Source organism: Phoca vitulina, unplaced genomic scaffold, assembly GCF_004348235.1.
Source record: "Phoca vitulina isolate PV1807 unplaced genomic scaffold, GSC_HSeal_1.0 scaffold6, whole genome shotgun sequence".
NCBI classification, from domain to species: domain Eukaryota; kingdom Metazoa; phylum Chordata; class Mammalia; order Carnivora; family Phocidae; genus Phoca; species Phoca vitulina.
This window is the reverse complement of record NW_022589709.1, coordinates 60714370-60858548: the sequence shown is the minus strand read 5'-3', so window position 1 is coordinate 60858548 and position 144179 is coordinate 60714370. Positions and strand designations below refer to the sequence as shown.

The following is a 144179-nucleotide window of genomic DNA, read 5'->3' as shown; positions in this document are numbered from 1 at the left end:
TAGATACATTTAATCTTTAAGGGAAATTACAAAAATATTAAAAACTTTGTTTGATTTTTCATCTTATTATCACTGATTGTTCTGCATACGATCATATGTTTGGATTTGATCAGCTACTACTCACCTTCAGTGGAAACTTTTAAATTTACAAGCTATCCCCATTTCCACAAAATTGTGCAGTTTTTGATGCACATTTTCCACTTCTGTAGCAATAAATTAAGCACATGAAAGCATAATATTACCAAAAAATCCCTCAAAACCTTTTTGTCTAGAGTGCCACATTTGTCAACACCCCCTCACTCATTAGCAATTTAGTATTTTCTATTTGTGCTTCATAAGTAGATTCCATCAGTTTTTTTCCAACTTTCAAACAAACAATGGATTCTAAACCAAAAATATTCTCAAAAAAATCCTTGAAAGTATATAAAAGCCTACTTTTGCTTCTTTTTTAAAGCAGAGAAAAAATGATAATGATGAGACAAGACAATTATTCTTCTAAAATATAACGCACAACATAAAGTGAAGCTTAAAAGTTCTCATTTCCAAAAATAAAGTTTTCCAATCATTAAGCATATGTGAGTGTCATTTCTCTAAGTTAAAAAGAATTTATCAGTGAGGATTCAAAAAATCTAAAAATGGAGGAGAGTGGTAAGTGTTACTAACTCAGATATTTCCTACTGTCAGAATTAAATAGCCATTTCTGTTTTCTTATTCTTGTATCAAAGGACAGGATTTTTTTTTCCTTTATAGCTCTTCTAAAGACAACACTTTAGTCTTGTGTGTTTCTTACATCTCAGTGATCTTTGCGGGTTCATTGCACAATGAATCAGTAAATATAATATTGTTAGACACCCTTGGCTCAGTATTACAATAATAAAAATATTTTAAAAAGAAAATTTTAAGCAAACAGTTTAACTATATTTGATACTAGCTTGGTACCGGTTTTCCCTGTATTTATATGACCCCAGTGTGAGGAAAGAAATGTATTAAGTACGCTCTATTTCAGGGAATAGCTACCCCAATGGAGGAAGGAAAAATGCATAAGAATATCCAGAAAAATCTTAAAAGATCACTAAAAAATATCTTTGAAGGGTATACCTGTATTTTTATTAGGTACACTAGATTTGTGTAGAAATTGTTTATTGTCTCTGAAATAAGTAAGAGCATGCTCAGTTCACATTAGGTAATTCTCTGTTACATGGTGCCTGTTTCTTTTTATTGTTACTCATTGACTTGTGCACTCATTTATTCAGGAATTCAGGAAATAACACTTTAAGGTACCCTAGGGGTATAAGGGAAATGAGACAAAGATTAAATCTCAAGGACCTTCTTTATTTGCCAAGAAATGACATACTCAAATCATAATAATATATGCACTGTAATTTGGAAAGTGCATCAGAGAAGGATAGTGGGGCTATTGATGGGAGTCAGGATTGGGGTTAATAGGCATCCAGGTGGGCATGTGCAATGGACTGTATGTTTGTGCTCTCTCAAATCCTATGTTGAAATACTAATCCCAGTGTAACGGTATTAGGAGGTGGTGCTTCAGGAGGTGATGAGGTCATCAGGATGGAGCCCTCATCAATGAGAATCGTGCCCCGATAGAAGAGGCCAGAGAACTCGCTAGCTCTCTTTCTAGCGTATAAGGATACAGCAAGAAGACAGGCATCTGTAAACCAGAAAGAGCGCTTTTATCAACTTAACCCTGCTGGCCCCCTGCTCTCAGACTTCCTGCCTCCAGAACTGTGTGAAAGAAATGCTTCTTGTTTAAGCCACTCATTTTATGGTAATTTGTATAGTTACCTAAACTAAGAAGGAGATGTTAAAAAGATGGAGTGTGTTGCCACAACAAATACTTAAAAATGTGGAAGAGGTTTTGGAACTGGGTAATGAGCAGAGGCTGGAAGAATTCTCAGGTACATCCTAGAAGAAGCTGGGATTGTTAGCAGGAGACTGTTTTAAAGGCAGTTCTGGTGAGAGCTAGGAAAGCGGAGAGGAGAGCCACAGAGAACATTTCCATCTTCTTGGAGAATACATAAATAATTGTGTACAAAATGTTAGTGGAAGTATGGACGGTAAAGGACATTCTTAATGAGGTCTCAGAAGGAAATAAGGAACATTTAATTGGACTGTAGAGGAAAGGTGATCCTTGTTATAAAGTGGCAAAGAACCTGGCTGAACTGTGTTCATGTTCTAGTGTTTTGTGAAGGACAGAACTTGGGAGACAAGAAGTTGGATATTTGGATAGGAGATTTCTCTGTGAGGCGTTGAAATGACTTGGTTCTTCCCGACTGCTTATAGTAAAAATCGAGAAGGGAGAAATAACTTGAAAATGAAATTAATGGGGCGCCTGGGTGACTCAGTCAGTTAAGTGTCGGACTCTTGATTTCAGCTCAGGTCGTGATCTCAGGGTCATGAGATCGAGCCTCAGGTTGGGCTCCACGTTCAGCCCCGAGTCTGCTTAAAATTCTTTCCCTCTTCTTCTGCACCCCTCCCCCCCGGTCAAATAAGTAAATAAAATCTTAAAAGAAGAAAATGGAATTAATAAGGAAAAAGTAACTAGAACTTAAATATGTGGAAAATTGGCAGCCTATTCATACTGCAAACAATGAGAAAGCCTGTTAAGAGATAGGAGAAAGATTATCTCTTTGCCTGTAATGTGAGGATAGGAGAGAAGATGCCGTTCTGCAAACTAGAAGGAGAGCTCTTACCAAGAACCAAATTGGCAGGCACCTTGATCTTGGTCTTCCCAGCCTCCAGAACTATGAGGAAAAATGTCTGTTGTTTAGACTACACAGCCTATGGTCTTCTCATAAAGCAACCCAACCTAAGACAGTTTTCCTCTGTGAGGTGAAAGATGGAACTGAATATTCTCCAAGAGCCCTTAGAGCTCTATGCTCTGGATCTATATGCTGAAGATTTCTGTTTGAGAAAATGCTTGTTACTTACTCAGACACAAATGATTTATATTGAATATAAAAACAATGTAAATAAAAACATTTACAGTAGTATAGTTGCTGTTCTACAGGCTGGCACAGAATCTTAGGTAGCCCTTAAGACAGTCTGACCAGCCCGGAACTTGTGAAATCTCCAGTGATGTGGACTTAGGATAGGATAAAGGTACTTGAGATGGAAAGAGCAGGATTCAACATGAACAGAAGCAGGAAAGCAGGGCAGAGGTGGGAAGGAACATAGCATATTTGCACATCTGTGAATGTAACAGTGTTGGTGTCCTGGCTGGGTCCCTTCAGCATCTATCCATATTCATGCTGGTGGCTCCTAACTGCCATCATTTAAGCTCTGCCTGAGGACCTTCTCTGGCCACAGACGTGTGCTCAGCCTGCAGGAGCTTCCCTCAACAGATGGAAGTTAAAGGACACGTACCCTAGCACCCTTACCCTTGAGGTGAAAGGACTTAGAAGTGTATTCTGCATAGTCACTTAGTGTCTCAAGGAATCATGCACATCTGAGCCCACAACAGTGATCATACTCAGAGTGAGCTCTTCACTTTCTCAGTTTTACCATACCTCTCTAGTGGTACTTACTGAGACCACTTCCTAATAATTACTTTCTCTCGAAACCTACCTGAGAGTTGTGTTATGGGGGTCCATAACCTATAGTAGGGAGTAATGTGCTGAAACTAGAATTCAGATGTTATGAGACTATAGCTGAAAGACTTGCCACCTGTTGAAGGGCTTTGTCTGACATGCTGATGATTTTGTATTTTATCTTGTGACTGATGAAGCCATCAGAGGCTTGTAAGGAGGGAAATGACGTGATCAACGTAGTGTTTTTAAAAGATAATTCTGGCAGTAATGGAATGTAGAAGTAATCCTTTATATCCCTAACTATTGTAATAATTTTAGAAAGAAATAATAAAAGCCTAAATAGATATAAGAGATGATTTTAATAGAAGTCACAGACTTAAGAGACATTGCAATGGGAGAAATGGCAGAGTATGGTGACCAGGCTAGGTTTGGGCGGAGGTGGTTGGAAGCCAATATTGAAGAAAAACTAGTGCTTGGATAGGTGGTAATACTTTCTCGGCCAAGACAAAGAAGAGAGACGGGCTGGATTTACCCTTGCTTCTGTTTAAGAGTGGCACCCTAATGTTCACTTGGAAAAGTAGACTGTAAGAGGGAACTGACCAGCATCAGAAGGGCTGATCTTCTGACCAGTAATCCGGGAAGTAACTCTGCTGACCTTAAAGTCAGTACACCTACCTGTTTTTGCTATTAGATATTAGCAGATGTTGGGATAGGGAGGAGGTGCACAAATGTGACAATAGAGGAGACTATAGCAGGATTCCTTTTTTGTTCTTAGGGGACCACTGGAATGACTGACTACCTGCTTGGCCATAGAATCCACTTTCTTATCTCCAGTATTTCCCTGTGAGAATAATGGCAGGTTTGACAAGAGCAGTTGCTACCAAATGCATTGTGTAGGTGAAGAAATTGGAACACATAGATTTCCTGAAGCACTAAGGTGACATAATGATTATCATTGGGGCCCTACTTTTTGGGTATTTCATCCATTTGTTACACATAGTAAATGAAATAAATAGGCAAAGATGCCTCTTGAAAAGAATAAGGTAGATGGCTTGAAGTTGGAGCATTAAAATAGCAAGAGGGAATGAGGGACTTGTTCAGTTAAAACATTGCCCCACTCATCCAACTCTGCTAGATTTAGTAGACTGTGACAAGCTATTGGCAAATGAATTTCACTCAGGGGCTTCAAGGCTCCTTTGACAAATAGTTATCCTTTGGCAGGCCATGCACTCTCAACCCATTTAAAACTAAGTCTGTGAACCTTGTCAATTGGGTAAATTGAAATCAGTAGTGGCCAGAGAGAGAGAGAGAGAGAGAGAGTCACTGCATGACAGATCAATGTACATGTCTTCATTGCAAATAGATATGGACCACAGAGAGATAGAAATCTTATTCTATCCCAGGGGGCTAGAGGATTTCTACAGATACCATTACTTTGTAAAATGTTCTACACTCTTGAGCAAACATTTATTCAGGGCCTTCTGGACTATGCACTATTTGCTAAGTGACCTACAGAGAAAAGTCCTATATATATATTTTTTTATCTGTGCCAATTAGGGCTGGCACAAGGAAACTTGCACTAAGGTATGCTGGTAAATATGGTGATAGACAGAGTGAAAGGCCCTATTATATGTATTCATCAGGAAACTCTGAGAAAATGAATGCCAAATTCAAAATTTTTTTTTGTGTAACTGTGGTCACAAGTGTTGGCTCAAACTATAAACATAAAGTGCTTACAGGTGCAATCTAAAGCAAAAACTATTCAGTAAGAAATTATTGGGGCACCTGGGTGTCTCAGTCAGTTAAGTGTCTGATTCCTAATTTTGGCTCAGGTCATGATCTCAGGGTTGTCAACATCCATGTAAGATTCTTTCTCTCCCTCTCCCTCTGCCCCTCCCCCTGCTCAGGTTCTCTTTCTCTCTCCCTTTCAAATTAATAAATAAAATCTTTAAAAAAAAATAAATTATCGAGGGCCTACTTATTTTTAAAGCATCATATATGCTATTTGAATAGATGCCAAAAATTCTTCATTAGAAACCCAGTTCCTGACTTTGAGGAGTTTCTAATCTGATTGATTCTTAGAACTTTATATAGGTATAGTGATTTAGAATAGCAAGGAAATGAATTAAAATGCTTTAAACTTGTTCATCTAAGTCATCATTGAGATGTTACTCGTTTTTTTTTTTTTTTTTTTAACCTATAAAGGAGTAAGTGACCAAGTTTTCTTTTGCCATGGAGTGAACATGGCATCTTTAATTTTTCAGTTTTTTTCCCCATAAAAATGCTCTTCTTGATATTCCAACTATTAAAATAATTCCCCTAATCACTCATCACTAAATCCTATGGCTTTGCACACACCTTTGTTTTTATGATACCATATTTCCCATTTTATTCAGCCTTCTCCTGCATTAATTTATGTTTAATTTTGTTTGTCAGAGATATGGTATATCATCAGTAGATGAACTTACTCTGCTTACTTTTCTATTAATTTATAGAGGATAAAATATGGCTCAATAGTCTCTGCCAGTTTTAAACCCAGGAGATTAGACTTCCATGAATGTCCAATCCGAAGGATTTTTTTCTCATCACAGGGCCAGGAATGCTCCCAAAACAGCAACCAAGATATTGAATGCATGAAATTTATAGATTAATTCATATATGGAGAAGAATTTGTGTTCTATTTTCCTAGAACAGAAATCTGATATTGTGGAAATGTAGTGTTCAGCAAATTACTTAACCAACTGTGTCCTCTGTTTCTTTAACTGAAAATTGAGAATAATTCTAATACCTACTTGATGAGGTTTCATGAAGAGTAAAGAAAGTAAATCAAAGGAAGTATTAACCACAGTACCAAGCACATAATAATCATTCATGATTGTCAGTTACTAGTACCACAAATTTTACTACTTTTATAATAATACTAGCATGCCGATAAGTTAGTAGTACCAGAGTCAGTTTTTATTTCTATTATGCTAATACATCTTTCTGGAGAGAGACTTCTAGTCATTCACACCTGTCTGTATAGTCTATTGTACAACCCAGATTTTTGAAACTTGATCAGTATGACATGTGTATTCCCAGTGAACCGTACATTTGCTGCCTTTTCCTGGAAGATTTAGTTGCATGTTCTTCCCACCATATTGATTGTATATTTGTGGTGCATACTGCAGATGCTATAAAAATCTGTGAGAAATTGGGCCTTAACTTGGGAGATTTTAAGTATTAGAAGACTATTATAGTAAAAGGAACAACCATAATACAAAGCAGAGCATGATCCATGAATTAGAGTGGTGCAAAGTGCTCCAGATGTTCTGGGAGCCATCACATCAGTTGGAGAAATCAGAAAATATTTTAGAAGTGAGGTGATATGTGAATGGGTCCTTTAAGAAGAGTTGAGGTTTCATTTAGAGGAGGCAGACTGGTGATGGCCATTTTAGGAAGAGCAAAGAGCATGAGAAAAGTCAAGAGTGGATGCCTGAAATCTTTAAGGAAAGTTAGTGGTCTAGTTTGGGCCTGGAAGGAGGGAGTGGGAGCATAAGAAGAAAAAGATGAATGAGAGAGCACAGATGGGAATCCTTATATTAAGAAATCTGACTTTTAGCCAGCTGATAATAGAGACTTACTGAAATAGTAAGGAAGACTCATGATCTGAATGGTGACGTTGAGCGATCAAGGAGCTTAGGAGGCAGTGGAAGCCATCTATGTAGGTTGTGTAGAGTGCTAAGAAAAAGAACTGGCGAGGAGGATATAATGTATAGGAGTCAGAAAGGGTGGTTACTCATTACAGAAGAAAGCAAAGAAGGATTTGATCCTTGGTGCAGGATTGGTAGAAAATCAAAGATATTATCAGAACTAGGGACATCTCAAAACACACCACCTTAGGATGTTTGCACTTAGTCATCCCTTTGCCTGGCATGTTCTTCCTCCAACTATTCAAATGGCTCATGATCCTACCTACTTTGAAGATTTTTTAAAAATGTGACTGTTTACCTTCTCCTAATCGCTCCATTTAAAATTGTAGCCCACACTGCTTTATCGCCTGCCCAGCATACCTGATGTCCCTTAATCAGCTCTGTTTCTTTTTCCCATAGAATTTATTACTGGACACCTGGGTGGCTCACTTGGTTGGGCAACTGCCTTCGGCTCAGGTTATGATCCTGGAGTCCCGGGATCAGGTCCCTCATTGGGCTCCCTGCTCCACGGGGAGCCTGCTTCTCCCTCTGACCCTCCCCCCTCTCATGTTCATATTCTCTCTCTCAAATAAATGAATAAAATCTTTTTTAAAAAAGAATTTATTACTATCTAAAATCTAAATAAGATACTTTTTTAAATGTATGCTGTTTATACCCTTTTCCTTCCCCCACTAGTTTATAAATAGATGCACCATAGACACCTAGAAGAAGACACAGTCCAGGCTCAATAAATATTTATTGAATGAAAAAAGTATTGTATAAGAGTTTTTTGGGAGTCCTATTTTAAACAAAAAGCTATTTTTAGTTTAAAACTGTACTTGAACATATGTTTGTAGGTGTTCTGAAGATTCTTGAATACCACTTTTTCATTAAAGCATCTTAAATGTTTTTCCTTATAATTTTGCTTATGCTTTTTCAAAAATGAAGGCAACATTTGCTTAGCAAATGTAAAATAGGACTTATTTCTGTTTAGGTGTTTATGTTCTTAATTAGCAAGGTACAAATAAATGAGGCATTATAATAAGAATAACACTGTAAACAAGGAGGAGAATTCCACTTTGAGGTATTCCACATGATATTCTTTCATTCTAGAGAGTGAAGTACATGAAAAATGAACTTTGCTGTAACTCAGCTTTTGGAGATATTTAATTTAGGTCTGAAAGATATTATCTTTAACAGTGTCCTCATTAGATTCTAGATCCCAATTCATGCAAAGCGTCCTTAGTATAACACTTTAGGAAAATGCAGATCAAGAGCTATTGCATGACCCATAGGATTGTTAGACATTTATGGGAAATTCAGGGAAAATGACATTATTGGGAAGAGAGGCTTTTCCTTGATAATTCCACCAATCAGTTACCATTCAACTTATAATAAATTCATGTAAAATAACAAAGATATTTCCAGTTTATACAAATTCCAGTTACAGCGGCTTTATAGGGAAGTAATGCAGTTTTCACTTAAAGACATTTTACCTAAGAAACTATTCTCAGAACATTCAGAAATTTGAAGTCTCCCCTTGAGCGTCATTGTAATCTGAAGGAGAGTGAACAGATTATGAATAAAAATAAATGAAATCATATGTACATTTTGAATATGATAGACCATTTTTTAAATTAAGACTTGATGGGATACCATGAAGCAGAATGGTGGTCCAGGCCTTTCCTAGAGGACTTTATTTTTTTTAATTTTTATTTTTTAAAGATTTATTTATTTGAGAGAGAGAGAGAGCATGAGCGGGAGGGGCAGAGGGAGAGGGACAGAGAATCTCAAGCAGACTCCATGCTGAGCATGTGGGGCTCGATCTTACGACACTGAGATTATGACCCGAGCCAAAACCAAGGGTCATCCAACTGTACCACCCAGGCACCCCACAGAGGACTTTAATTTAAAAGCAAGTAAAGGGACGCCTGGGTGGCTCAGTTGGTTAAGTGACTGCCTTCGGCTCAGGTCATGATCCTGGAGTCCCTGGATCGAGTCCCGCATCGGGCTCCCTGCTCGGCAGGGAGTCGGCTTCGCCCTCTGACCCTATCCCCTCTCATGTGTTCTTTCTCTCTCATTCTCTCTCTCTCAAATAAATAAATAAAATCTTAAAAAAAAAAAAAATAAATAAAAGCAAGTAAAAATCAAGCAGATTGATACCTCAACTAAGTATCTTTACTTTCCCCTCCTGTTTCTCTTTTTTTCCTTTTTTATTTCCTTTGGTTCTCTGACTTGACAATAAAGTAGTAATCAATAAAGTAAACATACTGAGAAAACTCTTAATGGATTATTAGATAACACAAACATGGTATACCTATGCAATGAAACATTATTTAGCCAATTATACCTATACAATGGAACATTATTATTATATATATTATAAAAAGAAAGGGAGTATTGATTAATGTTGCATGAGGATGAAATTTAAAAACATTATGCTAAGAGAAGTCAGAGACAGAAGGTAACATATTAGAAGATTCCATTGATATATAATGTCCCCAATAGGCCAATCTGTAGAGGCAAAAAACAGATAACCTTGCCAGGAACAAGGGGAGGGAAGAATGAGGAGTGACTGCTCAAGGGTACAGGGTATTTTTGGAGGGGAGGCTGGAAGTGTTCTGAGTCAGGTAGTGGTGATACTTGTACAACTTTATTAATATACCAGAAACCAGTGAACTGTATATCTAAAAAATTCATGTATTCTTCAGGTGTTAGGTGAATTGTTAGGTCAACTCCTTAAATTTGTTTGATGGTGTTATTACAAGTTTTCTATATCACTATTAGTTTCTTGTGTTTTATATACCTCTTAGATGCTTTTTATCTGCATATTTACTACATTCTTTAAAAAAATCTCATGGATATAGCTGTTGGTTTTGCTTTACAAATTTTGACACTCTGCTTTTAGGTGTGTCCCCACATTTAGGATTGCTATGTCTTCTTGACAAATTAACCCTCTTTATCTCAGAAATGAAACCGTACAATGGCACATATTAAATTGTCAAAAGCTGGTTACAAAAAAAAAACACAGGAAAATATTAAAAGCAGCTAGGCAGCTAGTACTGATAAGTAATTTTAAGAATGTTCATAGACTTTTTGTCAAAAATGATGCAGTCCCTCTTTATCTCTGGCAATATTCCTATCCTTGTGTATTTTGTCAGATACTAATTCAGCCACTCCTGCTTTTCTATTCTTGTTTGCATGTTAAATCATTTCCCACTTGTGCTTTTATATTTAAAATGCACCTCTCATAAATACCTAGGTCTTGCTTTTTTAAACGAATCTGTCAATCTCTGCCTTTTAATTGGTGTGTTTAGACCATTTACATTTTATAAAGTTAAAAGTTTAGGATATAATTGGATTTATTTTTATTCTCCTGCTATTTGTTTTCTCTTTTGTTTCCTGTTTGCTGTTTTTGTTGTTGTTTCTTTTTGGCTTTTTTTTTTTAAATGAATTTTCTTTAAGGATTCTATCTTATCTCTGCAGTCAGGCTTATTAGTTATTTTGTCTTTATTGTAAGTTGCTGTAGGGAAGTAATACTTTTATTTTTTTCAGGGTTAAATGAGAAAAAAACCTTTATTTATCAGTGTATTTGCCATTTCTGATGCTTCTTAATCCTTGGCATAGATAGGGGTTGGCATTCTATGGCCTGCCGTAAGTTTTTGTAAATAAAGTTTCATTGCAATATAGCCACAGTCATTCATTTATTTATTGTGTGTGCCTGTGGTCATGCTACAATGGCAGAGTTGAATACTTGGAACAGAATCTGAGCGGCCTGCAAAGCCTAAAATACTTTTTACTGACTCTTTAAGGAAAATGTTTGCTCACCCCCAGTGTAGGTTCAAGCTTCCATCAGATGGAATTTTCCTTTTGCCGGAAGAACTTCCCTTAATGTTTTGAGGAGGACAGTCCTTCTGACAGTAATTTCTCAGCCTAGAGGTCTAACGTTGCAGGCCCAGGACACCTTTCTGCCCTTCCTCCAGCGGTAGAGGATATTTTCTGCTTTCTCTTTGCCTAGCTTCAGTGGATCTTCACCTGTGCCCTGGAGATGGCAGCCTTTGCTGGCCTTCCCTTAGAGTCCTACAGCTCTTGCTCCATAGGAGAGAAGGATCTGGACAAGGCCACTTGACCTACCTGCTTTCACTGGGACCTCGTCCCAGTCTTTCTCATGATTGCCATGTGAAAGTCTGCAAAGAAGAACCTCTGAGGGGGGTACCAACTCCTGCATGTCCGCGGAACCCTGGAGTCTGTGCACTCAGGCTCACTCACACTTGGCCTTTTGTACCCAGCTGAAGATGCCAGCTTACCTGCTGTGTGCTGATGCACGTCACCCTTGTGTTCTGCTCCAGATGAGTAAGTGCTCTTCTCTCACTTCGGGCTGCTTGTCTTGTCTTATATTTTTGGCTAGTTGGTTGCTGTGCAACTTCAGCTCTGATGGGTTGAAGATACAGTATGTTTTTATACATTATTTGGCTTTATCTTGTTGTTAAGGCTGAACCAGTGCTCTTGACAGATGTCTACAGCCTAAGCAAATGCTAGAAGTCCCCTTATTTCTTCAAATGTGTGTTTCTGTTCTCCTTCCTTTCCCCTTTCCTTCTAGGACTATAATGACACATATGTTAGAGAAGTCAGTATTATTTCTTAGGTCATTTTTTTTCAATCTTTTTTCTCTCTGTGCTTCATTTTGGACAGTATCTATTGCTTTATCTTTTATTTTCTTGATCATTCATTCTGCTACCTTTACTCTATCAGTTTGGTTCATTGCACTTTATGTTTTTGATATTTTCTTGACTTCCTTTCAGTTTATTTGTATTTTCCATTTATGTTTTCACATAGTTATAATACCTTCTTTTAAAATATAGAATATATAATGTATATATAATATATAATTTACATATAATTAATTTTACCTTTTCCCAATATGTTTTACAAATATACATAGTCATGTAACTACCACAACAATCAAGAAACATTCTCATAAATTTGGAATAGTCAAGTAACAACAACAACCAAAACCCTTTTCATCACAGAAATTTCCTCCTGCCCCTTTTCAGCAAATCCTCTATCTGCATCTCTAGTCCTTAGCAACCTCTGATCTGTTTTCTGTTTGTACAGTTTTGCATTTTCTGATACTTCATATACACAAGATAATGAAGTACATGGTCTTATGTGTGTCTGGCTTCTCTCATTTAGCATATGATTTAGAGATTCTTTCATGTCATTAAATGTGTTAGTGGTTCATGTCTTACCTTAGCCATTTTAACCTTCTTCTCTGATAATTTAATCATCTCTGTGCTCCTAAGTCTCCTTTTATTGTGTGGTTTATTTTTCTGGGAAATACAGTGCATATTTTTCTTTTTTGCCTGTTAATTTTTTATTAATCCAAGACATTTTGAAGTATGCAGTTGATTGCTGGGATGCATTATATTCACATAGGGACTGTTGGCCTTTTTCCTGGAGGGAAATTACAATTCTGGCACAGCAATGTCATTCTTTCAAGGCCTGTTTTAAAGCCTTTTTAAGGTCATCTATATTGCAGGTCTTACACTAGGTCTGACTTACTCCTCAAATTAGTGTGTTAACATGTGGGATCACTCCTTAAATCTCCACGTATTCAACAAAGTATCTTCATTATGGCCTCTGTGATCTTGGATGATTCTCATCTTTTTGTGAGCTCCTGAAATTTTTTGATTTAAAGTTCCCTAGAAATTTTTCTTTCCTTGGAAACTGTTCTTCACCTGTTCTTTCACTCTCTAAATGCATAGCTTTTTATTTGGCCAAAGACTCAAGGGTGTCATGATTGATAGACATTTTTCCTTCTGTAGCTCCTTCCTTTTGATTCTGTATTCCTTAAGTTCCCACTACCTTGACATCTCTGTCTCATCTTCTCACTGATAGACTACCAGGCTCTGTTTGTATTCCAGTCCATGAGCCATGGTCTAAAAATTGCTTATAGACCAAAATATTGGGTGATAATGGGGCTGACTTCATTTTTCTGCCTTCTTTTGGGGATTTCACTTATCTACTATCCATTGTTCAATGTCTGAAAAGAATTAATGTATATTTCTCAGTTTTTAAATAGTTTATAGTGGGAGACCTCCCTCTTGACCTAAAACAGAACTCCATTTATGATACATTTTGATAAAGAGAATTCCTTATTTTTAATGTGGTTGATCTTACTCTTTTTCCTTATGGTTTGTTCTTATGTCATATATATATATATATATATATATATATATATATATATATATATATATACTGTTTTATATTATCTTTTCAAGACTTGAAAGTTTTATAGTGAACAATTTAGTGCTTACTACTTTGGTATTGATTTCTGTGTGATATGTCAATGTCCTGTTTTCCTCTATGTATTACCAGTTGTCCTGACTCCACTTCTTAATAACTAATCCTTTACTTGCTATTCTGCAAGGCCTGTTAGACCATATATCAGATTTCCATCTATAGTTGGTTCTCTTTCTCAGCTTTTCTTATGTATGTAATCATTTCAGTTTCTGTAGCCTTTACATATCTGAAGCCATTTTTTGTGGCTTCTTTATATTCTTGCTCAAGATGGTATGTTTTGTCATTTCTTTCTGTGTATATTTTTACTGTCTGATAATGATTTCAGCAATGCTGACCTGGCAATTCTTTGAGTTTTATGTTTAAAATAGTTGATTCTGACATTATTTAAATATATTTCTGCCGTCTTTCCAGGGGCACTGATGACCCAGGACACTTTAAATTTTCAACTTGGGTTTGAATTATAACTCAAATCTGTATGAGTATGTGTTTAAGAGGAGTAATTCTTGGTGAGAACTTTTTTTTTTCTCTGCTCTTCATCTACAGACAAAGCTGAGATAGGACTTGAGTGCTTTTTCTAGTATATCACCCTTCTGTGGTCCTGTCTTCATGTAGGTGTCTCCAATCTAGTATCTCACTCTTCTCAGACCCCAGTTTTTGTTTCCTGTTGATTCATCTGTTGAATACAGATACCCCCAGGAAATAGCAGGGTCAAACTTTCTATTACTCCTATGAAATTACAGATTTTGGTCATTTATGCCCCTTTTTTTCCCTTACTTAATTAAAACTACTTTTATGTCTTATATATCTTTTTGTTTTCTATGGGTTATGATAGTTTTTGTTCTTTATCAAGTCGGCCGTATTACCAAAAATGTGCATTTTAGTGCTTTCAAGTTGGTTGTCATAAATTTCAAACAGAAACCAGTAAGCATATTCTTATGCAGGAAGTGTCATATAATGTGTGCTGTCATGGAAGGGTATCTAAAAACTGCAGTCTTTGAATCAGTCTTGGGAAGTAAATCTAGCATGTTAAATACAATATAGGTAGTGGGTGTTTAGGTATAGTGTATTATCATTACATTTGAGATGTTGCTAAAGTAAACTAGATTCAGTATGCTAATGTAGATAGATGACACAGATAGTGACAAAAAAATGACCAAAAATATACCCAGTTATCTATTTAGCAGATAATAAGTATGTATTTGGAATAAAGGAAGAGAGAAATTTGCACCAAAAACTATAAATCAGTAATGCCTATAAATACTTAATCCATCCTTTTTTTGAATTTTATGTGAAGATTTCACACGAAATCCTCACCGTACTTGTTATCTGGTACTTTGTGACTATATCAGTGCTTAGAATGGAGTGCACGTACGTAGTCAGTTACACAGAATACAAAGTGGGGCAAGCAGCCTTCTATGATGAAGAAAGTAGTTGGAAATTTCACCATGGTAATGACCTATGCAAAATGATAAAGAAAAAGATAATTATACTTAGCTGAAAAGCAACCTATAGCAACTAAATCAGACTGTTCTCAGCTTTTACCAAACTATATTCAATGCTAGGTGATAATAAATCCATACCAATATATTTCTGAGAGGAATTGTGACCCAAGAATATTATGCTCACTCTGGATTCAGTTTTGAAACTAGGACAGCAGACATAGCTTTCTAATCAGGAAAGAACTCAAGGAATAAAGCATCCATATACACTCTTGGGGATAAAACAAACTATTTGCTGATAAAATTCAGAGAAATTGAGAAGTGAATCTAAATAGAAGTCAGGAAATGAGGCATCTGGGTTAAAGACCTAGTTGTAAATACAGACTTCATTGAAATATGGAATTATACCAAACAACTGTGCATATTATGGCTATAGAATAGAATGTCAAAGTTATAAACATGAACATTGTAAAAGGTATGTATAAAATAACTCACCAATACAGAACGCTATAGGAAGGAAGTTGGGAAAAACTGAGAATGTTGTCTTCATTTTTTATTGTGGGGAAGTCATTCTTTTTTTTTTTTTTTGGTAGGCAGCAGAGCAAGTTTTACTGAGGGATAGCTAAGTGATAGTATGATGGTACAAAGCTCCCTAGGAGGGAGGGGACCCGAGAGGGTTGCCTGTGGGAAGTCATTCTTAATGCTTTAAGTAAAAATATGGTTTAAAGAAACTTTAGTAAGATTATTTTCCTAATATTAGATATTTTGGGAAACTATCTTACTAATTTTATTTATTTGAAAGGGTTCTTTTTTTTTTTTTTCTGTTAAATTTGAATAAACTGAATTGGATACTTGTTATTAAAGTCGCAACCTATAAGGGGTTTCAAGGGATCCAGAAAGGAAAGAATAGAAATTTTACTTATATTTATTTTCAATCTACAAATAAGGAAATTAAGCTTTACTGTATTATTAAGTTTGACATTTCATTTCTTTGATTAGTCATTGTGGTAAATTAATTACATAAATGGTTCTAATTTTCCACTCCTACCTGTAAGCATGCCCATCTTAACGTACCTGGCAGTTCCTCCCTTTAAAGGTAGAGACTGTTTCTCTACACCGAATTAGGGCAGGCCTTATGCCTTGTTTTAGCAAATAGAATAGTGGTGGAAGCAAAAGCATTGTTGTTCTGAACCACAGAAGGGCTTCCCTCCTTCACTCTCTTGGACTCCTGTGCCTGCCATGTGAACAAGCACAGGCTGCTGTAATCTCTTAATTACCTTCGTCCATCTCCATTTGCCCTTATCATGTCCACTCCCCCTACCTATCTTCCTTCCATACACCTAATATCTAAGTTGTCTTTTTCCATTTTCTCTAGTTGTCCTTTGTTTTTCTCTCCTTCAAAGAGAAAATTTGCCCTGGCAGAATTTTTTTTTTTTAAGATTTATTTATTTTAGAGAGAGAGAGAGAGCCCATGAGCAGGGCAGGGAGGGGCAGAGGGAGAGAGAGAATCCCAAGCTGACTCTCTGCTGAGCGAGGAGCCAGGGGTGGGGTTCCATCTAAGGACCCTGAGATCATGACCTGAGCTGAAATCAAGAGTCGGAGGCTTAACTGACTGAGTCATCCAGGAGCCACCCTGGTGGATTTTTTCCTAAACTGAAAACAAATTTCACATCTATATGACATGAAAACCTTCACATACAAAATGGGTATTTGCTTACACTTTTAGATACTTTTGAGAATGAGAAGAGTGTCTTTGCATGCATTCTTTGAACTATGTGCTTGTTTTATTTTGTTTGGAAGTATTCAGAATGTTGATAGTAATTTGCATTTAATCTAAGTATGTTTGCATTGTATGGACACAGCTAGGACTAACACTCTATGATGAACATTTTACCATCGGCATTATTTGATATTGGAACTACCCTGCAGGTGCTAATGATAAATGCCCCCTTGACATATTTCATTAATATCAAATTCCAAACTGGATTGCTAAATTGTTCATGCTCTTTCTCTTTATTACTATAACATGAAACATATTTCATTACTTATAAATTAAATATTCACAGGTCATTTGACCCTAGCTGAGGAGGGAAAGAAGCCAAAGAAATTCATTTTGTTCTTAATGTATTTAGAAAAAAAATAACATTCCCTTACAACAACTATTTATTCTTTACTCATCACGTAGAATAAAAATTTAAAACTCTGTTGGTTGCAGTATTTTTTACATCTATGTGTAATCCCTAGAAATCTTCCCAGTTATTTTATACATATTCTTCTCAGTTATTTTATACAAAATCGGGCATTGTACACAAACAGTTGACATGTTCTTTTCAGATTGTCAATAGGTAGATTTCATTCACCATGATGCATAGCTTTTTCCACCATAAATTTTTTCAGTTTCTTTGTCCATCTGAAAAAAACAGCAATTTATATTTCCTCAAGAGTTGATTTTAGGACTACAGTGGTTTCTTTGTTTTCAATTGAAACTTTAAAAAAATTCTTTATGAGATTTCTGCAGAAGATATTGGAAAATAAAAAGCAATCTTTATATATAGTCCAAATTTCTTTGACTTTCTTATAACCTTGAATAGGCTTTCACTTCAAATCTGCACCATATACTTATTTCCAACAAATTGTAAAGGTGGGGAGCAGGTGCTGTGAGGAGTTTGAATAAGGTCACATATTGGGTAATTCCAAACAGCCTCAACTAGTTTCTAAGTCATTTACAGAGAAACAGGTAATCATTCCTTTTAAGAAAGTCATAGTCTCTGGTAGGAAAAAGCGGGGGAGGTTGGGCGGAAGTCTTTGATTTTTTTCTTAAAGAGAAGTTTAATACTATTTTAGGTGTGTCTCATGATATTGAGTAAAACTCAACCCTTTCAGAAACTCTGTTTTATTTGTGACTATACTCATCTATGAGTATGAGTTGGTAAAGCTTTTGAAATATTTTATAGAATGTCAGGTAGCAGTATTGGCCACCTTATTAACATCAGAGAATGTGTGTGGGTATTGACATTTATTGATACTGTTTTAGGATTGTTTTACTTCTCCTTATTTGACTTCTTAGGATTTTGTTTTCTGGGCCAACATCTTTCAGGAACCTACTTAAATTTCCCTTTTGTATTGAAAATTGGCTTTTCTGTGTGAAAAGTACAGGATTTGAAAAAAAATTTAAAGTGTATGTTTTTAAATGTATTATTAAATAAACAGTTTGAGTGAATGTCAATGAAGCATAATTTGGACTAGAAAAGCCAATTTTCCTGTAAGTATAAGAGAAAGATGTTGATAGTAAACGTATTATGATGCACTTTTATTCCTGCTAACAAGTGAGTCCACATTGCCTGCCCCCCCACCTTACTGGTTGGTTGACTTTGTCATCTTCGGCTGTACAGCTCTGTCATCATTTTATGACAGCTTAAGTATTTCAAATGAAAGCTGAAGATAATTGGCTCTGAGGTTATTGTGAGGTAGAGAAAAGGGAGGGCTGTATGGAAAGAGTCTATTTTTAGTGATTCATTTGCAAAATGCGCATTCCAAAATGTTGCTTTCAAATGCTGTTTCACTTCTTGTCCTCTGAGAAGCTCCCTGCTGCAGTGATGCTAAGCTAGCCCAGTGACTCTTGGGCTCTATCATTATGTGTTAAAAGTGTGGGGTACACCCTGTTCATTTGGTCTGGTTTTTTAAAGCATGGATTATATGTGTGTGGGAGGGAGGACATGTGTATTTTTATAAATACATGTGTGTGTGGGGGGGTGTTTGTGTATGTTTTCCTTGTTAGTTTCTTGGATATTTTTTGGTCTTTAATCATAATATATTCAAATGAATTAAATAGCAGATTATGGACTGTGTTTCCATGCTTATTTGCTTCAAAAACCATGTATATTCACTAATAAAGCACTAAGGAATGCATAAGAAAGCTATCAAGTTTGGGGATGGGCATGTGTTTTTCAGCCTTCCAGTATGTTTGATTTTGTTTCTTAAATGACAAACGGTATTTGAAACGTTAGTTTCAAAGTATAAGTTATTGTTACCAGTTTTCAGATAAAAATTTTGAAGCATGAACAAAGTATTTCTTCATCATCGATAAGGAACCCATGTGTACTTGACACCAATACAGAGACAGCCCGTGATGCTGTTATCCTGTCAAGGTTTGACATTTTTAGACAAAAAGTGATACATCACTTACAAAATGTAATTTGTCTTAGAGGTATATACAACTAATGAATCGTTGAACACTACATCAAAAACTAATGATGGGGCACCTGGGTGGCTCAGTTGGTTAAGCGACTGCCTTTGGCTCAGGTCATGATCCTGGAGTCCCAGGATCGAGTCCCGCATCAGGCTCCCTGCTCAGCAGGGGGTCTGCTTCTCCCTCTGACCCTCTCCCCTCTCACGTGCTCTCTCTCTCTCATTCTCTCTCTCAAATAAATAAATAAAATCTTAAAAAAAAAAAAAACTAATGATGGCTAATTGAACCTAATAAATAAAAAAATAAAAAATAAAATAAAGATTTTAAAAGTATCCAAAATTAACACGAGTCATAGTTTAAAAGAACATTCTTATTGGTAACAATGTATCATTATAAAGGATGTAACATTTTGTTACTACTGATAACTCTTATGCTGGCAGAATATTAAAGAAGTATAAAAAGTATTATGAATTTGCAATCATGTCTGTTCCTTCCTAAACATGTAAAAAATTATATATGGAAAAATGATTTTAGTGTATTTTTATTTCCTAAAGACAGTTATAAAAAAGGAATTTTGAATTTATTTCATTTGTGAATAAAGTCATTTCTGAAAATGAGAGAAAAAATACAAAAGAAAAATTGAACTTGCCATCTAAAAAGTTGATAGGTACAAAAGTAGAAACTTTCCAAATTAAATAATTTGAAAAATAAAGACTAGAATACTGAAAGACAATTTGAATTAGTTCAGGTATTCCCTTAGTTCAAAAATATTCAGGAGGGCAGTGGAAAAATGCAGTTGTTGTATGCTAAATATGGAATAAAGCAAATGCTATCTGGAGGTACTAAAAAAAACAGCTGGGACCAAATTGTACCAGGTTATAAATTTAGAGTTAATTTGAATAAAATGCACAGCCAGAGTTTAAACAGGACCATCTATATCCATGAAAAAATCAAAGACCTGCAGGTAACTTAGGGATAAAGTGGCATAATTCTATAAATACAGTTGCAGAAATATGTTTTGGATTTATGGGGGAAAAGTTTGTGAAAAGGGAGAAAAACCAAAATAATCAAAGAATTACCAATTCTTTGCAGGAAACTTTTTATGCATTTGTAAAAATGTTTGGCCTCCCCCCTCAAAATATCTATTAATGGTTATACATAGTGCTTTCTTTCTTTTTTTTTTTTTTTTGATGTAGTGTTCCATGATTTATTGTTTGCATATAACACCCAGTGCTCCATGCAGAACGTGCCCTCTTTAATACCCATCACCAGGCTAACCCATCCTCCCACCCCCCTCCCCTTTAGAACCCTCAGTTTGTTTTTCAGAGTCCATCGTCTCTCATGGTTCATTTCCCCCTCTGATTCTCTGGTCCATTATCTTGCCCCCAGTCTTTCTTGTGAGCACCCGGTAATGTCCATGGAGGTGGTCCTATGATTAGATGCACAGTTCCCCTGTGTTTGTGGTATCCAGGGGGTCTCTATGCTAGTCCACCTTCAGCCTTAGGCTGCCCTAGTAAGCAAATACTCCTGTCATGTCTCTATTTGAAAGTACCTGTCTTTCTTTAGTTTAAAACTTAGTTATCCTGTGTTTTTAGCTGTCCCATGAGTTCAGTAAATGTTTTGGTAGAGCAGATTATTTGGCTTTTATTGTTGTTGTAACACTAGGAGCAATACTTTTTTCAGCTCTTTCTGTCCTATAAAGAAGTCAGAAGATTTAATTATTCCATTTACCCTCTATTAATGTTTAGCTTTAAAGTATCTTATCACTTTTTAGTGGTTAATAGGTATTTGATGAATTTAAATGTATTATAAATTATTTTTTTATCATATCTGTGACACAGCTGGAATTTTAGTACCTTTTAACTTTTTTTACTCTTCTGGTTTTGGCTTGTTATTATCATTCATTTTAGTCTCACCTCTATTTTATACTCCAAGAAATACATGATTGCTTTAAAAAGTCAATATTGACCTATATTTACTCATATATTCCCCCTCTACTTTAATCATTACTTTCTTGTTTTTCATGTGTCTTCTGGGTTCATTTTCCTTTTGCCTAGTTACCCTAGAATCTCTTTCAGAGAAGGTCTGCTGGCAATTAATTTACTCAGGATTTGCTTGTCTGAAAAAAACCTTTATTACACCTACATTTTGGAGGATTTTTGTTTCATGTAAATTTGTAGATATTAATTTTGTTCTTACATACCTTAAATATACTGTTCCATTGTATTCTGTCTTCCATAGTTTCTTTTTAAAAGTTATGTGACTATCTTACTCTGGTTCCTTTGAGAAGTTTTTTTTTTTTTTTTTAGATTGTTCAGTAGTTTTATTACAATGATTTTCTTTGAATCACACTAAACATCTTGAATATGTTAATGAATATCAATTTTTGATAATTTTTGTTTAATTATGTCTTCAAATATTATTTTTCTTTGGATTCTCTCTGTCCTCTATTTTTAAGAGTCTAATTGCAAGTACATTACATGCTTTCCCTATTGTGTCCTGAAGAAATTTTTTTTAATCATTGCTGTGCTTCACTTAGAATATTTTCTGTTGACTTGTTAATCCATGTTTTCTGATTCACTTCTATTACAGGGGCTTGATGTTCCAACACCTATAATCAAGAGTCTGGTTTCTCTTTGTCTTCTCAGTACCAAGAAACAATGATGATTTCTGTTTTTTTGTTTTGTTTTAAAGATTTATTTATTTACTTCAGAGAGAGAGAGAGTGCATGCGTATGAGCAGTGGGGAGGGGCAGAAGAAGAGAAACCCAAGCAGACTCCCTGATGAACATGGAGCATGATATAGGGCTCAGTCCTACGACCCAGGAGATCATGACCTGAGTCAAAATCATGAGTTGGACGCTCAACCAACTGAGCCACACAGGCGTCCTATCTTCTCTTTGTTTTTCATTTTCTCTTTGTTGACTTGTCTCTTTAACTTGTCAACCCACATGATTACTGATTTGGCATATGTTTTGAGAGAGAGAGTCTATATGTGTATACAAACCTTAAACCTGTAACTTTTGACTATCCAGGGATTAGCAATGGTGAAAAGGTCTTAAACTTCTCCAATAGTGGGGGGGCCCTGGAGAGCCTTAAGTCTCTACCTCTACCTCTAGCTCTAGCTGATGCCAACTAACCACTCCTCAATTCTGTGTTTTTAAGCCACTAGCTCTGGGTTTTCAATTTAAACAAGTTGTTCTCAGGTCCTTTTAAGGTTGTAAGTTATTCTTGGACTGGTCCTTTTCTCTGTGTATCAAAAGACACCTCTTTTCAAAGATTTGACCTGACTCTATTTTCTTTCCCAGTGTAAATTTCATATTTGGAAAGCAAAAAGGAAGAAAATAGCCATGAGTTGGAAACCTCTACAGTCTGCATTCTTTCCCCCCTTCAAACCTTCAGGCGAAAGCTCAGCACACTTCTCCATGCTCTAAAGCAGCTATCAACTTGGACTTATTTGCAATGTTTACCATAAATCCCAAAGTGGCTAATATCCCCAGGGACAATTTCATAACTCCTGAAAGTTTTTCCCTTTTCTAGAATCTCGGTTTGTCTAGTTCTCCATGTTTTTCAGCCCTACTTTTACATGTATTATTTTTGTAAAATTTCTGGCTCAACTAGTTTTGTTTAATTTAAATTCAAGTAGCCAACATGTAGTACATCATTCGTTTCAGATGTAGAGTTCAATAATTCATCAGTTGCGTATAACACCCAGTGCTCATCACATCACGTGCCCTCCTTGATGCCCATCACCCAGTTACCCCCGCCACCTCCCCTCCAGCAACCTTCAGTTTGTTTCCTATAGTTAAGAGTTTTTCATGGTTTTTCTCCCTCTCTGATGACTTCCCCTTCATTTTCCCTCCCTTCCCCTATGATCCTCTATACTGTTTCTTATATTCCACATAGGAGATACCATATGATAATTGTCTTTCTCTGATTGACTTATTTTGCTCAGCATAATACCCTCCAGTTCCATCCATGTTCATGTAAATGACTTGAATAGTTATTAACGGGAGTGTTTGCCTCCTTCAAATTACTATATTACACTGGGAAGTGGAACTTGCTTTATTCCAGTTCTGTTTTTTTTTTTTTTTTTTAGCCAAATTTATAGAAGTCATTTATAAATAGATGTTCAGAGAAATAATGGAAAGGTAAATGAACATCCCCCCTAATGAAAGATTTATGTCTGGTAAGATTTTGGTGTCCTATAATCAGCAATATCCTTGAATACCCGATTATAAAAATCTAGGTCAAATAATTTTATTTCATTACTTTGAACTGATTTACCCTTTCTTTTCCATTATCTAGAGTTGACACTGGAAAGTTTGATGTCAATAGAATTTTTTTACCTTGCATATAACCTATTATTTTTCCCTCTGGCGAAGTTTAAATTTTCTTTCTATGTGTACTCAGTATTTTAAATTTCATCTCAGTGGGTGTAGGGTAAGCATTCTTCTTTTCTTATCTTGCTGTACATGTAGTGATCCTTTTGAGTCTGAATATAGTGTTCTTCATTGTCTCTAAAAATGTTCTTCTAGTATTTATGCCTTTAATATGTTCTGTCTATCCTCTCCTACAGCTAGATTGTATGTTTTTTATTTGTTTAACCTTTGTCATATATTTGTCTGTCTTTGCATTTTGGAAGAAATCATTAGTTTGAAATTCTAGCTAACAAACTCGTTTTTCATTTTTACCATTCAACCCAACCATTGGGTTTTAAATTAAAAAAAAAAGTGTCTAAGATATGTTTCTTTTTTTTTTTTAAAGATTTTGTTTATTCATTTATTTGAAAGTGTGAGAGAGAGAGAGAGAGAGCACATGAGAGGGGGGAGGGTCAGAGGGAGAAGCAGACTCCCTGCCGAGCAGGGAGCCCAATGTGGGACTTGATCCTGGGACTCCAGGATCATGACCTGAGCCGAAGGCAGTCGCTTAACCAACTGAGCCACCCAGGCGCCCTAAGATATGTTTCTTGTTACAACTTGTTATGAATATTTTCAACCAGAGTATTATAATTACTTCAGAACCTTCTGCTTCTCTTACCTCTTTTTTTCTCTCAGGTATTAATTTTTCTGCTTGCACAATATATTTCTATCAAAATGTTGCTTTTTCTTAAATGGTGACTCTTAGTTATCCAGATGTTTATTTATTTATTTTTTTTAAAGATTTTATTTATCTGTTTGACAGAGAGAGAGAGAGAACAAGTAGGCAGAGAGGCAGGCAAGAGGCAGAGGGAGAAGCAGGCTCCCCGCTGAGCAGGGAGCCCGATGCGGGGCCCGACCCCAGGACCCCGGGACGAGGACCCGAGCCGAAGGCAGCGGCCCAACCGACTGAGCCACCCAGGCGCCCCCAGATGTTTATTCTTTTGAATTTTTCTTTGCATTTGGATTTTTCTTCCCTGACACCAAGTACTTATTGTTAAGGGCTATACATGGAGATTTTGAGGAAGGAAGTATCTGAACTAACAGGATAAAGTATACCTGTAGATTGTCTTTCTATGGTGGAAGCTTCTTGTCTTCCTGGAGGTCTCTTAGATGTTTAGGGACCTGTGCTCCCTTTTCAGTCCCAATGGCCATCGTATATACTAATAAAATTCAGCATGAGGTCTTGATACTTGGGCATTACTTAGTATTTTTTCCAATTTTTTTTTTTTTTTTGATGATGAGGATATTATACACACTAAGTAGTATATGTAAAAAACATGTATATGAATATATATAAATTATAGATATAGTTCATATGTTAGCATATAATTGATTGCTTTTTAAAGCAACCACCCAAGCTACTATTTAGCTTAAATAATAAAACATTATTAGTAAGTGGGAGAATCCTATGTGCCCTTTCCCTGTCACATTCTATGTCATTACACCTCACAGAAACAAGTATCCTGAATTTTATATTAAGCAGAGCTATTGTTTTTTGCACATATACACACATACTCCATTTAGTGGTTTACTAGTGCCTGTTTTGTATATTACATAAATCCAGACATTCCTCATGTATTTTTTACCAGCCTCACTTTTCTTTTCCACTTATATTTTTGACAGTTGCATGTTCAAATTCCATAACTCAGTTTTCCATTCTACTTTCAATGGGCAGTTGTATTGTTTCCAGTCATTCTTTAAAATTCAAGCAATGATTTTATACATATTTTTATGTCTCCTAATGCATATATAATATACCTAATACAAGAATTGCTAGATAGTAAGATGTGTGCATGTTCATTTTTAGAAAGTAAAGCCATATTAGTTTTCAAAAATAGTTAAACTAAGGTACAATTTTGCCAGTAATTTTAAATATTCTCATTGCTTTACATTCTTGGTAATACTTAATTACTATTATAGTTTCAAACTTTACTCTTGTCAAAAATGTGGGTGTGATTATTAAGAAGATGGACCATCTTTTCATGTTTATTTGCCATTTGTGTTTCCACGTCAATGATAATCTGTACATATTTTTGCTCCGTTTTCTGTTAGATTGTCTTTTCTTATTTATTCATAGGAATTTTTTGTATATAATATGAATTATATTCCTTTTTTAATTTATTTAAATTCAATTAACATATAGTGTATTATTAGTTTCAGAGGTAGAGTTCAGTGCTTCATCAGTCTTATATAATACCCAGTGTTCATTACATCATGTGCCCTCCTTAATGTCCATCACCCAGTTACCCCATCCCTTCACCGCCCTCCCCTCCAGCAACCCTCAGTTTGTTTCATAGAGTTCAGCATCTCTTATGGTTTGTCTCCCTCTATGATTTCATTTTGTTTTAGTTTTTCCTCTCTTCCCCCTATGATCCTCTTTTTTTTTCTTAAATTCCATATATCAGTGAGATTGTATAATTGTCTTTCTCAGATTGACATATTTAACTTAGCATAATACCCTCAAGTTCCATTCACCTTGTTGCAAATGACAAGATTTCATTTTTTTTTTTTGATGGCTGAGTAGTATTCCATTGTATGGAACACACACACACCACATCTTTAACCATTCATCTGTTGATGGACATCTGGGCTAGTTCCATAGTTTGGCTGTTGTGGACATTGCTGCTATAAACATTGAGATGCTGGTGCCCCTTCGGATCACTACATTTGTATCTTTGGGGTAAATACCTACTAGTGTAATTGCTGGGTCATACTGTAGCTCTATTTTCAGCTTCTTGAGGAACCTCCATACTGTTTTCCAGAGTGGCTGCTCCAGCTTGCATTCCCACCAACAGTGTAAGAGGGTTCCTCTTTCTCTGCATCCTCCCCAACATCTGTTGTTTCCTGACTTGTTAATTTTAGCCATTCTGACTGGTGTGAGGTGGTATCTCATTGAGGTTTTGATTTGCATTTCCTTGATGCCAAGTGATGTTGAACATTTTTTCATGTGTCTATTGGCCATTTGTATGACTTCTTTGGAGAAATGTCTGTTTATGTCTTCTGCCCATTTCTTGATAGGATTATTTGTTCTTTGGGTGCTGAGTTTGATAAGCTCTTTTTTTTTTTTTTTAAGATTTTATTTATTTGACAGAGAGAGTGAGGGAGACAGCACAGGCAGGGGGAGCAGCAGGCAGAGAGGAAGAAGCAGACTCCCCACTGAGCGGAGAGCCTGACATGGGGCTCGATTCCAGGACCCTGAGATCATCACCTGAACTGAAGGCAGATGCTTAACTGACTGAGCTACCCAGGCGCCCCAATAAGTTCTTTATAGATTTTGGATACTAGCCCTTTATTTGATAAGACATTTGAAAATATCTTCTCCCATTCGGTCAGTTGTCTTTTGGTTTTGTTGACAGTTTTCTTTCCTGTGCAAAAGCTTTTTATCTTGATGAAGTCCTATTGGCTCATTTTTGCCTTTGCTTTCCTTGCCTTTGGAGACGTGTCTAGCCAGAAGTTGCTGTGGCCAAGGTCGAAGAGGTTCTGCCTATGTTCTCCTCTAGGATTTTGATGGTTTCCTGTTTCACATTTAGGTCTTTCATCCATTTTGAATCTATTTTTGTGTATGGTGTAAGAAAATGGGCCAATTGCATTCTTCTGCATGTAGCTGTCCAGTTTTCCCAACACCGTTTGTTGGAAAAGACTGTCTTTTTTTCATTTGATATTCTTTCCTGCTTTCTTGAAGATTAGTTGACCATTAGAGCTGAGGGTCCATTTCTGGGCTCTCTATTCTGTTCCATTGATCTGTGTGTCTGTTTTTGTGCCAGTACCATACTGTCTTGATGATTACAACTTTGTAATGAAGCTTGAAGTCCGGCATTGTGATGCCACCACCTTTGGTTTTCTTTTTCAACATTCCTCTGGCTATTTGGGGTCTTTTCTGGTTCCATAAAAAGTTTAGGATTATTTGTTCCAGCTCTGTGAAAAAAGTTGGTATTATTTTAATAGGGATTACATTGAATGGATTGATTGCTCTAGGTAGCATAGACTTTTTTAAAATTATTATGTTCAGTTAGCCACTATATAGACATTTTAACAATATTTATTCTTCCAATCCATGAGCGTGGAATGTTTTTCTATTTCTTTGTGTCTTCCTCAGTTGCTTTCATGAGTATTCTATAGTTTTCTGAGTACAGATCCTTTCCCTCTTTGGTTAGGTTTATTTCTAGGTATCTTATGGTTTTGGTGCAATTGTAAATAGGATCGACTCCTTAATTTCTCTTTTTTCGGTCTCATTGTTAGTATATAGGAATGCAACTGATTTCTGTACATTGATCTTATATCCTGATACTTTGCTGAATTCCTGTATGAGTTCTAGCATTTTGGAGTGGAGTCTTTTGGGTTTTCCACATAAAGTATCCTATCATCTGCAAAGAGTGAGAATTTGACTTCTTCTTTGCTGATTCAGATGCCTTCTATTTCTTTTTGTTGTCTGCTGAAACTAGGATTTCTAGTACTACGTTGAACGACAGTGGTGAGAGTGGGCAAAACTAAGGTCTCCTATTCTTCCACCATCTTGGCCATTCCCCAGATTGTATTTTTAATTAGTTGTATACATTGCACAGATAGTTTACAGTTTGTGGATTTCATTTTCACTTATTTTGAGATGTCTTTGAAGTTCCATGTGCGTATCAGTTGAGAATTACCATATATTCCTGGTGAACTGAATATTTTATCATTAAATAGTAATGCTTCTGCTTAAATGTCCTCCTGATCTATTAAAATAGCTGCCAGTGATTATTTCATGAATATTTCTTTAAATATTTTTGAGCTGGTAATTTTTTGTTTAACAGTCTAAGAAATCTAATTTTCACTGAATTACAAATTGGAAGGTTAACAAGCTTCTCTTGTTTTTTAATTAAATCTTTATGAATACTCAGTATGTTTTTTTTTTTAATTCAGACTACTGATTATTCTTCATTGTGGAGTTATTTTTTATTTCTTCTTGCTATAATAATGACAGCCTAGGTTGATCAGTACGTTAGATCTTATAGACTAACTGATGTCATAAATATCAGTAACACCCTCAGGAAAACATACTTTCTTGCCCAAATAAAGTACTTTGCAGGTGTTCCTGGCCAAGAAGTTCTCTGATCTAAGTCTATACCATGTAAGAAAAAATATACACATATAAGAAAAGTATAGAAGGGTAGATCTCTTCACTGAGGCCTGTGGACTCTAAATAAAACCAAAAACCAAAAAGCAAAACTAGTCAACAGCTAGCCAAGATTCAAGAGAAGGAAACAGATTCTATTTCTTTACAGGAGGAAAACAGCCACTTGTCTATATACCAAAACTGCCATCAGTTACAGCCAACAGGTAACCATAACGCAAGACCTAAGAGAATGACTCAGGCTCATAGCCTCAGAGAATATTCTAGTCCCTCATGTCTCAGGAAAGATGTGGGGCCCTGAAAGCCTCAACAAAGCAAAGAGATGTGGGAGCCTTCGTTGGATATGAGCCCAGGGGAGCCTCAGAAATCACCTTGTGCTTGCTTGGGACTCAGCAGAGGCACAAGGTGGAGATTAGATTAATTTGACCTATTCCCCAGCAGGATTGGCTGAAGCACAACTATCAGCTCTTCACGAACTGTCCTTATGTATATAGGCCCTTTATACTTAAGAGAGAGTGTTATTTACTACTTCTACATTTCAATATTTCTTCGTTCCTTGTGTCTCATATAGAGAGGTAGATGTCTTAATTTGCTGGTACAAGATGGGCAGTGCTAGTTGGCTATTTTAAACTTAATTTACCCTTGGGGCCTAGAGATAAAAGGTGTGAAGAATGGCACCTCAAATTAGACTCAGCGTGGAGTCACTACTTTTGCAAATGTCTGCACTTAGTGAAAAGTCTGCAATGTCTGAGATTCCATGCTCCAAAGACGGAGTATGCGTGAGTTTTTTTTTTTCTCCAAATATGTTAAATGCATAGTGTCAAAATTAACTTGTCCGTAAATTTCTCCCAGTTGGCTTTATGGCTACATTTCATGGATTCTGAAAAAGGGACACAGATTTTTTGGCATCTTGGTGAAGTTCGTGAAATCAGGATTTTCTCTGCTGATCTGATTCATTGATAAATCCGTTGAGTCTTGGTTACAGTCTGGCAATACTTAGAACTGGCAATACTTACAATGTAATTTAGCCTGAAATAATTGCTCTTCACAATGGAAGTTTTTTGTTCGTTTGTTTTGTTTTTGTTTTTATGTGGCGAATGGGGGTTAGAGCTCTGATAATCCTGTTTTTATGTACTTGATGTCATTAGGTCATGAAAGTCTGGTTTAAAAACAATACGGTTGTTGAGAACTTGAATTAACTACACCTATGCCAGTAAGAGTTAGGCCAGGTTGGTGGCTGCTCAAAGAACACTGAGAACTTTTCCTAAATGTGACTGGCATAAGAAGTTGGAGAGGAATAATTTTGAACTTTAATTTATAAAATTACAAGAGAAAGTTAATTTGCTTTTGGATCATAGTTCCTTTAGTCTTTAATATACTTAAGGTTTGACTTAAAAGAGGATTTAAATTTTGGACTTGAATTTCTCTCTGGAGATTTGAATGTAAATCTATTTTGGTGGATTTTTTCTTGAATACATTAATGCTGAAATTTAATGTCATTGTTACATCTCTTGTGGACAATACTGGACAACATGACTAGATATAATTGGGAAGGGATCTAAATAGTGAATACATCTTTAGCCTCAAGGTAAGAATGGCTTGGAGTTGCATCAAAAAGCATAAAATACCTAGGAATAAATTTAACCAAGGAAGTGGAAGATCTGTACATTGAAAATGACAAGACATTGTGAAAGACTTTGAAGAAGATGAAAATAAATACGAAGATATTGTGTGCTCATGGACTGGAACAATTAATATTGTTAAAATGTCCAAGAAGACATTTAATTAAAGTCTTGTGCCTTCCAAGGGCAAAATCTACATTGTCTCATAGTAGTTCCTGGAGAATATCCACATGGGGCAATGATTGGTATGAGTGGTGTGGCATCATAAAGATGTGTGTGTGTGTGTGTGTGTGTGTGTGTGTGTGTGTGTGTGTAGGGGTGGTGCTGAACTATCCTATTACATGCTGATAACCTATTTTGTGGTAGGGCAGATGTATCTCTGGTTGACTAAGAGCTTAATGGTTAACTGAATGGATTATGAGAGCAAAAATTGGAGGAATGCTTTTTGGTGAATTCTTCCTCCTCTCTCATTATTGTTTCTTTCCTGTGAAAGGAGCACCATACAAGTAACATTTTAACTTCCATTCCCCCACTCATTTTCCCCTGGTTGGAAGGGAGGAATGACGTAATTAGTGATGTTGGAAAAAGAAAAAAGTCTCACATAGCCCAGGCTCTCATCCTTTATTTCAAAAACAAGATGGCTGCAGAGACAACATATTCTCTCGTACTCTGATTCAGGAATGTCTGTGAATATCAGTGTCAGAAATCTTTTGTTTCTTCCCTCACATCCATTCTTTACCCTTCTTTGTCCTGGTTTCTACCCCAGGAAAACTTATGCACTACATCTGCAGGCACTTTTGATCTCTGGCTTTCAGTGGAGTTCAGGCTAAGGAGAGACTTGGCAATAGATCAGAAAGAAGGAGAATGAGGTCAAGATACTTCTTTAAGTTTCTCTTTGCTAGGTTGCAGTGGATCCCTTCAGCAAAGGTCTTATTTGATGTAGCTCTTTCAATAGGCAACCACTTTCTATATTTTGGCAGTCACCTGTTCTCTTCCTGCCTATAGTTCTAGGAGCAATAACAACTCCATTGTTTTTTTGCTCCTGAGTATTGTCCTATGTCTTGTTGGTTTCCCTGCATTTAACCAAGGAAGTGGAAGATCTGTACATTGAAAAAACCCTCTTAGGGACCTTGACTGATGAAGTAAATTTTTCTAGGTCTGAAATTCAATACAAGGAAGTCCACTTTACTATATACATATATGTATATAGTCAATAAATTTTTATATTTATTATATATATAATATATTTTGACTTCCTTTTGACTTTTTTTTGGTCTTATTTTGACTTTTTTGTTGTCTCATTTTTAAGTCAGCTCAGATAGGAAGAGGAGTGCTATATTAGAACCCAAGTCAAGAAAAAAGGGAATATATGCAAGGCATTTTGTTTTTATATACATTTTAGGCTGTGTCCCTTTTCCCTAATATTGTACTTTTTTTTTTAGGGAGTGTGTGTACATGTGTCAGAATTCAGTAGGGGTATATGTGTGTTTGGCAAGATACAAGTGTGAGTAAAAGGAATTGGCATGTAGGTCATTCTTTAAAATCTGATTTTGATATGGGTAGGAGTTTTTCTGTTTGTCTTTCAGAAATGTGTTTGCTAATTTTTAAAATAATGCAATAGTAGCATACAAAGTAGACCAACTTTAATTGGAATCCCTTTCATGTGCACAATATGAAAGTCACACAATCTTTAGCCAGAGATCCTTCTATAGAAGGCAAACATTCTCTGCTTAGAATACATCTAATGAAGAGGACTTTTACCACCTCTGGAAGGGAAAATGTTTCCAATAAATTTTGACCCCAAATAATTAAGTAGTTCACTTATTTTTCAAAATATTATTTTTATTTCCCATAAAGCTACTAACTAAATGCTAGTTCATTTTGATTAAAGTTCTGAATTGCCATTTTATTTTTTGTTAGATAAAAATACATTTCAATAAAATCCATTTAGACTATAATGGAGAGTTCTTTTCTCAAAACTAATATAAGAGAATTTTATAATTATAGAAAGATTTGTATGTAGATATTTTTCTTATAGTGAAAGAAAAACTAGTTCCTTGCACAGAATAACGTATACTTCTATAATCTGTTGCATTCTGTGGAACTAAATGATTAGCACTGAAGTTAAATAAATGGTGCTGTTAAAAATTAATTTTGTCAAAAGGGAAATAAAAATGAAAAAAGCCTTAATTCATCCGCAGGATGAAAGCTATTAACATTATTCTCTGCAAAAACTGGGTAGATGATCTTTGTTATAGGTCTGCAGGCATAAGAATAGGAAAGTACTTAAGGCAAACTTTGTCAGTCTAGGGAGGTCAGCCTAGAGTGTTCCTGCCTGGGGGTAAGTGAATGCACTACAGTCTGTAATCCTGTTTTCTCTTGAAACATAACTGGCCGAAATCAGGTGTTCTCTAAATTACTCTATATGTAGAACTTCTTTAGCCTTGGGGATATAATATTGGGTTTGTAGGGGAGCATTTGTGCTTCCTGAATGCTTTATGTGACTCTTAATCAAATGTTATCACCTGAAATTGGTCAGACCATCCTGATGAGAATTTTAGGGTTGTGGAAGCTTGCACTTCTGTTTCTTTCTATGTCATTTAGATGAGTAAATTTTGAAATATCCAAGTGATGGTTCTGTCTGATCTTTCAGCATCAGTCTAGTATTAACATTTATTAATACAATGATCATAGACTTTTCTTCATTTTACAATATTAGGTAAGAATTCTCTAAACTGGTACTTCGTAAATTTTTGAGTTTTATTATATATATTTCAGAATATATATAATATATATTTTTTGTCTTTTAAAACCGAAGCATTTCATTAAAAGCCCACCGATTTTAATCCTCTAATTAAGTTAGAGAATTCTCTAAAATTCTCTTTGTCATCATAAATTTCTAAAACTCACCCATAAATTGATAATGTTGGAGGCTCACTAGCCTTCCCTCATGGAGAAGTTTTTCCAAAATTTTAGCCCCGGAGGAATATTTTTTGAAACCGTTATTGTCAGCACGTCACTCACTCGTTACTTTTTACTTACATTTGTTTTTCTCTACGTGGATCTTTTAGCTTCATTACTACAAGGGTTCCATTTTCTAAACCCAGTTATTCTTGCAACTAAGAAAGTCAATGACCAAAATCATGGCATGTCTTAGAGCAATGCTTAAACTTATCTACCTCAAGGTAATAGCCGTTGAGTTACTTGGGAAATAGGAGTAAGCCCAGATATGATAAAATCTCTGCTTTTTAAACTCTATCTTATAACGACCTCAAATATTCTACAGGTCATACATACAAGCATTCACCTTTCAACAACTTACCAGGTAAAGTTTGTATTAATACTTACTGTAGTTCATCCCACCGATCCTAATTTATGTGTGTGGCACATTAATGATGGTTGCAATTTTTTTGATCTACTAGTCAACGACAGCCGTATTTAATGTGCCACATCCATGATTTTGTTTTGTTTTGTTTTTTTCTCTGTTTTAAGCCCCTGGTGATTTCCCTTATTTTCTTGGGAGTTTAGTTATACAGTAAAAAGAATATTTGAGATTTCCAGCTTCTGCTTAGCATGTAGAAAGCTAGAGAAAGCATTTCTCCCATACTTAAATACTGAATAATCAGACAAAAATCAAAATTTCTCTTGAACTCATCTTTGAGCTATTACAGGGAAAGTAACTAACTAGGAATCTGAAGAAAGGAGAGAAAGCACATAAGCACTTGCTTATCTGGGAAGGTTCTTGAGACTCCCAATCATATAATTTTTTTTAAGAAGCTGAATTTTTAAAATATCTTATTTGAAATAATATTATGTGTACAGAAAAATTGCAAGAATCATACAAATAGTTCCTTTATACCACTTACCCTTCTATCGCTAATGTTAATACCTCATGTAACCACTTGCCTATTCTCAGGAATATGACATTGGTGCAGTATTATTAATGGAACTTCAGACTTTATTCAAATATCACCAATTTTTAAATATTAATAACGATTTTCTGTTCTCAGATCCTATCTAGCACTGCATGTCGCATTTAGTTACAAGTTCTTCTTAATCTCCTCTAATTTTAATAGTTTCTCAGTCTCCTATTTTTTGTGACCTTAATACTTCTGAAAAGCACTGTTATTTTGTACAATGTCCTTTATTTGGAGTTTGCTTCATGTTTTCTCATGACTAGAATGAGGTTATGCATTTTGACAAGAATATCACAAAATGATGTATATTTGTAATTGTATTGTATCCAGGGGTTCATGATGTCAATATGTCTTACTAGGTGATGTTGACTTGCACCACTTGGTTTAGTTGGTCTCTGACTTGTTTCTCTATTGTAGAGTTACCACCTGTCCCTATAATATTAAAACATATCTTGGAGGAGGTATTTTGGTGTTTTGCAAGTCTTGTTCCTTCTCAAACTTTTCCTTCCTGATTTTAGCATTCACTGTGGGTCTTGGTTGCAACAATCATTATTGTGGTGTTTATTTTATGGTGATGCTCTATTTTCTTCTGCTTTCTACATTTATTAATTTGGCCTTTCCTTAAGGAACAGCTGTCCCTTCTCTTTAATTATATTTTTTAATTAATATCAGGGAGGACTCTTAGATATTTATTTCAGTCTGTAGATTAAAATTCAATACTCTGATTGTATCTTGTTGCTCAAATATGTGCCATTTTGGTCACCAGGGCATCTTCAGACTGTTTCTTCTTCTTTTGACGTACATTTCTCTTTCTTTGAGCATTTCCTTGCTTCTTGGCACAGTGAAGATGTTTCGTGCTCTTCATGTGTTTTCCAAGCCCCAGCTCTGACATCAACAACTTCTCCAAGGAGCTGTTTCCTTTGCTTGAAAAATAGTGTTTAGAATCCAAAATCTGGACTGTAGGTGTGCTCATATACTTGGGGGTCATTTTTTCTAGGCCCTCTCAGCAGACATGACTAGAAAATACATATATTTATACTAATCCAAACATACACAACTATACTTTCTATTTATCTCTACCTATATTAAAAGACATGAGTTTATACTGCTACCTCAGATTCCATTCCAACACCACAGTGTTTAAACCTTCCCCTTAACTGATTTATAATGTTTCTCCACAATGAGAACCTTGGCTTTCATTATGTATAATATATTTACTTATTCAACTGTAGTAGTTTCAGAATTGCTAACTTACATCTCTGTGGGAAACACTTGTACTAATTAGATGACAGCATTTATGCACAGTTCTTTTCATCTTTAACCTTACAATATTCAGTCAAGATACTGTTTTCCCAGTTAGATTCTTTTTCTCCACCCCATGTGAGTGTGGTTAGGTTACTCATTTGTAAAATAGGTTTATTTCTTAATGTTGATTTCCCTTTTGTATCTTCTTTATATAATTTGAGTTTACAGTCTGTGAAGTGTATGTCAACTGTAACTATGGTTTTAAGAGTCAGAGGTAAACAAGGAGATGCCCAGAGCAGTGTCTCTCCTCCTTCTTCCCCACTACTCTGTTTCTGTTTTCTCCTTCTTTCCACCCCTTTCCCACCTGCCATCTGCACATTACCAATCTCTTTAGTTTCTGGTTTATGCTTCCTGTATTTCTTTTGTACAAATCCTTTGCACACAAACAGACACGTGTACTTTTATATCACCTTTCTTATAGGAAGTGTGGCATATTATACACATTCCCATAGGCTGTGCTTTTTTCATGATGAACATGTCTGGAAATTACTTCATTTCAGTTTATTGATAACATTCTTCCTTCTCTATTTATATAGCCAAACAATACTCCACTGTGTGGTTACATATATATATGGGCATGCACGTTTCCAATATTTCTTTTTGCAATTATAAGCAATGCTATGATGAATAACCTTGAGCATATGTATTTTTGGAGGTATATATACAGGATTTTTTCTCATAAGTGGAATGTTGAGCCAAAAGGTAAATGAATACATAATTTTACTAGACAATGCCAAATTTCTGGTCAATAGGGTTGTACCAATTTGCCTTTTCACTAGCAATATACAATAGGTCTGTTTTCTCATAGCCTCACCGACATAAAGTATTGTATTTTTGAAACTTTTGCCAGCCTGACAGATCAGAATATGGGTTGCCTTAAATTGTATTTTTGTAATTATGAGTGAATTTGAATATTTTTTATACATTTCAAGATGCATTTTGTATATATTTTTCTTTTTGTGTGAATCGTCTATCCATGGCTTTTCCCCATTTTCTTAACAAGTCCTTTGTTCTTCATTTTGTGAGTATACTTCATATATAAGTGATACTGGATTTCCTCTGTTACATTTTGCAAATATTTTTTCCTAGTTTATTGGTTGTTTCTGAACCTTATGTTGTTTTTGTCATGCAGATTAAATATTACATAGTCAAATCTATAATCTTCTCTTTATTGAATTTCAGATTTTGAGTTACAGTTAGAAAGCTGTTCCCCATACCAAATTTAAAGAGGAATTCACCCACATTTCCTTTTAGAAACTATACAGTTTGGAGTTTTACATTTACATCACTAATCCATTTGGAGCTTGTTCTTATGGATAGTATGAGGTATAAATGTAATTTTATATTTTTCCAAATGTCTACCCAGTTTTCCCAACACCATTTATGAAAAATCTCATCTTTGGGGCACCTGGGTGGCTCAGTTGGTTAAGCGTCTGCCTTCAGTTCAAGTCGTGATCCCAGGGTCCTGGGGTTGAGCCCCGCATCGGGCTCTCTGCTCAGCAGGCAGCCTGCTTCTCTCCTCTGCCTGCCGCTCCCCCTGCTTGTGCTCTCTCTCTCTGTGTCAAATAAATAAAATCTTTAAAAAAAAATCTCATCTTTATTCCCAGTGCTTTATAATGCTACTTTTGTCATATATTAAGTTTACTTATGAGTTTAATTCTAATTTTGGGTTTTTTTATTCATTTGGTTCATTTATCTACTCACATGTTAGTACAACACTTTTAATTTTAGGGCCTTTATAGTAGTGCTAAAAAATCTTTGTAGTTTTTTAGTGTTTTCATGGCTATTCTTGTATCTTTGTTTTTACACATGAAATTTAGAATTGACTTTTTAAAAAATTTTATTATGTTATGTTAGTCACCATACAATAAATCATTAGTTTTTGATGTGATGATCCACGATCCACTGTTTTCGTGTAACACCCAGTGCTCCATGCAGTACATGCCCTCCTTAATACACATCACCGGGCTAACCCATCCCCCCACCCCCCTCCCCTCTAAAACCCTGTTTGTTTCTCAGAGTCCATAGTCTCTCATGGTTCATCTCTCCCTCTTTTCTAACTCTATAAAATTTGCTAGTATTTTCATTGGGATTGCATTGACTTTATAAATTATTTAGGAAAAACTGACATGTTTGTTTTGTTGGGTTGCCCTACCCAAGAATAGGGGATGTCTTTCATTTTGTTCAAGTCTATTTTAGTCTTTTAGGAATGTTTTTATATTTTCCTTATTTTTACATATTTCCTGTCAAATTTATTACTATATAATCTTTTGTGTTACTAAAATAGATTTACTTTATCATTATGGTTATTGTTGGTGTATATAAAGTCAATTGACTTACATATGTATATTTTTTATTCTTCTATTTTACCGAATTCTTTTATTGTTTGAAGTAATTTGTTACTGCTTCTTTGGAATTCTCTGGATAAATTGTCTTGTCATTCTCCAATAGAGATAGTTTCACTTACTTCTTTTTGACTCATTCTCTGTCTGTTTACCTAATTGGCCAATTATAAATAAGTAAAAAAACTGATGATGCCTGGTATCAGTAAATACCAGTAGCAATAAGCATTTTCAGTCCTGTTGGTGTAAATGTAGGCTGATACAGATATTAGAAGATAAGTACCTCTCTTGATCAAGAGGCTTAAAAGGTCATCTTGCCATTTATTCATTAATTTCATTCTTGCTATTTACCTTCAAGAAAAAAAAATCAGAACAGACTAAAGATATATGAAAAATAAATTTACTCTAATAGCAAGTATTTTGAAACAATTAAAATGTCTAATAGTTAAGGAATAAGCAACCAAATTATGGTCTGTACAAATGAAACAATACTATGCGATCATTCTAACTAAATCATTGTTTAAAATAACATTTCCTAGAAGATGATCCATAGAACACTTGTCCAAGAGATACATTGCAGGTGGAGGGTGGCATGACCAAGCATGTTTGGGAAACAAATCTCCCATTTAGGGAATCATAATGTAGATGAGCTTTGAAAAGATAGAGTCACTATAATAAATAAATCTGGCTATTCCCATTTAACCTGATGTCTCAAATGCACTTGAGTACAGAATCTTTGTTTTTCAAATAACATAATCTGAGAATCTTTTTTTTTTTTTTCCCCAAGTGTGAAGGGGCAGGAGTGACAGGCCCACTTTATTTATTTATTTACTTATTTATTTATTTATTTAAATTTTATTTTATTATGTTATGTTAGTCACCATACAATACATCATTAGTTTTTGATGTAGTGTTCCATGATTCATTGTCCATAGTCTCTCATGGTTCATCTCTCCCTCTGATTTCTCCCCCTTCATTTTTCCCTTCCTTCTCCTAATGTCCTCCATGCTATTCCTTATGTTCCACAAATAAGTGAAACCATATGATAATTGACTTTCTCTGCTTGACTTATTTCACTTAGTGTAATCTCCTCCAGTCCCACCCATGTTGATGTAAAAGTTGGGTATTCATCCTTTCTGATGGCTGAGTAATATTCAATTGTATATATGGACTACATCTTCTTTATCCATTCATCTGTTGAAGGGCATCTCGGCTCTTCCCAGAGTTTGGCTATTGTGGACATTGCTGCTCTGAACATTGGGGTGCATATGGCCCTTCTTTTCACGACATCTGTGTCTTTGGGGTAAATACCCAGTAGTGCAATTGCTGGGTCATAGGGTAGCTCTATTTTTAATTTTTTTGAGGAACCTCCATACTGTTTTCCAAAGTGGCTGTACCAACTTGCATTCCCACCAACAGTGTAAGAGGGTTCCCCTTTCTCCACAACCTCTCCAACATTTGTTGTTTCTTTCCCTGTCCATTTTTGCCATTCTAACTGGTGTAAGGTGGTATCTCAGTGTGGTTTTGATTTCAAGATACATCTCCAAAGCCTAGTGAAACAAAAGCAAAAATGAACTTTTGGGACTTCATCAAGATAAAAAGCTTCTGCACAACAAAGGAAACAGTCAACAAAACAAAGAGGCAACCCACAGAATGGGAGAAGATATTTGCAAATGACACTACAGATAAAGGGCTGGTATCCAAGATCTATAAAGAACTTCTCAAACTCAACACCCAAAAAACAAATAATCAAGTCAAAAAATGGGCAGAAGACATGAACAGACACTTCTCCAAAGAAGACATACAAATGGCTAACAGACACATGAAAAAATGTTCATCATCATTAGCCATCAGGGAAATTCAAATCTTTGTTTTTCAAGTAACATGTCTTATTTCAAAGATACACTTTAAGAAAAGTTGTCTTAATAAAAATTGTATGAAATGGGAAAATATTCATGCTATTTGTTAAATTCAAAAGACAATATAAAAGAACAGTATTGTCTTCTTGAAAAAATGTTTATATGTGTACATGTACAAGTATATACATAAAATGTTGCTGATTATTCACTGAAAAGTAGAGGAATACTAAATTTTAATTTTTAATTCTTAATTTATATATAGTAACTTTTTCTCAGGAAAATGCCTGTTTTTCTGATTGGATAAAATGTTAAGGAATAAATAAAAATGTTTCAGAATATTTTTTCAAAATGTATAAAGTGAATAAGCAGTGTCTATTTTTCTGGGTTGGAGGAGAGAAGAGATTGGTCATTAGACAAAGTTCCAAGACTGAAGATGAAGAAAAATTATTTTTCAAAAAATTGAAAGTGTGACAAAGTAGAAATTTGCTCTTCAGGTAAGCAGGCATAGTCTAATTGCAATTAATGAAAGCATGTAACTTAATCCTGATAACAAATGACATACTCTTAATGAAAATGGTCTTTGTTTATCTTTTTATTAACTTCTATTAAGTTATGGGCAGTGGCAGTTCTTAAATGGCACCTTGACACACAGAAATCCAGATTTTCTTTTTTGATTGCCCACTGAGAATGAGACCTAGAGAGCCAGTTTCAGTAAGGGTTTATTGAAAGTTTAATTCCTTCTTTGCAAAAATCGCAATAATAACATGAAAGCAACTTAAAAATAGAAAATTCATGGAGCTTCTGTGTGAAGGAAGAAGCAGTTCCATAGTTTTTCACCATAGGAGTTTTGGGGTTATTTATTTATTTTTTTTTTACCCATAGTAATTCAGGTCACAGGGAAGACCTGTACATCACTGCTCAGAGACATTTGCATGAATCTTTCAGCTCAGAATGTTTGTACTTTGTAGTGGTAAAGTATTGCACATCCTAAAAACTCATTTTCCATAGGAAAACATGTTGTCAATTCTTACTCATTGTTATAATTTAAATTTGGTGTCTGTTGAAGCAGTCACTTTGTTAAGGAACCAGTAGTTTTTGTTAAGGCTCTGCTACTTCTGAAGTATTTCTTAGAGATCTGGAGAAGGAGGATGGTGATGATAGTGATAAAATATGATTAATAATACATTAATTGAAGTCTATGTGCTGCAGAGTCTTTTAATGGCTTTCCAAGCATTAACTTAGTGAATCTTCACCAAGTTTTTATGAGGAAGGAGTTGTTATATGAGCTTTATTGAGAAGACAAGTGAGAGATGTAGAGAATAACTTGCCCTAGATCGTGTAACTAGGAAGTGACAGAGTCCAAGCCTGAATTCTTCACCTGAGTCTCATATAATGAATATAGGGGTGCCTGACATACCTACCCGAATATCCTGAAACTACAGACTTGCCTTTAATCCAAAGGGAATTTTTTATTTATAATTTTAAAATAAAGAGAAATGAATGAAGTACAAGTAATTTTAGTAGGATAAATATACTCAGACTTTTGGTCTCTGTCCAGAGTATGCTTTAGTTTATATACTATTTGAGATGTGTCTGAAAATACATGCACATACACACACACTTTACATATTGTATGTAACCATATATAAATCTGTAGTAATTAGTCACCAGTGAAATAAGAATCTATCAAGAATTAACTACATGTCCATAGCACATAATTGTGTGTTAATTAATGATAGATTCTTATTTTACTGATGACTGTAATTACTAGAACTCATTTTTTGCTAATAGATTATTCATGAATAAATATGTTATGAGCTTAGGGCAGAATGTAGATGCCTTTTCAATTTTTTAGTTGTATCTGGTTTTATATCTAACAAGAAAAATATCAATGCAAAGTAGGACTTTCTGAGTCCCAAAGAGATGTGCTGTCTGGTAAAGAGGAGACCTGGAAACCTTTAGAGAAGTTTTGGTAGAAGTTACAGAATTGGACATTGCTTTGAAGCCTCTAGAAGAGGAAACATACAAGATGAAAAGAACAGGTTTATAAAAAAGGCTTGACAATATTGTGGTCTTAGGGGTCTGTGAGAAATTATAAAAATTAGACAAATACAACAAATTTAGAGAGTTGTTGGGGCCAATTGTTGCAATAACTTAGCCCAGGAAGTTAATGTATTTTTTGCACAGAGGGTTGATGTATGTATTTGGTACAGAGCAAAATTCAGTTGATACCTTTGTATCTACCACAGTTTAATCAATTAGTTGGTACTACCACAATATAATCAGTCAGAAGGTGATCTTGCTCCTCCATTTGATTTGGAATCTCTGTTTTCTATCCTGTCAAATTTATCCTGTTTTGAAATTTCTGGAAACTGTCCACAATGTCTCCTAGAATCACCTCTTCATTTTTGCTGGGTTTTTTGTTTGTTTGTTTTTTGTTTTTTTTACTAGCATTGTTCTCCGATATCTTAGAAATCTATAGATCACCCAAACCTCCTGTTTGGTCAACTTGTGTTCTTTAGGATTCTCTAAGTGAGTTAGCTTAAGTTAAAAAGGAAAGCTTATTGGCCTATGTAACTAATCTGGTAATAAAGAAGGGGTAAAACTTGCCCCAGGGACAACTAAATCCAAGGATTTGTAGGCTGTCAAATCTCTCTTTCGCATCTGTATTTTCTCTCTCTGTTGGCTTCATTCTCCTCTTCTGCATACAAACTTCCTTTGTGTGGCAAGTGGCATGGTCTCAGGCTATTCCACGTTCACATTCTCCTAGTGTAGAGATCTAAGAGGAAGGAGACGCTTTCCTGCCCATCATAGTCAGAAAATAACTTGGCTAAGTGCTGGGATTGACTCTCTGTTGGTCAAGAAACCATCCCCAGAGAAATTGCTATAGGCAGGGGGAGAGGGTACTATAATTGAGGCTTTCATCAGAATCAGTCAGTGGGTGAGGAATAGTAAAAAATGACTCAAAACAGAGAAGTACATTTCTGAGAAGACAAAAATGTAATAGCACATTTGCGTGCTGCCCTAATTTCTGAGTAGTAGTCTTTAAATATCTTTTCCACATGGTACTCCTGTTTATTCCTAGCATTGCCATTTGTTTTCATTGGTTGTTCCATAGTGTCTTCTCTCACGACTGTAAGTTTTTCAGTCCCTTTCGTTGTGGGTTCAAAACCATGCTGTCTGCTTTACTAGTTAGGTGATCTTACATAATTTATTGATCATCTCTAATCTTCGATTTTCTCATCCCTAAACTAATGATACTGATTGTGCCAACCTCCTGAGTTGATTAAAAGGATTAAATAAACTCAGAAAATACATGAAAAGCACTTTGTATAGGGAGTGTCACATAGTATTCAGTAACTATTTATGGAAAGAATAAATTGATAATAAAATGTGAGACAGCATTTCTAATTCTCTTTTTTTCCTGTTTTTCTCTTAAAAGTATCTTCACCTAGGAATCCCCATCCTCTTGTTATTCCATGTTCAACATTTTCAAGATAAGATGAAAATGTGTTTCTCTAACTCTGTCTTTAGTTTTTATTGCTTCATTTTGTATCCTCATCTGTAAACCACCTGAGAGAATGGCTTAGCATTCATATAAACAAATAATAAACCAAAACTAGTTACATTTTATGTTCCCATAAGAAAATGAAAAAATATGCTTTTTTCATTTAGGATAGACTTGACATTTGAATCCAGTATTTACCTGCATGTTTGAATTTCCATCCTGTGTTACTTGGTATGGTTATTTATAATCTGAAAAAATTGCATGCTGTGTTTGCTGTGTTTAAGACAGACAAACTCAGAAGATTAGGTAGCACAACGTACTATTGTCCTTTTCAAAGGGTATAAATAAGAAAGTTTAGCAAAAATATATATATAGGAACATGTGCACACACACACCTACACCCACATACACGTGTAGGTGTATATGTGTATAGGACAAGCTCCTTCCTTAATAGAATTTTTGGAGAGCATTCATTTTGTTCTATCTCCACAATCGTGGGCATATAATGTTTGCTGAGAAAGCCCTCTTTCTCTTGGTGAATGTAATGTAATGAGCTTTGGGCACTTAAAAAAAATCTCAAGGCCTTTGCCCAACAATAGAAAATACCCTACTTCAATTGTCTTCTTAGGATTCTTTAGCAACTCCATGGTCCGTTCACTGAATGGTGTTGAAAGATTTCATGAAAACACATGCTGGAGGAGTTTGCTCACTTGAAGAGAAGCTAAGGGCCACTAAGCCTGATCTAGCTAGGTTGTTTTACAGCCAGTAACAATTCCAGGAGCTCCCTGTTGTTTCTGAGTTTCAGTCGAAGACTGGCAGTGGTTTCTGGGTTCGGTGAGCTCAGTAGGTTTGTGTTTGATATGGGTCAGGAATTGTGGTGGTGGGAGAAAGAGGGAATGGGAATGAGGACATGGGAAGTTCTTGATTGTTGAAATGGTATTAAAAAGTGTTAAATGAGGGCCACCTGGGTGGCTCAGTCAGTTAAGTGTCCGATTCTTGTTCTCAGCTCAGGTCTTTTTTTTTTTTTTTTTTTTAAAGATTTTATTTATTTATTTGACAGAGAGAAAGCATGAGAGAGGGGAGGGTCAGAGGCAGAAGCAGACTCCCTGCCGAGCAGGGAGCCCGATGCGGGACTCGATCCCGGGACTCCAGGATCATGACCTGAGCCGAAGGCAGTCGCTTAACCAACTGAGCCACCCAGGCGCCCCTCAGCTCAGGTCTTAATATCAGGGTCCTGAGTTCAAGCCCTGTGTTGGGCTCCATGCTGGGTGTGAAGCCTACTTAAAAAGAGAATGTAAAATGCTATACTCTGAGAAAATGCTCAGAAGATACTAACATACCACACAAGTTCCCTTTACTCTATTTCTCAGAGAGCAAAAGAGAGACTGTTGAGTGGGCGCTGAGTCTGAAAATTCCCAGTATAGAAGGACTATTGAAGAGAGTAGGGGTGTGGGTGAAAGTATTGCCAGCATGTATCTGACTTACTCAGACCTGTTGCCCTTTTTTATTTTCCCTTCAGAAATTCTCCCCCAAACTTTTTTCTCCCTTGTCAGCTTTGGCTCCCAGGGTTTTCCTCCTTAGGTTTTAATTTCCTATATTTCAGACACTTTTTCATTCACACATTGTGGTAGAATTCTAAGACCTTCCTCAAGAATTGCACCCCCTGGTGGACCCATCCTGTATGGGTCTCCCTGAATGTGGGTGAAAGCTATTAATCTGATTAAGTTACACTACGTGGAGCCAGTGATTTGTACCCATGTGATCATACTAAGTTACACGACTCCTTCATAGCAGATTAGAGAGAGATTGTTCTGCTAGCTTTGAAAAACAAGCTCTTATGTTGTGAGAGGACCATGTAGCTAGGACCTAAGGGCAAGCTCTAAGAACAACTCCCCCCTGCCCATAGCCAGCAAAAAATGGGACCTCAGTCCCTTAACCACAGGAACAGAATTCTGCCAACAACCTGAATGAGCTTGGAAAAAGAATCCTGAGCCCTAGATGAGAAAGCAGCCCATCCAACACCTTGATTTCTGCCCTGTGAATCCCTGGAGAATCCAGCAGTATATTCCCCAACCCCTCACCCACAAAGATGAGGAGATAATACATTTCTGAGCTTTCTTCCCCCCCATTTTGTTTTCTTTAATGTAAATGGAAGCTGTTCCCTAAAGATACTTTTTTATTATGTTCAGTTAGCCATTATATAGTACACCATTAGTTTTTGATGTAGTGTTCAACGATTCATTAGTTGCGTATAACACCCAGTGCTCATCACAGCACGTGCCTTCCTTAGCACCCATCACCCGGTTACCCCATCCCCCTCTCCTTCTGTAACCCTCAGTTTGTTTCACTCCATTCAGTTTTACCTTTTTAGATATACAAGTTTTACTTTCCTTGTAATTTTGGGACGTAGCGTCCTCTAACACACAGACCAAAATACGCCCAGGAACAACTGAAACATTTCTGTTGTTTTAAGCTAAGTTTGTCGTAACTTGTTATGCAATATTAGATACATATTTCAGTTTTTAAATTAGAATGAAGCCTTATCTATAATTTCTTTTTCAGAGCACCTAGTTGAGTACCTTGTACAAAGCAAGCATGCAATTAAGATTTACTGGTGGATTAATTTGTTGATTAATAAAATTCTTCTGAAAATTTCCTCCCTATTTGGCCTCTTGAGCCCCAACTAAAAAAGTCCTTAAACTTTTTTCCCAAATATTTAAGAAACACCATCTTATTTCTTTTTTTTTTCCTGGAAAATTTCTTCTCTCATTAGCCTGTCAAGCATGTCTGTGTTGACACAGCCAAATCAGTAATTGATGTAGGTCATAAAGTACTTTGGGAGGAAACACCATGATATTTGGGGAAAATTCAGTAGGTTAGCTACTAAGTCTTATCTACTTGATTATTAAGTTAATAATGGCTGTTTGACATGAATGGGTCAGAAGTTTATTTTCCTGATGTTTCCCAATTATGTTCATGTACATGGAGAATAATGGTAATAATTACAGCATTAGCTACCTTTTATTAATCACCTGGTATATACTTGAAAATTAAGAGTTTTATATCTACTAACTTATTGCAGCCTTAAAATATATCTGACCTAGATTGCTATTATTATCCCCATCATACAAATAAAACAAGGCACAGGGATATTAAATAACTTGTCTAGGGACGCCTGGGTGGCTCAGTCGGTTAAGTGTCTGCCTTCGGCTCAGGTCATGATCCCAGGGTCCTGGGATCGAGTCCCACATTGGGCTCCTTGCTCAGCAAGGAGCCTGCTTCTCCCTCTGCCTGCCTCTGTCTCTCTCTCTCTCTGATAAATAAATAATCTTAAAAAATAAAAAATAAATAAATAACTTGTCCAGGGTCAAATGGATAATAACAATGAAAACTCTAGTATAGCACTTGCATAGTGTTGTACGTAGATTTAATCATTTAATCTTTACTACAATCTGTGAAGTTCAGTACTATTATTACCTTCACTGTGGAGATAAAGAAACAGAGATACACTAAATATATCGTTTTAGAGCCCTTTTCTTCTTTAAATACTTTACTCTTACAAGTTAATTAGCCAAGTTTAAGAGTTTTGACTTACATAGGAAGTATTATCTCGAAATTTTCAAAATTTCAAAATCAATTTAATACTGCCAGATTAATCTTTCTTGAGGCACTTTCTGGGCATGTTAGTTGTTTACCAGGAAAATTTGAATGGTTATCTCATTGCTAATTGACCAAATTCCCACAGTTTATTGTGGCCGTTCAGGATCTTTTATGACCTTACTCATGTATATTTCTCATAACATTTTTTATTATTGTGCCTCAACATGTACTCTGAGTTCAGTCAAGTGAGCATAGGTAATGTTCCCTACAACCAAGTGTTCATGGCTCTCTGGTTTTCTGATTTAATTATGGCCACCTGTAAGACCCGCCTCCATCTCAGCTTATCAAAAAGCATTTCCCCTTCAATTTCATGTGTCAACTTCTTTAACAAGACTTCCTTTAATTCCACAACCAGACATGTTTCCTTCCTTAGTTTGCAAATGTCTTATGGAACATATCACATTTATGTTTCTGTTATAGTCTTTCTTTTATATCTTCCTTACAGACTATGTATTTCTTAAGTGAGAAACACATTGCTCATATGAAAATTCAGTAAAAGACCTGATACTGTTTGTGATGTTATGTAATTTCAGTATAAATTCTCTTTCAAAGACTTTGAATTTCTTTCTCTAATAGCTTGATGAAGGGCAAACAAATGGACATGTTAATTTTTCATCTTAGAGGGTTCTTTCCTCATGTTCCTGAAAGTTTATCCTTAGTTCTTGTATAAGGCTGGGAAGAGCTGTGATCCATATAATGACACAACTAAAAACATGGAAATAAGGGAAATAGAACGTGTTTAGTGGGGTAAGGATAAATTCTGTTATTGAACCATACCATGAGCCAGACAAAAATCCTTGCCCCCATGGAGCTTAGATTCCACTGAGAAGCAGCAAGCAATTAACACAATAAACTAGATTATATATTAGACAGTGCTATAGTAAGCACTAGGAAACTATAGATCAAGGTAAAAATCTGGTTGTAGCAGGTGAAGGAAGGTAGGCCTCATTGAAAAGGTGATAGCTGAGCAAGAAGAGCTGCTTTATTCCTTACTTGTGTGTGAATTATACAGTTTGAAGGGAGGAATACTGGTTCTCTGTGGTAAAAGACAAAAGTTCACAGTTTTGGCCTGATGAAGTGTAAAGATAAATGATTTAAAAATGTTTGACATTTCCTGTCACTCGAATAAATGTAGAATTTGAGTAAATGGATTTTGGTGTATACCGTTTTAATGGTTAAGTCCGAAGCACAATGTTAAGGATTGACTTGTGCACCCCACCATTCATACATTGGAGCCCTAACCCCCAGTAGCTCAGAATGTGACTATGTTTGGCTATACAGCTTTTAAAGGTAATTAAGATAAAATGAGGTCATATGGGTGGGCCTTAATCCTTAAGACTGGAATCTTTATACAAGGAGGAGATTAAGACATAGACAAGACACAGACTGAGGGGTGTGCATGTGAGAACACAGCAAGAAGGTAGCCATTTGCAATCCAAATCTTGCCAGCACCTTGGTCTTGGCCTTCTAGCCTCTAGAACTGTGAGAAAATAAATTTTTGTTGTCTGTGGTATTGTGTTATGGCAGTCCTAGGAAACTGATACACATGACTATATCTTATTTGAAAAAGGAGACCAAAAAGCCTTTAAAGAGTTTTGAAATAGGCATTTCAGATTGATTGTGAGATTTAGTCTGTGTTTTGCTCACAGCTGCTCTGTGGAAAGATAGAGCTTTGGAAGTTGAAGATAGCACGCCAGGTGTGGTTGTCAGCTTTTTGGCTCCCAGTGATGCTTACCTCTTGGTATTCATGCTTTGTTTAGTTTGCAATCACAGCTTTCCTATGTGACCAATAGAATACTGCAGAAGTGACATGTATCCTTACTAGGCAAGGTCATATCAGATATTACGGCTTTGCCTTGCTCTCCCTTGGATCACTGGCTCTGAGGAGAGAGAGCCACCATGTTATACTAAAACACTTTTATATATAGGTCTACATGGTGAAGAAATGAGGACTCTTCCAACAGCCAGCATGAACCATCTTAGGAACAGGTCCACCAACCCCAGTCAAGCCTCCAGATGAATGCAGCCTTGTTTAACGTCTTGACCATAATCTCATGAAAAAACCTTAGGCAGAGCATTCAGTTAATCCATTCCTACACATGTGATGCCAACAATTCTTTTTTTTTTTTTTTTTTAAAGATTTTATTTATTTATTTGAGACAGAGAGAATGAGAGAGAGAGAGAGCACATGAGATGGGGGAGGGTCAAGGGAGAAGCAGACTCCCTGCTGAGCAGGGAGCCCGATGTGGGACTCGATCCCGGGACTCCAGGATCATGACCTGAGCCGAAGGCAGTCGCTTAACCAACTGAGCCACCCAGGCGCCCGTCAACAATTCTTATTATATTTACCGATGTCTTGATTCACTAAGTTTTGAGGTAACTTGTTGCAGCAAAAGCTAATATACCACAGGTGAAGTCCAACATGCTTGTGGTGTAATATAAAGCTGTACTCAGTTTGTCTGATTTATTTCAAAATACAAGAACTAGAAAAGTTTATTTCTAGTTTGTATGTCCTCAAACTATCTAAACTGACATCTCTACTTAGTTTGGTTCACCATAGTTGCTGTATTGCTCAAGTAGTCTAACTTCCAAATAGATCCCAATTTTGATGCCGTTTTTTTTAGTATTCTCTACTTGCTATTCAAATCTGTAATCTTTATAAAATTTGGAGTGGCTGTTTATGTAAAATATCTCACCAATTCTGATTTCCAGTTGGACTGGGTTACAAGGAGTAGTGCCTCATGAGAGCTAGAGGATGGAAGTAAGGTGGTCCCCATTTTTCTAGTATACACACACCTTCTCCAAGTTATTTTCTCCCCAGTTTCCTTGAGATTTAATTGACATCCATCACTATATAAGTTTAATATGCACAGCAAAAAAGATTTGACTCAGATATATTGTGAAATGATTATCACAGTAAGTTTAGGTAGTATCCATCATCTCATAAATAGGAAGAGAAAACAAGGGGAAGAAAACCCCACAGAAACACTTTTGTCTTGTAATGAGAACTCTGATGATTTACTCTCTTAACAACTTTAATATATATCTTGCAGCACCGTAAACCATATTAATCATGCTGTATATTTTTAGTACTTATTTATCTTGTACCTGGAAGTTTATACTTTTTGACCACAGTCATAAAATTCCCCTTTGCCCACCCCCTACCTCTAATAATCACAAATCTCATCTCTTTTTCTATGAGTTGGGATTTTTAGTTTTATTTTTTATATTCCACATAAAATTAAATCATACAGTATTTGTCTGTCTGACTTATTTCACTTAGTATAATACCCCTGAAGTCCACCCACATGGTAGCAAAAGGCAGGATTTCCTTGTTTTTTAAGGATAAATAATACTTTATTATGTACACATACCACAACCTATTTATTCATTTATCTGTCAGTGGACATTTAGGTGGTTTTTATATCGCAGTTATTGTAAATAATGCTACTATGTACATGAGGGTGCAGATATATTTTTGAGTTAGTGTCTTTGTTTCCCTTGGATATATTTCCAGAAGTAGCATTGCTGGATCATGTGGTACTTCCATTTTTAATTTTTTGACATTTTTAAATTTAATTCAATTTTTAATTTTCCACAGTGGCTGGACCAGTTTACATTCCCATCAAGGGTATACAATTGTTCCCTTTTCTCCACATCCTCACTAGCATTTATTATTTCCTGTCTTTTTGATATTGGACATCCTAACAGTCATGAGGTGATACCTAATTGTGCTTTTGTTATTTCCCTAATGACTAGTAAGGGCAAGCATCTTTCCATTGAATGTTGGCCTTTTGTATATATTCTTCAGAAAAAAATGTCTATTCATGTCCTTTGCCCATTTTTTAGATCATTTGTTACTTACTTGTATGAATTCTTTATATAACTTGAATATTAAATCCTTATTAAATATATGGTTTGAAATAATTTTCCCCATTCTCTGTTCAAGTACACCTGTAAGCATGGCTGTTGGATCGGCTGTGTAGCTTACTGTGTGCTTTAGTGAAATTCCCTGGTCAGGTGGGTTGAAAGCTATATTTAGCAAGTAGTGGGGCTACAGATTAGTTTGCCTGCTTAAGTGTAGTGTAAGAAGCAGCTTCTAGGCCAGTAATGCTTTATGTGTTCTTGACTGAAGCCAACCCATGCCCTAAGTTCTCTCGCCAAACAGGTCCACTGGTTTTACTTTGGGGGTAATGAACTCCTGTCTCTCCATTTGAGAAATATTGGGTTAGGCAGCTTCTAGGTGTTTTTACCAGCTCTTTCTTTCCGGTGGGGCTGGGATCTACATTCTGTAGTGGGTGCAGGTATGACTCAGGCTCCTGCCTGGGCATGGGCAGACCATGTTTGCCACCTGGCAGAACTCCTCATTTGGGGACTCAAATCAGGCAGATGTGCATACCACTGAGTTCCCTAATCAGAGCCTCCTGACTTGTTGCTGCAAGATGAGCAAAGCCATGATTGGGAGAACTACTTTGGCTCTGTAGGTAGTAACTTGGTTCACCAAGATCCCAGTGCTGGTTGTTGGAAGTCCCTCGTTCCATCTCTGCTACAGTTAGATTTCCAGTGGTTGAACCCCCATAGATTTTCCTGTGACCCCTTTGGGGTGAGACCAGAGTAGAGCTCCTACAAAGTTTACCCACAGTGCTGGGTGGCTCAAGGGAGCCACTCTGAATGATGTTGTGCTTGCCGAGGGGAGGGACAGTGCAGTCAACATGTATCTGTTTCTCTTGCCCTTCTACTACAGTCTTCTTTAGTCTTGGTGATAATTCAGCTTCACTCTTGTGTTCTGCAATTCTCTCAGTGGTATCTTGCCCATGATTAGTTATGAGTTGTTTTCCTCTTGAGTGGGAAGAAAGTTAGAAATGATGATGATGTCACTCTCCTACTCTGAGTTATTAAATCAAACACTGATACAGGTGCTGCTCTGAAGGGATTTTGCAGATAGAATTCAAGTCCCTAGTCAATTGATAAAGTAATTCAACAGGGAAATTATCTTAGATGGCTGTGACTCAGTTGGAAAATCTTAAAAGTAATCTTAAGTCTTACCTGATTAAAGAGAGACTCAAGTGTGGACAAAAAGTTTCAGCTTGGGCCATTTGGGTTCCAGACTGCTGGTGACCATCTCTTTCTGGGGCCTGTTCTATGGATTTTAGACTTGCTTAGCCAGGCAAATATGAGTAAGCAAATTACTTTTAATGAACTTCTTAATATAGAGAGAACATATCTATATTAACATATACAGATATGGATATAAAATCTCTTCTACTTTTTTCTCCGGTTAAACCTGGAATGATATATTTACTAAAAATAAGTTTTTTTTTCTGTTAAGATTATACAAATTGTCATTTAATTAAGTAATCCTGTCATATCTTAGCAATCAATTTAAATCAGTTTCCAAACAGTTAATTTGTTATGTATACATTCAGCCAGAAATTTTATAAAATTAACATCAATTAACTTCATTGAATTATAAATTTCTCTAATGATGAATTCTCTGAAAGGGAAAGACTGTGTGAATACATTATCCATTTTCTCAAAAAGAATGAGTTTTAAGTCAAAAGAGAAGCATGTGTCTTCTGGGAAAATAGTTTCTGAAGTCAGTAATTTATTCTTCTCCCATCAGTAAACTCCTATCCTTCCAAACTAAAAACAATAAAAATATCAATCAGTCTTACTTTCACCTTAGGTTATGTCCCTCATTCCTATTCTCACATTTCTAAGAAGTCTGTATTCATAGTTTCCTTTTTTTTTTCTTTTTTTTTTCCAGTTTTCATTCAGTCCTCAGCCATTTGGTTTCCATTCTTAAAACTACAAAACTGGCGGGCTCCTGGGTGGCTCAGTTGGCTAAACATCTAGCTCTTGATTTCGGCTCAGGTCATGATCTCAGGGTTGTGAGATTGAGCCCCTACATGGGACTCTGTGCTCAGCGGGGAGTCTGCTGAGATTCTCTCCCTCTCCCTCTGCCCCTCCCTCCCCACTCTCCCCCTCTCTTTCTCTAAAATAAGTAAATAACTCTAAAACTACAAAATTTGTCCTGATTTCTTTGCCATTAAATTTAACAGCCATATTTAATGATCAGCTTACTCAACCCTTTGGCATCATGTGACAGTATTTGATGTCTTTTTCCTTCTCCGAAACCTTCTTTTTTAGAAAAGATTTTATTTATTTATTTGAGGGGGAGAGAGAAAGAGTGCTCTCAAGCATGAGCAGGGGGAGGAAAGGGGGGCAGAGGGAAAGCAGACTTCCCTCTGAGTAGGCAATGAGTCCAAAACTTGTGATCTTCTCAAAACCTTCCCTCCTGCAGTATTCTCCATTTTAGTAATGAACATTTATTAGCCATTTGCCCAAGTTAAAGAAATCTGAGAATGTTCTTTCTATATCCTTTTGCTTTTCTTTCTTCTTCGCAAGCCTCCCTATCATATTTGTCTCCATAACCTGCTAATTCTACCATCAGAATTTGACTTCTCTCTGTATCCTCCTCTCTAATGCAATTTCAAGCCACTGTCTGCCCAAAACTAGACTGTAAAAGGTCCCTAATAAGTCCGTGCAACCACTCTTGTTCAACACTCTCCAATTCATTTTTCATGCTGCACTCTTTTAAACCCAAAGTCTCACCCTTTACCCCCATGCTTAAAAAGCTTCAGGGGTTCCTAGTCACCTATATCTTGTCATTTCTTTCCATTCTCTCTAAATTTATCTGTCCCAACAATACTCATCTTCTGTCATTTGCTACTTTGAGAACTGCATATGCTGTCTCCATGTCTGCCACACTGTCTTCAACCAGCACCTTCACTTAGTGAATTTTTGTTCATTATTTGGATTTTCACCCAAATGACATTCATCAGGGAACAATTTCCTTATGTCTATGATTAGATTCTGGTGTCTTAACCTCTCAACCTTCCTACATTTTTCCTGACTGATACTTCTATCTGTGTGCGCCATGGGAAACTGAGGTGTGCCTGTTTCCCTTTATTGTATCTTTAAATAGTAGAATAGGCCTACTGCATGTTAGACTCACAAGTACTTGAGAAACAATTAAATAAATGAAATATTGAATGAAGTACCATTACAACATCCTAGGTAGTTTCTGAGGAAGTATGGGTGTTGAAATGTGATAAGAATCTGAGGAATATGACCTTACGTATTTCCATATTTATTTTTTTCTTAATTACATATACTTTGCACTTGCACTGTTTCTAAATCATAGGCTGATTTTTTTCTAACTTCTACTAGAGTTGGAAATTCAGCCTGTGATGTGAAAATCCAGCTGTGTTCTCCCTACTTACCATCATCACCAAAGCACAAATCCTGCAATTAAACATAAAACTTTGTAGGTCATGCATGAGATTATCCAGCTTGTTTTTGCATAGCTTTATTGCCTCTATAGATCTTTTGGTAGTCAAAACATTCCTTGCATTTATAATAAAAGTAACTGACACAAAAATACATAGCAAGCAGAAAAAGGAAAAAATTCCATCTTTATATGACTCATAGTTATACCTATAGTTTAATTAAGTATCAGGCAGGATTTTTAATTATGTATGTCATATTTTTTCTCTTGAATATCTGATGAATGTCAGTCAATGGTTGCTAATTAACTTACCTTCTAAAATAGAATTTTCATATATATGGACTTTTCAGAGTCCTGGTGTTTTAAGAGAGTTGTATTAATAAAAAAAAGATAGAGACTGGAAGTAACTTGATTATACATGAGAGCAATGATATTTTGGATCAGTAATATTCTAAATACAATGAAAAAATCTTTATCTTCTTTTCCAAGTTCTTAGAATCTCAGTCATGAACTCGTTAGGTCATAAGATACACCTATTTTTTTTATTGGATAAAGTCAACAGAATTATGCAAAGAGTTAGATGTGTCTTCAGAAATTCCAGGTGTTGCAGTGATAGAAAACACCAGTACCATCAAAAACAGTGGAACATGATGTGCCTGTTTTGACACCATTCTGATACCACTCTGGTGGCAAGCACACAGAGCTTAAGAATTTTCACTTTATCTTCTTCCCCTTGTGCCCTCCATCCTGCCTCAGTAAGACACAGGGGATTGAAAGAGTAGGTCTCAAGTAGTGTATAGCATCTTTTTGATCCACATTTGAGTCTGATTTCTCAAACTCTTGGAACTTTTCTATGCTTTTGTACAGTGGAATTTTGGCAGGGAGTATGATTATTTTGTAGAACAAAGCCATATGCTACCGGTGGGATTTTGTGTGTGTGTGTACATATATGTCTGTGCGTGCACAAGCTGGACAATGCCCTCACAGGCTGAGGGCTAAATATCTGACATGGAAGGAAGACAGCTGTTGGTCACGCTCCATATGAGCCTTGCACAGTGGGAGTCAGAAAGGAAAACAGGGCGCCTGTAGAAAACTTTGAACTTGGCACCTAGGGTTCAGGGATATCTTAGGGCCGAGGGCATAATCTGGTTTTCAGCTCTGTCAACCCATGAATAAGAGCCCTTGCATCTCTCTAGGATATTGGATTTTATCACCAAGAAGCACATAGCACTACTGTTCGGCTAAGCTATAGGCTCCATTTTGTAAAAAGAGAGGTAGACAGGTAATTAAAGATATAAACTCTCCTTGCTGGGATTGGGTTTGGAGGAGTCAAGTAGAAAGGTAGGTATTGAAGCCTAAAGTTAACTTGTGCAAATATAAAAATAAAATGGAATGATAGGGAGATAAATTTTGGTCCTGAAAGGGCTCCACTGTAATTTGTTTCAGTGCAAGGTGCCCACCTTCGGAGGATGTGCTGTCCCTGTCACCATCACCTCAGGGGTAATTACATAGCAAAAAGTGGATACTGTCTCAAATATTTCCAGTTTGCTAAGGTATTGATAAAATCAATTTGTAAGGTATCCTAAGGTTATTCACAAATAATTGCATTTATTGATACTTATTTATAGTCATAATCAAGTATGGGGCTTTCATTTTTCTTTTCAAGTTAAATAATAGAGTTGCATGCAATACTGTAAACTTTTTTCTTCAGACAGAGCTAAGAATATGTAATCTTAATTCCTTTGCATGAAGAATGATGTTTTGTAGAGGATTGGCACTACTGTACATTACCTATTCAAAGAAAGAATGAATAAGGCACTAGGAAGCACTTAATAACACTTTTTTCTTGGTTATACTGAATCAGTCTTGTCTACATCCTAAAAAGATTGAACCTCTAGTCCTTAAAAATGAAACAAAAAAATGTGCAGACCTAGTCAAACAACTGCTTGTATTGATGATGATATTAAATGATCAGTTTGATTAAGCAGTTCATTTGTCACCGGCTACATTAGTGTTGTGTTGAAACATTGTAAATCAATTGTGAAATTCAAATTGTGACCACCAGGGCGCCTGGGTGGCTCAGTTGGTTAAGCGACTGCCTTCGGCTCAGGTCATGATCCTGGAGTCCCTGGATCGAGTCCCACATCGGGCTCCCTGCTCGGCAGGGAGTCTGCTTCTCCCTCTGACCCTCCCGACCCTCCCCCCTCTCATGTGCTCTCTCTCTCAGTCTCTCTCTCTCAAATAAATAAATAAAATCTTTAAAAAAAAAAAAAAATTGTGACCACCAACTGTGGGTTTAAATCTGAATCACAGTACACTGAAAGTTTACTAGTTAGTCATTTATTATTATGCATCGCAGAATATCATAACCTCAAAGGTACATGTAATATTGCTCATCCATAAATCCACAAGATAAAATTTTTACACAAAGACCAGGATGTTGTTTTATAAAATGCTGGTAGCTTTTGGTTCTTACTTGGGCACATGTGCTAGTGGTTCCCCACCCACAAACATAAGAGAGCTCTGACCCACTGAGTATGTCGGGTCAGAGCTGATTTTAGTATCTGGGTTATTTTTTGAAGGCAGACTTCATGTTCTATTTCTCAGTTTATTCAGCGTATTGGAGTGTTCTTGTTTGTTTCATGTCTTACGGTGTCCTTACGGAGTTGGGATATTATCACAGTTTCTTCAGGAACTTTAGAATCATTAGGGAGCATTAAGAAATTATTAATTGTGGAATTAAAAACTAGAATTAAGCAAGTTCTTAATTTTGGAATTAAGGAATAGGTTGATAGATGAGCAGCGTGGTAACACCTCTAGGAAGAGAAAAAACAGTGTCTTGGATAAAGGAGTACACTGAATTTCTCAATTTAATGAGTTCCTATCTTCCAAAGATCCCTCAAAAGCCTGAGGTGGCTTTATTTTCTTTATTTGGTGATAAACCTGACATTAAGCAAGATCCTGAGTGTTTAAGGACGAACATTACATGCAAATTCCCTTGTTAGAAAATGATCTGACTTAAATGAACTACAACCACCTTCAATGTTTGTTCAGAACACAAGGTAGCTGGCCAGCATCTGTTACTCTTTTTTTCTTAGGCAGAGGAGATGTTGGTGTCATTGAGAGGTGAATTGGCTTATGACAGATTAGTTAAAACTATTACATCAGTATTTTCTTTACAACCCAGTGGTGACAAGTGCAGGAGATTTTAGAATTCCTTACCTCCAGAAGAGAAGTCTAGCAGATCAGCCCACACATAGCTATAAAGCAATACAAGGCATATTAAGTGCTAAAAGAAAAGTAGAAGACAGGGCCAAATTGATTCCATGGTGAGATGTTTTAAAAAATAATCTTGACTAATACACTATAGCAAAAGTCTCCATTTGATCCTACATATATGTAATTAGTGCTCTCCAAAGCTATTACTCTGCAGAATAGTTTTAAAGGATATTACTAGGTGTGTTGTTAACACAAGTATTTTGTTTTCCACAGCATTTAGAAAATGCTAAATTATGTATAAGGAGACCACTTATTCTCCCCTCCTCATGTTTTTACCAAAGTGTATTACAGGGACTATTTGAACAGAATTATCCGTCCTCAATCTCTATGTCTCTGTCTTTGCTTCTTTCCCTTTGCCTGTCTGCTTCTCACTTTCTTTTCCCACTGCTTTCTTTTTTCTTGTGAATCTGGCATTTATTGAACTAGGTTTATTGGAGTAGTGGCTAACCATGTCAAAAGGAAGTGCTGACTCAAGGAAACCACTTTCAGGTTCTAGCTATATTTTTAAATCCAGTGTAGAGCTGAGCAGTTATTCAGGACTTATGGGACATCCACTAATAAAGGGACACTGATCTTCATCATACTCCTTCACTTCTGCTCTGTTGGAATCCAGAGGAGAGCAGGCACAATTATCTGACACATCAAATCTCAAATAGGCTACTCCACTTAAACAGCTTTCTTGTTTCAGGACTCTCCAGATCTAGTGTTTTTTCATACAGATCTTATAATCGCAGAAAAGACTGAGAATAGAGTTAAATTCTTACTTTAGGTTTCATATGCATCAGGACCTAAATAAAGCTTCAACATGAAAAATACCACCTCAGTCTGGTGGGCTGCAAATCTATCCATTCCTCATCATTCTTGATAGCACAAAATATTAACTATTCAACTCTACAAACAAACAAAAAAATACAGAGGAGAATATTTTCAGATTTATCTCTATGGTCCAGTCAAGATTTAGACACATCCACGAAGAAGATATAACTTGAGTGTTTTAAGAGGTTCTTCAGGGAAAAGATCAGTGATAATTTAGAGTGAGTAATGTATCCATGGAAACAGAAGGAAACACAACACTGTAATTCTGCATCTAGGAATGTTAGGTCTGTTTCCATGATTGATTTTTATTTTGAAAATCACTTAATCTTTCAGTCCCTGTTCCAATATTTGTGAACTGAGGAGTCATTTTCCACCTTGCAGATACCCCAGGTGCAGCACCGTACTGTTCTCAGCGATGGAGAGGGAAGCAGTTGACTTTGTTCCACTTAACTGATGCACCAGTGCCAGCAGATATGTACCTGGCAAGACAAAGAAAACTACAGCAGTGGGGTTACCAGATAGGATCTCAGAGAGCTTCTTGGAGGCATTGGAGACCAGTACTTGCAAAATAGCACACTAAGGGCCCTTAAAAGGAAATATGATTGCACAGTAGTTAAGACAAAATTGCCAGATAAATATACCTGCTCTCCCAAACTGCTTTGCAGTTACGGCAACTATGTAAGAAAATGTTGGTGAATGGGCACAAGCTGAGGGCTTTAGGGGAAGTCTTGGCTTGTGTGATTTAGGTGCTGTCCCTTAAACTTCTTTTTATCTTGAACGTGGACATGATGTGTAGACTCTAACAGCCATGTTGCCACCGTGGGGCAGAAAGCTTCTGGATAAAAGCCAACAAAAGGCTGAAAAAGGCTGGCTTGGGCTTGGATGGTATCCCTGAGTCACCAAAGCAGTAGTGGACTACTTGGACCTGGACATTTTCTGTAAGAGCAATGAGGAAAATATGTCATTGCCTAGTTTAAGTCATCATTTGTCAGGCTTTCTGTTGCCCATAACCAAATATATTTCTAAGTTGGAAGCTAGCTGTTCATAGGTCCCTCTCATTTCTGGATACATCTTGTAAGCAGAAGCACTGACTACTTTGTTCCCAACTACTTTCTCAAGGATGCTTGTACAGCAAATAGCCTTGGAAGACAAACAGTGTATTTTCCCAGAGCAAACGGAGGTTTGTTAGTTCATTATTAAGGAAAGATAATGCTCTTTTGGAACAAAGATCAAGTGCTGTCTATTATGAAAGAATCAGGTTTTCTAAGCTTGAGGTTTCTCTCTTGTAACAAAGCTCTGCTTGCTGGTGTCTTGGTCAGCTTGGGCTGCCATAACAAAATAACACAGACTGAGTAGCTTAAATAATAGACGTTCATTTCTCACAGTTCTGGAGACTGGGAGCTCCAAGATCAGGGTGCCAGCACATTCAGTATCTGCTGAGGGCGCTCTTCCTGGCATACAAATAACTGCCGTTTTGCTTTATCCTCCCCCCGCAAGGGAGAGAGCTCTGGTCTCTTCCTCTTCTCGCAAGGGCATTTCATGTCATAATCTGGGTTCAGTTCTCACGTCCTCATCTCAACCTAATTACTTCCCAAAGGCCCCACCCCTAAATCATCACAATGGGGATTAAGACTTCAAAATTTGAATTTTGAGGGGATATAGACATTCAGTCCATAGCACCTGGCCCTATTCACATTATTCTATAAGAATTGAGGTTAAGACAGCTGCTGAAAATGCTGATACCCTGAGTGGTGCTGCTTTGTCCAGACCCAGGGATCCTGTGTCTTCTGCCTGCATCTGTGGAAGTTGGGATTTGCAGTGTGTCAGTTTGCAAGTAGGGCTAAACCTCAGACCTTGAGGGGCTGTCAACAAATTGATTTTGAATGGAGTAGTCAAAAATCAGTATGCATCTGAATTCCATGGATAAGGGTTATTTACCTTCCCTACATTTGAACTAAAATGCTAATTAAATGATGGCTATTATATGTTAAAGAAAACAAATTCTAGTCTCTTTACTATTTGTAAAAACTAATAATGCTGCACACCTATAAATAATTTTAATTGGCTGTGTATTCAGCAATGCAAATGCAGTGCGGAATTTGAAAGTTTAAGAGGAATTCACAGAAAAATAAAAAAATCTGAGTCTGTGAAAAGGAAAAGAGTATTATTTTTTTAATTCCTTTTTTTATTAAGTTTTAAAAAATTACAGTTCCAATATAGTTAACATACAGTGTTATGTTAGTTTCAGGCGTACAATATAGTGATTCAGTGATTCTATACATTACTCAGTGTTTATCATGATAAGTGTAGATAAGTGTAGATAAGTTCCCCTTCACCTATTTCATCCAGGCCCCTACCCACCTCCCCTCTGGTAACTATCAGTTTGTTCTCTATACTTAAGTCTGTTTCTGTTTGTCTCTTTTCTCTCTCTCTTTTTTCCCTTTGCTCATTTGTTTTGTTTCTTAAATTCCACATATGAATGAAATCATACGGCATTTGTCTTTTTCTGACTGACTTATTTCACTTAGCATAATACTCTCTAGCTCCATTCCTGTTGTTGCAAATGGCAAGATTTCATTCTTTCTTATGGCTGGGTAATGTTCCCTTGCATATATATACCACATTTTCTTTTTTTTTTTTTCAATCCTATTTGTGTTTTATTTAAAATTTATTTTTTCTTTCAAGATTTTATTTAAAGTTTAGTTAGTTAACATATAGTGTAGTATTAGTTTCAGGAGTAGAATTCAATTTTGCAGAAAATTACATCTATATAGTTGTGGATAAACTTGGGATGCATCTAGAATGTAGTGAAGGGGATCACAGAATAATATATATAGAAGACTGAATTGGTGCTGTAAATAAACAAATGAGATGTTCCAGGAGTGAACAGAAAGAGGATTTACATATGATAATGCTACTAATAATACTAATTAAAACTTTGCTGAAATAGAAAAATACCTCAATTTGAACATCAAGATGACCAATGACTTAAAGAAAAAAAAAAAAGAAAAGCAGATGATTACTTACTGCCTGTGAAAACTCTTGAGATTAAAAAGTAAAGAACAGATAATACGAAAATATAGAAGAAAAAGTATTTTTTCACATTGGAAAAACAAATCATACTGCTTTTAGCTCTCTATATCACAATATTGAATGTAGAATACCATGAGTAAACTTAAGTGCACAAACCTAGAGAATCACTCAAGTAAATTATTTTCTATCGACATCATAAAATAACCTTGTGATTGTTAAAGCAATAAAACTCTAGTATACAATAAAGACAGTTATGGAAAACATCCATGAATTAGTTTAAAAGAAAACTAATTTTGCAAATTTTATTTGTGTGTTTCAGTCTGTACATTTTCTTTCAGTCTAATTTTTATTTTCATACAGCTGTGCCCAAGTTAGTGTTAGATATATTGAGATTCTAATTTCAATAACCTTATTTTTCATTTGTAGAAGATTAATTTGCATTATTGAAATGTTAGACATTCAGACATATTTGCTGATTTTACTTGTAAATTAATTCAGACACAAAATCTGTAGAACAACTGTGCAACAAAAAATATTTAAAATATTAATACTGTGCTTTTAGTTGTTAAAATCAGAAATGACTTTGAGTATCATTTTTTTCCATGTTTTTCCTTTTACTAACAATTTTGAGGCTCCAGACAGATTAAATTTTTGACCAATAGCACATAGGTAATTAGTGCTAGAGATTAAATTAGCACCTTTTTCTTTTGATTCCCAGTTTAGTTTTGGTTCTTTGGTAATTTCAGAAGTGTACAGAGTCAGTAAGTACTTAGGAGGCTCAATGTACTTTGAGTACAGACAAGGCAATATATAAAAGCCGTGTTTCAGCGTTATTGAGATTTGACCTCCTTAAACTCAGCAGGCTAGCGAAAAAAAAAAATTAAACATCAATTAATAGTTCCTTTATAACACTTCTTTTCTTTTTATTTATTTATTAAATTTATTATTTATTCTATTTATTAGAGAGAGAGAGAATGGGGGAGGCGCAGCAGGAGAGGGGGAGAGAGAATCTCCAGCAGACTCCCTGCTGAGCCCAGAGTCTTTTGCGGGGCTCACTCTCAGGACCCTGAGATCAAGACCTGAGTGGAAATCAAGAGTCAGATGCCCAACCAATGGAGCCACCCAGGCACCCTGCTTTATAGCACCTCTGAAAACATTTAGAAGGTATGTATTTTTTCAGAGCTGCCTAGAGACGTCTAAATTCATAACTTTATTAGGTGATTAAATATTTTCAATGCTCAATCAGCAGAGCTTGAAGTTGTTCCATTCCCCTGAGAGACTTTTAAAAAGCCATTGAAATTTTAATAATGGCTTTTTCATATGTTTAACTCTGTATCTAGTGCCTAGTCTAGCAGATAGCAAGTATCCCGTCAATACAGGATGAATAAATTATTTCTTGAAAAGACTTGGACAAAAACATAGGTTATTATTCATGCCCAGACATTAATTAGACAACCCACCAGGAATATTCTCTCATCTTCAGTTTTTACATCTGGAAAATGACATATTTGTGCAAGGTTGCGGGTTGTGATAAGTATTAAGTTGTTCACTAATGCTGTTTGAAAATGGTTTTATGGCACTGCCATTGTGATAATTAATGTGATGGCAATTCAGGCTCAGTTAGGAAAAACATGTTTAATTAGTGACATGTGTCTAATGCAAAGGATAAGAGGTCAAATGTGAACTACACATATTTGGGGGTACCTCGAAGATTTTCCTTCGCATTCATGTGTGGGCCAGTTGTTCTGTTTTGAAGGCTCTTTCTAGCTTAGATTACCAGTAGTGTCGGGGTCCTCTTGCTCTCCTTTGTTCTGGTTCATTGTTAATACAGCATCTTGTAAGCGCCATCTTACCAAAGTGCCCTAATCTCTAATAAACAGTAGCTGTTATATCCCTTATAGGGAAGATTAAAAAAAAGAAAATCTAAAAGCTAGGGGGACAGAACATAGATGGACAGTTGGAGTACTTCATGTAGTTCTCTGATTCTCAAAAATTTCTACCTTATAGCCTGATAAAAATAAAAGAGAATTAAAAACTTGAGGACCAAACTTCAGTGTTGGCTACAGACTCCTCAGCTCTACAAGAGAAATAACATCTGATTATTACGTAAAATAAAATCTTTAATTATTCAAATGGGACTCATCCTTCTGTTTTCAATATAGCTTTAATAAATATGTAAATTCTACAAAAATGAAATGGGAAATTTGAACATTAATGCTTCAGAATATCTGAGAGCTGGTGGAGATCTGGAAAGGATCATTTAATCTGTGCCTGTTCCCTATCTCCAATAGGGCAGAGATAATGCTATTTCTTTCCTTTTTTTTTAATTTAATTTTATTATGTTATGTTAGTCATCATACATTACATCATTAGTTTTTGATGTAGTGATCCATGATTCATTGTTTGCATATAACACCCAGTGCTCCATGCAGTACGTGCCCTCCCTAATACCCATCACCGGGCTCACCCATCCCCCCTCCCCCCTCCCCTTCTTAATTGCTGTATTTCTCAGTGGCCAGCCCAGGGCCGTGCAAGCATTAGATACCCCCAAAAGAACAAAAATAGCTGTTGCCTGAGTGAGGGAAACCGCATGCTCTCAGTCATCTGCAGTTCTGCTTCAGAGACAAGAACACACTTTGGTTGGAAGGGAAAAGAGGAACATGCCTTGGCTCTTGCTGTTTTTCCTCCTTTTCCTGAAAGGCTCCATTACTGTATGGATAGAAAGCCAGCTCTTGCTTCAAAGTTGAACTAGAGTAAAGCCTCCTTTTTGAAGTCTCTCACTGAAACAATTTTTTGGAACATGGTTGACACACAGTGTCAGAGGGGTACAACGTGGTGATTCAGTGACTCTGTAGGTTATGCTCTGCTCACCACAAATGCGGCTACCATCTGTCACCATACATCCCAGTTAGAATATCGTTGACTATATTCCCTATGGTGTGCCTTTTATTCCCATGACTTACTCAATCCATAATTGGAAGCCCGTCTTCCACACTCCCCTTCACCCATTTTGCCCACTGTCACACTCTTCTCCACTCTGGCAACTGTCAGTTCTCTGTATTTATAAGTCTGATTCTGCCACTTGTTTATTGATATGTTCTGTTTTTTAGATCCCACATATGAGTGAAATCATATGCTATCTATCTTTCTCAGTCCGATGTATTTCATTTTGCCTAACAGCCCCTAGGTATATCCATGTACATCTGAGGTGCAGTCAGCTGTCTTTTCTCTAAGTCCTTGTAATCATTTTCTTTCTCTTATGTCATGACTGCTTTGTATTAGAGGTAGTTGTTTAAAAACCCTTATAAAATTTAAACTAATTGCAGGCAACTAATTGCAGGTCTTACTCGTTATGTTAAATCTTGGTAAAATAATCAGAAAATATTGTTTGCTACTTAAAGAAGAGGCTTGAAGGTCAGTGATGCTCCAGCAAGGGTCACCTAAACTGGTCAGAGGTAGAGAAAAGTTAGGAAAGTGGAGACTCAGGTAGGTGGCCGTAGCTCCTGAACGACTGTCCTTCCAAGACGCTTCTGAAGAAATTCCTTCATTCACACTGCAGTAGCAGACAAGAGGCAAAACAGTTCATGTGTTTTCTCAAAAATATTTTCACTTCAGGAAGGAAAATATGGGTTATTTCTATTATGATTGATCCAACAAAAAATGAATTTTGCTCGAATTGAAGTATGTAGAAGTGATGCTTAGAACCATCAAAAAACTGATTCTGAATGCAAGTTTAGAGATAGACTGAATATGACACCTAGATGGATCCTGGAGATCATCCACAACAATTTAGTGATTTTCTAGGTGGGAAACTTAATATTCAGAAAGAGTAGAGAATTGTCTGGAAACAGAAATAAACAGCACTAAACCTACAAGTATCTGACATACATCCATCTCGGAAGTTTTTAAAGTTTAAGGGACTTTATTAGAAATGACAAGCAGCTTCAAGTTGCCTGAGATGAGAAATCATACTTCAAAAATTTAAAATCATTTATATATGCAGGTGCAAATGCTCAGGGGATCAAGGAAAAATGTCTTTATTTTTAAAACATCTCTGGAGTCTGAAAATGAGAATAAAAGCTTACCCTAGGCAAAGGGAAGAACTCTAACTTCTAGAGAGCTAGTAAGAAATTCAGAAGGCAATGAAAATATACAGTGGGATTTCCATGGAACATGAAGGCCCCTCTAGCATTTGCGGACACATATTAAAAAATGTTATTCATACTTGCCTATATTTTTCTCTTTGCCTGCTTCCCCCTCCTTCTCCACTAATTTTCAATAGCTATAAACATAAGCTAAAGTATGCATTTCCAATCTCTACTATACAAATAAAGGTTTTTATTCCACATTCTTAATTTAAATTGTGGTGAAAACAACCACCAAAAGTTTTCTTTAAAAAATCTTTCCTTTTTTTTTTTTTTTCCAGTTTTATTGCAGAATAATTGACATGTAGCACTGTATAAGTTTAAGGCATATAGCATGATGGTTTGACTTATATGTATCATAAAATGATAACCAAAGTAGGTTCAGCTAGCATCCATCTTCTCATGCTGATAACATAAAAAATAATAATAAAAAAAAGATCTTCCTGTAATGGGACCTTTTACATTTACTTTTTATTATTGAGGTAAAATGGGCATATAACATGTAAGTTTAAGGTACAACATAATTGCACATCTCCGTGTACAACAAAGTGATTGCCGTTAAAAGTCTAGTTATTATCAATTACTTTACAATTGACCCCTTTACTAATTTCTTCCATCCCCCAGCCCCTTTCCCTTTGGATAATCACTGGCAATCTGTTCTCTGTACCTATGAGTTTTGTTTTGTTCACTTGTTTTGTTTAAATAGTTTTTTTAGATTCCACATCTGAGTGAAATCATATAGTAGTTGTCTTTCTCTATCTGACTTATTTCACTTACCTAATAATTTCAAGGTCTATACATGTTGTTGTACATGGCAAAATTTCATTGTTTTTTTATGGCTGAGTAGTATTCGATTATATGCATGTGTGTGTCTGGACAAACATAGATACATGCTACATTGTCTTTATCCATTCATCCATTGATGGGCATTTAGGTTGTTTCCCTTTCTTAGTTACTGGAGAGATTGCTGCAATGAACAAAGGGGTGCAAACATTTTTTGAATCAGTGTTTTGGTATTCCTCAGATAAATACCCAGCAATGGAATAGCTGGATCATAAAGCACCTCTACTTTTAATTTTGTTTGAGGAAGCTACATACTCTGCAGTAGCTACACCAATTTATATTACCAGCAGCAGAGCACAAGGGATCCATCTGCTCCACATCTTGTCTGATAATTATTTCTTTTTGATAATAGCCATTCTAAGAGGTGTGAAGTAATATCTCATTCTCGTCTTCATTTGCATTTAATTAGCAGCATTGAACGTCTTTTCATATGACTTTTGGCTGTCTTTTTTTGAAAAAGGTCTATTCATCTTACATTATCCATTTATTACTATTCATTCATCTCTTCAGATCCTCTGCCCATTTTTTAATTACATTCATTTTTTCCTGCTGTTTTGTGAGTTCTTTATATATTCAGATATTAGTCCCTTTTCAGATATCTGGTTTGCAAAAATCTTTTCCAGTTCAGTAGGTTGCCTTTTTGTTCTGATAAATATACATATATATACATATATATATATATATATATATATATATATATATATATATTTTTTTTTACTGTGCAGAAACTTTCAAGTTTGATAGAATCTCATTTATTTTTTACTTTTGTTTTCCTTGCCTTTATGGTCAGATCCACAAAAATATCAGTAAGATCATTGTCAAAAGACTTCCCAACTATGTTTTCTTTAGGGAAATTTCATGGTTTCAGACTTCAGATTCACGTTTTTAATCCATCTTGAGTTAATTTTGGTGTATGGTGTAGGAGAGTGGGACAGTTTTATTCTTTGGCATGTGGCTGTCCAGTTTTTCCAACACCATTTACTAAAGAGATTGTCCTTTTTCCACTGGATGTTCTTGGCTACTTTGTTGTATTAATTGTCCATATATGTGTGTGTTTAATTGTGGGCTCTCAGATTTGTTCCATTAATCTGTGTCTATTTTTAAAAAAATTATTATTGAAGTATAGTTGACATATAATGTTATATTAGTTTGAGGTGTATAACAATGATTTGACAAGTCTATACATGAGTACTGGAGTTACATTCTGTCACTATAAAATGTGACTATAGTTGGACTATCTTCTAGTTCTACACTTTTCCTTTTTATAACTTATTTTAGAACTAGAAATTAGTAGTACTTAATCCCCTTTAACTCTCTAACCCATCGCCCTTCCCACCACCATGCCCTCTAACAGCCACTAGTTCTATCTATTTATGATACTGTTTCTGATTTTTTTAAATCCTAATATAATGTTTCTGATTTTTTTCAGAAATGGATATAAGTTTAATCATATGATATTTGTCTTTCTCTGTCTGATATATTGTACTTAGAATACCCTCTAGGCCCATCCATGTTGTTACAAATGGCAAGATATTATTCTTTTTATGGCTGAGTAATATTACATTGTATATTTATATCAATATTCTTCATTCATCTATAAATATACACTTAAATTGCTTCCATATATTGGTTATGCTAATTAATGCTACAATAAAATCAGGGATCCATGTATCTCCTTAGTGTTTCCTCTTTTTTGTGGGGTATAAATACCCGGTAGTGTAATTACTAGATTGTATATTACTATTTATAATTTTTTTAAAAGATTTTATTTATTTATTTGCGAGAGAGAGAATGAGAGACAGAGAGCATGAGAGGGAGGAGGGTCCCTGCTGAGCAGGGAGCCCGATGCGGGACTCGATCCCGGGACTCCAGGATCATGACCTGAGCCGAAGGCAGTCGCTTAACCGACTGAGCCACCCAGGCACCCCTATTTATAATTTTTTGAGGCACCTCCATACTGTTTTGCACAATGGTTGCACCAGTTTACATTCTGACCAATAGTGCATGAAGGTTCCTTTTTCTCTACAACCTCACCAACCCTTGTTACTTTTTGTCTTTTTGGTAATAGTAATTCTAACTGGTGGGTGGTGGTTTTGACTTGCATCTACCTGATGATTAGTGATCTTGAGCATCTTTTCATGCTTCCGTTGGCCATTTGTATGTCTTCTTTTCAAAAATGTCTATTTAGGTCTTCCTATTTTAAATCATATTATTATTATTATTTGGTGTTGAATTACATAAAGTCTTTATATATTTTGGACATTAATCCCTTTTTGGGTATACAATCACTTATTGATATCATGTACAAATAACTTCTCCCATTCATGAGGTTGGTGTTTTGTTTTGTTCATGGTATTTTTTGCTATGCAAAAGCCTTTTATTTTGGTATAGCTCCAATAGTTTATTTTTTGTTTCCTTTGCCTAAGGAGACATTTCCAGAAAAATAGTGCTAAGGTCACTGTCCTAGAGATTACTACCTTTGTTTTCTTTTAGGATTTTTATGGTATCAGGTCTCATATTTAGGTGTCTAATCCATTTTGAGTTTATTTCTGTGTATGGTGTAAGAAAGTGGTTCAGTTTCATTCTTTTGTATGTAGCTGACCAGTTTTCCCAACATTTACTGAATAGACTGTACTTTTCCCAGTGTATATTCTTGTCTCTTTTGTCATATAGTAATTGACCATGTAAGTGTGGGTTTATTTCTGGACTCTCTCTATCCTGTTCCATTGATATATGTGTTTATTTTTGTGCCAGCACCATTATGTTGTAACTATTATAGCTTTGTATTAGATCTTGAAATCTGGGATTGTGATACGTCCAGCCTTGTTCTTCTTTCTCAAGAGTGCTTTGGCTATTCAGGGTCGTTTGTGGTTCCATACAAACTTTAGAATTACTTGTTCTAGTTTTGTGAAAAATACTATTGGTATTTTGATAAGGATTGCATTGAATCTGTAGATTGTTTTGGGTAGTATGGCCATTTTAACAATATTCTTCCACTCTTTTGAGCATAGTATATCTTTCCATGTGTTTGTGTTGTCTTCAGTTTCTTTCATCAGTGTCTTAAAACTTTCAAAATGCAGGTCTTTCACCTCTTTGGTTAACTGTATTCCTGTGTATTTTATTCTTCTTGGTGCAGTTGTAAATGAGATTGATTTCTGAACTCTTCTTTCTGCTTTGTCATTAGCATAAAGAAACACAAGATATTTCTATGTATTAATTTTGTATCCTACAGATTTACTGAGTTTATTCATTTTAAGACTTTTTTGATGAAGTCTTTACAGTTTTCTATATATAATAACATGACATCTCCAATACTGTTTTACTTCGTCCTTACCAATTTGGATGACTTCTATTACTTTTCTGTTTGATTCCTATGAGTAGAACTTGCAGTACCTATGTTGAATAAAAGTGGCAAGAGTGTACATCCTTGTCTTGTTCCTGATCTTAGAAGAAAAGCTTTTAGTTTTTCCCTACAGAGTATGTTGTTAGCTGTGGGATTGTCATATATGACCTTTGTTAATGTTGAGGTATATTCCCTCTAAATCCACTTAGTCAAGAGTTTTTGTCAGAAATGAATGTTGAATTTTGTCAAATGCTTTCATGGCATCTATTTAGAAAATCATATGGTTTTTATTCTTCCTTTCATTAATGTGACTTATCACAATGATTGGTGCATATTGAACCATCCTTGCATCCCTGGAATAAATTCTACTTGATTGTGGTGAATAATCTTATTAACGTATTGTTGAATGCAGTCTTCTAATACTTTGTTGAGGATTTTTTGCATCTATGAATATCAGATATATTGTCTTGTAGTTTTCTTTCTTTCTTTTTTTTTTTTTTGGTAGTATCTTTGTCTGGTTTTGGTATCAGGGTAATGCTAGCCTTATAGTCAATTTGAAAGTTTTCCTTCTTCTATTTTTTGGAATAGCTTAAAAAGAGTAGGTATTCACTATTCTTTAAATGTGGGGTAGAATTAATGTGTGAAGCCATCTGATCCTGGACTTTTGTTTGTGGGAGTGTTTTCATTCAATTTTGTTACTAGTAATTGTTGGGTTTAAATTTTCTATTTTTTCCTGATTCAGTTTTGAAAGACTATATTTTTCTAGTAATTTATCCATTTCTTCTAAGTTATCCAATTTATTGGCATATGATTTTTCATAGTAGTCTCACAGTCCTTTGTCTTTTGTAGTATTGGTTGTTGCTTCTTTTTTATTCTGATCTTATTTTTTGAGTCCAATTTCTTTTATTCTTGATGAGTCTGGGTAAAGGTTTATCAATTTTGATCTTTCCAAAGCTCTTGGTTTCATTGATCTTTTCTTTCTTTCTTTCTTTTTTTTTTTTTTTTTAAGAATTTTTTGAGAGCAAGAGCTAGAGACAGCACAAGCAGGGGGAAGGGGAAAAGCAGAGAGAGAAGCAGACTCCGTTAAGCAGGGAGCCTGACTTGGGGCTCAATCCCAGGACCCCAGGATCATGACCTGAGCCGAAAGCAGATGCTTAACCAACTGAGCCACCCAGGTGCCCCTCCTTGATCTTTTCTCCTGTCTTTTAAGTCTCTATTTTTACTTCTGCTCTGATTTTACTATTTTCTTCCTTCTACTAACTTGGGCTTTGGCTTTTTCTTCTTTTTCTAGTTCTTCAGGTATTAAACTGAGATTTTTCTGGTCTCTTGAGGAAGGCCTGTATGGCTATGATCTTTCCTCTTAGACTACTTTTGCTGCATCCCAAATACTCTTATGTTTTATTTCTATATTCGTTACTCTCCAGGTTTAAAAATTTTTTTTCACTGATATCTTGGATGACCCCTTAGTTGTTCAGTAACATGTTGCTAATCTCCACATTTTTGTATTTTTTCCAGTTTTCTTCTTTTTACTGATACCCAGATTCATATCATTGTGGTTAGAGAAGATGCTTCATATGATTTCAATCTTCTTGGATTTATTGTGGCCTAACATATGATCTATCCTGGGGAATGTTCCATGCGCACTTTAGAAGAATGTATATTATGTTGCTATTGGATGGAATGTTTTTATATACCTATTAAATCCATATGGTCTAATGTGTTAAGACCAATGTTTGCTTATGAATTTTCTTTTTAGATAATCTGTCTATTGATGTAAGTGGGGTGTTAATGTCCCTTACTATCATTATATTGCTGTTAATTTCTTCTTTCGGGTATGTTAATGTTTGCTTTATTCATTTGGCATTCCTATGTTTGTTGCATATATATATATATATATATATATATATATATATATATATAATTTATAACATATAATTTGTTAATACAATATATATTTATTATATATAATTTATTTATAAATTTTACATCTCCTGGTTAGATTCACCCTTTATCATTATGTTATGCCCTTCTTGTCTATTATTAGTCTGTCTTTTAAAGTGGATTTTGTCTTTCTTTTTGGTTCCATTTGCATGGAATAGCTTTCTCTATCCCTTCACTTTTGGTCTGTGTGTGTCCTTCCTTCTGAAGTGAGTCTTGAAAGCAGCATGTAGATAGGTCTTTTTTTTAAAGCTATTCAACCATTCTGTGTCTTTTGATGGAGAATTTTATTTACATTTAAAGTAATTATCAATAGGTATGTACTTAGGCATTTTGTTAGTTGGTTTTTAGCTGTTATTACTCTCTGTTCATTTCATCTGCTCCTTCTCTATTTACTTGTGGTTTGATGGCTCTCATTAGTGATATGTTTAGATTCCTTTTTCATTTTCCTTTGTGTATTTACTATAAGATTTTGCTTTGTGGTTTACATGAGATTAGCACAAAACTTCCTATGTGTATAATGGTCTGTTTTGAGTTGATAACACCTTGAATTTGAACACATTCCAAAATTCTGTACTTTTTCTCTTTACACCCAACTTTTATATTTTTGATTTCACATTTTACATCTTTTTATCTATCCCTTAGGCAATTATTGAAGTTTTAGTTAATTTTCTTATTTTTCCTTTTAACATTCATACTTCTTTAGAGGAGATTGACCCACTATCTTTATTATACATTTATCTTTTCCAGTGAAATTTTACTTGTGTATGTTTTCTTGTTATTAATTGGTGTCATTTCTTACCAGTTTCCAGAGATCTCTTGAACATTTCCTGAAAGGCTGTTTTAGTGGTGATAAACTCCTTTAGCTTTTGCATATATTTAAACTCTTACTCTCTTCTTCAATTCTGAATGATAACCTTTAGGTGTAAAGAATTTTTGGTTGGAAATTTTTTTTTTTTTTTAAGATTTTATCTTTTTGACAGAGAGAGAGACAGTGAGAGAGGGAACACAAGCAGGGGGAGTGGGAGAGAGAGAAGCAGGCCTCCCGCGGAGCAGGGAGCCCAATGCGGGGCTCGATCCCAGGACCCTGGGATCATGACCTGAGCCGAAGGCAGACGCTTAATGACTGAGCCACCCAGGCGCCCCTGGAAATTTTTTCTTTTAGCACTTTGAGTATTTTGTGCCACTTTGTTCTGGCTTGCAAGATATCTGCTAAAAAAATCTGTTGATCCCTTATGGGGATTCCCTTGTATGTAATAAATTGTTTTTCTCTTATTGCTTTTAAGATTTTCTCTTTAACTTTTACCACTTTAAAGTGTCTTCATGCAGATGTCTTTGGCTTTATCTTACTTGGAACTCTCTGGGCTTCTCAGAGTTGAATTTTTTGTTTTTCATCTCTAGATAAGTTTTCAGCAATTATTTTTTCAACCAAGTTTTCTGGCCCCTTGTTCTTCTGGGAGTCTTATAATACAAATGTTCGTTCACCTGATATTGTGCCAAAAGTCCCTTAAGTTTTCTTTATTTTTAAAAATTCTTTTTTCTTTTTGTTGCTCTGTCTGCATGAAGTCTATTGCTTTGTCTTCTAGCACTGGTCTGATCTTTGTCTTCATCCAGTCTACTGTTGAATCCTTCTAGAGTAATGCTCAGTTAAGTTTTTGTAGTCTTCACCTCTTAACTTCTGTGTAAAACTTATATCTCCTAACTCTTTCTTCAGGATCTAACGGTGTTTATACATTCTTCTCCCAAGTTCAGAGACTATCTTTATTACCATTACTTTGAATTCTTCATCAGGTAGATTGTTGATCTTCATTTCATTAAGATCTGTTTCTGATGTTTTGTTTTGTTCTTTCATTTGGAACAAAGTCCTCTGTCTCCCATTTTCCCTAACACACTGTGTATGTTTCTGTGTTATCAGGCAAATCAACTAACTCTCCTAGTGTTGGAGGAGTGGCCTTGTGTAGGAGATGTCATATGGATCCCAAGAGCACAATCCTCTCTGACCACCAGAGCTAGGCAGTGAAAGGGCATATCCTGGGTGGGCTGAGCATGCCCATCTGCTGTAGTGAGGCCACATACACATTGCAGGGTTGGGCAGGGCTGGTGTCTGGCCAGCCATGACATGTGGCTTCACTGAGACATGGGGTAGGCAGGGCCGGCACCTGGCCTGGTGCAGTACTATGGTTGGAGGGTGGTAGGGCTTTTGCCCAGCCAAACAATGAAATGGGATTAAGGAGAGCTGTCACTCAGCCTGGTTCTGATTTGTGGCTCTAATGGGGCACAGAGGTGGTCTGGCTGTCACCCAACCCTCTTGTGATATGCATTTGTGCTGTGGGGGTTGGGTGGGGTTCTGAACTGACTCTGCGCACTTACTCTAATAGGTTAGAGGGATAGTTCCAAGTAGCATGCACCAGCACAGACATTAGCAAGGTCAGATGAAGTTGCAAATATGGTGCCTGCCAGTGTCTTTGCTCCCAGAGAAAAATCCCAATGGTTACCTGCCTCTGTGGCAGGTGCTTTAAGAAAAGTGGATCTTCTTCACATAGGGTCGAGGTGCTTTACAAAATGTTTTTGCACTGCATTCCAGGATGAATTAGTCTGTAGTCTGTTTGTGAGCCCTTTAAGAGCATATTCTCCATTCCCTAAGATTATATGGTTTTCCTGGACAAATTTCCATTGATTTTCAAAGTTCATCATTTAGGAAGCTCATTTCATACAGGATCTAAGGGTTGCAGTACTTGGTATAGAGCACAAACTATTCATTTAGGGAAAAGTTCCAGATTTTTGAGATTCCTCTCACTTATAGAGGCTGTGACTAGGGAAGGCTTTTTTGGGAGTTGCTCTGCTTCCCCTACCCATATTAATGTTGTCCTTTTTTTTCTTTTTGTGAAAATTCTGTTCATCTAGTTTTCTTGTATTTTTCAGAGAAAAGTACTCCATATATATTTGTATATTTGTTGGATCTGTGGGATGGAATGAGTTCATGATGTTTCTACTCTGCCATCTTGGACCCAACCAGGATTTAAACTCTTAATAACCTACTTATATATCATACACAGTATACACTATATTATTCATTTTATACTTCATACCCTATTACTTATCTTAAACTGGAAGTTTGTACCTATGATCACCTTCATCCATTGTACCCTCCCTCCACGTTCTGCCTCTGGTAACCACAACTTTGATCTATTTTTCTGTGAGTTTCATTTTTAACATACTATGTCTGAGTAAAATCATAAGTTTTTGTCTTTCTCTGACTTATTTCACTCAGATTAATGTTTCCCAGGTCCAACCATACTGTCACAAATGGTAGTATTTCCTAGTATTTTATGGCTAATATTCCTTGTGTGTTTTTATATATATGTATATATATATGTGTGTGTGTGTTTTATGTGTATATATACCCCTATACATATACACATATATATAAGTGTGTGTGTGTGTGTGTGTATACACACCCTCCACAATTTCTTTATCCATGGATGATACTAATGGACTCTTAGGTTGTTTTCATGTTTTGACTCCTGTAAATAATACTGCTCTGAACATGGCAGTGTACATATCTTTTAAAGTTAGTGTTTGTTTCATTTGGATATATTTCCTAAACTGGAACTGTTGGATCATATGGTAGTTCTATTTTTAATTTTTTGAGGACTCTACATATTGTTCTCATAGTGTCTATATCAATTTGCAATCCAACCAACATTGCGCAAGGATTCCCATTTTTCTACATCCATGCCAGCATTAGTTATCTATTGTCCTTTTGATGATCAACATTCTAAGAGGCATGAGGTTATACCTCATTGTGAATTTAATATGCATTTCCCTACTGGCTATATTGACCCTCTTTTCATGTACCTGTTTCCTTTCATGTCTATTCTTGGGAGAAATATCAATGAGGGTCCTTTTCCCATTCTTTCTTGGGTGTGTGTGTGTGTGTGTGTGTGTGTGTTGTTATTAATATGTATGAGATTTTAATATATTTTAGATATTATAACCTTACTATACATATGGTTTGCAAAGATTTTTTTCCACTTCATTGTTTGTTCCTTTTGCTCTGTGGAAGCTTTTTAGTTTGATGTACTTCCCCTTCTTTGTGGTTTGTTTCCTACTGCATTAGGTGTCATATCCAAAAAATTATTATCAACACTCATGTCAAGGAGCTTTATTCCTATATTTTTTTGTAGGAGTTTCGTGGTTTCAAGTCTCACATTTAAGTCTTTAATTGATTTAAAGTTAATATTTTGAGTAGTGTATGTGTCCAGTTTTATTCTTTTACATGGGAATATTAAGCTATCCCAGGACCATTATTTAAAGAGATTAATTTTTTTCTCCTTTGAGTGTTATTGGCACTCTTGTCTAATGTAAGTAGAGTGTATGTGCTTGGGTTTATTTTTGGGCTCTTGATACTTTTCCATTGATCTATTTGTTTATCTTACTGTCATACTGTTTTGATGACTTGGACATGTCAATAGGATTAGAGTAGAGCTTGAAATCAGGAGGTGTGCTGCCTCATGCTTTCTTCTTCCAGGATTGCTTTGGCTATTCATCTTTTGTGGCTCCATATAAATTTTAGGAGTGTTTTTTCTATGTCTATAAAAATGGCATTGGAATATGGATAGGGAATGCATTGAATCTATAGATGGCTTTTTGTAGTATGGACATTTTAACAATATAAATTCTTCAATTCCATGAACAGGGGATATCTGTCCGTTCATTCATGTTGTCTTCGATTCCTTTCATCAGTGTCCTCTAGTTTTCAGAGTACCGATCTTTCACCTTTGTGGTTAGTTTTATTCCTAAGTATTTTATTTTTGATGCTATTTTAAATGGCATAGATTCCTTTTTTTTTTTTCAGAAATTTGTTAGTGTATGGAAGCACTACTTATTTTTCTACGTTAATTTTGTAATTTCAGCTTTAATTTATTGGTTGTATCTAACAGTTTATTTTGGTTGAGTCTTTATGATTTTCTCTCTATATAAAGTCATACCATATGAAATAGATAATTTTACTTGTTTCCAATTCTGATACTTTTTATCTACTTTTCTTGCCTGATTGCTTTATTTAGGACTTCCAGTACTAAGTTGACTAAAAGTGCTCAGAATGGGCACTCTTGTCTTTTTCATGATCTTTCAACTTTTCATTATTGAGTGTGATATTAGCTGTAGACTTGTCATATATGGCTTTTATTATGTTGAGATGTTTCTAATTGGTCTGATGTGTTAAGAGTTTTCGTTACCATGAATGGATGCTCTTATATGCTAACAAACTGGGCAATCTGGAAGAAATGGACAAACCTCTAGAAACATACAAATTACCAAAACTGAAATAGGAAGAAATAGAAAATTTGAACAGATCCATAACCAGCAAAGAAATGTGATACATGAAAGAAACATGATACACCACTTTAATAAAAGAAAGGATAAGAACCATATGATCCTCTCAATAGATGTAGAGAAAGCACTTGACAAAATATAGCATGGATTCTTGATAAAAACCCTCAAGAAAGTAGCTATAAGTGGAACATACCTCAACATAATTAAGGCCATATATGGAAGACCCATAGCTATATCCTCCTCAATGGGGAAAAACTGAGAGCTTTTCCTCTATGGTCAGAGATCATTAGGAATGGGTACTCTATTCAGTAGCAGATGAGGCTATGGATAGCTTCCAGGCCCTGACAAGGTTGCAAGTCCAGACCCAGGGCCTATAGAGCTCATTTCAAAGGCCTGAATTAGGCTTTTGTGTGCACTGAATTTCCTAGTCAGGTGAGCCACTGGTTTTTCTCTGTAGACAGGGGAAGCCATAGCTGTGCTCTCTGTTCTAGTGCCACTGTATTTAAGGCTATTGAATGACCTTCACAGCTTCCCAAGTGATCTTTTTAGGGTCCCTGGTCAGACTGGCTGAAGGCTAAATTGAATTAAGAGCAGGGCTACAATTAGATTCCCTGCTCTGGTGCTGTGGGGGAAAGAGCTCTGAAGTTCTTACAGCTCTGTGTTGTCTTAATGAGAGCCCCAGCCAGTTGCATGGTGACTCAGTACCTTGCCCCGGTGGCAAGGGGAGGGGCTACCTCAGGCTTTTATCAATTTCCCAAACAGGAACTCCAGTTCAGAGGGGCTGAGAGGTACCCTCAGCTTGGCCTATGAATTTATTCTCCTCCCTGTGCATAGCACCCTGGAAGCCGCTCTTCCAGCTAGTAGCTTTGCTCTGGAGGCAATCAGCTCCCCTTACATCTTGGTTCAAGTGTTGCTGGGCTGCACTGCATCCAGGAGTTGTTACCAGGCCTTCTGGTCAAATAAATCTGGGAGTCACTGTCCACAGCTGGTGGGCCTGTGACTCCTGGGCATCGGCACTGGGCAAACCAGGCTGTGCTGGGAAAACTCCCCATTTAAGGATCTCAGTCAGGCAAATCTACACCCTACCAAGTTCCCTGGTCAGAATGCATCCCTCACTTATTTCTGCAGATGAGCAAAACTATTGTTTGGGATTACTCCTTGGGCACTACAGGTATGAACTTGGTTTACCAAGATCTGTGTGCTGGTCATTGCAGGTCCTTCCCCTCTTCTCTGTCACAGTGAGATTCTGAGTGGTTAAGCCCCACAGATTCCCCTGTGGTCTCCATGGTGTGAGATCAGAGTACAGGCTCCCACAAAATGACCCACAATACTGGGGGTCTGGTTGTCAGTTCTGGGTTTTCTTTTTTCACTGGAGGCACGGTGTTCAGGGGAGATCTCTCTACCCGGTGCTGTATGGGCTTGGGTGAAGTGCAATGCAGTCAATATGCAGCCATTCCTCTTACTCTTGAATATAGTTTATCTTGGTCTCTGAGGTGCAGGGCAGTGTTTCAGCCTTACCTCTGAATTCAAGGATTCTCTCAGTGTTGTGTTGTTTTCGAATAGTTTTTTGTTCTTTTTTTTTTTTTTTTAATTTACTTGACAAACAAGGGGGGACAGGGGGGGAGGGAACACAAGCCGGGGGAGTAGGAGAGGGAGAAGCAGGCTTCCCGCCCAGCAGGGAGCCCAATGTGGGGTTCGATCCCAGGGCCCTGAGATCATGACCTGAGCTGAAGGCAGATGCTTAACCAACTGAGCCACCCAGGTGCCCCTGTTCCTCTTCTGAGGGGAAGCAAAGTCAGGAACAACCTGTGCCTCCATCTTGGTCATTTAGTTTCTTTTGACTTTATAACACATGGTTATTCTTTTTCTTTCTATATTCAGACTATTTGTAGAAAAAGTTCTCCACTCTCTGCTAAAAATGCTTTATTTTAAACTCAATTTTTTTATCATTTTTTATGTTAATCACCATACATCATTAGTTTTTGATGTAGTGTTACATGATTCATTGCATATAACACCCAGTGCTCCACGCAGTACGTGCCCTCCTTAATACCCATCACCAGGCTAGCCCATCCCCCCACCCCTCCCAGAACCCTGTTTGTTTTTCAGAGTCCATAGTCTCTCATGGTTCGTCTCCTCCGATTTCCCCCCCTTCATTCTTCCCCTCCTGTTATCTTTTTTTTTTTTTTTTTAACATATAATGTATTATTTATTTCAGGGGTACAGCTCTGTGATTCATCAGTCTTACACAATTCACAGCGCTCACCATAGCACACACCCTCCCCAATGTCTATCACCCAGCCACCCCATGCCTCCCACCCCCCACCGCTAATTTGAAATTGGTTGTGATTTCTGTAAACTTTTTTTTTTTTCTTCATTAAGGACCTTGTAAAACTGTGTAAGGTTGCAGGAGTCTAGGAGTTAGGGTAAGCGCTTGGCAGAGACAAACCAGTATTGAACTTAAGTAATGTAGATGGCTTTCCCCCAGCCTGTATAATAAGAACTCTGCTCAGAAATCGCTCGCTATACCATGGATTTTAACCTTTTGGATTCCATCTGAAGGACTTTATTATTGGAGAAATCAGAATGATATCACTACAAGTTTTCTTCATTTCACCGTGTTCCTTAAGTTCGATACCACTTTATTCTGACGGTTTTGTACTACTTTTTCAAGGACTACTTTCTCCACTGTCCAGGTGTTTGTATTTTAGTATATATCATGGCGATATTGCACCACAGTGGATCTGCATTTCCACACTTTAGGTTGAAAGATAGTTCTGAGAATTTTCCCTAGTTGACACTTAACTGTCAGTTAAATATTTTTCTAGGCTAAATTATGCAAAGCTCAGATTATCGTCAGCCCTAAACATGGTTTATTACCGGTTTGTATTCCCAACTGGTGCTCATTGCTCATGCCATAATTGCTTTCCATGCTAGAGTTATAGATTTGAATCATGGTCATAATACCTAGTTATTTACGGAAATGAAGATAAAGTATGAGAGTCTGATTATCTAAAAAAAAGATCCAATAATTAGGCTATAGAAAAGCTGGGATTATTTACAGAGGATCTTTTGCCCAAATAAGAACTCAAAAGTTCTTTATCTTTAGGATTTTATTTTTTTTTATTAAAGAGCAGCAACAACAAAGCTCAGAGCACTAACTGTTCCTAGCTCTTTGCTGTTTTAATAATTTACTTTATGTAGCCCTAATCTCTGGAGAGAACTCAGGATTATGCAGTTATCATTGAATTAGTTTGTTCATAACTTGCAATAAAACAAACAAACACCGCTGTTAAAATTAAATACAAAATGGAGACTGGATTTGAGAAAATCCTGAGCAGACAAAACCATTTAAGCCATGTTAGCAGAATTAAACATAGCTTATTTTATGAACATAAGTGCCTCTGACAATTATAAAAGAAATTTATCTCCTATATTTTTAGAAAATGACTTACCACCTTAAACCTATCCCTTCCCATCTGGAAATTCCCATTGTAATAACCAATCACTGTAAAGGTTAACAGCTTCCTCACTTTGATTTTATGTCATCCTGTAACTTCATGCCCCTGAGCTTCATATCCTTATTTTTAAAAGCTCCCAGTTTGTGATGTATGTCATATGCACAAAAATCTCTTACTACTATTTGTTAATGTGGTGGTTTTGCTTGTGCTATTTCTAGATTTTTGGCAACTTAAACCGAGGCTTAAGTAAAAAGGAGAGAAATGTTCTGTCAAAATTCATCCTGCTGAGATTTATCTTGATTCCTTCCTTTCATACTAGAATACAATCCACACATTGTATTAAAGTTAACAATAATATTATAGTTTAAATCAAATTCAGGGTAAAAGTTATACATAGTTTTGATATCAGAAAATAGGTAAATGAGACAGTGTCGTTCCTATTAGAAACAGGAAGCATTTAGGAGCGAAGAGGTCAAATAACCTGTCAAAAATCACAAAGCCAATTAGAGCATCTCACATTATTCAGTTAGCTTAGTCCAATTTGAAAACATGATTCTACTTAAACATGTTCTCTTTGATGCACTTTGCATTCCTTATAAACTGAAATCACTCTCTTACTAGGTCTCCAAAGTTTCATAGCAAATTCAGATTCATACATTCATTCCAGAAATAGCTTTTCTTCTATAAACAAATAATATTGACCTCGACCATGTGCTAAGTACTCTTCCCAGTGCTGAGGATTTAAAGGTGAGAAAAACAGCCCTGATCTGATCTGACCGAGACCTCTAGTCTGGTGTGAAAAATCAAATAATCTCATGAATAAGTAATTATTAATTGTGATACAGATTTTGAAAAAAAAAAAGGTGCTTTTAGGCTAGGGAGTGAAGATATGATGAATGAGCTGATATGGGAAAGGTTTAAGAATGAAAAGGTTGGGGGAGGAGGAGGAAAATTAGGCAGATGAAACATAATACTCACTTTCCTAAAGTAGGAGAGAGCATGGGTTATTCCAGGAGTGGAAAGAAGGCAGAGCTGTTAGAAGTGGAAGGGAGATGAAAAAGCAGAACATAATGAGGCTGAAGAGGCAGGGAACAGCATGTTCAGGTTTTCATCTTTAGACTAAGAGTATTATGGAAAGAGTAATGGGAAGGTTTTGAAGAGCTACAAACAGGAAAATGTCAAGTTAGAATTTCTTTTGTTTAAAAAAGATGATTGCAGACACAGTAAGGAAGATGAACTGCAGAGGAGCAAAAGGGAAGCAGAGAAACTAGTCACATATCTACTGCAAAAGTCAAGAGAGATGATGGGAGCGTGGGCCAGGATGGGGAGGGCAGAGAAGACAAAACAATGGCAGAAGTCAATGGTATTTGGGTATTGAAATTGAATAGATTTTAGGACAGTTGAATACTTCTCACAGGTTATATATTTACGATGAAACAGGCACTGTTAGAAGTATAAATGAATATATCCACTTAGGAAGGTAATTGGTTCAGAAAAAAAACGCTGAAGTACCCAAGGCTTCTGTGGATAGTAAGCATTTTCTTACTATTGCATTCGTTCCTTAGTAGTAAAGGCAATTACCGACATATTCAAATACAGAGGAAGGATTAATTTAATTATGATACAGTTACCTCCATTATGCCTTTGTAATTTTTAAATACTTTCTTACAGTGAACATGTCTTAATCAGAAAAATTAATTTTTAAGGGCCCAGTATCTCATCAGCTATCCATAATATTACATCTAATTTATTTTATTTTATTTTATTTTATTTTTTAAAGATTTTATTTATTTATTTGACAGAGAGAGACACAGTGAGAGAGGGAACACAAGCAGGGGGAGTGGGAGAGGGAGAAGCAGGCTTCCCGCTGAGCAGGGAGCCCGATGCGGGGCTCGATCCCAGGACACTGGGATCATGACCTGAGCCGAGGGCAGGCGCTTAACGACTGAGCCACCCAGGCGCCCCTACATCTAATTTAAAACATCACACTTAGGTTTTAATACTTTACCTTTAGTCTGCAGTTTTCAAGGATTGGGTGGACGCTAAAGGAAAGTTAAGACTTAAGGAAGATACCTTGCTGAGAATATTTTATTAACCATAAAACAGTAAGCACTGATAAATGAGGATCTCCCTTTAATGGCCCAATTGCAAAGTCTGAGATATGGAGTAACTCTATGTAAAATATTCATGGAAGTGTATGAGTAACTAATATAGATTTTATGGAAAAGCCAAATAAATGACAATTTGGGCCTGATGACTGACCTGTAATTCTGTAAGGATCCCCCTCTTAACCCTCACCCCCCCTGAGGTAGATATCAGATACAAACTATTCATTCAAGGAAACAAAGTTGAAGTACACTATCTGGTTGAGGGTCAGCAAGGATAAGTGAAGCAACAGGAAGAAGGCAAGGGACATAATATTGCACAGAACATAATGCATCCATGCGTATGGCATTGTCTCTACTGGGCATTTTTATACAGCCCTAGGGAGAAGATAACATATAAAAAGAGTTAAGTACACAGAATTTCTACTGTATATGTAAGACCAGAGCATGCAAAGGAGCACTACTTTAAACAATAAACACTGTCAAATTCTCTTACTTGAGGACTAGTTATTTATCATGAGGACATATATGTGATGGACTACAACTGCTGGGCTGTGTAAAAGCATGAAACGTCTGTCTTCCCACTCTCTTAGTGATTGCCTATGAGGCACATCATATGCTGGTGTAACACTTTTTCTATTTTGCAAGTAATTGTAACCATGAGGAAATCCAGTTTAAAGATGAGACCAACCTGTGGAGGAGAAAAGAGCTTAGAGAATTACAGAATAATGGAGCTGACAACTTGTTGAATATTATAATTAAGTTTAAAAGAAATCAAATCAGCCACGACATTCCCTTAAGGGTTGAAGCCAGACTGAACTCTTAAGAGTTCAAGCTAGATTGAAGGAAGCATGTTGTTGCTCATAATTGAAAGTATTTTGAGCAGTCCCCACATATATTTACCGACTGGGATGAGAGTCTGAAATGCCTATGCACATCTTACAGGGTCAGGATTTTATAGAACACATTTTAGGAAATACTTTTAATCACAAAGTTTTTACTTTGAAGTTATATCATTATTTAACCACTTTACATTTTACACATATTTTTCTACTATTGTAATCAACTACACTTAACAGCCTTTTGTTGTTGTTGTTTTGCATTTCCATATGCACGTCAGTGACTTTGTCCTCAGGATAAATTTCAAATAGTGAATTTACTTTATTAAGGTAAAATTGATATGACACTGTACAACATAATAACTTGATATTTGACAAAGTTCTCAGCACAAGAAAAAAAATCTGGAGGTAGAGAACGTGACAAATGTTAACCAGATTGTTATGGTGATGACTTCACAGTTTACAAAGTAATGACCACAATAAATCTACTTACTGTCACCTTCCATTGTTACTGAATTTGTATATTTTGTGGTAAGAACTTTCAACGTCTACTCTGTGAGCAACTTCCACTTAAGCAATACAGTATTTTTAACGGTAGTCATCATGTTGTATATCACAATCCCATGACTTAATTATTTTATAACTGAAAGTTTCTACCTTTTGACTCCTTCATCCATTTCACCCACCCCTGTCTCTGGCAACCAGCAATCTCTTCTTTGTATTTGTTTTAAACATTACACATAGAAGTGAGGTCATACAGTATTTGTCTTTCCCTGCCTTTGTTCACTTAGCATATTGTCCTCATGGTACATCCATATTGTCACCCATGGAAAAATGTTATTCTTTTTTTAGGGCTGAATAAAATTCCATTGTATATATGTATATTTCATGCTTTCTTTATCCATCAGTCCATCAGTAGGCACTGAGTGTGTTTCCATGCCTTTGGCCACTGGAAATAATGCTGCATTTAACATGGGAGGGCATTTATCATTTCAAGCTAATATTTTTGTTGTTTTTAGATGAATACCTGGAAGTGGAGTTGATGGATCATAGGGTAGTTTTTCATTTATTAAGCAATGACTATCCTGTGTGGCTACAGCAAGTTACACTCCCACCAATGGTGCACAAGTTTCCTTTTTCTCTACATCCTTTCTTGTCTTTTGGATAATGTTGATTCTAATAGGTGTGAGGTGATACCTCATTGTGATTTTAATTTACATTTTCCTGATGATTAGTGACACTGAACATCTTTTTGTTGTTGTAAGTTGTATGAGTTCCTTATATACTTTGGCATAACTGCTTATCAGATAATTCACAAGTATTTTCTTTCATTCAGTAGATGGCTTTTTCATTTTGTTTGCTTCCTTTGCCATACTTCTAGAAGCTTTTTAGATTGATGTAGTCCCATTTCTTTTTTGCTTTTGTTGCTTTTGCTTCTGGTATCAAATAAAAAAAAAATCATCACTAATGTTAGGGAGGCTATTGCCTTATGTTTTCTTCTATAAGTTTTATGGTTCCAGGTCTTACATTCACTGTCTATCGATTTTTAGTTAATTTTGTGTATGGTATAAGATGGTGTTCCAGTTTCATTCTTTTGCATGTAGCTGTCCAATTTTCCCAGCACCATTTATTGAGGAGACTGTCCTTTCCTCATTGTATATACTTGGCATTTTTGTCAGAAATTAATTGAACGTATAAGCGTCAGTTTATTTGTGGGCTTTCTATTCTGTTCTATTGACCCAGGTATCTGTGTTAAGGCTAATGTCATACTGTTTTGATGACTATACCTTTGTAATATAGTTTGAAATCAGGGAGCATGATGCCTCCAGCTTTGTTTTTCTTTCTCAGAATTGCTTTGGCTATTTGAGATTTTCTGTGGTTCCATACAAATTTTAGGATTGTTATAATTTTTATAGGGATTACATTGAATCTGTAGATGGCTTTAGATAGTATGAATATTTTAACATTAATTCTTTCAATCCATAAGCATAGAACATCTTTCCATTTATTAATGTCTTTAATTTTTTTAATCAATGTGTCTTACGTTTTTAGTTTTAGTATTCCTAGGTATTTTTTTGAAATCCTAGGTATTTTATTCTTTCTGGTGCAATTATAAATAGGATTGTTTTTCTTAATTTTCCTTTCTGATAGTTTTTTAAAAATATGTAGAAATACAAGAGTTCTGTATTTTGACTTTGTATCCTACAACCTCACTAAATTTATTTATTCGATCTAAGAGTTTTTTGGTGGAGTCTTCAGGGTTTATATAATGGATCATGTCATTTGCTAAGAGTGAAAGTTTACTTCTTCCTTTCCAATTTCAATGACTTTTTAAATCTTTTTCTTGCCTAATTGCAGTGGCTGGGACTTCCAATGCTTTGTTGAATAAAGGTAGTGAGACTGGACATCCCGGTCTTGTTACTGATCTTAGAGGAAAAGTTCACTGCTGAGTATATTAGTTTTCGACTTCTGATCATGGTCTTGTATGTTGAGGTGCATTCACTCTATGCCCACTTTGTTGAGAATTTTTATCAAAAACAAATGTTTATTTTTGTCAAATGCTTTTTCCATGTCTACTGAGATAATCATATGGTTTTTATACTTCATTTTCTTAATAGGATTTCCATATTGATTGATTTGAAGATGCTGAATCATCCTTACAACCCTGGAACACATCACACGTGATCACCAGGTGTGTTCTTTATAGTGTATTGTTGAATTCATGTTGTAAATATTTTGTGGAGAATTTTTGCATCTCTGATTATCAGAGATCTTTGCCTGTAACTTTCTTTTCTTATAGTATCTTTGTCTAGTTTTGGAATCATACTAAAGCTGGCCTTATAAAATGGATAAAGTGTTCTCTCCTCTCCTATCCTTAAAAGAGTTTTAGAAGGATTGGAATTAACTATTTTTGAAAAGTTTGGTAGAATTCACCAGTGAGGCCATCTGGTCTAGGACTTCTGTTTTTGGGAGGTTATTGATTACTGATTCAATCTCCATACTAGTAATTTGTCTGTTCAGATTTTCTATTCCTTCCTGCTTTTTGGAATGTAGTAAGTTCTTAGGAATTGCTTTATTTCTTGTAGGTTGTTCAATTTGCTGCCATAGAATTCTTTGTAGTAGCCTTTTAGGATGCTCATACTTCTATGATATCAGTTGTGATACCTCTTTCATTTCTAATTTTATTTGAGTCTTTTTTTCTTGATGAATCTACCTAAACATTGATGGATTTTATCTGTTAAAGAACCAGCTGTTGGTTTTGTAGCTCTTTTCTGTTTTTTAATTTCATTTATTTCTGCTACAGTTTCTGTTGCTGCCTTCCTTCTGATGTTGAGATTTGTTCTTTTTCCCCTTACTTGAGGTATAAAAGAAGTTATATTTGATAAAATTTTTTTTCAGGTAGGAATTTATTGATATGAACTTCCCTCTTAGAACTGCTTTTGATGAATTCTATGAATTTTGGTATGCTGGATTTTCATTTGACCCAAGGTTTTTTTTTTTTTTTACTCAATTTCTTTGTTGACCCATTGGTTCTTCAGTACCATGTTTACCATGTTGTTTAATTTCCATTTGTTTATTTTCTAGTTTTCTTCTTATAATTAATTTTTAGTTTCATACCATCATGGTCAAAAAAGATGCTTGGTAGGATTTCGACCTGCTTAACTTTAGTAAGACTTGGTTTGTGGCCCAGTGTATGACTGACTGTACTGGAGAATGCTGGGTACTTGAAAGAATGTGTTCTGGTCTTTTCAAATGGAATATTCTGCACATATCTTTTAAAGCCATTGTTTCCTATTGATTTTCTGTCTGACTGATCCATTTATTGATGTAAGTAGGATATTAAAATTCCCAACTATTATTACGTTGCTATTTCTTCTTTAGGTCTATTCATATTTACTTTATATACTTAGGGTGCTCCCATGTGGAGTACATAAATATTTATAAATTCTCCTTTGACCCCTTTAATGTGATATAATGCCCTTCTTTGTCTGCTCCTACAGTCTTTGTTTTGGGTAAGGATAGCTACCCCAATTTTCTTTCCATTTCAGTTTGTGTGGAATATCTTCTTCCATCCCTTGACTTTTAGTCTTGTGTTTCCTTCAGTCTGCAGTAATTTTTTTGTAGGCAGTATATGGAGTATTATTATTATTATGCATTCAACCTTTCTTTTTAAAGTAATGATTTATAGGGATGTATTTCTGGTGCTTTCATTGTTTTCTGGCTGTTTTGTAGTTCCTCTGTTTCTTCATCTCTTCCTTTGTGGTTTTATGATGTTCTTGAGTGCTATGTTCAGATTCCTTTCTCTTTTGCCTATCTGCTCTAGGTTTTTGCTTTGTGGTTATCATAAGGCATAGATATAATAATTTGTAACAGTCTATTTTAAGTTATAACTTAGAATGTGTTCACTTCGGGCTTTATATTTTTACTCTCTTGTCGCCCCTCCTCCATTTTGTCTTCTATATCCAAATTTACAACTTTTTATTTTTACTGATGTGGCAATGTTGGGGCTCAGAGAAAATGGTCAAGAACAAATTATTTAGATGTCTTTGGTGCGAAAAAGGTGGTGTCATTAAAGCACAGGGACAGGACTGTGGGCAGAAAGAGCTGTACTGGGGTTGTGAGGAGTGGGCAATTATATACTTTCAAGGTAGGAGGGGGTTATGGATAGCACAAACCTCCAAGATATTTTGGAAACAAGGTTTCTAGGACCCTGAGGGGGCTAGCTATTATTAGGGAAAGGTTACTTATTACTCTTTAGTAAACCGTCAGTCATGAGACCCTACAGATAGATATAGATATCTATCTATCTATCTATATCTATCTATGTATATCATGGGGGGCACATGTTTGGAGGATGATTGCTAACATATATCTTGGAGGATAGAGATAAAAGAAGTTTCCAAAGGAATTTCCATATGTTTAAAGTAGACTCACAGAATCCTGGCGATCTGGATAATGTTAAGATTGCCTTTTGCCCTTAGCAAAGTGTCAACTTTAAGGCAACTAAGCTCCCAGAGGAAGGTCACTCTGCCTGTTTTAAGGACTTGTCAATGGGCTGTAGGCAGTAAGGAAATTTAGTTTTTCCTTTTTCCTTTGTTTCCCACATCACTTTCTCTTTTTAATCTTTTTCACTTTATAAGTGATTAAATCCACTACTTTTACTGATTATTTACCTTTACCAGTGAGGTTCATACTTCAATAATTTTTTTTTTCTTTTTAAATATTGCAATTTTATTGTATTTTATTGTTGGTGGTGGTGTTTTTTTTTTTTTAATTTTTTATTGTTATGTTAATCCCCATACATTACATCATTAGTTTTAGATATAGTGTTCCATGATTCATTCAATAATTTTTTTTGTTACTAATTAATACCCTTTCTCTGCACTTTAAAGAAGTCCTTTTAATATTTACTGTAAGACTGGTGTAGTGGTAATGAACTCCCTTAGCTTTTGTTTGTCTAAAAAACTGTTTACTCTCCTTAATTTCTTTTTTTTTTTTTTTTTTTTTTTTTTCTCCTTAATTTCTGAATAACTTTCCTGGGTAGAATATTCTTGGTTGGGAATTATTTCCTTTGGACACTTTAAATATATCATGCCATGCTCTTCTGGCCTACAACGTTTCTTTTGAAAAATCTGCTCATACCTTATGGTGATTCCCTTGTATGTAGCAAGTTGTTTTTCTCTTTTAAGATTGTCTCCTGGCCTTAAACTTTTGATATTTTAATTAATTATAATGGGTCTTTGTATAGTTTTTTTTTTTTTTTTTTAAATCTTATTTGGTACTATCTGGGCTTCCTGGATATAGATATCTGATTTCTTCCTCAGTTTAGGGAAATTTTCAGCCATTTTTTTTTTTTTTTAAGTAAGTTTCCTGCCCATTTCTCTATCTTCTTCTGAAACTCCTGCAATGTGAATGCTTGTCTGCTTGGGCAATTCTCTCTGCCTTCTGCTGCATCTACTCTACTACTGAACCCCTGTCATGTGTTTTTCAGTTCAGTTATTGTATTTCTGTGACATCGTGTTGGCTCTGTTTTTTATCTCTTTGTTCAACTTTTCACTGTGTTCATTGATTCTTTTCCCAACTTTGCTGAGCACCTTTATTTTTTTCTAATGTTTCATTTGGAACACATTTCTCTATTCACATTGCTTGACTCATTGTTGGTTTATGTGGATTAGACGAAACTGCCTTCTTTCCCAGTCTTGAACCCTGGGCCTTGAATAGATTAACCTGATTATTCAACCCTGCCTCAGCTCTTGGTTGTCTTTCAAACCTTTATGCATATCCAGTCAATTTTATTTTTAATAGTTCCCAGGATTTGAGTGTGCCAAAACTAGTCAGTGTTCTAAAGGCAGGGTGGGTGGGGATCTAAGCTTCTACATTCAGCTTGATTGGAATTCAGGCCCTCAGGAAGCAGCTTTTAAGGAATGTAAATATATCCAATCCTGTAAGACCACAGTGAAACACCACTGGCCAGGAGAAACGAGCAATTTAAAAATACCCATAGGGTAGTGGTTACAAAAATGGAGCTGCAAACTGTAATGAAGCAGAGAGAGTGCAAATGTGATATCCATGGGTTCTATTCCCTGAGAGCACCTCCATTGCTCCTAAAGCCAAAGTTCCAGGACAAGCCATTAGGCCTCTTTCACAGAAAGGCTGGCGATGTGTTTCAATCTGTGCAGTGCCCCAGAGGTGATAGCCTACAAAAATCGTCCCTCTGGTGTTTACACTCTAGTGGGACTTAGTAACACATATGCCCAGAGCCATCAGATCCAGGTGAACAGGGGGTGTTCCTTGGGTGGCAGCTGCAAAAACCAGGGCACCAGACACATTAAAGAACTTTCCTCCAAGAGATACTGGTGCCAAGGTAAGTGGCAGTGGGAGAATGTGAGGATTGTACACACTTTGCAAGGTCTCTGTAAAGTTTATAGTCAGCCCTTAGATGTGTGTTTCATTAGAAGCCTGTCCCTCAGATCACAACTCTGATAAGGTCAGAGGCCTCTTCACAGAAGACTGAGTTCCAGCATCTTTTACTGCTTTCTGTACACTGAGGGTAGTAGCTCTTTCAAAACTCTTTTACCATGGGCTTTAGCAAGTCAGAAGAAGAGCAGGAAGAGGATGCTGACTAGCCTTCATCCCTGTACAGTATGGCAGACTAATGCTTTAAAATTCTTAAATGAGTCTTTTGCATATACAGTATAGGTGCTTTTCAAAGGACTGCTTCTGTGCTGAGCACTGGAATATGGGAATCTGCATACAAGTACTTTAAGGGCCGTGACTTAGTTCCCCACAGACCCACAGGTGTCCTGGATGTGTGTCCTGGAGACTGTCTTAAAAGTTGGGATGCCTATGTGGGTTCATGCTGGCCTTGGGGTTTATAGCAAACCTGTATCTCAGCCTTTTCTACCTGCTTCTATGTATTCCCCCCGCCCCAAAGCCAGAGGACATTGCTCCATAGATAGTTGTAGACTTGGGGTGTCCATGGAGGAGGTGAGTTTAAAATTTTCCTATGTCACCATCTTGAACCAGAACCTAGAGGTAGATTTATTAGATTGAAGGATATACAGATTTTCATAGCTTGTTCAATACAAATTTTTAAATATCAGAAAAAAATTGGACTCTAGTACTAATTCTCATGACTCTATAGCCTAAGACCATTAGAAATTAATGTTGCGCATACGAACATGGTAATACACATTTTGCTATAATAAAAGCATGAAAGAGTGAACAATGGAAAAATAAAGTAGCAAATAATCCCCTTAGCTATTCTGCATTTAGGAAGCCTGCGTTTATACTTTTACTGGTGATCCTTTCAGTGTATAGGACCTGCTAATTGGGTAGCATAATCTGTTTTAGCCATGTCTCAGAAATTCTGTTTTTTTACACAATCTTCTCAGAAGGGGCTATAATGAACTGGATCAGTATAATGATGTTTTTTTTCTTTTCTATTTCTTGATCAAAAGTTAATAATTCTACCCATATGTTCTCAAAATGTTTCAGGAATTTCAAGGTTTGCTTTAACTTACCAGCAATTAAAAACAAATGTGTGTTCATAGTGAGACAATGAAACATAAGTCACGAGTATAAACACAATTCTGTTTTTTACATGTGGTTTTGGGAATGGATTTTGAACAGAGCTGTAAGTTAGTTAGAATCTTTGCTGCACTTAACCTATCACAATGTATACCCAATGAGACATGTCATCCTGCCCAAATGGGTAATTTTGATAAAGTGACGGTCCAACAAGTGAAGTGAACAGATATAGTCATAAGCCCAGTGGTTAGTGGCAGTTTATAGAAACAAATTTATTATGGTCGTGAGATTATTAGCTTTTAGTTCTTTGGTCAACCTCTATGCATCCTGTTTTCATAGCAATATATAATGAGGGTGTGGAACCATAATTTTTGAGGGCTTTTGTTTGTTTTCATTTTTCCACTTGGTTCAGGAATACAGACAAAGGAGATATAAATTCTATCAAGGATATGCTAGGAAATACAAAAGAGATAAAAGCTGTGCTCAGTATTGAAGAATATGTTGGATTTTAAGGGGTGCAGGTATAGATGCGGAATCCCTCCATGAGGAGTAGATAGAACTAACACGAATAGGTGGAAATGCTAGTTAAGGTACGAAGTAGTGAAAAAACCCAATTATCTTTGTTGGAGATTCCTGGTAGTATTTCAGGTTATTTTAATGTTTTTTTGGTTTTCAAAGCTTATAAAACTATGAAATGATCATATATTATTTTTATAATCAGAAAATAAAAACAAATGAAACCATTAATTATTTATAATTTGTGAGTTATATTTTAAATCTCATTCTGGAGGGCTGGGATGGTGTTTCAAACAGCATTATCTGAAAACTTGTAGAAATGCAAATTTTTGAATTCCACTGAACCAGACTCTCTAGGGGCAGAACAGAGCAATTGGTGATTCTGATGCAACTCAAGTTTGAGAACTATTGTTAAAAGGTATCACTGTTTTTTTTAAGGATAAGGCAAATGAAACTCAAAAACAGTAAATAACTTCCCAACCTCACTCACATGGCAAGGGATATCAATTAGCCTTCTTGAGATCCTAAGCATGTACATTTTCGATCAAGCCCCATTACCTTCAATATGAATGTATTATTTTTTTAAAAAAGAAGCAAGTGGACATAACTATTACTGGACTAATTTATTTTGACATTCTATCCATAAATGTACAATTTCTGCAATGGTTGTATTAAATGAGGAATTAAAGTTTCCTTATAACATGCACAAGGTTCAAAAACTGGCTGACCTGCAGAACATCTAGTATAATTCTGAAAAGGAGTATTTTGTGAATTTGGGCTACTATAACACAGCACCCTAGACTTGGTGAGTTTTACAAAAAAACAGAAATTTCTTTCTTACAGTTGTGGCGGCTAGAAGTCCAAGCTCAGGGTGCCAGCATAGTTGGGTTCTGGTGAGTACCCTCTTATAGGTTGTATATTACCCTGTTGACTTGGATTATCCTGCTAGCTTTCCCCCCATCTTCTCAGAGAGGCACTACTTCTCAAAGATCCTACCTCTAAATACCATCACATTGGGGATTAGATTTTGAATATGAATTTGAAGGGAACACAAGTCTCCAACCTATACTAAGCACTTAGTACATATTTTATATTCCTTACAGGCTGCCTATGGGGACCCTGAGATTAAGAGTTGGCCTAATATTCCCAGTAAATTGTTTAATAGGAGCTGGATAACATAAGCTAGAAATGTTGGGGGGAGTGAATGGGGCAAATTTTGACCCAACAGGAGAATACACATAGGAAGGAGCTAACAGTTAATACCTTGCCTTCTTCCTCCACCCTCCACATGCTAGAGATATCGGTCCTTTGTGACTAGGCATAGAATTTACATTTCTTAACACATAGTAAAAAAAAAAAAAACTGTGTAAAAAAGTATCATGGGTAAAGATCTATTTAAGAGTTTCATATTTGTTCATAGTCCATCTCTTTGTTATGCAGAAGCAAAATTTGTAGAAATTGCATTCTAAAATATGTACACATGCAAGTAAAATCCTGAGTTTGGACCTTGGAAGGCATAATTTAATCAAATTTAAAAAGTAACCACTGTCCTAATTCTAATCAGACTTCATAAGCTCAAATCTACTAGATAACTGAGAAATTTAAGCTTTGATGCTTACCCAATATGTTCACCATCATTAGCCTTATTAATATAATTCAGTATTCATGGATACAGAGTAAAATATATCTCATTTTTAAAGCACAGTTACCCCTAAATGAAGAGAGTATATAGTTCTTGATAGCAAGTCTATACTAGTAATGAGTTTTTAGGCTAATTGTCTACAGGAGTGACAGGAAGCTATTAAAGCCACGACTTGCATTTTCCCATCCCCTCTGCTTCATGGGGAAAGCTATTTAAAATTTGTGAAAAATATTATTTTTTTCCTTTGTCCTGTATTTCTGATCAGAAACCTTGTGTAACTCTAGTATAAGACCTCATTATAGTCCCCACTGAGGGATGCTTTTCCCTCCCGTCATTGTGAAAAGGTCAAGATCTAAAGACTTCTGACCTATGAGGTGACAGATTGAAATAGCATGGAAGGACATGGCTGTCTCTAGAGTACTTCTCTCAAAGACTCTTCTTTCAAGACCACTGAGAATATAAACAGTATCCTAATTTATGCTGCTTTATGTTTATACACCAGGTAAAAGGTTTATCAATAGATATTGACCTTGCTTTCAACTGCTAGAACAAGTGACTAATATTAAACTAAAATCATTTTTTTTTAGGTAGTCTCAAAATTATTTTGGCTTACCCTACAACTCTGTGCAGAATGACTCAGAACTATTCACTAAAAAATAATCTTGGCTCAGCTTTCATGCCTCTCGCTTGACAAATCTCCAGGAAAAAGATCAATGACCAGTCTCAAAAGAATATATTGTAAAATGAATATAGCACTATCATTCACTTAATTGCATTTATAATTTTAAATATTGACATACAAGCAACATTACAGAATACATATCACTGTAACTTTTTCACTGAACCATAGCCCTCACCGATCTGTCTACCTTGTCCTCAGAACCAGCCATGAGGATTACTATTACTGTCATCTATAAATATTTTTTGTGGAATTAAGATTTATTCTGACATATAAAAAACATTGAAAATGGCAAATACATAGCAATCACAATTATATCATTTGGGAAGGTAGAGTGGTAATGTAGTGGCTTATATTTGCAAAAAATGAAAGTATAATAATCCTATTTCCTGTATTCTTTATATGTAACTCTTGAATTTTTTTGCATGGTCCAGTCATTATCCAAAAGCTGGATAATGACTATCTCCAAAGTAATGTATTACATGTAAAAATCCGAGAATAAAATAAATTAGGGCTAGTAATCAAATTGAGTTAAAAGTCCCCAGTACTCTTGTAAAGTAATCTCCTAATTTCCTCACAGTTTGAGAAAGTACTTGAAAGGATCTTATAACCAAGACCCCAAGAAACCCAGAAGAGAGGATATTTGACATATTCTTTTGTGGTCCCTTTCCAAAGAGAATTTCAACATTCTCAGCATAGCAATCACCTTGGAAATTTATCAACCTTGTTTTTAGATGAAATGGTAAATCTATAATTCTGAGGTGAGGACCACCATTTTATGGTTTGCCCCATTGCATACCCTGGCATGATCCCTTTAAATTATGAACTGGGACCATGCATAAAGTAAAATGACTATGATTACACATTGTCTCTACTAGTCACGTTTCAGGTTAGTCTATTAGCCTGGTTTATTTTTTTTAAAGAAATAAAATAGTGTACACACAGCTGAAGTTGCTTATGTTCCCCATACACAAGCCATCTTTCTCTACTCCTTCCCTCAAAGTGAAACCACTATTAAGTTAGTATACTGATGTTTAAATTTTAAAATTTCTATTTATTATATATCCATGAAAAGATAGCATCTGCTTACTATGATTTTAATGTATGTAATGGATTTACATTCTTTTGCTTACTTGACATGTTTTTTAATTACTCCATTAAACATTTAGATCTAGTGATTCTCACTCATTTTGGTACTATACAGTATTACATTGATATATGCACTATGGTTTAATTCTCCATCCCTTTATTGATAGACATTTGTGTTGTTTAATTTTTCTCTATTACAAATAATGCTCTTGGGTACCCTGTGCATATTTCTTACACATAGGTAAGAGAATGCTAAGAAATGGAACTGTTAGGTTGTAGGATATGCTTCTTTTCAACTTAAGAGATATTACCCTCCAAAGCAGCTGGGTATCAGATTTCAATTCTCATATCCTCTTAAAATTTCAAATTATAACTCTTGTCAACATAATGGGTTTGAAATGATAACTTGTGTTTTACTAATAGTGTGGTTTCTGTTTTCATCCTTACTTCCCTAATTGTGTTTTCTCCCATTACCAGTACATAACCCTTGCCCATTTTCTCCTGGATTATCATATTCTTACTAACTGATCAGAATTATTTTGGGTTTTTCTACTGCCTGTAATACATGTTGGTTGTATTCTCTAGGTTACTGGGGTTCCTTTAATATTGTTTCTTTTTACTACTGAAGTTATAAATGTTAGAGTTGGAATTACTGATCTTACTCTATGATTTATATCGTTTTGAAAAAAAACCTCCCCTGCCTAAATGTTAAAATACTATTAGTCTTAAATTACAAAGTTTTTCCCCCTCATGTTTAGGTCTATATCATCTACATAGTATATATGCGTCCTTCCCTAATATATATAACAGTCCCACAAAGACTAAATTCTCTTGAGTGCTTTATTTTTTCCTATTGATCTATCTTTCCCTGAGCCAATAGCATGCATTTTAATCACCTTAGCTTTATAGGAAGTCTTGATATTTGATTAAAGGAGGTCACCCCTTTACCTCTATGATGTATGTTATAAATCACTTGAGAAATTAAAAGAAATTTTGATTATAATTGCACTGAATCTTGTGGCTAATTTAGACATAATTTTCATCTTTAATCATACTTGCCATACCTAAAAGTTGTACAGGTATCTTAGAATTTATTTAGGCATTTTATAGGTCCCATATATCTGTTTTTACCTCAAGTTTACTGAGGTATAACTAATATAGAGTAAAATAAATCGTTTGGTTAGTTTTGACAAATGTGTAAAGTCATATTATACCTCCTAAGACAGAATATTTTCATCACCTCCAAAAGTTTCCCTGCAGGCCATTGTACCTAATGTGTTCCCCACCCACTACCCCTTGGCAACCACTGATGTGATATCTGTCCCTAGAGTTTCACTTTTCCCAGAATATCATAAATGGAATCGTATGTGTCTTTTTCCACTTAGCATCATGCTTTTAAGATACATCCCTTTTGTTCTATATAAGAAAAATTCACTCCTTTTAGCACTAAGTATTATTTCTTTGAGTGGACGTGCCATGATTATCCATTCGCCTGCTGATGTACATGTGTGTTGTTTCTGGTTTAGGTGATGATGAATAAAGCAGTCATAAATATTGACTTACAGGCTTGGTGTGGACATATTTTTGCATTTTTCTTGGGTAAGTACCTAAGTGCTGACTGGACTGCTTTGTCATACAGTTAAGAGTATTGTTTTTAAAAAATCATTACTATTCATGATTTATACTCTCACCCCTGCCACTGCAAAATGCAGTGGGGAGGGATTCTTAGGAGCTATGAGCAGATTCATCTACTCTGGGTCACAGACAAAAAGGCTCTGGTTTGAAAGAGCAACTAGAATATAAAGGAACTGACTGTAGAAATTTGCTAAATAGGAAAATAGCTAGAACTCTCTTTGGGGTTGGAGGGGCTAGCAACTGCTAGAGTTTACCACACCCCCCATACCCCAGACCTTGATAGCACAGAATAAAGCAACATCTGGGATCCCCAGCTAGCCCACTGCATTAGTAAGCTTTGGGCACCTAGCCTATACCAGCTCTAGCCATTTCACCATGGCGTCGCTAGTGAGGCACAGAAGGGGACTTCCCTGAACAGTGCTCACTACAGCTCCAGCTATCTCACCAACATGACACAGGCACAAAGCACACAAAAACCCTCCAGGCCTGTGCCATTTCAGTTCCAGAAAACTCACATGCTTCAGTTGTCCCACCAGCTCCCACACCACTCAGAGCACCCAAAGACTCTAAGAAGAGACAAAGGCATTATATCATGGTAAGGGGGTCTAGCCAAGAAGAGAATATAACAGTTATAAGTATCTATGTACCCAACAATGGAGCACCTAAATATATAATGCAAGTATTAACAGACAAAAGGAGAAATCGACAGTAATAGAATAACATCCCACTTCCATCAAGGGATAAATCATCCAGACAGAAAACCATTAAGGAAACAATGGCTCTGAAAGAAACATTAGCCCACGTGAACTTCACAAATATATACATGAAAAAACAGCAGGATACACATTCTTTTCAAGTGCACACAGATCATTCTCCAGGAGAAATCACATATTAGGCCACAAAACAAGTTTAAATAAATTTCAGAAGATTGAAATCCTATCAAGCATCATTTCTCACCACAACAGTATTAAACTAGAAATCAATTACAAGAAAAAAGCCCACAAAAACACACAGAGGCTGAATGACATGCTACTAAATAACCAATGAGTCAATGAAAAAATTGGAGACATGGAGACAAATGGAAATAAAATGGCCCAAAATTTTGGGGATACAGTAAGCAGTTCTAAGAAGTTTATAGCAATACAGGTCTACTTTAAGAAACCACAAAAATCTCAAACAACCTAACCATACATTTAAAGGAACTAGATAAAGAAAAACAAAGTTCAAAGCAGGTAGAAGGAATGAATTAATAAACATCACAGTAAAAATAAATATGATAGATACTAAAAAGAATAGAAATAATCAATGAAACCCAAAGATGGTTCCTTCAAAAGGTAAACAATTTTAATAAGCCTTTATCCCAGACTCACCAGGAAAAAAGGAGAGAAGACTCTAATAAATAAAATTATATATGAAAAGAGAAGTAACATCCAACACCATAAAATACAAATGATTATAAGAGACTACTATGAAAAATTATATGCTAACACATTGGACAACCTAGAAGAAATGGATCAATACCTAAAAATATACATTCTTCCAAAAGTGAATCAGGAAGAAATAGATGATCTGAACAGACTAATTACTAGTAACAAAATTGAACCAGTAAGGAGGGCACGTTCTGCATGGAGCACTGGGTGTTATGCACAAACAATGAATCATGGAACACTATATCTAAAACTAATGATGTAATGTATGGGGATTAACATAACAATAAAAAAATTAAAAAAAAATTGAACCAGTAATTAAAAAAAACTGCTCCCCCACCAAAAAAAAAAAAAAATCCCAACAAACATTTAAAGAAGAGTTAATATCCATTCTTCTCAACTTAGAAGAAAAAAAAAGAGAAAATCCTTCCATATTCATATTACCAAAGCCAGCACTACCCTGATATCAAACAAAACCAGATAAAGACATTACAAAAAAAAAAAAGACAACCCAATATCCCTGATGAACAGACATACAAAAATTCTCAACAAAATATGAGCAAACCACATTCAACAATACATTAAAAGAATCATTCTCCAAAATCAAGTGGGATTTATTCCAGGGAAGAAGGACAGTTCTCTGTATTCACACATCCATCAATGTGACACATCACATTAAAAAAATTAAAGGATAAAAAACATCAAAATTCAACTCCATTCATGATCTCAACAAAATGGGTTTAGAGGGAACATACTTCAACATAACAAAGGCCATATATAACAAAGCCACAGCTAATATCACACTCAATGGTGAAAATCTGAAAGATTTTCCTGTGAGGTCTAAGGACAAGACAAGGATATCCACTCTTACCAATTGTATTCAACATAGTATTGGACGTCCTAGCTACAGCAGTCAGACAAAATAAATAAAAGGTATCAAATTGGTAAGGAAGAAGTTAAAATTTTATTCTCTGCAGAGAACATGATACCATATCCACCAAAAACCATTAGAACTAATAATGAATTCGTCAGTTTGTGGGGTTTAAAATTAATGCACAGAAATCTGTTGCATTTTTTTTAAGTTTTTAATCACCCAGTGCTCATCACAACAAGTGCACTCCTTAATCCTCATCATCTTTCACCCATCTCCCCACCCACCTGCCCTCTGTAACCTCAGTTTGTTCTCTATAGTTAAGAGTCTGTTTCTTGGTTTGTCTCTCTCTCTTTTTTCCCCTTAAGAAATCTGTTGCATTTTTATTAGTGCATTAATAAAGAATAAAACTATAATAAGATATCACCTCATACCAGCCAAAATGACTAAGACACTAATAAAATGCACCAATAATGACATTGCAGAAAGAGAAACTAAGGAAATAATTCCTTTTACAATTGCACCAAAAATATAAAAATACCTAGAAATAAAGTTACTCAAGGAGGAAAGATCTGTCTTCTGATAACTGTAAAAGAATTATTTATGCAAGAAACTGAATATGATTCAAACATGAAAAGATATTCCATCCATGGATTGAAAGAATATTGTTAAAATGTCCATATTACCCAAAGTCATCTACAGATCCAATGCAATCCCTATCAGTAAACCAATACTATTTTTCACAGAAGTAAAATGGACAATCCTAAAATTTATATGGAACTACCAAAGACTCAGAAAAGCTAAAGCAATTTGAAAAAGGAGCAAAGCTGCAGGTATCACAATCCCAGATTTCAAGATATACTACAAATCTATACTACTTGAAACAATATGGTGCTGGCATAATAGACACCTAGATCAATGGAACAGGATACAAAGCTCTAGAGTAAACCCACATTTATATGCTCAGTTAATCTACAACAAAAGAGGCAAGATTATACACAGGGGAAAAGACATTTTCTTCAATAGGTGGTGTTGGGAAAACTGGATCACTTCTAAAACCATACACAAAGAGGTAAAGGATCTGTACTCTAGAAACTACAGAACACTTATGAAAGAAATTAAGACACAAAGAGATGGAAAAGCATTCCATGCTCATGGATTGGAAGAATAAACATTGTTAAAATGTCTATGCTGCCCAGAGCAATCTACACATTCAATGCAATCTCTATCAAAATACCATTGACATTTTTCACAGAGCTGGAACAAACAATCCTAAAATTTGTATGGAACCTGAAAAGATCCCAAATTGCCAGGGGAATGTTGAAAAAAGAAAACCAAAGCTGGGGACATCACAATGCCTGAGTTCAAGCTATATTACAAAGCTGTCATCATCAAGACAGTATGGTACTGGCACAAAAACAGACACCTAGATCAATGGAACAGAATAGAGAGCCCAGAAATGGACCCTCAACTTTATGGTCAACTAATCTTCAACAAAGCAGGAAAGAATAGCCAATGGAAAAAAGACAGTCTCTTCAATAAATGCTGCTGGGACAATTGGACAGCCACATGCATAAGAATGAAACTGGACCATTCTCTTACACCATACACAAAGATAAACTCAAAATGGATGAAAGACCTCAGTGTGAGACAGGAATCCATCAAAATCGTAGAGGAGAACACAGGCAGCAACCTCTTCGACCTCGGCCACAGCAACTTCTTCTAAGACACGTCTCTAAAGGCAAGGAAAACAAAAGCAAAAATGAACTATTGGGACTTCATCAAGATAAAAAGCTTCTGCACAGCAAAGGAAACAGTCAATAAAACTAAAAGACAACCTACGGAATGGGAGAAGATATGTGCAAATGACACTACAGATAAAGGGCTGGTATCCAAGATCTATAAAGAACTTCTCAAATTCAACACCCAAAAAACAAATAATCCAGTCAAAAAATGGGCAGAAGACATGAACAGACACTTCTCCAAAGAAGACATACAAATGGCTAACAGACACATGAAAAAATTCTCCACATCACTTGCCATCAGGGAAGTGCAAATCAAAACCACAATGAGATACCACCTTACACCTAACATTAATTTTGTTAATGGCAAAAATTAACAACAGGAAACAAGTGTTGGCAAGGATGTGGAGAAAGGGTAACCCTCTTACACTGTTGGTGGGAATGCAAGCTGGTACAGCCACTCTGGTAAAGAGTATGGGGATTCCTCAAGATGTTAAAAATAGAGTTACCCTACAACCCAGCAACTACACTACTGGGTATCTACCCCAATGATACAGATGTAAAGAAGGGGCACATGCACCCCAATGTTCATAGGAGCAATGTCCACAATAGCCGAACTGTGGAAGGAGCCAAGATGTCCTTCAACAGATGAATGGATAAAGAAAATGTGGTTCATATATACAATGGAATATTACTCAGCCATCAGAAAGGATGAATATCTACCATTTGCATTGACATGGATAGAACTGGGGAGGATTATGCTTAGTGAAATAAGTCAAGCAGAGAAAGACAATTATCATATGGTTTTACTAATATGTGGAATATAAGGAATAGCGCAGAGGACCACAGGGGAAGGGAGGGAAAACTGAATGGGAAGCAATCAGAGAGGGAGACAAACCATGAGAGACTCTGGACTCTAGGAAACAAATTGAGGGTTGTAGAAGGGAGCGGATGATGGGCATTAAGGAGGGCATGTGACCTGATGAACACAGGGTTTTATACACAACTAATGAATCACTGAACACTACATCAAAAACTAATGATGTACTATAGGTTGGCCAATTGAATTTAATAAAAGAAAAACATACACAAAAATAAATTCAAAATGTATTGTTGGATTTGGTTTCCTAGCATTTTACTGGAATTTGTGCATCCATATCCATCATGGATATTGGCATGTAGGCCACATTGTGACTTGAAACCATAAATCCTAAGAGAAAAACATAGGCAGTGAGATGTGGGACAGACATCAGCTTTAGCAACATTTTCCTAGATATGTCTCCTCAGTCAGGAGAAACAAGAGCAAAAGTAAATTATGGGACTACACCAAAATAAAAAGCTTTTGCACAGTGAAGGAAAGCAGCCACAAAATTAAAAGGCAATCTATTGAATGAGAGAAGGTATTTGCAAAGGACATATCTGATAAGGGCTTAATATTCAAAATATATAAAAACAACACAAAAAACCCAATTATCCAATTAAAATGGGCAGAGGATGTTAATAGACATTTTTCTAAGGAAGACCTACAGATGGCCAGCAGACACATGAAAAGATGCTCACCATCACTCATCCAACAGGGAAATGCAAATCAAAACCACAATGAGATACCACCCCACACCAGTCAGAATGGCTGATATCAGAAAGAAATAACAACATGGGTGAGGGTATGGAGAAAAGGGACCTTCGTGCAATGTTGGTGGGAAGGTCAAATTGTGCAACCACTGTAGAAAACAGTACATAGGTTCGTCAAAAAATTAAAAACAGTAATACCACATAATCCAGAAATTTCACTACTGGATGTTTACCCAAAGAAAAAGGAAACAGTAATCAAAAAGATGGGAGTGCAATCTAAGTGTTGAGAGGTGAATGGATAAAGAAAAGGTAGTATAAATATACAGTGGAATATTACGCAGCCATAAAAGGGAATTAGATGTTGCCATTCATGACAACATGGATGGACTTAGTGGGCATTATGCTAAGTGAAATAGGATAAAGACAAATACCACAATATTTCACTTATATGTGAAATCCAAAACAAACCAAGAAAAAGGAACAGACCCTGAAATACAGAGTCAAGCTGATGGTTTCCAGAAGAAAGGGTGGAGGGGAATGAGCAAAGCGGGTCAAGGGGAGTGGGAGACAAAGGCTTCCAGTATGGAATGTATAAGTCACAGAGATGAAACATACAGCACAGCAAATATAGTTAATAGTATAATTATAGTATTGTATGATATATTGTGGTGAGCACAGCTTAACATACAGAGTTGTTGAATCACTGTGTTATACACTGAAACTGATATAACACTATATGGCAACTACCCTTCAATAAAAAAAGATCATAAACAAGACAAGGGTGCCTACTCTTACCACTCCTATTCAGTATACTACTGGAAATCCTTGTAGAGCAGTCAGAAAGGAAAAAGAAATAAAAAGCATTAGAATTGTACATGAAGAAGTAAAACTGTCACTATATGAAGATATGGTTTTATAAATAGAAATAACTAAAGGCTGGGGCACCTGGGTGGCTCAGATGGTTAAGCGTCTGCCTTTGGCTCAGGTCATGATCTCCAGGTCCTGGGATTGAGCCCCATGTCCTGCTCCCAGCTCAGCAGGGAGTCTACTTCTCCCTCTCCCTCTGCCTCTCCCCCTACTTGTGCTCTGTCTCTGTATGTCTCTGAAATGAATTAAAAAAAAAAACTTAAAAAAAAAAAAAGAAAATACTAAAGTCTACACCTAAAAACTGTTGTATCTCAACAAATTCAGTGAAGTTGCAGGAAACAAAATTATCATGAAAAAAGTAGTGTTTCTATACACTAACAATGAAATACATGAAAATGAAATAAAATGATCCCATTTACAATAGCATAAATAAACCTATACAATCCTTACTAACAAACTTAACCAAAGAAGTGAAAGATCACTACTCTGGAGACTTCAAGATATTGCTGAGAGAAAAAAGACATAAATAAATGAATAGTAGTCTCTGTTTATGGATTGGAAGAATTAGTATTGTTAAAATATCTATTATTAAACACACTATAGATTCAATGCAATCTCTATCAAGATTTTAATGGCAATTTTTATAGGAGTAAAAAACAGTCCTAAAATAAAATGGAACCATAGCAACCTGGAATAGCCAAAGTGATTCTCACAAGAAGAAAAAAGCATGAGAAATCAAACCACTTGATTTTAAGCCATACTATCAAGGCATAGTCTATTAAAACAGTGTGGTTCTGCTATAAAAACAGGCAAATAAATCAGTGGAACAGTATTAAGAGACCAGAAGTAGGCCCAAGCATATACTATCAGTATTTAATTACAGGGCCAATATAGTTCAATGGAGAAAAGACAGTCTTTAATAAATGGTGCTAAGAAAATTAGGTATTCACATGTAAAAGAATAAAACTAGATCCCCATTTTATGCCACTAACAAAAATTAACTTGAAATGACTTAAACATAAGACCTGAGACCCTGAAACTCCTAGAAGAAAAAAGGAAAAATGTTCTTTGCTGTGGGTCTTGCCAATGATTTTTTGGATGTGGCACCTAAAGTATAAGCAACAAAAAACAGTGAGACTACCTCAAACTAAAAAGCTCCTGCATAGCAAAAGAAATTATCAAAAGTGAAAAGGCAATCTATAGAGTGGAAAAATTTATTTGCAAACTATATATCTGATAGGGGGTTAATATTTAAAATATATAAAAAGTTCATGCAAATAAAAATTAAAAAGCAAACAACAAATGATCTAATTAGGCAATCTAAAGGGGCAAAAGACCTGAATATACATTTTTCCAAAGATGACTTGCAAAAGGCCGACATGGACATGAAAAGATGCTCAGTAACAGTAATCATCAGGGAAATGCAAATTAAAAATACTATCAGATATCACCTTATACCATTACAATGGCCATGATAAAAAAAAAATACATATAGTTCTGCCCACCATTGCACCTACAATAGTTGACACTGGTCACTGCAGACAACCAGGGTGGGGGCCAGCCCCACCCATAAGTGCACCCACAGTAGTCACAGATCATTCACTACAGGAGGGTGCATGTAGCCCACACAGGGGACACTCTCAGAGCATCTAGTGCTCATGACCAGGGGGCGCTGTGCTCCTGGGCCATACAGGAGGCCTTCTACAGAAAATCACTACTTTCAAAATCTAGAGATGTAGCTGGCCTACTTAATGCAAAGAAACAAACACAGAGGATAAGGCAGGATAAGGAGACAGAGAAACATATTCCAAACAAAAGTATAAGACAAAACCTGAGAAAAAGATCTAAATGAAATGAATCAATCTACTGAAAAAGAGTTAAAAGTTATCGCCATAAGAATGCTTGTTGAAAATTAAAGAAGATGCATTAACTCAGGGAGAAGTTCAAAAAAGAGAAAATATCACAGCTGAAAAATACAATAAATGAAATAAAAAAATACACTAGAGGAAAACAACAGCAGATTAGAGAAAGCACAAGAATGGATCAGCAAGCTAGAAGACAGGAGATAGGAGAGTGGAAATCACTCATACTGAACAGAAAAAAAAAGGTAATAGGTTAATAGACTTCTGGGACAGTATCAAGCATACTAACATTTGTGTTGTAAGGGTCCCAGAAGGAGAGGACAGAGAAAGGCACAAGAAATTTATTTAAAGAAATAGTAGCTGTAAACTTCCCTAACTTGGGGAAGGAAACAGACATTCAGGTCTAGGAAAGAGAGAGCCCCAAATAAGAACCCAAAAAGGTCCATACAAAGAAACATAATAATTAAAATGTCAAAAATCAAAAAGAAAATCTTAACTATCAGCTGATTCTTTAGCTGAAACTTTGCAGGTCATAAGAAAGTGGCATGATATAGGCACAGTGCTGAAAAGAAAAATCACACAACCAAGAATACTCTACCCTGCAAGATGGTCATTCAGCATTAAAGGAGAAGTAAAGGAGTTCATCAGCACTAAAAAAAGAAGAGTTAATACATATTCTTCTCAAACTATTCCAAAAAATAGAAGAGGAAGGAAAGCTTCCAAAGTCATTCTATGAAGCCAGTATTACCTTGATTAAAAACAAACAAACAAACAAACAAACAAACAAAAAAACAGGGTGCCTGGGTGGCTCAGTCAGTTAAGCGGTTGCCTTCAGCTCAGGTCATGGTCCCAGGGTCCTGGGATCAAGTCCTGCATCAGGCTCCCTGCTCAGTGGGGAGCCTGCTTCTCCCTCTGCCTGCCACTCCCCCTGCTTGTGCTCTCTCTCTGGCAAATAAATAAATAAAATCTTTAAGAAAAAAAAAACCCAGAAAGATACTACAAAACAGAAACAAAAACAAATGAAAAAACTACAAGCCAATACCCTAATGAAGATAGATGTAAAAATCCTTAAAATAATAGCAAACCAAATGCAATACAGTAAAAGAATAATTCACCATAATCAAGTGGAATTTATTCCAGCAAAGGATGGTTCAGTATTAACAAATCTATCAACATGATTCATCACATTTACAAAATGAAGGATAAAAACCATATGGTTGCTGGAGTGGAGGGGAGTGGGAGGGATGGGGCAGCTGGGTGACGGACATTGGGGAGAGTATGTGCTATGGTGAGCACTGTGAATTGTGTAGGACTGATGAATCACAGACCTGTACCCCTGAAACAAATAATACATTATATGTTAATAAAAAACCACCACAAAACAACAACAAAAAACAACCATATGGTCATCTCAATAGATGCAGAGAAATCATCTGACAAAATTCAACATCCATCCATGATAAAAACGTTCAGCAAAGTGGATTTAGAAGGAACATACCTCAACATAACGAAAGCCATATACGATAAGCCCATGTTTAACATCATACTCGATGGTAAAAATCTAATAGCTTTGCCTGTAAGATCTGGAACAAGACAAGAATGTTCATTCTTGCTAGTTTTATTCAGACTAGTATTGGAAATCATAGGTCCACCAATCAGAAAAGAAGAAGAAAGGAAAGGCATCAAATCGGTAAGGAAGAAGTTAAACCGTCAGTATTAGCAGATGACATGACATTATATATAGAAAACCCCTAAAGGCTCCACCAAATAACTATTAGAACCAGTAAATGAACTCAGTAAAGTTGCAAAATATAAAATTAATATACAGAAATGTATTATGTTTTTATATACTATAATAAACTATAAGAAAGAAATTAAGAAAAATTCTTACTTACGATTGCATCACAAGGAATCAAAGAACTGGAAATAAATTTAACCAAGGAAATTAAAGACTGTAAGACAATGATTAAGGAATTTGAAGGAGACGGATGCCTGGGTGGTTCGGACTCTTGGTTTTGGCTCAGGTTATGATGACATGGTTGTGGGATGTCAGGTTCTACACTCATCATGGAGTCAAAATTCCAATTACCAAATATGTAAGTCATGGGGATGTAATGTATAGCACAGGGAATATAGTAAGTATTCTTTCAATAAATGTATGGTAACATGTTAACTATACACTTACCATGATGAACATATTTCATCATGTTATTGTCTATTCTCTATGTTGTATACCTGAAACTAATATATCAACTATACCTCAATTAAATATACATATATCTTATATACACATACATACATATATACACGGAAGAGAACAAAAGCTGGGAGGAGGTGGAGAAAATAAACTCATACACTTCTGGTGGGACTGTAAATTGTTGCAGTCACTATGAAAAATAGTATGGAGGATTTTCAAAAAATGAAAAGCCAAATTACTGTATGATCCAGTACGTCTACTTCAAGTAATATATCCAAAGGAAATGAAAACACTAAGAAAGAGTATCTGCAGGCGCCTGGGTGGCTCAGATGGTTAAGCGTCTGCCTTCGGCTCAGGTCATGATCCCAGGGTCCTGGGATCGAGTCCCGCATCAGGCTCTCTGCTCCTTGGGAGCCTGCTTCTCCCTCTGCCTCTCTCTCTCTCTGTCTCTCATGAATAAATAAATAAAATCTTTAAAAAAAAAAAAAAAGAGTATCGGCTTCCCCATGGTCAGAGCAGCGTTACTGACAAGAGCCACGACATGGAAACAACTTAAGCGTCTATCAATAGATGGATGAATAAAGAAGTTGTGGCGTATATACAATGCGGTATTGCTCAACTATTAAAAACACAAAACAAAACAAGGAGATGCTGCCATTTGTGATAACATGGATGGACCCTGACAGCATTATGGTAAGTGAAATGTCAGAGAAAGACAAATATTGTGTGATCTCTCTTATATGTAGAATCAAAAAAACCAAAAACTCATAGAAAAAGAGATTGTATTTGGCATTACCACACGCATGGGGTGGGGGAGGCAAATCAGAGAAAGGTGGTCAAAGTGGATAAGGCTCCAGTTAAAATATAAATAAGTAAGTATGATGGCTGTACTTAACATGATCTAGGTATGAAAAAGTTAAGAGACTAAATCCTGAGAGTTTCCAATAAGGATTTTTTTTTCTTTCTTTTACTTATAGGAATTGATGGAGGTCAGTAAACTTATTGCAATGATCATTTCATAATATATATAAGTCAAATCATTATTTCTATATACCTTATACAGTAATGTGTCTTAATTATATCTCAATAAAACAGTAAGTGCTGTGAAACCATGAGGCAGATTCACTCCTGTGTGGGAGAAAGGGAAGAAGAAAGGTGGAGCAGGAAAGGCATTAAGACTAGAACACAGTTCTAAAATAATTTTGGCAAAGTTGATAAGGAGTCTTCAAGCCAGTTTTCCCGTTACCATAATCCTTTATCCCTCAGGAGTATCTTCCTCAGTGTACCTGCGGAGCTCAGTTACTGGCTGGAAGCAGCCTGTCAAAAGCACGGCCCTGGCACTAACTCATTGGTGGATTTCAGAGAAGTCACTGGGGGCCAGTTACTTATACTTCCTTTGGTGGGAAAGCTGAGAGCACATTTTCATCTTCACCACATTCATTTTTTTTTTTTTTTGGCAAATGAAGCAGATCTTATGAATCAAAAGAAGGTATCAGCTCTGCCTATATTCTTTTTAATGCAGCTGATGAAAGCACATTCTGGCAGTTCTAGAAGGCTCTACTCACATTTTACCTACAAGAAAAGCGAATGTTGTCCTCATCCTGAAGAGAGCACAGGTTTCCCCACTGTGGAACCACAATTGGCACAACTGCCAAAATCCAACATTGTTCCAGCTCAGCTCTAAGTAGTATCCAGAACACCCTGGATCCCAAAACAGGAGAGCCTCGGAGGAGTAAACTCTATCCACGAAGTTTATTTCTATATCTGGAGCATCTAGCCATTCACGTAATCCATGTTTTGCTGGCACTTGCCCTGCCATTAACCTCTTTTGCCCCTCAGAAATGTCCTTTTTCTACATTGTTTCCTGGATTCTTCAGGGAATATCCCTCATCCTTACAACCCAATCTTGTTAGCTATTATACAACATCTGGTATTTTAGCTTCTCCCATTCCAGTCAGCTTCCACTGGCCACCAGCAAGTATTTACTTCCTTCAATGTTTTGTGGGGGCTCTAGAGATGCCAAAAATGTGTGAATGCTTTAGTAAAAAACAGCCATCATGGATTTTTGTAAAAATGAAGAGAATGGCTTTGCCTGTTGTAAGTTGTTTACCTACTATTTTGAATATTTTAATTACTATGTAAATATTCTTATGATACCTAGACAAATATGTAAGTATTCTTAGGATACCTAGATTTTATAGAAATTTCAGTGGCAAAGCTTTTACCAGCATTTCAGTATTGTTCCTTTCCCTCTTTATTAGATGGAGATGAATTCATTTGGAATTAGGCCAAAAGACTCATCTTGGGAAAAACACCATACTGTAACTCATGATTTCCTTTCCCTTTGTTGACTAACTCTTTCTTACTGGGCCAAGCTAATGTGCCCTATTACCTCTTTCCTGAGAATGACTTCTCCCCTAGGAAACTCCCCAATCCTTGGTGCAAATGTATCCTTGCTAGCCCATCCTACCAGTTTGTTAGCCATGCCCTGCCATGCTGTAATCCCTGTGGCAGATAGGCTCCAGCAACACTCTTTGCTATATATGAGCACCTCCCGGGACTATTCTAGACAACTCATATCTTTTCCTATCTGGTGCAGCATTTCATTTCTTCTCCTAAGAAGCTCATTTTTTTTTTTCCCAACCAGAGTTATCAGAGCATTCACTAACTGATTATTTCTCTGAGCACAATGATAAAAATGTATTCTTAACTCAAAGGGAGCTAACCCATGTCAAATTGATTCTACTTTAATATATTTGGTGCTTGCTTTTTGTCCATGCCCTCCTGGAGAAATCCAATCGAATTCTTACGTTCATCTTAAAAGCAATGGAACACAAAAACAGAAAAGTAACAGTTGGTCACTCATCACAGAAAATTGAGGAAAATCACTATACATTTTGGGCTTAGATCACTGTATTTTTATGAAATGCCAGTAGTAATGATGATGAAAATAGCGGGTACCTTTTACTGATATCTCCCTTGTGCTGGGTGCTGATGCACACTTTATGTGCACTATTCTAATCGTTATAGTGTTACCCTGCAAGTTTTAGGAAAGATTATCATCCTATTATACCCATGTGGAAATGGAGGACTACCTCTCATCTTGGGAAAAACACCATACTGTAACTCATGATTTCCTTTCCCTTTGTTGACTAACTCTCTCTTACTGGGCCAAGCTTATGTGCCCTGTTACCTCTTTGCTGAGGAAACTCCTAGTATTTGGCTTGTTCTCCAATACCATCCTTCACATTGTTTTATTTAATAAACACTAGGCACCTAGGATGTGTGAGGCAAACTGAATGAACAAACTATGGTTGAATTACCTTGAAGATCTTTTTCAAGTATGACAGTCCAATTGCTGGAGAGTTTCCAGTTGTGTTTTGCAGAATCCCAGGGTTCTACTGAGGTATCTTGGGAAGCTGCCAGGGTCTAGGGGACAGATTTTGGTGTAGTATTCATGTTCTGTACTTACTACTTCGAGTAGACAGCTCCAGTTTTTATTTATGTTTATATGTGCATTTATTTATATTTATTTCCTTCAATGTTTTGTGGGGGCTCTAGAGATGAGGATCCACTTAAGTTTAATTTTAAAAATCTAAAAGCCACTGATAATATGCACTATGTTACAAAAATTTAGAGGAAAAAAATCTCAAAATTACTTCAATTTTTCTCTTAAATTTGTATCTCATTTTGTTTGGTGGCCCAATCATACCACAAAGAGTCTTCCAAATTCAAATTCCCCCTCCCTTGCTATGAGAGAATTAGGTAGTGGTTAAGAGCACAAGTAATATATTACACTGTATTAGAAGCCTGCCTTTACTACTACCACTAGTCACTATCTGTGACTTTGAGCAGTTCACTCAGCCTCCCTTCCTCATCTGTAAAAGGGGGTTAATAATAGTACCTTTGTCACTGGATTAGATGAATATGAAGCCAATACCTCTCACATTTGGTAAAGTGATCAGTATTTATTACATGTCTGCCTAACTCCAACTAGCACCTTGAATAATGCCTAAAGCATTAACACACAACAGTAAGGCCATCTTCAAGAAGCATCTGTAGACCTCAGTTTCAGTCACTGCATTGGATTTCTTTCTGGTTATAGGATATATGCTTTAATTTGTATCCTAAACTGATAGGATTTGCTTTTCTCTTGCTCTCACTATAGTATTTTAGAACTACTTCCCTTGATAGCAGCAACTTTTAAAAATTTTCATGAGTATTTCTTTTTTATATTTTTATCAAATATAGGTTTCAAACAATAAAACAACCATAAGTAACAAAATGGCAACAAGTACATACCTATCTTACTTTGAATGTAAATGGACTAATGCTCCAATCAGAAGACATGAAGTGATTGAATGGATCAGAAAGCAAAACCCATCTATATGCTGCCTACAAAAGACTCACTTCAGATCCAAAGACACATGCAGACTGAAAGCGAAGGCATGGAAAAGCATTTACCATGCATATGGAAGTGAAAAAAACGCCGAGGTTAGCAATACTTATATCAGACAAAATAGACTGTAAAACAAAGACTGTGACAAGAGACGAAGAGGACACTACATAATCATAACGGGAAAAATCCAACCAGAAGATATAACAATTTTAGGTATATATGCACCCAACATGGGGGCATCCAAATAAAGAAACTATTAATGGACATAAAGAAAAAAAAATGGTAGTGATACAGTAATAGTAGGGGATTTTAATACCCCACTTACTTCCATGCATAGATCATCCAAACCAAAAATTAACAAGGAAACCGTGGTTTTGAATGACACACTGGACCAGACAGATCTAACAGATATGCTCAACATTCCATCCTAAAACAGTAGCACACACATTCTTTTCAAGTTCACATGGAACAGTCACCAGAATAGATCACATGTTAGGCCATAAAAACAAACAAGCAAAACAAATCTTAACCAATTCAAAAATACAACAGTGTAAAACTAGAAATCAATCACAAGAACATGTCTGGACATAACACAAACAGAAGGAGGCTAAAGAACATGCTACTAAACAATTAGGGGGTCAACCAGGGCATCAAAAAGGAAAAAAAAAATACAAGGAGACAAATGAAAACACAATGGTCCTAAAGCTTTGGGATGCAGCAGCAGATTTCCTAAGAGGGAAGATGATAGCAATACAGGCCTACCTCAAGAAACAAGAAAAAAACTCAAACAACCTTACACCTAAAGGAGTTAGATAAATAAGAACAAAGCCCAAAGCCAGTAGAAGGAAGGAAATAATAAAGATTAGAGCAGAAATAAATCAAATAGAGACTAAAAAACCCCCAACAGAACAGATCAATAAAACCAGGAGCCGGTTCTTTAAAAATAGCAACAAAAATGATAAACCTTAAGCCAGACTCATCAATAAAAGAAAAAAAGAAAGAGAAAGGCTGAAAGAAAAAAGAGAACTCAAATAAATAAAATCCAAAATGAAGGAGGAAAAGAACATCTGATACCACAGAAATAAAAAAAATACGAGATTATGAAAAATTATATAACAAATTGGACAACCTAGAAGAAATGGATAAATTCCTAGAAACATATAACTTTCCAACACTGAATCAGGAAGAAATGGAAAATTTGAACAGACTGATTATTAGCAATGAAATGGAATCAGTAATTTAAAAACTCTCAACAAATGAAAGCATAAGACCAGATGGCTTTACAAGTGAAATCTACCAAATATTTAAAGAAGAATTAACACCTATTTTCAAATTATTCCAAAAAAAAAACAAGAGGAAGGAAAGCTTCCAAATTCACAGTAGGAGGCCAGCATTACCCTGATACCAAGACCAGGTAAAGACACTACAAAAGAAGAAAAAAATTTGCTTTATTATAATATTCTTCTGTATAATTTCCTTGTCATCATATTTATAAGCATCATATTTAGAAATATGAACATTCCTTCAATTTACATTCAATCTCTAGACTGGTAGGCACATCATTTGGGTAACTGTAGATCTTGGTCTTATTTTTTCAGGCTTCTGTCTTATAGTCATTTACTTCAGATACTTTTTTTTTCCCCAAAAAAATTTTATCCTTCAAAGAGAGATTTGTTGGAAATGGGCTAGATTTGCTTCACACTTATTCACTGTTTAATGGAAGGTCTCTGCCCAGGAGAACAGGCTGGTGATTGCTTGGCAATAATCCACTATGTCTTCAATTAGGGTTTTCATTCAGTAAAAACAAAAACAAAACAAAAACCCTCTTTACTCTTAAAAAATATTTATTATAAAAAAAAACTTAAAGTATTTTTTTAATGTTTGTTTTTCACTTGAGAGCTTGAAGCTTCATTTTCTGGGGCCCTATATATAATGCTTCTTCCTAGGCCTCCTGAGTTTTTGCATTGCACTCTTGAATAAACTAAGGAACTTCACAGAACTACTTCTATTTATTTTGTGCTTCTGAGTACTACATTAACACAACAGAACCAAATTACCACACTATTTTTATTAGAAACTATTATCTTATATCTTATATCCCAGATGCAATCATCCGGGGGGAAAAAAAAAAAGATTTTTGTTAAGAAATACTCCCATTGGATTTGAATTTTCAAATCACTGAAAAATATTCTGAAAAATGTTTGAAGTAATTAAAATGAGCTTTTTTACTTACTGTCTTATTACCTATCCTTTGAGATGTCCTTTGTGAGTTCATAGTTTTGTTTCTTAAGCTAAATTGATGATAATACTTATTTGGGGAATTGCTTTTATTTTTTACTTTAAAGATGATATATCCCACTATACCCCAAACATACCTTCATGTAGCAAACTTTTTCATGATTCTTTTATACACATCAAGATTATTCTTGGTTTGGTGATCTATCAAGCACAGGATAATTGACTTAAAACATTTTTCCTTTTGGCTAACATTTGTACACATAGGAACATTTTCTAAGCACTAAGGGAAGCTTTAGGTAAATAGATCACATTCTTAAATCAGAGATGCATATTGAGGCAAAGCATGAATGGACAAAGTAACATGTTTATGATGAGTACAGAAGAAATCAATGTCATAAAAATGCATAGTTTTGGATACACCAGGGATGTATATTAGGGAAATTGCAAAAACTACAATCCAGGAAAATAACTGGGATTAGACAACAGAATACAGTCAACTTTCAGGAGCTACTTGCATGGTTTGATTGCCAGGAAGCTTGTTAGGCTACATTTTGTGATTGCCTTTTATGCCTAGGGGCATTCCAATTTGGTCATTCCAGTGTTGGTGTGTTTGTTCAGTAATGAGAGCATTCTTCTTAATCGGTGTTATTCTTCCATCCTGACAATATCCTTGACAGTGCAATAATGCAACAACTGTAGGGCTTCAGTCCAACCTTATATTAAGACTTCACATTAAAGTAATAGTACTGAATGGAGCACTGGGTGTTATACGCAAACAATGAATCATGGAACACTACATCAAAAACTAATGATGTAATGTATGGTGATTAACATAATAAAAAAAATCCTAAAAAAAAAAAGTAATGGTGTCTAGGGATCTCCGTATCTATAGTAAATAATATAGATCTGGGACTTAAGTGCCATAGGCTTTGAAAAAGAGCTAGAAGCAGTTGGAATAATTTTGTAAAGGACTCTGCTATAAGTCAAAATTCCCATTAATGGCCCGGAAAATTAATATGGATTCTTTATCAGTGCTTCTTAATCACTTTCTGTTAAACCATAGGTGTACATGCCTGTGATAAACTGGAGTAGCTTTGCATTGGCTATATTAATCATGTACATGACAGAATTAAGTAGATCAACAAATTTACCTTAGAGCCTGTACTTATGTGAACAGTTCCTAAATTTTCTTCATGCAGTGTGGATCACAGTGATTTCTCATCTGAAATAACTATATTTGCTTATGAAAAGAATTTTATGATCAGATAACTCATACCAACACTAATAACCACCATATCAACATGCCATGATTTGGGTATAAAATTACTTGTATAGTTTAATAAACCTACCAGACCTTTAAAGTGGATACAACAAAATCAACACCTGGCAAGATAGATGCCATTAGACATTTGAATCATGTGTTGCTTTTTCCTGACAGGAATGTATACAGTGTTCATACGCACAGGCAGGAATCTCCAGCAGATGGGTTTAATGTCAGTATTTTCTTTAGAAAAAAGGGGTGATCATTACAAATGAAGAGACATTGTCTTAGCATAGATGTCTTATTTCTAAGAATAACAAAAAGGGATTATTTTTTGTTACTGCTTTTGTTTCAAACAAAAGCATTCTTAAACACTATTCATAAGAATAAGTGCCTATGAATATTCAGGCATCTTTGCTAGGTTCTAGCAATACATATAAAATGTTGCTTTCAAGCAGCTTATAGAAATAAGATCCAGAAATAAGATCATCAAGTACCTGGACAATTACAGTACAATGGCATTGGATTAAGACCACAGGTTAGGTGCAGTAAATTGGGATGGGTCCAAGAAGGTAAGCTTCTGGAGTGAAGAAGAGGTACATGAGCTAAGTCATGAAAAACTAATGGGGGTCATCTACAAAAAGAAGGTTATATGGATGGTGGTGTGCCAGGAAGAGAGAGGCACACCTACAAAAATAAAAGTTAAAAGAAAGTAAGGTACAATGGGAAATGTAAAAGTTGGTTAGTGTGAAGGAAGATGGGCATCCCAAAATCTTTCATAAGCGTATGGAAAGTATCTTATAGCAAGAAAACAGTGAATATCCTCCTTACAACTGGAATACCTAAAAAGATTATCTGTAGGTATCACTGGCAAAAATCTCAAGAGCAACAGAAATTCTGAAAGGAGAGGCTTTAACTTAGAAGATAAAGGCTGCTTGGGTTTCGTTTTGGTAGCTTTTTTTTTTTTTTAATTAGGGAAGATCAACAGGTGCCCCCAACAAAGACTTCAAAAAATATGTAGACTTGATATCATGAATAAGGGTGGATTTTAGTTCCAGCGTATGAAATGACTTTAGAATCTCACCTAAATATTCCATGTTAGAACTCACAAAGTTCTTTGACAAAGTATCACCAGTACAAATAATATTTTTAATTCTATTCTACAAAAGCATTTATTGAACACTTGTGCACAAAGTACACCAAGGACAGGGATACAAAAGGACACAGTATATGGAAGTTTCTTCCTCAGGGAAGGTTAATAGCAAGAAAGAGAGGAATAGTTCATAATATATAGAAGTAAAATACATGAGAAACGAGTAAATGCTATAAGAAATTTGGGAAGACTTAAAGAGGTAGCATTTGAATTTAACCTTGGGGGATTTTGAAAGGCAAAGGTTGGGACCAAAAGCAATTTTAGGAGCATAAACAGAGATTCCAAGGTCAAGTAATTCTTATTTTCTACGTAGCAGCCAAAGTTGTACGAAACATTAATCAGATCATATCGCCCTTCTTCTACGGAAGAAGGAGAAAAGAGACCCAAGGTAACTTTTTTGAATCGTAGATGGCTAAATTTTTCAGGTTCCTTTGCATCTATTAGGGACAAAACTTTATTTCTAGTTTTAGATAGAGATAAAACCCAGAATCCACTGGAGCAAATTAAACTTTTACAATTTACAGTCCACAATTGTTTGCAGCTAGGACTTCCTAATAGTATGAATGCCATTGGCAAAGATGAGCATGATAACGTTTGTTCCTTTTTAACTGGCTTTTGTCACACTGAATGTTCCCAACACAGCTTCCAATAATCCCAGTGGAGCCAACACAGCCAAAACTCCAAAAAGTTTTGATCCTTTTGAATGGAGTTGAAAATATGGCACTATTCAGAGATGTTGCCTAAAACACCTTGTGAATGTGATTTTCCTTCCAATCCCCACCTAGTTATGTGAAAAATTAAGACCATTAGGCTCTACATAATGGAAACAGCCTTCACAACATGTGACTCTTTTAATGGACTGTAAAATGCATCCTTGCTTCATGTGGCACTACGTATTGCAGAATTAACATTCCATGCTCTTAAACTGGGAATGCATTCATGGGCATGAACCTTCACATCTTAAGCAGAGAATGGCATCTCTAAATGGATCTGTGAATATTCTATAGCATTCAATTCTTGTTGCCATGAACTTTCTACCAGAACATTTCAGGAAACATTTGCCTTAGAAGATATTCCTTTAGTCAATGACATATATTGATCAGTATGGTCTATTTTTGAGCTATTATAAATGTTAAATTTGACTAGAGACATTTCACATATCCAACCTATCTATGAAATCCACAGTTCAAAATACCTAAGGAATTTCCAGATTTCTTGTTGGAAGATGGAACAATACTGTGATAGAAACAGAAATGCCTTAGAGGTCTTTTTATTTTTTTTAATTTATTTTTTTATTATGTTCAGTCAGCATATAGTACATCATAAGTTTACGATGTAGTGTTCAATGATTCATTAGTTGCATATAACACCCAGTGCTCATCACAACACGTGCCTTCCTTGATACCCATCACCTGAGGTCTTTTGACTTGATTTTTAACTGATAAATCACTAACCCCTGACTCTTGGTATTAGTGAGGAATGTACATTTAGTCATCTTAGGTTATTTAAACATTAAAGTTAGGACTACATACAACATTACTGTCAGAGAACAGCTATATTCAAGGATTCTTACTTCGCTTTCTTGCAGAAAGAACAAAGATGTCAGGCATATGAACTACAGGAAAGAGCTTTTGCAAACCATCTCTTCAATAATAAAAGAATATCTCCTTAAAATAACAATATCTTGCATGTGGATAGGACTTTATTTTTACAAAGTATTGTACAATATTTACTACAAGAATGCAAGGCAGGAGTATACTATTAACTTTTTACATTAAAATGAAAAAAAAAATAAAAAGAATTGAATGAGATAGAGTGATTCACCCTAGGACTAATTACTAGTAAGCTATATTTACTGGTACTAGAATCTACAGTGTTTTCTTCTTAATAGCATGTTTATTTTTAAATAACCCGTATTTCCTCAGCTTCTGTGCTTCCCTGGCTTTAACAGCCTGCACCTATGACTTTGGAGGCTGCCACAGGGCTATAGGAGCTACTTTCCCTGCATTGAAAGCCAGTTGTTGGGGTTTTATGTCTTTCCTGGGATGGTTCAGAGTCAATGACTAGGGCAGGGAGTCCAACCCCGCTCCTTACTTGAGTCAGGACAAACTGAGGCGTAATTTCTAGTCTGGAGCTCTCCGTGGGTCAGAGTGATGCTAGGACTCTTTCTATAATCATAGCCTTGGCTTTTTCCACTTCTTAGTCCTCCTTCCACCAGCCCTTACTGTTTATTGTTGGGAGCACTTCCTTAATGAATCATTTGCACAGAAATCCTCATCTCAGAGGTTTTTTGGTTTGTTTTTATTTTACCCAGAACCTAGACTAAGAAATAAACTAAGGAGAAATTGAGGAATGTCAGGTTTCAATAGCCAGTCTAAGAACACATATTTCAAACATGAGGGAAATGAAAATCAAACTTAAGCACCATCATTTTTCTTTCAGTTGGTTCATCACAAAAGACTGGAATATGGGAGTTGAAGTTTTACTTTGCCATAAATTTACTTAACCTTTTTAGGCCTGTATTTTCATCTGTAAACTGGGAGATAAAGCAATTGCTCAGACTGTTGCAAATAGGTATTGTGATGATCAAATAAATAGAAAAATATTTTATAAACTGTAAAATGCTCAAACAGTGGTCCTCAAAAGGTAAAAATAAAACATAGATTCCTGGGCTCAAAAAACCCTCTCCTCAAGATTCTCATTCACAGATACTGCAGATTCTCATTCATGTACAGCAGAATTAGGGAATCTGCATTTTTAACAAGCACCCTAGTTGATTCAGCTGAAGATTGTCCAAGGTACATACTTTTAGAAACACTGAACTATGGAAGATGATATGGTATCATCATCATCATAATCATCATCATCATCTTCACAGAATAGTCTTAATCTCCTTTGGACTTCTCTGTATAAAATCTAATGTTTTGTTACAGTGTTTTAACATTATTAATTGCTTTTCCCCATTATTTTCCCTTTACTTCTTAGCTGACACTAGCAAAAGTTTTGTATTTTACCAAAGCAGGCAAAACAAAACAAATCCAACAGGAAGAATAAATGAGTATATCAGAAAACACCTGAAAATGACCAGGAGGAAGTTCTTAAAAATTAGTTTTGAATTATTTTTCATACAGATAGTGCTTACTAATGAACCATTAATATTAAAAAGTTTAGTGAAAAATAGCACTCTTCCAGTTTAAAAAATAAATTCACTTGTAACACTCATCAAGTCATGAACATAATTAGCCACACAAGAGTTAGATAAGAAACATTCAAAGCTTGAACTAATTATAATTTCTAAGTTTTGGATCTTGTGCAACTTCTGTAGTTCAAACTCGTTCAGAGAATTTATATTGACACCGGGGTTATCAATTAAATATAATACTGCCTGGCTATTATTGCCAATTGGTGCTTTCTGCCCTTATATATACTAAAGAGAAGTAGGTTCCTGTCTACTTGACTTCAATTTTTTTTAAGATTATTTATTTACTCTAGAGAGGGAGAGAGACAGCACAAATAGGGGGAGGAGCAGAGGGAGAGGGAGAATGTCAAGCAGACACGCCCTGCTGAGCATGGAGCCCAATCTCACAGCCCTGAGATCATGACCTGAGGTGAAATCAAGAGTCAGATGCTCAACTGACTGAGCCACCCAGGTGCCCTTGGTTGACTTCATTTCTATGTATCTGAATACCAAAACACTAAGAAAAATATTTGAAGATCTACTTGCAACTATATATTTCTTTAAATTTACACATGATACAAATTATTCCAGTCAGTAAAATTTTGAACTATTAAACTGCAACACAATAACTTAGATTCTTTTAAGGGGAATAAATGCAGTAGATATTCTGTTAGAAAAATTAAGTGATTTCATGCTTTTTCCATGCTGATGCCTCCCAAATATCTATCTCCAACTCAGAACTCTCCTGTACTCCAGATTCCCATAACCAACTGCTGAAGTGCTATGTATTATAGGCATCTCAAAACCAACATGTCCACATCTGCTGCATGTCCACATCATTCTGCCAGTTGGTCATGACCAATAAATAAATGAAGAAAAAGCCAAAACTAATAAATCTGGAGTCTTCTGTTACCCCCTTTTCTCATATTCCATATCTAATTTGTCTCATTGTAGTGATCTATTAAAATATGTAATACAGGGCGCGTGGGTGGCTCAGTTGGTTAAGCGACTGCCTTCGGCTCAGGTCATGATCCTGGAGTCCCTGGATCGAGTCCCGCATCGGGCTCCCTGCTCGGCGGGGAGTCTGCTTCTCCCTCTGATCCTCCCATCTCTCATGCTCTCTCTGTCTCATTCTCTCTATCAAATAAATAAATAAAATCTTTAAAAAAAAAAAATAAAATAAAATAAAATATGTAATACATACTATGCCGTTTCCCCAAACATTTCAGCGACTCCCCATTTCAATCAAAAGAATCATTTTTATCACTACATACCTCCAGTGATACAAAACCATGTCCTCTAGTGCTTTTAAGACTTCATCAGCTATGACTCTCCACATGAACTGACCACTGGCCCTCCTCAGCCAAATCTTCTTTAATGTTATTTCTCAACATATCCATTATATTATTATTTAAAATTATCTGACCCTGATTTTCATCTGTAAACTGGGAGATAATAGCCTCTCACCCTCCACTTCTTTTCCTTTTTTCACAATGGCTCTGATCACATTTTCACATCGTACAGAATTAGGTTATCATACTTGCTGTTTACTTTCTGCCCACTTCTTCCAAATGCAAGTTCAGTGAGGAAAGGGATCTTTCTGTTTTCTAAAATCCTAACTAATGTATTTTTAAGCACCTAGAAAAATGACTGGCACATGATAACTAATCAATGAATATTTATTGAATGAATGAATTTGTGTAACTAAAGAACTAAAGAATTCATGAAAACAAAGGAACATTAAAATATTCCAATTAGAATCCTGAGTTGTCAGATATTATTTATTAATATTGACAAGCTATAAAAGGACCAAATCAGAACAAGAAAGAGGTCTTGAAATAAACTACAGATGAAATTAAAACAAGCCAACAAAAAAACTCAGAAGAATTTGAGGAAACATCATTGAAAAACTCCTCAATATAGAGCAGCACAATAGGAGAAGCAAAATCTAATAAAAAATTAAGGAACACAGAGAATGAATTTAAGAGGTCCAATTTTCATAAGAGGAGTTCCATAGAGGGGACACAGGTGAAAATAAAGGGAAGAAAAATGAGTAAGACTTCCACAATGGAATATAAAAATCTTCAGACTGAAAGAGGCCAGAGAATTTCATTCAGGATAAAGATACATAACATCTCTCGAAAATTTTCAGAACAAAAATCATCTAACACATACTCACTCTCTCATTATCTATCTATCTATCATCTATCATCCATCATCTGTTTGACAGTTGCACCAAAAAGAGTACTTAGGAAAAAACTTAGGAGGTGAAAGACCTGTACTCAGACAACTATAATACATTGATGAAAGAAACTGAGGAAAATGCAAATAAATGGAAAGACATAACACACTTAGGAATTGGAAGAATTAATATTGTTAAAATGCCCATGCTACCCAGAGTAATCTACAAATTCAATGCAATCCCTATTAAAATACCAACAGCATTTTTCACAGAACTAGAACAAATAACCCCCAAATTTGTATGGAAACACAAACGACCCTGAATAGCCAAAGCAGTCTTGAAAAAGAAGAAGAACAAATCTGGAGGTATCAAAATACCAGATTTCAAACTATACTATAAAGCTGTAATAATAAAAATAGTATGGTACTGGCACAAAAACAGACATATAAATTAATGGAACAGCATAGAAAACTCAGAAATTATCCCACAATTACATGGTCAATTAATCTGCTAGAAAGAAACAAGAATAGGCAATGGGAAAAAAGTCTCTTCAACAAACGGTGTAGAGAGCTACATGCAGAAGAATGAAACTGGACCCCTTTTCACACCATACACAAAAATGAACTCAAAATGGATTAAAGACTAAATGTGAGACCTCAAACTATAAGATTCCCAGAAGGAAAACAAACAAACAAACAAAAAAAAGGGCCGTGATCTCTTGGACTTTGGCCTTAGCAACATTTCTTTTTTAGATATGTCTCCTCAGGCAAGGGAAGTAAAAGCAGAAATCAACTATTGGGACTATATCAAAATAAAACACTTTTGTACAGCAAAGGAAACTATCCACAAAATGAAAAGGCAACCTACTCAAGGGGAGAAGATATTTGCAAATGATATAATCAATAAGGGGTTAATATCCAAAATGTATAAACTGAACAACTCAACACCAATATAACACATAATCCAACTAAAAAATGGGCAGAAGACCTGAACTATCAGAAAATGTGAATAAAACCCACAATGAGATAGCCCCTTAAGCCTGTCAGAATAGCTAGAATCAAAAAGACAAAAAATAAATATTGGCAAGGATTTAGAAGATAGTAACTCTTCTGCCCTGCTGGTGGGAATGTGAATTGGTGCAGCCACTGTGGAAAACAGTATGTAGGTTCTTCTAAAAATAAAAAATTACCATATGATCCAGCGGTTCCACTAGTAGGTATTTACCCAAAGAAAACAAAACATTAATTTGAAAATATATATGCACCCCTATGTTTATTGCAGCATTATTTACAATAGCCAAGATATGGAAGCAACCCAAGTGCCTACTGATAGATGCATGAAGAAGATGTATTCTAAACATACAATGTAATATTACTCAGCCATAAAAAAGAAGGAGATCTTGCCATTTGCAACAATGGACCTAGAGGGTATTCTGCTAACTGAACAAAGTCAGAGAAAGACAATACCACATGATTTCACTCATATATGGAGTCTAAAAACAAAAGAAATGAACAAACAAAATCAGAAACAGATATCGTACAGAGAAACTGGTGGTTTCCAAAGGGATTTGGTGATAGGCAAAATGGGTGAGGGATAGTGGAGATATGGGCTTCTAGTTATGGAATGAATGTCACTGAGATGAAAGGTGTAGCGTAAGCAGTACAGCCAATGGTATTATAATAGTGTTGCAGGGTGACAGTTGGGAGCTACACTTGTGGTGAGCGTGGCATAATGTACAGACTTGTGGAATCACTATGTTGTGCACCTGAAGCTAATGTAACATCGTGTGCCAACTATACTTAAATCAATCAAAGAAAAAGAAGAATAACAAAGTATCTTTAAAATCCTGAAACAACATAGCAGAATTACATATCCAGTGAAGATTTCCTTCCAAAAAATTAAGGTGAAATAAAAACAATTTTAGGAAAATCTGGGGAAATGTATGATTAATAGCTAGCACTACAAGAGATATTAAAGTTCTTTCAACTGAAGAACAATGATTCCAGATGGAAGCCTGGATCTTCAGAGATAAACATTACTGGACATTTTAAATACACATATTTTTTAAGACTAATGATTGCTTAAAACACTAATAATAGTGGTATATAGTATATAACATGTAAGATAAAATATAGACAACAATAAGACACAGGCAGGAAGGTAGATAAATGCAATTTTACTGTTATAAGTCTTTCTGTGTTATGTAGTAGAATATTAAGCAAAGATGTCCTCTAATCCACAAAGGATGTATTTGTAATCTCCATAGCAAACCTAAATATAATACTACCCAAAACAATAGAAAACAGATAAAAAGGTTGTAAATGTAAGCTGGTCTATATCAGCAATTACATAAAATGATAATTGTGATTATGCACTGATGACATATTTTTAAGCAAAGAAAATCTGTATGCATCTATAAACATAATAAGTAATCAAGGTAAATAGATATTAGGTTGGTACAACAAAAATGAATTGGATCTTTACATACTAGCAACAAATAGTTGAAAACTGAAAAAAAAAGTCACATATGATAGCATCAAATCCTCTATCAAATACGTGAACATAAGTTTAAGAAATGTAAAAAACTTTTACACTTAGAACTACAAAAAATTGCTGAGTGAAATTAGAGAATATTAAATAAGTAGAAAGGTATTTTATGTTTATGGATTGGAAGATTCAATATTCTTAAGATGTTAATTTTCCCCAAACTCATTTGCAGACTTACTACAGTCCCACTCTAAGCCTCAGAAGGACTTTCTTTTGTGAGTATTAACAAACTAAAATTTATATGGATGTGCAAGGGACCTAGACAAAACAATAATGAAAAAGAGAAATAACCAAAGGTCTTACACTACATGATTACATGATTTCAAACAGTCTGTCAAGCTACAAGACTGTGTGGTTGGCAAAAGATATTGATCTTATATAGATCAATAAACAGAATGGAGTCCAGAAAGAGACCAAAACTCATCTTCAACATAGATGGAAAAATTATTTAAAAGGAAAGTAAAGCATTTTCAGTAAGAGTCTCTGGAAAAAAAAATAAGTTTCTCTGGAATGTACATGTGTGTATAGATAGAAAATAAACTTTGACCCCCTAACTTTGCTTGTATCCTATATAAAAATTATTTTACCTATATCTGAAAACAAAAAGTTTATATATTTTAGAAATAAAACGTAAGTGAATGTTTTTCTGACCATCAAGCAGGCAAAGATTCTTAACACAGAAAAGATAACATAAAAGAAAAAACATGAAAAATTATAATTTACAAAATTTAGAAATTCTGTCATCTGAAGACATATAGGAAAGTGAAAAGACAAGCTACAGACTGGACATATGAGATATAGGATATGAAAGAAAAATTGATACACAAAATACATAGCAAACTTCCACCAATTAGGAGAAAACACACACCCTAAATAAGAATAATAGTGGACAAAAATATCCACATAGATACTTCACAAAAGGAAATTTTCAAATGGACCAAGAGCATATGAAAATTTGGTAAGCATTATTATTCATCAGTGAAAAACAAAGCTATGATGAAATAATGTTAAATGTGTGATAGTAAAAAGTTTGTTGAGTAGAAATGTGGAATAAAAAAATTTTCATAAACTGCTGGTAGTATTGTAAAAGGCTTTCTGGATTGATAGATTTCTTTCTTTTGTGTTTTGGATAATGGTTATATCATATTTATATCTCTCAAAATTCTTCAAGCTTTACACTTAAGATTTGTGTATTTGATGGATTATAAATTATAACTCAAAATAGTGCTAAAAACCAAAAATGAGTTCTAGAATTACTTATCACTTAATATCTACAGAGAAATCTAGAATTAAATGTCAGACAGACCATAATACTTTAATAAACTCATAGGAAGACAAGATTGGTAGCTGTAGACTTTGGAAGAATTCTAAGGTGATCCTTCCCCCAGCTTCTGGTCTGATTTTGTTCTGGGCATATTTAGGGTCAAAAGAAGGCTGCATTTTCTTTGGAAGTTTTTGGGGTATGGCCCTGAGAATTAAGTGAATTTAATATTTGGTTACTGTAAGGTCATCAGTAGACTCTCATTGTAACTTTAACATCAAAGAGAAATTTCCAGTAATTTATCTCAACAAAACATCACTTTCAGTTAGGTAGAAAAATACCCAAATTCAAATTAAATCAAACTCAAATTCTTCTGAGGCTTTTCTGAGTGGAGACCTGCTGGTTCATACCCCAAATTTGGATTTAAGAAGCATTTAAATATTTAGTAATAGACACAGGTATCTTAGCTTGGAATTATTCCTCAGCTTCTGGGTACTAATTTATAGGAGGCAACATATATTTTCAGTCTCTGACACTTGTATATCTCTTGAAATGTTATTCTTTATGTGAACCAAAAAAATTCACTTTGATGCTATGGGGAAAAATTATTATTTATTTTTCTGATAGTTGCTGAGCAACATTTGTTAATAATAGATATTGTTTCTTTACTCAACTCTTTTCTACTTAGAGTGGGAAGAAAATGCTTTACATCTTCAAAATCTGAGGTACTGGTTCTCTGGATATGACTGGTGGTAATTATTGCAAGCAGCTCTAACACATTTCAAATGTCAGTGTTCCCCAAAACTGTTTTCTGAAAAAACAGCACTGTTGATTTAGCTGCTTGCCATTAGTTTCTCATGGATTTTGTCAAGGTTTGTAATCTCTCAATCACATTTCAAGGGCTAACTAGTATTCATTTCTCCTAGATTTCTTCTTCCTTTTCTTTCTTTCCTTTCTTTCCTTCCTTCCTCCCTCCCTTCCTTCTTTCCTTTTTTTTTTTTTTGTAAGATTTTATTTATTTATTTGACAGAGAGAGACAGCGAGAGGGAACACAAGCGGGGTAGTGGGAGATGGAGAAGCAGGCCTCCCGCCGAGCAGGGAGCCTGATGTGGGGCTCGATCCCAGGACTCTGGGATCATGACCTGAGCCACCCAGGCACCCCTCATTTCTCCTAGGTTTCTTATGCAGATTATTTCAGAGCCTATGAGGTTTGATATCTCTTACAAACTAAAATATTTTCCTGTTTCTTGATGACAATTAATGGCTAGGACAGTTGTATGAAATGGAATTCAAACTTAACAGAAACTGAATTCATTGACAGATACCAAATCCTCTTTCTCTCTCTCCCCCCTTGGTTTCTTCAACATCCTGAGATGTGTCTGACTATTGTTGAGAGTCTCAACAAAACTTCAGGCTAAAGACCTCCAAACTGGAAATGATACAGGAATCAACAAACTCTCCTTTCCCCTATCAAACACATAGAGTGTGGAGAAATACCTGGAAGAAGAGATAGAGAATAATATAGAGACTCATTTTTTATTCCCTAGCTACTTGTAACTGTTGACACAGAGATTGCTGAAATTTACCAGATTGAGATAACTGATTAATAGTCTCCCTAAAGAGAACACTGCTTGTTTAATGTACAGAAAAGCAATGGTGTTCAAGAATTGGTCAGTGCCTACACAGCAGCTTCAAGTAAGTGCAGTGCAAACCTCATTTTCCTTTCTTTTCATTCAGTAGCAACTCCAGGAATAAGACAACCATAGAAATGATATTGGTCTAGTACCTCACACTCCATCTTGAATTGCCCTGCAAATCTGTTCATCAAAATTACAGAGTAAAATTAAATCATACACTTTCCCCCTAATCACCTAGGCCATAGCATCACAGTTAAAAAATTTTAAGCATACACAAGGGGATCTAATTATAAAACTTGATGTTTCTTGGGGATATATTAACACTTTGATATTTGGAGGATACATCAACTCCTTTACTCCTGTTCATATTAAATATGAATATGCATGGCTTCAGTGTTTTGAAAAATCCTATGTGTTATAAATGAAATAAATGGTTTCACAAAAGGAAAGCATTAAAATAATTTGCTTAGAGAAATTAGGGTTATGGTTTTTTTTTAATAAATTTAACCCCATGTATTTAATCTTAAAAGAAATGGGCACCAGAGTGAGAATAGGGAGACAGGGAGACAGGAAGCCAGGCAAGAGACTGCTAAGTGCCATAAAGATGAAAGTACCATAAGACATGCAGTAAAGTGATTGGATTGAAGATATATATATAGAGAGATATAGATATATATAGTGGCCAAAACAAATTGCTATTGAATATAATGTAGAGAATGAGGAAAAGAGGATTCCTGATTTAGGAATTAGGAAAACTAAAACAAAAACACTTTGGATGTTACACACTTATTAGCTCTGAAGAAAGATTTTCTTTTTCAGATCACTTCATCCCATAAAGAAGACTCATCAAGTTCTTCAGCAGGCTATGGGCCTTTCATTCAAGAATGGGAGAGTCAGAGTGTAGTCTGAAATACATAGACTGGAGACCCGGATTCAGCTGTGTGGTCTTGGGGACACCATCTTACCACTCACAGCCTTGTTTCCTTATCTGTAATACAGGTCAATGACAATGTCTCTACAAAGCTTTTGTAAAGGTCAACAGAGATAATGCTTGAAAAATGCTGTTTGACGGAAGTTAAAGTTATAATAATTGTGCCTTTTAACTTTTCTGAGTGTTGCTTATCACAATGTTATATCCAAACAGGGCCTTTTTGAATGTTCAGTTTATTTTGATCTAAACACTTTATTGGTATTAAGGTATATAAATTCACTTAAAGGATATATAATTATTTTATATTAATTATATAACAATATACATAAGTATTTGTGTGGGCTTATACAAATTAACCAAAAACAAAAAAAAATGAGAAACAAATTTAACCAAGGCTTTTTTATATATATATATATATACATATATATACACATAATACTTCTGGAAATGGGTAGGGAATATGGTAGCAAAGATAGATCTTTTTCAGACTTATTTATTCTTTTCAATGCTAGATTGGTCAAGGAATGCCTAAAGCTTTACAGCTAATGTCTCTGGAGCAGATCAGTTTTCTGATTCTCCCCCCCCCCCCCCAACTTGTCCAAGGAGAAAGGCAAAGGCCTCAATGGAACAGCATTTTTCACACCGACCTGCTCATTCATTTGAATCTGTAGCACTATTTAAATAAGAATCAAGAGAGTGAAAACAGCATGAGGCTCCTTGATAGATGCTTCCAGTTGGAAGTTTTTTTTCTGCTCTGTTTATCTCCAGTAGCACCATGTTAGTCTCTCTCAGTACTTTCTACTGTCATTGTAATATACATGTGCATGTGTCATATCACACACAAATACACATATGGATATGTATGTACATCCATTATATAGCACATGTACTGTACTATATATGTTAACATGCTTTATGTATACGATCACTTTCTAAGTTAATACTTTTTGTAATAATCCAGCACCTGGTTTATTCTAGAAGGTCAAATTTATTTCAGGTGAACAAAAGAATTACTGATGGCATGGATGGCTAGATAAATGAGTAAAATGTTTAAGCAAAACTCAAAACAGTTGAAACAATAGGCTGAATTTGTTATTTTAAGGCATTTTATTTATGTAAAAGTTGCCTCTCTTTAACCTCATGTTTAGAAGATTTTTTATAGCATTCATATTCATTTATTCATTCAATAAATATTTTTAAACAAATGCTATGTCCAAGGTACTTTGCTAGATATTGGGAATACAATAGTAAAAATAAAAATAGTTTCTGCCATCATCGTATCATCTTTAAAGATATGTCCTTGGCCTAAAGTGTAGATTAAAAACTGATTTGCAAAATGAGTTAATCAAAGATAACCTTTGCTTGGGCTGTCCTCCCTCACCCCTTCCACACCTTCCCAATCACTACTCCTTAAGGTTTAGGGCCAGGTTGACATCTGCATCGTCAACATGCAATTGTAGTATTTACTGATGCATTTGAAGGTTTGCAGAGGCTACCTTCTCTCCAAGAATACAAATAAACTTTTTTTTTTAAACTTTAGAGACATTACTGATTCTCTTAAACTAAGTCACTTCATTATCTCCTATCCTGTGTAAATGATTTTTGAAGAGTAGTATATTAGGTGGATTATGCTTTATTAGATACTTAGAAGAAATATACTACATATTTTCCTATCAAAGGAATGAGGTCACAATGGTTTAATTTTAATAAGGATTTAAAATGTACACAGATAAGTTTTAAGGCATTTCCTCTAATAGACCATAAAATTAAAAGTTTTTTGTCTCAGGTGGCCGGGAAGAGTCAGTGAAGTGAGGAGGTTGTATGGCAAGCAATTTATCTTAATCCTCTCTGGCCTAAAAATAAGTTACATGGGCTGGTTCAAATTTTACCTAAGATTTTTTTTAACTTCCATTAACTTTCATTGTTTTTATAAACCAAACATCTTGAAAAAATACGTGAACCAAAAATTAAGGTAGGAAAAGCCCCAAAAGTTGTTAGAACTTCAATCAAGGTGTGCATGAATGGAAAGGGAGTGGAGGCAGAATGATTGTATTGAAAATATCTTGGAACTAGGCAGTCAGAAAATATGGATCTAAGTCTTGACTTAACCATTTTCCCAATGGTTTTAGTCTAATCACAAAATCTCTAAAGCTTTCTTAGTTCACGGGTTCACAGAAGGCGGGACACCATTCAGTGTACACTACCTCAGAGTCTTGCTGCAGGGGAAACGGGAAAGGGGATAAGTGTACATAAACATCAGTTGGTAAACTTAATAGAACTAGTAATTATACTTTCAGGAAGCTTGCCACTTATGGGGAAATGAGAGCTGTCAAAGAAGCTCAAAAAATAAAAAAGAGTTTCTAAGAAGGGGTTATGTATTAAATTGCGTCCCCCTCCAGATACCTATGTTGAACTCCCAACCTCCAGGACTTATAATGTGACCTTATTTGTAAAGAGGGTTGGGGCAGATGTAATTAGTTAGGATGAGGTCATACTGGAGTATGGTGAGCTATGACTGTTGTCCTTACAGAAAGGGGAAATTTGGGCACTGAGACAGGCATACATACAAGGTAGATGACAGGAAGGGACACAGGAGAAGACACATCCACAAGCCCAGGAGAGAGGCCTGGAACAGATCCCTTCCTCACAGCACTCAGAAGGAACCAATTCTGTGGACGCCCTGATTTTGGACTTCCAGCCTCCAGAACTGTGAGACAGTAAACTTATGTTGTTTAAACTACCAGTTTGTGGCACTTTGTTAAAGCAGACTGATACAAATAGAAAAGCCTAGGCCATTCTACAGGGTGAGGAAAGTAACCAAAGAATTGGAAGAGAGTATCCTCAGATTTCATTTTATTTTTGTCATCATTTTCAAACAGTGATTAAAAATAGGGGATGGTTGCTCCATAATATTGACTGACTGCAATATTTTGGACATGACACAGTTTCTGCTGAAGCTATCTAACTACTGTGCTATACTAATTGAGAAGTTAAAAAAAAGCAGTAACTTTGAATGGCAATACAAAAAGATTCACAAATATGAAAAAAGAAAAATTTTAAATTTTCACACCAGTGTATTTTATAGAAAAAGGAGCCTATTAATATTGCAAGATGGGGAACCTGGGTGGCTCAGTCAGGTGTATCGGACTCTTGGTTTCCACTCAGGTCATGATCTCAGGGTCACGAGATTGAGCCCTGTGTTGGGCTTCGTGCTCAGCGCAGAGTTTGCTTCAAAGTTTCTGCCTCTCCTTCTCCCTCTGCCCCTCCCCCCACTTACCTTCATAAATAAATTAATTAATTAATTTAAAAAAATCTTAAAAAACATATATCCCAAGAAATCAGTTCCTTTGCCCTATTCCTGTGGTAAATTGCTTACTATGGTGCCTTAGTTGAAGCATTTGTCCTTCCTTTCATTTTTTTTTGTCTTTGACATAGGAAATAAACAGCATATTCATATATCCCTGCTATCCCACCACAATTATTGTGAAGGTGATTACCTAGGGCAGGAGAACAGAGCCAGTTATCCTAGCTAATGACCGCTGGTTCACTCAAATTATCATTCTATGAATAATAGTAAGACTGGAAAAATCAAGGTTGTATCTTTGAGGACACTCACATCACCGACTACAGACCCATCTCAGCATTTCTTGACTATCATCAGTAATGAAAAGTGGCTGCCCCAGTTATGTATGGTAATTCCAATTGAAGGAGTCTATTGAATGATGCATTTGCTTTCCATCAGGGCACCTAGTGGAGCATTACAGGAAGTTAGACTTTGTTATTCCCTCATACATCAAAGTCGGCTTGCCAGTGTTATATTTATTGACCCGTCCAATTCTTTTTCCATGATTGATCACTCTTGCCACCCAAGGGTTTTCCCTGTTGCCCTATCAGAGCAAAGTTCTCAACAGTGCTTTAAAATTTTAAAGTCACCTTTATTTATTCCCTGGGAAAGTTTTAATTTCACAGCAACTAGGGACATCCAGTATTGGAGCAGACATTGCTTTTGCTACTCACATGCATCCCCCCCCTTCATCACCACTGAAGGAAATCCCTGTGTTGTTTAGGGATGCAAGGTATTCACCTTCATATTTAATTTTCCAGACTTCTTTACAGATTATCAGTAGTTTTGTGACCTAATTCTGACCAAAATAATATAAAAAGTGTTCCATTGGCTGGAGCTTTACAGAAAAGTATTGTTTTCCTCATAAACAAAGGATAAACCATTCATTTACCTTTGACTTTCACTGGGCCTACTTCTTTTTTTCCTGGTATGTGAACATGATATATTGTAGAAAAACAATTTTGTGAACATGAAAATGGAACCACTCAGTAAAGTGGCTGATGCTAAGTCCCTATGGCATTTCCAGGAGCCAACTTACCAGCTCTGGAATGGCTACCTCTGAACTTGTCAAGTGAGAAAAATTGCTCCCTGTTACATTTCAGTCACTGGCATTTGAGTGTTCTGCTATAGGCAGATGAATGCAGTGCTCAGGGGGTTAACAGACTCAGTGGGTAGGTGCAACCATTCCAGAATAGTTGGGCTTTGTGATGATATTTTTATCAGGGCAATAACTTTTTCTACCAGTGTCAAGATCAAAATATCGTATTTTAAGAGTTATAACTTGTAGACTTTGGGAAAAATTGTATATGTAGAGAACTAGGTCAGTTTTCCTCTTTCCTTGTATAATTAAACATGTCACAAGAACCTGATGCCTTAATACAGAGAGCATAGGAAATGTTAGGTCTACTGACCTTCAACAAGACACTAATAGGGTGTGCTGGTCTTCCTTCTCTCCAGGTCCCAAGGCACTCTCTAGCTATAATTTAGTCCTTAGAGAGGTTCATGTTGACAGATTCCACAGTATGAAAAGTGAGAGGGAGGGAAGAAAGAAGCAACAAGCAATAGGCTGCCGACTTCTTCAGTTTCAGGAATTCACATTTATAAATCTCAGCAACACAGGGATATATATGTCGTGCATATGCATACTGTGCTATGTATAACATATGATATGTACTATATATAATATATAATAAAGCATTATTATTTTTATGTGCTCTTTTATGGAGAAACAACTCTTCTCTATGTCATATTGTTTTACTTTCCTAAGTAGTTCACATATGTTCAGTGGCACAAACCCAGGGAAATAAGCCATAGACATTTGCTGATGAAAATAAATATATCTTGACTTCTGCACTCATAAATATCTCCAAAAGATAGTTTCTTAATTCTGACATCTCAAAGATGACTATAACAGATTTTTTTCCTAATGTATGTATTGATAAGTAAAGGTACCACTACCCATTTTATTATATCCCTGAAGGCAAAACTAATTCTAGCATGGGTCATTTAAGTATATAGATAATTACATATCTATGTATAATTTACAGATGATTATCTTCATTTGATTTTAAGATTTATGGAAAAATGATCTTTAGTCAACTTAGGAAGAATGCTCTAGCCAGAGAGTTTCTGGAAAATAACTAATATATTAATGATAAGGAAGTGTAACCAATGAGATAATTCAGTCTCTGAATGACCAAGCTCTGGAACCTAAACCAGTAGGAAGGAGTAATCACTTATTACTGCCTATCTTACTTTTTATTAGTAACTCTGGGCACCCAACAAGATTAGATACACATAGAAATAATTCCAAATAAAGAATAAACACATGATGGATGCACAAAATTCTCTAAGACTTACAATAAAATAATTTGATTCTTATTATGTCCTCCTAGGATTTTTGTTTCTCTTTAAGTGGCTATTGAATATAGGACAGAATCTACACAAACTTAGGAGGTAAGTGAATTTTACATTTGATTTCTCCAAGTTCTTTGCCCATTAGATGTTGCTGTCTCATTTTATGCTTTGCTTAAAAATGTAAAACCTGAAATCTCTTCTGTCCCATACCCGTTTTTAACACATACTCTCAAATACTTCATTCCAGTTAAGGTAAAGATGGTTGATAGTATCTAAAAATTTCCTCCCCTGGAGGTACTTAAATTTTAACAATGACTAAGATCTAGACTGAAATGGGGGAAAGGTATTTCAGGCAAGGACACTGAAGTGGCTCCAGCCCAGCACATGGTCAAATAATCATTTTTAATATGAAAAGGAAAGCAAAGGAAGGGAGAATCTTTTGCCAGCATAATACTTATTCAACTCAGAGAGAAACAAAGACAGAGATTTCATTCAGTGTCCATAATAAATATTTATCATCTTATCACCTATTGTTGTGTAACAAACTACCTTCAAACACAGAAGTTTAAAATAATTTATTATTTTTCATGGTTCTGTGGTTGACTGGCACACCTGAGTGATCTGTCTTAGGAACTCTCATGCAGTTGTAGTCAGAGGGACACCAGAACTGGAGCTATCCAAAAGCTTAAATGGGCTGCATATCCAAAATGGGTCACTAATCTGGCTGATGATTGATGATTACTCTTCACTACGCACCTAGGTGGGCTTGTTGACTCAAGAACTTACACATGCCTTCTCTATGTGCATTGGCCTTTTTTTTTTTTAATTCTTTATTTAAATTCAATTTAGGTAACATATACTGTATTATTAGTTTTAGGGGTAGAATTTAGAGATTCATCATTTGCATATAATACTCAGTGCTCATTACATCAAGTGCCCTCCTTAATGCCCATCACCCAGTTACCCCAACCCCCTGCCCACCTCCCCTCCAGCAACCCTCAGTTTGTTTCCTATTTGCCTCCCTCTCTGTTTTTATCTTATTTTTCCTTCCCTTCCCCTATATTCTTCTGTTTTGTTTCTTAAATTCCACATATGAGTGAAATCATATTTCTTGCAGCAAGATGGCTTAGTTCCTCAAGGATGGTCCCAAAAATGAGTGTTCCAGGAGACCTAGGAAGAATCTGTAAAGGTTCTTATGACAGCCTCAGATGTCTCAGAAAGTCCGTTCTGCTACCTTCTATTGGTCACATATCCCAGAAGTCAGATAAGCTTCTAATTCTATTTTTGGATGTGGGAGTGGCAAAGAGACATTGGCAAGAGCACATGGGATGAAATATAGACCATCTTTTGAAAATGCAGCCTCCACATCCTCTATGACAAGATGGTCATTGCTTCACAATTTCCATTCTGTCATTACATTATAAAATGGATTTCCAGAATTATAACTGGGTCCATAGCTATTTCATGAGAAACAGTATTTTCTTTTCTTTTTTTTTTTTTTTTTTAAGCTCACTACAGACATTAGATCAAGTTCCAGGCAAGGAATGTGAGTGGAAGGGATATATGCACGTTCCAGACCCCTTCTTAAAAGGGACGCTGCTTGCTTACCATGGACTTCTCTTACCCAGGCTCTCCTACTTGAGAATGATGAAGATCAGAGCAATACTGGAAGCCCCATTTTGGTAACAGCAGGATCTCCCTACCAGCCTTGAGCTCTCAATCTTGGAATTATTCCATGGGAGAAAAGTATCTATCATAATTAAGTCACTGTATTTATGGGTCTTTCATTATAGCAGCTTGGGCCAACTATAGATATTGTACCCTCATATACTATTTCCCAAATCCCTGGAGTAATTATTATTATATGGCCACTTTTCTGATTTATGCCTAAATCTTCTAATGCAGGAGGTAGTGATACAGTGGGTAATGGAATGTGTTACTGAACTAGTAAGTACATTACATATATGCTTAGGCTTAAAAGAAGTGTGGACATACTGTATCACTGATAATCTTTCCCTTTTTCTCACCAATAATACATAACTTTAATATATTTTTTTTTTTTTTCTGGTAACAGTTTCTCCAAGGATCTAGGTGAGTGCAGTTTGTGCAGACATGGAGAGAAAGGGGATAAAATGGGAACTGTTTTCCATAATAATTCTTAAACTTGAAGACAAGCATCGATTTTAGGAACTAAAAACTATGATTTTGTTTCAGCTCTAAACAATGATTACTGCTATTTCTGTTTACAAAATCTTTGAAACAAATTCTGTTTATGTAAGTTCTCACAATTATAATTTTCTTCAATAAAGCTAAAGGACTATATATATGCGTGACTTGCTAATATTTTAGTTGTACTTTAATTTTTCCCCATACAACTTCTAATTTTCTCTGTCAAGGGTATTAGAGAGAGAAGAGCTTTCTTGACTCCACTGTTGAGGAAAAAATACCTGTTTATTTGTAACTGTAGGAAAATACGTTTTAGAAATAGCAGCCTACATTTTAACTTATGTCATTTAATCCATAAATATTCCAGTTCAATATTAGAATTTTTAAAAAATAGGGAATTTCAAGAGAACTACATTAGTCCTTGGACTTCTGAGCATATATATCAAATTAACAAGGAAGGATAACTGTATGCATTCCATTCTATATGCTGCCTATACGTACTCTAATTTTCCCAGTCACAAACATAGGAGCTATCTATCACACAATAAATTACACTTATTAATCTTTTTGGCCAAAGCACATAACATAGGTGAGCCCAGATTAGAGAGTTGGGGCAGAATGTCCCAACCACAATGTGAGAGCACTGAAAAGGTGTATAGCAATGGTAGGGATCTAGGGAAGGTTGAAAAATTGGGACTACTTTTTGTGATCATTCTTCATCTTCTCTCACCATCCCCCTTCCAACACTATTAAGGTTTGAGATACTTTCATTCTTTTCTATTACCATGGTTTTGTTTCTTGCTGCACTGAAGGGTTTTTTTTTCTTTTAAAGCTTTATTGTGGTATAATTAATATACATAGAACTGCACATATTTAATGTATACAATTTGATGAATTGAGATGAATATGCCAACACTCATGATACCACGAGCATCCAGCATCTCCCAACGTTTCTGTGGATTATTTTTCTTCTTTTAATAGTAAGAACACTTAACATTAGATCTACCCTCTTAACAAAATTTGAAATATATTATACCGTCAAGTTTGTTCTCTAAAACTTTTGTCAAGAAATGTGCATGGAAACTGTATTCAGTTGGGAATAAATGTCACTGGATACACATTCTTCCTCGAGGAATTAATAGATATAGATCCATCATTTCCTGGCATTCAGAATTGCTACTGAGAAAGACCTCCCCAGCGTTTTTAATCACTGAACTACTCATAAATACTTCAAGCTCTGAGGACTTTAAGTCAGGACCCAAGCTGTTTCAACAAACACAGTTGGAAAAAAGCCTAGAATAAACAAACTTGTTTCAGTTCGTCCCGTTATAAAAACCAGAATCTATAGATTATTAGCTGAATAACAGGAACATTTGGAGTATTCCTCCCCTTATTTCCTGATACCCATATATCTTGGATAAAGTTCATGTGTCATCATTTTTAATTTTTTAAAAAATTTGTTTATTTACCTCAGAAAGAGAGAGAGAGCACACGCATGCTGGGGGAGGGGCAGAGGGAGAGGGAATCTCAAGCAGACTTCCCACTGAGCTCAGAGCCCTATGACCTGAGCAGAAATTAAGAGTGGGACACCAAACTGACTGAGCCAGTTTGGTATTTTTAATTTTTAATAAAAAAATTTTTTACTGTCAAAGACTTATCCTCAGTTTCCTAAACTTATTTTTTTCCTGAGCTGAATTTTCTAGGAAGTGAAAGGGTATTAGTCATTCCCATTTCCAATCCCGACAGTTGTGATGGATCAGCTGCTTCATCTCGTGTTTGTTCTTTCTTTTCATAGTCTATTAACTTGCTGTTCCAGGTCCAGCAACCTGTAACTAACTGTAGAGGCCCCCACATGTGCAGAGATTAAGTGTTATCTTCTAAGGTTGATAAGTCGTTGAAAATCTCTTAGAATTTCCTCTTTTAATCCAATTGTATTTTGTCTGATCATCTGGGGGAAGGAGAATTGACTAAGATTTGTTTTGTGTTTTTAATTATTAATTTTTATTCTCCATCCATATGCTTGTCTTTCTATGTTTATTGACTAGTTTTAAAAAATGAGTGTGTTTTCCCTTTGGTGCTTCCCTAGCTATGGTTATTGAAAAGCATTTGCTTTACCTGGTTTCTGCAAGAAAATTTAGTCAAAATTAGAAAGTTTTACCTTGGCAAACTGCACACAAAATCTATCATTTAATAGTCCCATCACCTAGAGGAAGTGAAAGCATGGTATTAAGACTGAGTTGGTTCTTGCATCAAGATTTTAGAAATAGATTTTATCGACCTTAACAATTGAACAACATCACTATACGTGATATACCTACTTTAAGCAATCACCAGTTTAGGTTCAGGGCTTGCAGAAGTTTTGCCAACTCTGGGCCTAAAACTTATTTTGTTCTTATTGTATATGAAGCTAGCTTATCCCACTGAAAAATAGAATATTTAAGGTATCAAGAGAAGAAGAATTGACTATTTTTTAGTAAAAGCACATATAATTGGGAAAAACATTTACTTGATGTGAACTGGGCTAATTTTTATGAGTTCATAAATCTTTCTTTCTCTTTGCATCAGAGTTTCTTGCAATATTGTTATTATTAAAATGATCACATCAGTTCCTATATTAAAAGAGAATTATATTATTATAATTTCTGGTTGTATTTTTCAAGAGTTCAATTTTGAATGGCAAACCAAAATGGAAATGCTTTCAATTACATAGGGCAAAAAGGTAGAAAATGTGTACTAAAGTGAAAGTACTTTCAAAAATTACAGAAGTCCGTTCATGCAGGGAAAATGGACACGTGATATACCACGACCTGGAAACTCCAGTCTCAGGCCCTAAAATAATCACATGTGGCCTCTAAGAGTCCAATACGATTACTTCTTTGAACCATTATCCAGAGACGAAAAGGTAAATACTTCACCCCTGTCAACTCCTAATGGAGCAGAAAGATTGGCTCAACAGTAGGCCATGAAGCAAGAAATGTCCTCTGTAACTGCAACAACTAAAATGGTTGCCTTCTCTCAATGCTAAAAGAGTAAGAGCAATAATAAGGTACTGTATTGCATTATTGATAATTATTCCTAGCATTAGTGAAAATGCCAGGCAAGAACCAGAAATCCTATTTTTACTTCTCGTAGGCCAAAATCTCTTGCTTTATCCATTTTTATCCTTTATCAGCTACTCCCAAAACAAATGACCTTGAAGTGTCAAATGGTAGCTTCAAGCATGAAGAGATGTGAAATCCAGGAAAAGATAATTGTGGCTTTTAGATAAATGTAGGTCAGTAGCGTATTTAGTTTAGGAAAGAACCAGTTTTTATTAATGAGTGCAACTTCGAAACGTGGATTCATTTTGTCTTTAATGTTATTCATTGAAAGGTGACTATCTACTCAAGCACAGCATGGTTACAAATGATAGAAATACTTGGAACTGGTGATATAAGCTGATAGCTTCTTAGGATCACTGGCCTGCCGCTAATTCTCTCTCTGAATATTAATGCCTTTTCAGCATAAACACTTTCCTGTCTTTTCAGGGAGAAAGAGCTCAGTTTGGTTATACTTCCTTATTGAGTTCCTACAACACCCCAGCAAGAGGTTGAAATCATAGCTACAGTTCTATTTGGGTACATGCTTTGATAACCTAGAATCCAAGCAGACTTAAGAATTCTTTGGTGCAATCCTGACATCTCTACCTTAGTGAAGGCCCTCTTATTCAGCAGATGGGAGGGAAAATTGTCTTGAAAACTCTCCAGTGTCACTGACTTTTATGAACATCACAAAAACTAGTGGATTGCTCATGGATACAAAGAAGAATCTCATCTGCCCAATAATAGTTCTTTTAGAAAGCTTCTATTTCCTGTTTGAACTCTATAGCTGCAGAAGGTTTCAGATAGGTCTGTAACTTCTCTGGTCACTGTTTTCCACATATACTTCTATAAACCTAAGTTCCCACAGGTGAAGCCTGGATTTATGCACAGGGTGAAAAAGGCTCTCAGGTATGTGCTGAGACTTGACAAGTTCTGTAACAACATCATAACCAGAAACTGTGTGGCCAATCATTGCAAGGTCACTTGATAGTTTGGCCATTTCTGAAGAAATGAGAACTGACATAAAATAGACAACTCGTTCTAAAATCATATTTGGGAAAATAGTTATGATGCATGTCTCATGTAAAACAGAAAGCTTTTCAACTTATTCCCTGGTCACATTTTCTGTAAGCTAGGAATTTAACAGTTTTTTCCCCCAAAGTTAAATGGATTTGAATTGATACTGTCTTATGTGGTTCTTCTTGTTAATCTATTTTATTCAATACTACTAAGAAGCAATGAGTGTATGAGTTTCAGGGACATAGTGAAAAGACCCATGAAATGGAAGAAATAATGGGGAAAACAACAAGCAATAAACAGATAACTAAATATCACATAATTCCAGATAGAGATAATTTTCAGATAGAGACAGATGCAGAGTAGAAAATAAATCAAGACAATGAAATGTATACTGTGTGTGTGTTCATGCATGCACGCTATATTTTTTGATAAAGTACCATTCAAGCAAAGACCTGAATGATGACAAAGAGCCAGACATGTAAAGGTCTGAGTGAGTTGGATTATAGGCGGAGGGAATAGCAAATGCAAACAACAAACCACATTCACGTAGCTTGAAGGTTAAATTAAATATAACCTATTTCCGTAATAGCTAAATCTATATAAATAACATGAGCCCAGTAAAATTGCCTAAGATTCTGAAAATTAAACTAGTCTCTGCATCCCTGGTATTAAGTCACAACACACTGAGAAGCCAAATGGGGGAAAAACAAACAAACAAACATGGTATTAGGAGCATTTTGCCTTGCAAACTTCACATGGTATTATTTTTAAAGTGGATGGAAAAGTCAGAGTGCTCTTCTTTAGTAACTATTCTTTCATTACTACGGATTTTGCTTTAGACATTTTTCCCAATCTGTCATTCTCTGTCTTTGAAAATGAAAACTCTAGAGGATTCAGCACATTAATTTGTGTTTTTTTTTTATTAATCTATTGAGTTATTAAACAGGCACAGTGTTCCCCTTCAGTTAAAATAAAGCATTTATGTTACTCGGCAAGAACTCTGACACTGTCACTGTATAAATAATAGATATACCACTCAAGAAAGCAGTCTCCCTCTACTGACATTTGCTTCTTGCCAGGTTTTGATGCAAGACCAAAGAAATGGATTTGTGTGTATATAATTACATGTTATAGAGCATTAATGTATTCACTATTATTCTCCAAGTTTTTAAAGGCCTAAATGTCTATGCTCTGAATTCACTGGAAATAAGATTTGCATGTTCCTATAGTCAAAATGATTTGAACACACAACAGGAATAAAATAGAGGTTCAGAAATAATACTTACACCTTCATAATTAAACTCTCTGCTAAGGGAGTAATCTTTGAAACATGCATATTGGTGTTTGGCCAAGAAAAAAACTCCTGATGGCAATAAGTGGGTGTTTCTAAACTTGATTTCGATTACAGCTTTGAAAAGGTGGCTGTAAACACTAGGGACTATATTGTTCAAAAGCAATCTAAAAACCACTTTGGAAACAATGTAAATGTACTAGGGAGACTGGGAGTTTTTAACACTGATGTATATATCATATGGTAACTTGAAGGAAAAATCATGGTTACACTCAGTAGATAAAAGTAAAAATTTCCTTCTCAAAGAAACATGACAGGGTAATTTCAGAAAGACACCACAAAGTGTTTAAAAGAGTAGAGGAACAGAATTTGTTCTTTATTTTTTTCCTAATCAGCTAGAAATTTCTTTTAAGAATATTCCCCTTCACTCTATTCCTTCCTCATAAATTTCAAGTAATCCAGTAAATTTCATGGAGGCGGTTTCTAAAAGATCTTCTCTTCTAAGCCAGAGGGAGAAAAAAAAATGAAATGCAAATAAAGGATAACTGGGTGTGGGGGGGAAGCTAACAGGTTCTTTATTTTATTCCTTCTGGCAGTAAGAATGGGAACCACCGTGGGTGAATTTGGATGGGTTCCCCTACATGCTAGTGGGTACATTTACATCCAGTTAAGGGAAGAATAGTGCTTAGAGGTAATGTAGAGGTGAATTTGAGCCTCAGAACTGAGCACAGAGACAAAGTCTACTTTATTAGACCAACTGGAAACAAATCAAATAAAGTTGGCCATATAAGAAGAGGATGTGTCCTTCATCTTGGGCTGGGAAAGAGAAGTTGACTATTGGTAGGTAAGTCGAATTTTTATTTCAGTGCTACTCAATCTTTGCACACTGATTTCAGGGGAATTATTTGTATAGTTCAAAGGAGAGAGAGGGTGCTATGTTAAATATATGTCATTTAATCTCTTTTCAAAATATATTTCATAATTTATTATGATTATTCTGTAATCTTTTTTGATCACTCTGAAGATTCCTGGTTACTGATTCTGGGCACAGTGTGACATTCACCTGAGCAGGCAGGAGGATATCCCTAGAAGATGAGAAAGGGGATGCAGGTGCCTAGGGAATTCCACAAACATAGAAAACAGCACAGCATGGAGCAAAAGGGAGAAGCCAGAAACCCCTTCCTTCAGGGACCCACATGATTCCTAAAGCCAGCTCCCACTGGCAGAGATTTCCATCCCCAAGTCACCCTTAAGGTGCAAGCTGCTTGCCATGCTTATGGTTAGCAAGAGTCTGGGTATGGAAGCTGGAGTATTTTCTTGTTTAACATTAAAAGGTGTTTTGTTGAATCACAGACCTGTACCTCTGAAAGAAATAATACATTATATGTCAAAAAAAAAAAAAAAAAAGATAGCAGGAGGGGAAGAATGAAGGGGGGAAATTGGAGGGGGAGACGAACCATGAGAGACTATGGACTCTGAGAAACAAACTGAGGGTTCTAGAGGGGAGGGGGGTGAGGGGATGGGTTAGCCTGGTGATGGGTATTAAAGAGGGCACGTTCTGCATGGAGCACTGGGTGTTATACGCAAACAATGAATCATGGAACACTATATCAAAAACTAATGATGTAATGTATGGTGATTAACATAATAATTTTTTTTAAAAAAGGTGTTTTATAAACTAAGAATGTAAGTCAGCACTCTTTGGGTTTTTAAAACATGATTGAACTGGTTAGAGAGGACCTTGGTCCACTGACATCACCATAATAATGAAAGATCCCAGAGAAGCTGCCTGACTTGGGTGCTGAAGTTGAAGTTTACGCATGCCTGTAAGCCTCAACCTTCAAATGATCACTAATGTTCATTTTTGTCTGTGAACATACTACAGTGCTGACAAAATAAGAATTCCCCTAATGATAAATTATTACCTCAAGTCTCTAGGTAATCTTTAGTGCCAGGATAGATAACCTTTTTCTGGTGAGAAACGGACACTGTAGGGATGTCATCTGATGGAGTGCAACTGATACATTATCTGGCCCACGGGTCAGAACTGGAGAGAAGTGTTAGCTGCAACTGAACTTGAAACATTAACCCAGGATCCTGAGATCCAAGGCTGCATTGCAACCACAATTTAGGCTGACTGCTTTGCTTTGTTGATCCTCCATTCATGAAGGTAGAATACAGATAAGCCAAAGGAATCTATTAGGACACTTTCCAATCAGTAAACAGAGCAAAATAAGAGACGGGTATGGAGAAGGAAAATCTGAGGGAGTCCTGGTTACATCCCTTATTCTCATCTGGATCATGATATAGGGACTAATTTAACAAATGACTGTTTAAGTGGAGGATTCCAAGATGGATTGTTCATTTTACATCTTGTCTTTCAAGTTCTGGATTAGATCTCTTTCTCTCTCTCTTCTCCTCCCTTTCGCCTCATCCCCTGTCTTTCTCTCTCTCTATCACTGGGTCATGACTGGTATAAGCATTTCTAGTTCCATGTTTCAACTGTGCAGACCCAAATTTGCCCTCCAATATAGAATTATAATAACAAGACTGGGGAAAATGTATCTAAAATCAAATCTGTAGTTTAGCCTTATCAGTAGTAATGCTGATATTTTGGTTTCCATGTGTCTGTTACACATATTTACTTCTCCATGGACCCCATATCAAATTATGGAGAAGAG

At 35.8% G+C, this 144179-nt stretch overlaps 1 long non-coding RNA gene across 1 annotated transcript; it reads left to right on the top strand.

The window, feature by feature from the left end:
• The first annotated feature begins 92629 nt into the window (after nucleotides 1–92629).
• On the top strand, nucleotides 92630–128448 carry LOC116632392. Its single transcript, XR_004299405.1, has 3 exons — nucleotides 92630–92763; nucleotides 96807–96879; nucleotides 128129–128448. It is a non-coding gene; the product is annotated as an uncharacterized LOC116632392 (long non-coding RNA).
• Nucleotides 128449–144179: the final 15731 nt, after the last annotated feature.